Source organism: Erpetoichthys calabaricus, chromosome 9 (genome assembly GCF_900747795.2).
Source record: "Erpetoichthys calabaricus chromosome 9, fErpCal1.3, whole genome shotgun sequence".
Classification (NCBI taxonomy): Eukaryota; Metazoa; Chordata; class Cladistia; order Polypteriformes; family Polypteridae; genus Erpetoichthys; species Erpetoichthys calabaricus.
In genome coordinates, this window is record NC_041402.2 from 136351601 (window position 1) to 136474832 (window position 123232).

Genomic DNA, 123232 nt, shown 5'->3' on the forward strand with positions numbered 1-123232 from the left:
CATCCTTGGAGGCGCACACAGGCATATGGTTATGAATAAGGGTTGCTAATATGGTCCGAACGGACTGTATGCATACATAACGGGGCAATGCCGGTAGGAAGTACCAGTGCACATCGGCCCACTTCAAGCGCTGACTTTACCACCACCTCCTGGTGTCTAATTCTGTCCGAGTAGGATTTAATATACAGGGAGATTCATTCTTAAGAGGCCCCAAATAGTTTGTAATAACTCTTGCAAGGATGAAGCAATCTGAACAAAACAAAGTGCAATGTGCTCCTCAGTATATGGAGCTTTGAACAAGCCGGGATGCCACTGGGTTGGAGCGAGGAGGCAGGTGCTGGACAGCCGTTGCAACATCTAAACTTTGTTTGCAACTTCTCATTAGGATGATGGTGTACAGTATTGAGCAGCGCATCTTCATGGTGCAGACCTATTGGGACACCATTTAGTTTAATCGATGTCAGAATCAGCTGGATGATCTTGAGTTAATGGAAGGTTACTTCCAGCAAAATGGAGCAACGTGTCACACATCGTCAAGCAGCATGGCAAAAATGGAGTCCTTCTTCGGCAACAGGTTCATTTCAAAAGGGCTTTGGCCACCAAGGTCGGCGGATCTGACACCACCAGACTTCTTTCTTTGGGGTATGCTCAAAAGGAAAAGTCTATCAGAACAAGCCTCACAGGAACATGGAGCGGCGTGTTGAAATGCGTCTGGCAGAAAACAGAAACCATTTCCAGCATCACATGTAAAGCAATCGATTACACATACGTCAAGGTATATAGCGTATTCTTTTGGTTCAGATTGCTTCATCCTGACGGGAGTTACAACAGAATATTCGGAGCCTCTTTCGAGTAAATCTCCCTGCATTAACCTTGAATTTGTTAAAATGATACAATAACTTTTTTTTCCAAAATCTAGGCTATAAAAATCTTAATAATTAGGACTAAACTGCATTAAAAAGCCTTCTGTCAAATTAGTTTGTCAATCTAATTTAAGACAACTGTGAAGACAAAGCCATGCAAGAAAGCAATTTTGAAAGACAGATCTTTCGGTGCTTTAATGTACTTCAAGTTTAAAGATACGATGCACCACATTTTTCCATACTCATTTCCAGGTGCCAGGATGTGGACACATTCAACCGAGGAAGCTAAGAGGAAAATACACTGGTGTTGTAAAGATTGCACCTTCACACAGATACACCGCATACAGACACAACTCTAAAAGGCTCACACAAGACTGTTTTGCGTGAGTAACTGTAATAATCAAATGTTTTGTGGAAATAAAAACCCTCTGGAGAGCACTGGCTAGAGAAGATTTGCCAACGTGCTGTGCTGATCTGAAATGGCCCTTCAGTCGAAGAGAAAAACAAGCAAGCCTGTGTCTTCACACAGAAGTACAATTCTGTAATTTCAGAATAAAAACAATAAAAATGCGCACACAAAACCACTTGTGTGTGTGTAATTGTAACAATTGAGAGTGTTTTGTGGAAATAAAAATTCTCTGGAAAGCACTAGCTGGACAAGACTTGCCAACATACTGTTCTGAAACAGGCCTCCCTTGGATTCAGTAATTGACAATCCTTTCACTATACCACCACAACAATGAGTCTCTTAAGTAAATTCAGACTTTTTTTTTTTTTTTTTTTAAATAAGACATTTAATTTTTATGCTCCAATTAAAAATAAACATTCCTTTAATGAAATTCAAAACAGTTGCTGTTTAAGATGGCAGTGTTTTAACACTAATGCATACACTTATTTATTTGCATCATGGCAAGGAGCTAAAATGATCAGACCCTGATCCTTAAAGAGATGCACACTAACTGAACATAAACGGGCACATTTAGGATACCCTTACAGCAAGAGGGAAGCGTGACAGGGCAGTGCCCGGAGGTCTCACACTTCAGATACCCACTTTGAAACAACAATTGTGCAAAATGTTTTATCCATCATGCTGTTGGGCAGAAATTTGATTTTAGACGTCGTAGTAACCCACAAATCTTTGCCATGGCTCTGCACAAGTGAAAGCGTCCAGGGTTGCTAGTTAAAAATGATCTGCTCGTCCCAACTGCATGGCAGACCACTTAACCCGATTACCGTCTCCTATAAGACAGCAAAAGCATCAGCAGATCGTTTGAATCAATCCGTTTCAAATTTCAGCACAACAACCTACACAAAGTCAACCTAATTACATTTCCAGTCTTTCTGAAAACACCTGATAGGAGCTGGCAATCGGTGGAACACAAACAACATGGGGGGGTAATGGCTGTTGCAGTTGATGTACGCAAGAAATGTTGGTTTCAGGGACTGCAAATTACATCAGCAACATAAATGAGAGACTTAATTTAGTTGCAGAGAATGAGCAAGAGGCCCGTTACTGCACTGTGACTGTCCACAGTTGCCAAAAGTGCTCCAAATAATTGGCCAAACAGAAAAGAAGCACACAGCTTTGATATAAAATTGTGCATTCAGTAGGCCCAGCGCTTGTGGGGCAACTGCTAGGCGGAGACCACTGTTTTGTGTTTTTAGTACATTATACATCTCGACTGTTGTGTATAACATGGCAAAAACACTACCCACATTTCAGTTAATGTCCCACAGTGCACTCTATCGGAAAAGCCGATATATTCTGGGTAAGCGTCCATCTTTACTAGACAGTGCGGCTTGGATGTGTTCATAAGTTGGCAGTTCACTCAGGTCTCCCAGTGCAGCTACTGCGGGCTTACTGCGGAGCATCTTTGTGGTGACTCTTTTGATATCAGCAGCAGTAACTCTGTCTTCAAGGGGAGAAAACAAGAAAGCGTTACTCATCAATAATATAACGGGGGGGAAAAAAAGTCACATTACTTTTAGTTTTTAAAAAGGCAAAAAGTGCAGGACAATCTCAGCCTCGTCAACTCTCTAAACTTACTATTGACATTCAAACACCAGAAGTAAGCCTCTAACTTGGTTTTACGTAATAAATTGAATGACTCAGAACCTGTTAAAGGTACACACCACCCAAAAGTGATATTTTAAAAAAAATATCATGTGCTCCCATATGGTTTGTAGTGGTAGCTGAGAAAAGTGTTTTCTTGTTACGTAAAATACAGTATGAAAGAACAAAAAAATGTGCAATTTAAATGATATATTCATTAACCTGCTTAATAATGATAAATCAACAATTCAGTATAAGGTGGAAAGCTAACGAAAAATAGAGCGAGGTGGAGTGGTGGCTCTGAGGCTAGGGGTCTGCGCTAGTAATTGGAAAGGTTGCCAGTTCAAATCCCATAAAAAACACCAAAAGTGACTCTACTACGTTGGGCCCCTTGAGCAAGGTCTTTAACCTGCAAATGCTCCGTCCTGGGTATGACGTCAATCCGCATCCTGCCCTGCATGTGGGCCCTCCAACCTGCAGGGAAAAACCTCGGGGTTGGGGGCAGAATTGGCACTCCAGCCACCATAAAAGCCACCGCTATTCCATCTGAACTAGTGTGCTGCGGAGTGTGGCGAGAGTGCATGGCTGCACTCGGGTCCTAATCTGGGATGCTGAGTTGGTTTGTTGTGTGGTGGGTGCAGCAGTGCGCTGTATCAGCGTGTGCTCCTAACCTCTCTCTCTGTGTGTATATCCATGTCTGTGCTGCCTTTAAGTAGCCGGATTTCTTTTTTTTTGTCATTTCCTTTTCTGTTTTGACGTTTTTCTGTTTAGTGCATTATAAAAAGATGGTTCAGGTGTATGGTCATATTAATTAATCTCTGTTTACTTGTTCAGTTTTTTTGTGTAGGATTTTCTAAAGGGGAATATGTTTATAGTTCTGTTTGGATTTTCATAATATATACAGGGTAGGATTCAAAAGTAATGAGCCTCATTTTGTTCTGACACGAACGTACCTCGCCGCGCGCCTCACTTGCCAACGACGGCGACAGTGGGTGTTGGCTTCACAACGCAACGGAGCTCCTATCGCTCCGGCCTTGACGGGAACCCCTGTGCGGTAGTGCGTTACACGGTGGAATGGAAAGTTCGTTAGAGCAACGGTACGCGTTGAAGACGAAGACCATGCTCATTGCCTTCTTCGGAGTGAAGGGGATCATCCACTACGAGTTTGTCCCGCAAGGACAGACCATGAATGCTGCCTACTACTTGGAAGTCCTGAAAAGAAGCATCGCGCGCAAGCGAAGGGACATCAAGGACAGCTAGAAGCTTCACCACGATAACGCGCCCAGCCACACCGCCTTCATCGTGAGCACCTACCTGGCCCGGGTGAACGTTCCGGTGGTCCCCCAGCCTCCCTACAGTCCGGACGTGTCGCCTTCTGACTTCTTCTTGTTTTCGCGCTTAAAATCAGCTCTGAAAGGAAAACGCTTCGACTCGATCGAGGACATCCAAGCAAATGTCAAGGCAGCCCTTGCAGCCATCCCGGAACAGGCCTACGTGGACGCCTTCAAGTCATAGAAAAGCTGCCTACAAAAGTGTATTGATGCAGGAGGTGCCTATTTTGAAGACTATTAATTAGTTGTACCGATTTGCTCAATAAATTTGTCTTTTTGAACAAAGGCTCATTACTTTTGAATCCTACCCTGTACTCTTGTTTGTTAATCGACTTAATTGGTCTGGTGGTTATTTTTTGCAGTTCATAAAGGACATCTCCATCAAAACAGATAAAATTAGGGCTAAGGTTCCATGTATTTCCAAACCTGATATAATTAGTCTCTTAATAAGAGTAGGAGGTCCTCGTATGTGCCGGGCTCCTCATCTTATGTTTGGAGGAACTCGCTACACCTACAAGGCAGATACTGCCAGCAGTAAATTGTGCTCATAATATTCACTCCATTTAACTCGGATTATTTCTCTTTTTTTCTGTATTTTTTTACAACTTGTAGACTTACCTACTGACTTTATTTTTCCTCAAATTTTTCTACTTATTCTATATTGTTGATTTCTCCTTAGTAAGCAGGTTAACCTATACAGCGCATATAAAAAGTCTACATACTCCTGCCAAAATTGTAGATTTTGTGTAATAAAAAAAATGAAACCAGGATAAATCCTGTCAGAACTTACTCCACCTTAATTGCAAAATTGCAATCTATACAAAGAAGGAGACAAAAAAAATTCAGGCAATCGGTGGTTTAGTGAAAAAAAAAAAAAAAAAAAATCACACACAAACCGGGTTACATTCGTATGCACAGCCTGTAATAACCAAGATGTGGCTGTGTTCAGAATCAACCAATCACAACAAGTCTCATCTCAAGTAGTAGTTCATATACACCCGACATCAATTAAAGTGGCGCGGATTGAGCTCAGATAAAGTTTGGCTGTTCCTGTAGGGTTATTCTGATATCCTCTTGGTTGCAACATACTCCAAAAGCCATGATCCGCAAAAAACTTAAAATATGAACGGGATCTCATCATTGAAAGGTCATTAATCAGGACGAGGCACAAAAAAGTATCCAAAGCATTAAACATCCCATGGGGCACAGTGAAAATATGGCTCAGTGACTCTACCAATATCGGGATGTCCCTCCAAGACTAAAGAAGGAAGACAAGGAGAAAACTGGTCGGGGAGGCCGCCAACAAGCCTGCAGCAACATTAAAGGAGCTGCAGGATTACCTGGTAAGTACCAGCTGTTCCATACATGTGACAAGAATCAGTCGTATTCTTCAAATGTCTGAGTCATGGGGTAGGGGAGCAAGATGAAAGCCTTCTCTCACAAAAGAAAACCAACTAAGCCTAGCTAAACTTTGTTAAAAGGTACACCCAGTCTCCCACGCCCACGTGGATAAATGTATTATTGTCTGCTGAGACCAAGGTTGGCCTATTTGGCCATAATTCCAAAAGGTATGTTTGGCGCAAAAATAACACAGCATATCATTAAAAGAACACCATACCCACAGTGAAGCATGGTGGAGGCAGCATCATGCTTTGGGGCTGCCTTTCTTCAGCTGGAATTGGAGCTTTTGTCAAGGTGGATGGAATCATGAATAGCTCAAAATGTCAGTCTATTTTGGCACAAACTTTCAAGCATTTGCTAGGAACATGAAGATAAAAAGGAACTTCACCTTTCAGCATGACATTGACCCAAAGCATACATCAAAATCAACAAACCAATGGCTTCATCAAAGGAGGATCAATGTTCTGGAATGGCCCAGACCTTAATCCAATTAAAAATCTGTGGGGTGACCTGAAGAGAGTTGTGTACAGGAGAAGTCCTTGTAACTTGACAGATTTGGAATTTTTTTTAAAAGGAGGAGTTGGCAAAAATCGCCAAGTCCAGATGTGCCAAACTGATAAGACTCTTACACAAAATGACTGAGCGCTGGAATAAAATTAAAAGGTGCTTCAACTAAGTATTAGTTTAGGGGTTGTGCACACTAATGCAACAGCTTTTGTACGATTTTTTCCCCCCTTTGTCACTATAAACAGTTTGATTTGTTTTCATCTTTTTTGTATAGATTGCAACAAAGGTGGAATAAGTTCTAACAGGGTTTCTGTTGATTTCATTTTTTTATTGCACAAAAACCTGCGATTTTGGCAAGGCTGTGTAGACTTTTTATATCCACTGAATTGAATTCCTCTGAATTGCACTTTTTTTTGCTTAACATGTATTATAGGACATGAGTAATGCAAGGTAATTTGTTTGTTTGTTTTTTGATTTTCCACTGACATTTCTCACATCGTTTCTCGTTGTACAGCATTGTTCACTATTGGCTTCTATTATATCAAACTTTCTTCTCTCTAGTCTACTTGAAAACATGAGATTATTTTTTGTCTACCACTTCAAACTAACTGGGGTAACATAAAGGAATACTCCACCCCAAAATTATATTTTTTATGTGGAATAGTCCTTTAAGGGGTCAAGTTACTAATGATTGCAAACTCAAAATGATATTAAGCCCACAGAGTCTTTATACTGTACAACTATGCTACATTCTGAGTGTAACACTACACATTTACTGTTCCTGACAGAGAATTGAAGGTGAGTACATACTGATTAAATCACAAAGTTCCTGAGGTAGCTTTCTCTTGCCAGTGGCCAACACCTGCCTCCCTACGTCCTCAAAGATGATAGGCCGAGATTCAAGATTCATCATCAGCATCGACTTCAGTTGGGTTTTTGCTCTTTCAAGCTCCATCTGCAACAGAAAAGTAATTGTGACAAAAATCCTGCTCTGTTCGGTCATTTGCTTCTAGAATAAAATCTTAGTAAATTTGCCATGTTTTAAATACATGTTTTGAGGTCTTATTGGATTTGACTTGCACAGGTAATGAAAAATATGTTCTGAGATTTTTGGGTAAGGAAGACAGATGTTTTAAGGCAGTATACTCACTAACTGTGGCACTAGAGCACGGGTGTCAAACTCCAGTCCTGGAGGGCCGCAGTGGCTGCAGGTTTTAGTGACCAGTTTTTGCTGCTAATTAACTTCTTCTGCCTTAATTTTAATTAACTTGACTCGGGTCCCTTAGTAGTTTCTTTTTCCTTAATGAGCAGCCAAACAATAATGAGACACAAAATAAGCCGCCACATGACCAGCTCACCTGTGCCCATCACACAATATCTGAAAATAAAGAAAGCTGAAGGTCTCGGTAAGATTGATCTCTCAGGTCCCCAAAACATTTTGATTATGTTCTTAAGAAAAACAGAAAATCAACAGTTTTAAAAATGTCTGCTGTGACAAAATGAAAGCAGCAATGAGCCATGGAATTAAATAAGCTTAATTAACAGCAACAATCGGCTTCTCATTAAAAAAGAGGTTGGAGTTTGAAGACCCAATTAAGTTGGTCAACTGTTGGCTTGTTTCACATCTCATTTCTGTTTAGCTGCCATTTAATGAAGAAAATAATCAATTAAGAGCACTGAATCCTTAAAAACAGGGCTGTTAAAATGAAGGGAAAAGAAGTTAATTAGCAGTGAAAACTGCTCAATGATTAGGAAAAAGGGTCAGAATGAAAACCAGCAGCCACTACGGTCCTCCAGGCCTGGAGTTTGACACCCCTGCACTAGAGAGTTGTAATCAACATGTAACACAACACAACGTGCAAGGAAGAATTTTACTGTACTCTGAACACGCAACAATAATGACCTTAGAAACCGATAATTACAGGTAACCACCAATTTATGACTCATGACAAATTATGGTTCAATTAAATCTCTTTATACCGACAATGCTGGAAAAAAAAAATCACACTTAAGTTTTAACTGAATCTAGCTTTCTGAAAAAAACAAAAAAAAACAAAAAAAAAATAACAAAACCTTGCAGTATACGGCTATTTTCCCTTAAAAACTTAAGGTCAGCTACCAGTTTGTCTAAATGTGCACAGTTTTACTTGCATATCTCCATTTGACTGGAGATAGTAACAGAGTACAATACATGCATACAGCATAATTATGTACAAAATACACACACACACACCTAGTAACCTTAAGATGTGTGTATAAAGACTGCCTTTTAAGATGCTAGTAACAATATTGTCAGTAGTATTTGCCTGAAGGAAAGTGGGAGAAAAGTGACTGTGGAATGGCTGAGGTCTTCAATACAATTGTATTCCTTTCTAAGGCAGCAAGTGTTATACTGTATATGTTACAGCCAAAACCCTTAGTTCAGCCAGTTCCCGAATTGGCTGGCTGTTTTGCATATTGGCCGCGAGGTGTGGCCAAAGTCTGAATTACTAGAAATGACCAGTGTATATGCCACTTTGGCTGGCCATTGCGCGAAATGGCAAGAACTCCCTGGCCAAAATCCGATGCGCTGATGTAAGACTGTCTGCTCAAGGTGTGAAGATGCAGATTCAGAAGTGAGTTTTCCATTCTGCACGAGAAACTGCTCAAGGCAGGTCTTGTTCAGAAAGCGGACGCCACTTGAGACAGCCTTCCCCTTGCCCAAACACTAACCTTAAGGTTAAAATAGGTCCCTGATGTTAAGTCACTATTTTAGGGCTAAAACTATAACAGAAATGTGAAATCTACTTAAATACCTAATCTTAATTATTGTGAAACAACCAAGTGGCATCCACTTTCTGAACAAGAGCCACCAAGGCTACGCTTGATGCAAATGCACTACTAAGTGCACAACAAATTGCTGATGACTTTTTCTTCCGACTTTGGCCAATGCCATTTCGCAAACTGGCTGGCCAAATCCCAAAATTGGGATATTGGCCGGTCAATTTACAGAGACATTGGCCATTTCCCGATTTGGCCGATTTCAGGTTTTGGCTGTAACATATACACCACAATGTATATAAGAAAACCCTGAACAGTAAGCAGCGGTGTCCCAGTATTATTCTCAGCATCCGCCACATTGTATAGTGCTTTACAGTCCTGTGCTAAACAGGTGCTTTACCAAGACACTGTGTAGACAGCAAGTGATCTTCTGAAGTTCTCCTTTCTCAACATAATTAAACTGCACAAAAACAGTTGAACATCATCTTAGACCACCATGAATCTAAAAAGCAAGTATGAAGCCTGTGATAAATTTTCTTAAATGAAGTCCATCATATGCTCTGAAGTAAATACCAATCCCTCCTTTTTAGATTTCCAACATGAGGCCCTGATGATTTGTGTTATGGACACTGGCCGCTATGTAGTCCCATCACAGTGTTTCAATATATCTAGCACAAATAACTGGATAAAAGCTAAACAAAATTTTTCACTTAACGGATTGCACGCAGCAAACTCTTCTGTGCAAATGAGCCCCATAGATATGTGCTTCTTGCTTTACACCCAGTGCTGATGAGAAAATGCAGTATTTTTATTTCATTAAATTAAGCATTCATTACTTTAAAAATTAATCAAACTGCGTAACGCACAGATTGGATTGACTTTGAGACAGCTCATACAGAAGCACTGAGAAAAACAGATGGGTTTGTATATAGTGTTTATGGATTTGGAGAAGTCTTTTGATATAGTGCCATGTAAAGAGGTCTAGAAGTGCATGAGAGAGTAAGGAGAGGTATGTGAGGATTGTCCAGGATATGGATGAGGGGGATAAATGACAAATCCCCCTGGTGCACGCTTTGTGCTGATGACATTGTGTTGTGTAGCACCAGAATAGAGAAAGTGGAGAGGAAGTTGTAAGAATGGAGAAGGGCTTTGGAAGATAGAAGATGAAGATAAATAGGAAGACGACTGAATATATGAGGTTTAATGATGGTCACAACTCAGACATTAGCCTGCAGGGAGAACTATTGAGAAGAGTGGATACTTTTAAATACCAAGGGTCAGTGGTAGCCTGAGATGGAAAACTTCACAGAGAGATAACCCTCAGAGTGCAGTGTGGATAGAACAATTGGAAGAAGGTATCAGGAGAATTGTGTGATCAAAGAATTAAGGTGAAGTGTAGGCTTGAAGGGTAAGATTTTAAGACAGTAGTAAGATCAGTTATGATGAATGGAGCTGAGACATGGGCAACAGTGGAAGCACCGGAGAAGAAGTTAAGAGGAATGTGTGGAGTTACAAAAATGAACAGAATAAGAAATGAGATAATCAGAGGTACAACAAAAGTGGGAGAGATATCCAAGAAAGTACAAAAAATAAGTGGTATGGAGATGTGATGAAGAGAGGCAATGAATATGTGGGTAAAAGAGTGATGGGAATCGAAGTACAGGGGAAGAGAAAGTGGAGATAGATTGATAAAGTAAAAATATCTGAAGGAGAAGTACTTGAGGTACAGAACCAAGCTGTTTGGGGAAGGCTGATTCAAGTACATCCACCCCAGACAGAAGTGGGGGAAAAAAATCAAGATGAGGAGGAGGAAGAATTCACTTAAAATTTTTAGTACGTTAAATCAAGTTTATTGTTATGTGTACATAGTAAAATTAAATCCTTACTGCAATGCCTCCTGAGAATTGTGACAGTGACATAAAAGCACAAGAAGAAACACACAAAAAATAGCATACATAAAATAAAAAAAGAAATATACAATACAATGTATACATATCAGAGATATACAATAACTAGTGGGGCACCCGGCTGGGGTTCGTGCCTGGATGGGATGCCCAGGAGAACCGGAGGAGGGCTTGGGCCTCCTCCAGAACACGAAGGGGCGTCCTCCCTGGTTGCTGTGGGGGCCACGGGTACAGAGCTTGGAAGCTCTACCCTGTAGGGGCCCGTGGTCACCGCCAGGGGGAGCCCCGATGCCTTGGGAGCCCTGGACCTGAGTACTTCCGCCACACCCAGAAGTGCTGGGGGGGAAGAGGATTGTGGACACCAGGAGGACTTCCGGATGTACAGCCAGAGCTTCCGCCACACAGGGGTGTGGCTACGGAAACCCTCAGGATGCACCTGGAGTCCTTCCGGGGTGAATAAAAGGGGCTGCCTCCCTCCAGTCAGGGGCAAGAATCGGGAAGAGTAGGACGGAGCTCGGTGGAGAGGAATGGAGGCGGACCTGAGAGACTGAAGGCATTGTGTTGTGTGGCCATGGACTAAGGGCTGATTGGTGCGTGGCACCGGGTTGTGCTCACGATAAGTGTAAATAATAGTGTACAATAAACGTGTGGTGGACTTTAAAATGCTCTCCGTCTGTCTGTGTCCGGGTCATCCTCCACACTACTTGGTTTTCAGATGAAATATCTTCTTCCCTAACCATCTAATATGCAGAACCAGAAAAACGTTTTAAAATGAAATAATCACTCAAAAAACAAATATCCAAAAACATTTTCAGCAACTCTGCACGTTCACAGTAGTTAACCAAGGTCAACATAAAGAAAAAACTGACATATTCCAAAAAGATTTTAAAACTGTTCTTAATTCTTTGAATTTTAAGTAAAACAGGATGTCCTTTTTCTACTGTGTTATCATAGATGGGCTACATTTCCTCTAGTGGAGTGAGATAAGATGATATAGAAGCAGTGATTTGTAAAGTTAGGACAACAGATTATTCATTAAGGGAGAATTGGCAATCCAGCACTATCTGCAAATTGAGCAAAGATTTAAGATTTTATTCCAATAGGGTCTGAGCAGATTTCATTCCCAAAACAAAACCAAGACAAACAGCTGCTGGACCACTTTGTTCTCAATAAAGCTAAGCAATTGCCATTTAAAAAGTCAGCACACAGACCCTCACTATTCATCCAACTGTTCCTGATAAAGCAGCCTCTGTTACAGGGACTGCTAGAAAAGCCCTGCAGCCCCTGCCTTCATGAGGGTCTGAAACGTCTAGAAATTTTAACTAATATATATATATATTTTTTTTTTTTCTATGACTTGGGCGCCGCCGCAAGTGGCAGCTATTCCAGCAGCTCCGTGTACAACTTTATTTTTCTACCTTTTTCTCTATTTCACTGTTAACTCCTAGCACTTTCTTTTATGTGGACTCGTTCCCTGGACACTTATTACTACTTGACATGGATTTTTACACGCAGAGACTCGTCTATTCAAGTAGTCAACTTCAAGCGCCGAGAACAAATGCCCGTGCCGGTGTGGTTCCCTATTTACCTGACGAGGTAAGAAGGTCGTATCATGGCAGCAGAGTCGGTACTAAGATAAAAGCCAAGCGTTTAGCGAGAAAGTGGTGCTACAAACTTTCGGTGCCTTCTGTGATCCTGGGAAATGTGAACTCACTACCAAATAAAATCGACGAACTGGCTGTGCTGGTGAAAAATGTCAGGACCTACAGAGAATGCAGTTTGTTGTGTTTTAGTGAAACGTGGCTAACAAGTAACATCCCAGATGCCAACATGGAGCTACCCGGGTTTAGCACAATTAGAGCGGACAGAGACGCAAATACCTGCGGGAAGCAGAAAGGAGGAGGACTTACACTCTATGTCAATACAAGATGGTGCAACTCTGGACATGTTAACGTTAAAATCTCCACTTGCTGCAGGGACATCGAACTGTTGGCCGTAAGTCTGCGTCCCTATTACTTGCCCAGAAAGTTTGGACACGTCATTGTTATCATTGTATACATCCCTCCTCGGGCGGACGTGGAGATAGTGGGTGATATCATCCACTCCGCTGTTGCTAAATTACAAACACAACACCCCGAGGCACTTGTGCTAATCACTGGAGACTTCAACCATGTAACGCTGGACAAAACGTTACCTGCCTTCTCCCAGTATGTGGATTGTAATACCCGGGGAAATAGGACTATTGACCTACTGTATACAAACACTAAAGACGCATACAGTGCCACTCCGCTGCACTTGGGAAAGCAGATCATAACCTGGTTCTGCTTCAGCCTCACTACAAACCAAGAGTGAGGGAGCTACCTACAACCACATGCTCATTCAGGAAGTGGTCCCCTGAGGCAGAGCAGGCACCGAGAGACTGCTTTGGAACTACGGACTGGGATATATTGCAGGGATCTTATACTGAAAACATTGAGGAGGTTGTTGACTGCACTACTGACTACATCAACTTCTGTATGGACATTGTAGTTCCAGTAAGAACAGTATGCTACTATGCTAACAACAAGCCATGGATTACAAGTGACATCAAGGGCCTTTTGAACCAGAAGAAAAGGGCTTTTAAAGGCGGTGATCAGCATGAGCTCAAGCGCGTGCAGAAGGAACTCCGAGTCCAGCTCAGGGCGGCGAAGGAGCAGTACAGGAGAAAGCTGGAGCAGAAGTTGCAGAATAACAGCATGAAGGAAGTGTGGGATGGGATGGAGATCATCACTGGCTGCAGCTCGAAGCGGGGTGCCACCATCGAGAGAGATGTGGAGAGAGCAAATTAGATGAACAATTTTTTTTTTTTTTTAAAAACAGGTTTGACCATCCTAACCCACTCACCTTGAAGTACTGCACCCTCCACCCATCATTCTGCTCATACCAGCATAGGAGAGAGTCTACCCCAACCCACAATTACAGCAGCCCAGGTAAGCAGAGAGCTGAGGAGACCTTGTGCCAGCAAAGCAGCGGGTCCAGATGGAGTATCGCCACGACTGCTGAAGGCCTGTGCGTTGGAGCTGGGGAGTCCTCTACAGCGCATCTTCAACCTGAGCCTGGAACAGGGGAGAATCCCGAGGCTTTGGAAAACATCTTGCATCACCCCAGTCCCAAAGGTATCACGTCCTAGTGAGCTGAATGACTTCAGGCCTGTCACTCTGACGTCGCATGTGATGAAAACCATAGTGTATGCTGCTTCACCACCTGAGGCCACAGGTTCGTCATGCCCTCGACCATCTGTATTTTGCAAACGAGGAAAAAGGTGGGAGCGGAGGATGCCATCATCTACATGCTACACCGATCCCTCTCCCACTTGGAAAAAGGCAGTGGTGCTGTAAGAATCGTGTTTCTGGACTTCTCTAGCGCCTTCAACACCATCCAACCTCTGCTCCTTAGGGACAAGCTGACAGAGATGGGAGTAGATTCATACCTGGTGGCATGGATCGTGGACTATCTTACAGACAGACCTCAGTATGTGCGTCTCGGGAACTGCAGGTCTGACATTGTGGTCAGCAACACAGGAACGCCACAGGGGACTGTACTTTCTCCGGTCCTGTTCAGTCTATATACATCGGACTTCCAATACAACTCGGAGTCCTGCCACGTGCAAAAGTTCGCTGACAACACTGCTATCGTGGGCTGCATCAGGAGTGGGCAGGAGGAGGAGTATAGGGACTTAATCAAGGACTTTATTAAATGGTGCGACTCAAACCACCTACACCTGAACAGCAGCAAAACCAAGGAGCTGGTGGTTGATTTTAGGTGGACCACGCCCCTCATGGACCCCGTGATCATCAGAGGTGACTGTGTGCAGAGGGTACAGACCTATAAATACCTGGGAGTGCAGCTGGATGATAAATTGGACTGGACTGCCAATACTGATGCTCCGTGCAAGAAAGGACAGAGCCGACTATACTTCCTTAGAAGGCTGGCGTCCTTCAACATCTGCAGAAAGATGCTGCAGATGTTCTATCAGACAGTTATGGCGAGCGCCCTCTTCTACGTGGTGGTGTGCTGGGGAAGCAGCATAAAGAAGAGGGACGCCTCACGCCTGGACAAACTGGTGAGGAAGGCAGGCTCTATTGTAGGCACGGAGCTAGACAGTTTGACATCCATGGCAGAGGAACGGGCACTGAGCAGGCCTCTTGTCAATAATGGAGAATCCACTGCATCCACTAAACAATATCATCTCCAGACAGAGGAGCAGTTTCAGCGACAGACTGCTGTCACTGTCCTGCTCCACTGACAGACTGGGGAGATCATTCCTCCCCCACACTATGCGACTCTTTAATTCCACCCGGGGGGGTATACGTTAACATTATTCAAAGTTATTGTCTGTCTGTATACCTGCATTGTTATCACTCTTTAATTTAATATTTTCTTTATCAGTATGCTGCTGCTGGGGTATGTGAATTTCCCCTTGGGATTAATAAAGTATCTGTCTATCTGCCTACCTACCTATCTATCTGTTTTACTTGAAAACAAGGTGGTAGATATTTTTAGACCCATACTCCCGGTTAAACAAACAGTTAAAATTTGTCTGCTCCTTTTCAGGACAAGAACTTTTTTTTTTTGCAAGGCTCTATGAACCATTTAACTTGGCTGTCTGAAAAATTAAATGTTACTTGCATTGTTAAATGCTGATCCTGCATAGGAAATGTACATAATTTACATAATCATAGCTTTAAATCTTACCTCACCAGCGGTAGCAGCCATTTGTATGAACTCCCTTGTAAGAATTTCCACCATTTCTCTGACCTTAAAGTACAATACAAAAGTATATAAAAAAAACAGAAGAACCACACATTATTTCTAACAATTTACACATAGCTAAACACAGTTATAGAGTAAATTTACGGTATATACACCATCAGTGCCAAGTTTCAGAACAACCTCATTATTCCAGCTTTTATTGAACCTCAAGTTGTTCGAATCCAGTGAATAACCTGAAATAGTACAACAGTAGGCGGCCAGAGATTTAAAAAAAATTATATATATATATATATATATATATATATATATATATATATATATATATATATATATATATACACATCCATCTTCCCTCAATCCGTCCCAATATGGTTGTCCTTTTCGCATGTTTCTCCTTTCTTCATGGAGAATAACCCACTGGAGTGTCGGTCTGGACTTGTGTGGATACACATCTGTCTTAAGTATATTGTTTATATTTATGTGTACATATATGTGCTTTACCTGATCAGGCTGGAGGGGAGGGGGTTGTCTTTTGTTCCATAAGTCACACTGTGGGTGTTGTTTATATTCATATATACATACATACACACACACACACACACACACACACACATATATACATACATACACATATATACTGTACATATGTGCCTCACCTGGATAGGGGTGTATATTTATGTATATACTGTACATATGTTAGGGTTTGTTGGGACTGGCCAACCTTTCTAGTTAAAAATGAAACTTTGGGGTGGTTTGAGGGAGTTTCTATGTATATGGACTGGGAATTTGCTCGAGCTAAAGGGGACTTTCATTTAATTGGGGCTGTCGTGCAATTTTCAGTCAAAATATACCTTATTAATGTAATTTGTTCTCTTAGGTTTTTCCATAACTTTTTTTTTTTGTTTTCCGTTCTTGCTGGGTAACAATCTTTGGGAGGAGAAGTGGCAGTCCAATGTGCTGACATGAGTTTTACAAGTTAATCATCAATGTAGCTTTGCCCTCTTTGAGCTTAGGGTAATCGTTACAACCTTTAACTAGACTGATTAAAGACAAAAGGGGTGGTTCTATTAATAATGTCACAGAATGATGAAGTAGAATCTGACAGCTGAATTCAAGAGCCTTAAGAGCTCCTGGAAGAGAGAAACTGAAGTTTTTTGCTTAATTGTTTTATTACTGCAAAAAATTGGAAAGAACCTTTCCCCATAATGCTATAAAATAGGTATATTCCAATTTTCTGAAGCTAGGCTGTACAAATAAAAACTATAACATATAGACCATAAAGACTTTGAATTAAAGCCAGATTTATAATTGATAGTGCCTGTGATTTTTACATGAAGTTTAAAAAAATTTCAGACACAATGCCACAGCATCTTGAAATGTTGTGTATTAAACATCTCACAATTAAAAAATAAACTGCTCTTAGTTAATTACATTAGTTTACGCGTAAGGTCTGAATTGCTTATTAATTATGAAAGTCTCAATATTAGGAAATATTCATTTTTAGAACAGCTATTCTAGTCTTGATCGCTCCTACTGGGTTTTTCCCAAGTGAGATACTACTTCCTAAAACATTCTATTAAACAGGTGTAAGAATTTAGTTCAACTGTCAGGCACCAAACTTCCTTGACTAACTTCACATTTATCATTGTTTTCAATATATGCATTCTCAAGTTATACCACCTGTACTCAGATATGGGTTTAGTACTTCACTCATACATCGAAGAAATACATCTAAATGTATCAACAAAAGCAAATTACACTTTTATTGTGCAATTTTACTAACTGATCTGGAGAGATTAAAAAGACAAATTTAGAGAGAGAAGAGAAGCTAAAGCAAAACATGCCAAAAATCATTAAACTCTAGTTTTTTTTACTAAACTCATTCAAAAGTGTCATCTTTGACACTTATCTAAACTTTTGGTCATCACTTTAACGATACTATCAAAGTTTACTCTTATTTGTGTTCTTAATATACAGGATACATGTAGTTCATTAGTTTTTATCCAGCAAAATGTATTACTGTAATACTGCACTATCAGGCTATTTAAGTCTTTTGATTACCATTCCATTGAAATTTCACACAGTAAAGCACAGCAGCTCTGATCATAATCATAACTAAGATCAACCACATAACCACTCTTTTCAAATCTCCATACTAGCTTTCAGTTTAATTAGGTAATTTTAAAAATTAACATTCTGACATATTAAGTCATACATTACTACCTCTGCCCTTTATTTAAAAGACCTCATTAATGAGAATACTCGAGATCTGAGTCATCTTCAAAATTCTAGCATTAGAGTTGAAACCCTGACCTCATCCTTTAAAGGTGAAAACACATTATTTGGCGGATAGCAAATCAAACTCTACTATTTTTTGTTTTTTATTTGATGCTTCCTGTATTGCTTCCATTTTCATCAAGTTTATTCATCTTTATTTTGGAACAGGAACTCTCAAACAATGCATTATCACTAACGATGGACCCAGTGTTAGATTTGTCAAATTCCACCAAAGCCATTCTGAGAAACCTGTAACTTAAACGCACACAGCAAAAGGCTGGACAGAAAGCTGGCCTAAGTCCAATATATTACCTTCTGCCCTTTTCCTAATGATTAAACCTCTGAAGTGCACATTTTCTGTAGAGTGGATTTATTATTCTCTTCTTTATGGCCAGCTAGCCATAAAAATATTGATAAATTTAGCTATTTGCTGACATTATTAATGCATTATTAGAGCATGATGTCTGTGTTCTACGTGATGCTCTTCTTCTTACAACAGGTTATTTTGCATTTGTAAATGTACAGTGTATTTTATCTATCTTGAACTAAGAAGAAGACGAATATATTATTCATGGTTACAACCCAGCAAGGAGATACCACAGTTCTAGAATCCAATCAGAAGCAAAAAGAACAAAATCTTGAGTCATGAGGGCGGAGACATTGATAGGCGGGCAGTATGGAATTCAGATGGGATAGCTAGCAATAACAGGGTCATCGTTAAAAAAAATAAATAAAATCCCTTGCTTTCTTTCCTTAACCAATTCTACAAATATAACTGGGCAACACCAAGTAGTACAGCTAGTATGCAAATAAACTATGTATAACATTCGTAACCTGCTATGACAGCCATGTCAAGAAAAAGCTACTATCAAAGGCTACTTCATTCTTCAATTCTGCCAGCCTCTTTGTAGATTCAAAGTACTGTGCAGAATAAATTGCATATGGTTTTTACCAACTAATCTATAAAGAAAAAGTAATAGAAGTTTAATCTATCCCGGCATTAAAGAGACACATAAAAGACTTATTATCACTGTTTATTTGTCTAAGATCAGAATTCTATTCAATGTGATTGATTTCCTTAACAACACATGGTGAGTGAGGATTAAAACAGTAGCCTAGTGCTTTTAAGGCCCAATCCTCTGCATACATCTTAAACACTTAATTAAGAAAATGTTTTCCAAGTTACGTTTCATGGTTTTATCCAGAAAACGTAAAACACATTTTCATCTTACATAGTTTATAGTGAAAATTCTATTTTTTGTTTTCATTTTTGTTTATTACCCTACTAGAAGTAACACAAGTAATGTGAGATTTTTTCATGGATGTTTTAATATTGTTGTCTGTTGTCCAACATTGGTCACCATAGATACCCATATTATCAGAAACTTTTTTTTTTTTAATCCCATTTATGCAAGAAAACTTAAAATTAATTTTTTTTCCTCAGCCATTACTACAAACTAAATGGAGTAACACAAAAAATGGGGTGGCATATTCCTTTGAAGTACAGTAATGTTATTTCATGCAATTGTATTAATAGGTGACACATTTGGTAACACTTTAGGTACTGCAAAAATACATCCATTGCTCATTGACTCTTATGTAACAAGACCTTAACAAAGGCTTCTTTTGGTCTTCATTATGCTTGCAAAATATCAGTACATAAGTTATTCACCTCTGTGCATTGTGGTATAATAAGATGCTTTGATATGATCATAAAATTACTTGTTAATATGAAGGATTCTGATTTTACAATGAGTGTGCAATATCAAGAAAAATATGTCTCACTTTAAGTCACATTTAACCGTTTCAAAGTAGTTATTTTAGGTCACATTGCATAGATGAATAACTGCTTACTGATGCTTTGCAATTCTTATTAACACTAGAAGAAGCTTTTGTTAAGGTCTTGTTACTGAAGAGTAAATGAGTAATAGATGAATTTTTGTAATAGCTAAAGTGTTATCAAACATTTTTCTGTAAAATTAGTGATAAAGCATTAAGTCCTATTGCCAATATTTCCATTAATATCTTCAGAGCAAGTTCTGACTTGCATACAAAATTGAGTTATGAATGCTGGCAGGAATGAAACTTCTTTGTAATAACAACAGTCACCTGAATGTAGAAATAAAAGTTTCAGTGTTGTTAATTAAGGTTTTTTTAAACAAATTTTCCAGTTACAAACATGAAATAAGTGTTTAAGATTCAGATTTAAATGAAACAAAGAAACACGGGTACAAAGTGACTTTCTGCAGTCCTTGCTACCACTAAAACAGAACAATGTCAACATTTTCTATATACAGTGCATCCGGAAAATAATTCATAGCGCATTGCTTTTTCCGCATTTTGTTATGTTACAGCCTTATTCCAAAATGGATTCAATTCATTTTTTTCCTCAGAATTCTACACACAACACCCCATAATGACAACGTGAAAAAAGTTTACTTGAGGTTTTTGCAAATTTATTAAAAATAAAAAAACTGAGAAATCCCATGTACATAAGTATTCACAGCCTTTGCTCAAAATTTGTCGATGCACCTTTGGCAGCAATTACAGCCTCAAGTCCTATTGAATATGATGCCACAAGCTTGGCACACCTATCCTTGGCCAGTTTCGCCCATTCCTCTTTGCAGCACCTCTCAAGCTCCATCAGGTTGGATGGGAAGCATCGGTGCACAGCCATTTTAAGATCTCTCCAAAGATGTTCAATCAGATTCAAGTCTGGGCTCTGGCTGGGCCACTCAAAGACATTCACAGAGTTGTCCTGAAGCCACTCCTTTGATATCTTGGCTGTGTGCTTAGGGTCGTTGTCCTGCTGAAAGATGAACCGTTGCCCCAGTCTGAGGTCAAGAGCGCTCTGGAGCAGGTTTTCATCCAGGATGTCTCTGTACATTGCTGCAGTCATCTTTCCCTTTATCCTGACTAGTCTCCCAGTTCCTGCTGCTGAAAAACATTCCCACAGCATGATGCTGCCACCACAACCATGCTTCACTGTAGGGATGGTATTGGCCTGGTGATGAGCGGTGCCAGGTTTTCTCCAAACGTGACGCCTGGCATTCACACCAAAGAGTTCAATCTTAGTCTCATCAGACCAGAGAATTTTCTTTCTCATGGTCTGAGAGTCCTTCAGGTGCCTTTTGGCAAACTCCAGGCAGGCTGCCATGTGCCTTTTACTAAGGAGTGGCTTCCGTCTGGCCACTCTACCATACAGGCCTGATTGGTGGATTGCTGCAGAGATGGTTGTCCTTCTGGAAGGTTCCAATCTCTCCACAGAGGACCTCTGGAGCTCTGACAGAGTGACCATCGGGTTCTTGGTCACCTCCCTGACTAAGGCCCTTCTCCCCCAATCGCTCAGTTTAGATGGCCAGCCAGCTCTAGGAAGAGTCCTGGTGGTTTTGAACTTCTTCCACTTACGGATGATGGAGGCCACTGTGCTCATTGGGACCTTCAAAGCAGCAGAAATTTTTCTGTAACCTTCCCCAAATGTGTGCCTCAAGACAATCCTGTCTCGGAGGTCTACAGACAATTCCTTTGACTTCATGCTTGGTTTGTGCTCTGACATGAACTGTCAACTGTGGGACCTTATATAGACAGGTGTGTGCCTTTCCAAATCATGTCCAATCAATTGAATTTACCACAGGTGGACTCCAATTAAGCTGCAGAAACATCAAGGATGATCAGGGGAAACAGGATGCACCTGAGCTCAATTTTGATCTTCGTGGCAAAAGCTGTGAATACTTATGTACATGTGCTTTCTCAATTTTTTTATTTTTAATAAATTTGCAAAAATCTCAAGTAAACTTTTTTCACGTTGTCATTATGGGGTGTTGTGTGTAGAATTCTGAGGAAAAAAATGAATTTAATCCATTTTGGTATAAGGCTGTAACATAACAAAATGTGGAAAAAGTGATGCGCTGTGAATACTTTCCAGATGCACTGCATATAAAAGTCAATGTACTGTATGTGTGTATGTTCTAGCATCACTTACGAACAGCTGAAGCGATTTTCATGAAACTTGGTACATGTTTCTCATCGGTCGACTAAAAATACTGTAGGCTGATCTTACAGTCATGTATGCATGTTATCATCCAGTTAACACTTGGAACGACCACCAGAGGGCGGATTGGACGTGACTGCCAGCATTCTTTATGTTTGAGCTCCACCGTACCCTTGTTGCTTTTGAAATTAAATAGAGTTGGCCAGTTCAAAGTGTCAACTGGATTATAACATGCGTACAAGACTGCAAGACAAGCACATTATTGAGTCTTCATTGTTTGTTAATTTATTTTTAAAGTTTTTTTAATTATATTTTTCTCAAACAATTAAAAAAAAAAAAAAAAAAAAAAAAAAAAGAAAAACACAATTTATTTTCCTCCCAGGCGACACTGGGTATTTCAGCTAGTAACTGATAAATAACTACAGATACAGTAGATGTCAACAATTCCTCGTTGTTGATTGATCTTTTGGGGTGTAACTACAGTATTTTCTGTAGAAAATACTATAGCACAAGTGGTGGCTCTGAGGCTAGGGATCTGCACTGGCAATCGGAAGGTTGCCTGTTCGAATCCCGTAAAATGCCAAAAGGGACTCTGCTCTGTTGGGCCCTTGAGCAAGGCCCTTAAACTCCAATTGCTAAGCACTTTTAGTAGTGAGAAAAGCGCTATATAAATGCAAAGAATTATTATTTATTATTATTAAAAAACATACTGAAGCAACCAATTTACCTACCTGACGGGGATCTGCACTTGCATGAATGCAAAGTAAACCAGTGTCTTCATAGCTATGATGATAGGAGGTTGCATTATACATCCAATGATGTCTGTTAATTTTAACAAAATGAAGAAATAATAGTGTAAGTGAGACACACTGATTTTTATGGTCATCTTGCATAATAATTTAGCTACAGATTGTTATTTTTATTGTATAAACATGTTACTACCACAACTGTAAAAAAAAAAACAGTAGGTATAACCTGAAGTAATTAAACCTATTTCACCCAGACACTGATTGATAGTTATCAACAATTCAGGTTTAAATACATGACTTAATAGTTTGTACCAGATTCCCACAATCTTTCAGTTAGGTCACTAAGTATTTAGACAGCCACACAATTTTCATAATTTTGACTCTGTATGACACCACAAGGGATCTGATATGAAGCAATCAAGATTTGACTGAAGTCCACACATTCAGCTTTAATTCAAAGTGTTTATAAAAATGATTGACATTCCTAAATGGATAATACTATATTTTTGTTAAACAGCCCCTCCTCTTTTTTTCAGGGGCTCAAAAGTAAGTGGACAAACCAACAATCATAAATACAATCATTTTCAACGCTTGGTTGAAAATCCACTCCAGTCAATGACTACCTTAAATCTGAAACTCATGGGCATCACTAGTGAGCCTCTGCCAGGCCTTTACTGCAGCGGTCTTCAGTTGGTGCTTGTTTGTTGGTCTGTCTGCCTTCAGTTTTGTCCTCAGCAAGTAAAATCTATGTTCAGTTGGTATGAGGTCAGGTGATTGAAGAATACTCCATTTCTTTCCCTTGAAAACTGATTAAGTTGCTTTCAGGGTACGTTTTTGTCATTGTCCCTCTGTACTGGGAAGCACTGCCCTATCAATTTTGCAGCATTGGGCTGAATACAAGCAGGCAGTATTGCCCTATACACTTCAGAATTCATCTTGCTGCTTTGGTCAGCAGTCATATCATCAATAAACACTAGTGATGCTTATGCCATAACATTGTCTCCACTATGTTTCATAGATGTGGTATGCTTTGGAACATGAGCTGTTCTTTTCCTTCTCCGTACTTTGTCTTCCCAGTATTCTAGTACATGTTATCTTAGTTCCAAAGTTTCTTAGTGTCCAAAGAATATATTCCAGAACTGGGGAGGCATTTGTAGCCTGTACTGGTAAAGTCTAATTTAGCTTTCCTATTCTCGAGGCTTACCAGTAGTTAACACCTTGTGGTAAACCCTGTATATCTACTATCATGAAGTCTTCTCTAGACTGTAGACTTTATCAATGATACACCTAATGTGCCTCCTGGAGAATGTCCTTGACTGGCCTGTTATTGTGAATGGGGTTTTCTTTACCAAGGAAAGAATTCTGTGATCATCTAGAATTCTCTTTCATGATCGTCCAGGCCTTTTGGTGTTGCTGAGCTCAACGGTGCACTCCATTCTAAGGATAAACCAAATTGTTGACCTGGTCACTCCTAATGTCTCTCTCTCTGATGGGCTTTTTCCTCCCCTCAGCCTAACAATGGGCTGCTTTACTTGTACTGACAGTGCTTTGGCACTCATATTGAAAGTTCATAGCAACAGCTTCCAAGTATTGTACACATTTCACACTTGAAATCAATCCCAGACACTTCCTCTGCTCAATTGTTAGAATGAAATAATGTGGGAACTGCCCACATCTGACCAAGGAACAGATTCTCAGTTAGTCAACTGTCCAGTCACTTTTGGACACTTGATAACACGAAGACTACATACAAAAAGTGCTGTAATTCCTAAACTATTCATCTAATGTGAATGTAAATTCCCTCAGCCCAGCTTCAACTCCAATATTTTTGGTAAAAGGGTAAAATAGCAATATTTTATATCCATGTCAAAATACTTATGGATCTAATTGTATGTGTGAAGAACTGTTTCATGTCTTTCATCTTTAAGGCACTTTACCTTAAATTCCTAACAGTGTCTTGGAATATGTTATTTTATGGATGCAATTAAGAATTTTGAAGACCTGAACTAGGTTGGTTCACGGCCTTCTTTATTCAGTACTAAAGAGGTTTAAACTCCCTTAGCCTGCCAGATAGCACATGCCCTTTAGACTGGAGTTACACTCGGTTGCTCTTCACTGGACAATTCTGGAGCTTCTATGTCTTAATTTGAAGTATTGCAACAAAAACTGCAAAAGTAGTCTAACTGGTGCATTATAGTCTAAATATCACATCATTTTATTATTCCAATGTAGCCGTTTCTACACAGTACCTTGTTGACAATGCTAGTATTTATTCATTCTCTTTGTGTGTGTGTGTTTTAAACGATTCACATTTTTACATTTTTATATGTATGAAAGCATATTAATTTCATTCACCACCATGAACAGTAGAAATATATAGCTAACACAAAAAGTACTTCAGTTTAACACCAAAATGACTAATGTCACTGAATGGAAATAGCTGGATGAAATCAAAAGCCTACAAGCAAGATCTTTATACTCTAAACTAAGATCTTTAACTTACCTGTTCAAAACATTAAGATAAAGTCGTGTGAACATGCCTTTTCCAGGACCTCCTGCTGAAAAAGATCCTCCACCTCCCATCATCATGTTAAGAACAGCGAAAGGAATAAAGTCTTCTTCCTGAAAAGTCAAATTAAATGTATAGGTAAACCAGAAACAACCTTTCAAAACTATTAAAAATATTCTGCAACAGAAAACTCACCAGAAATGAGCAGCTTTCCAATCCAATCATTATGTGTGTCAGCTCTGGTATTGGGGTAGGTCCCAAACTGACATCAGACATATCTTTTTCACACTGTGGTAGAGGAAAAGCAAAACAAAATGCTACATCCATTCAAGTTTTGAAGAAACTCTTTAGTCATGATTAGCACCCAGTTTTAAAATCTGTGCTATAAACCTACTCTAGAAAGGATGTATGAAATAACACACTATACACATCATTACATATCATATATAAATGTACACAAATTAGAATAGTGCATTATACTGGTAACTGAAACAGTACAGAAAAATATTTTTAAAACAGTACCAGCATTTCTAGTAATGGAAGTAAATGGTTGTTTAAAGAACCTCATGATCAGTCGTTTATTAACACGGTTGCAACCTCTCCCTCGCTCTGCGATAAAATACACGTTTTAGATCTCGCTCAATTCACCATTCTCTCCACTGCTTTTCAAATGCATATACATTATTAATCTAAACACTGCTTATACTTTTAGGAGGGCCAAAACTCCTCAATTTGTTGATTTCCATATTGTGGCAAGGTAGGGAGGTGTGTGCTTGAGTGGCAGAGCTGTGCAGCTGCTGTGAGGCGGGTGAAAGCACCGAGTTTCAAAAGCTAGTATCAATACAGAAGTCCAAATGTTAGTTTTTAGTCCAATCCAAAGCTAACACACAAAACACAAACGTTTTATGCCCATGTAAAAGAGCCATAAGGCAGGAATGTTTTCCAAAATAATGCCAGGAATACTTTATTAATCCAAAAACATCCTAGTAATGATAGTAATTCTTTACATTAACATAGCACTTTTCAGTCTATTCAAAGCACTTTTCATCATGAGTGTGGAGCATTTCAACCACCACTAATGTGTAGCATGCACCTGGGACAGGAGTCATTTATGCACAAGTATGCTTATCACACATTAGCTATTAGGTGGTGAAGAGTTGAGAGATAGCCAATTAGAGACATAGGATGATTAGGGGGCCAGAATGATAAGAGCATGGATAGCAATTTAGCCTGGACATCAGAATACTCCGTCTTTTTTAAATGAATGATGTCCAGGGATCTTTTATTACCAGAGTCAGGACCTCGGTTTTACATTTCAACAGAAGGATGGCACCATTTTTACAGCACAGTGTCCCCATCACTACACTGGGAGAGTGGGATCCACATTCAGACCACAGGGTATGTGCCCCTGTTGGCCTCACCATTACCCTTTCCAGCAGCAAATGAAGGTTCTTCTAGACAGTCTCCCATCCGAAGTACTGTTGCAGCCTGAATATGCTTAGCTTCAGGAGAATGACCGCATCTGAAGTGCAAATGGTATGGTTCCTAGAAAGTTCCATGGAACTTTAGTAGTAGCTTATAGAAAGTTTCACAAAAGAAATCAATATTTGGTGTGACCATCCTTTGCCTTATAAACGGCAGAAACTCATTTAGGTTCACTTGCAAGCAGTTTCTGAAGGTGTTTGCGTTGCATGTTATTCCAAGCCTCTTGGAAATCTTGATAACAGCTCCAATGTAGACTTTGGCTCTCTTACTTGCTTCAGTCTCTGCAAGCAGTCCAAAACAGACAAGATGATGTTGAGATTAAGACTCTGTGACAGTCACTACCAATTTTTGCTTTTACCAGATTCGGTTTCTCTTTTTGCAGCAGACTTTTTTTATTAATAACCGTGGCCATGTATCTGGGGTCATTGGGGTAATGCAGAATGATGGAAAAAAATCTTTCTGTACTTCACAGTACTGAAAAGGTTAGTTGTAAATAAATCATGAACTCCATTTGCAGAAATGTAGGCCCAAACCTGCAGGGATGCTCAACCATGCCTCACTGCTTTCTGAAGACATTTATTAATGTACTATTCCCCAGCCCTTCAGCAGACAAAGTGCCTTCTATGTGAGCAAAAATTTCAAATTTTGACTTAGGTGCCAGAACCCCTGCAAGGCATTTGGCTACAATTCCACCTTGGAAGAATGGCCTTTTAGTCACAAATCATCTATGAACACTAATACTGATGAGACTTCTCCAGACTACAGATGGGTGTAGCAGAGTGCCAGTGGTTTCTTCCAGTTCTGAACTGATTGATGTGCTTGACCCTCTACCAATTTCAAGGGGAAGTAAGCTTGATGTATTTCTCGTTTGCTGCACTCATTTTCTATGGTCAATCACTGCGTTTTTGGTCATCAACACTGGCCATTTGTTTGTGGTTCTTCAGAAGTGTTAGGACAGCACATCCGGAAATGACCTGTCTGTAGTGCTTGGGAGAAACCTTAATAAAGCAGGTTGACCACCTTGAGTCTTGTTGCTATATTCACTTTTGTCAAGGAGTAAGATTTTTCACTTTAAAATATGGTTGTCCCTTACCCAGTTTTATTCACTCTACGCATCTGTATCTGTTTCATCCAATCACTTTAATTCTACATACACTTTATGTTATTGCTCATTGGCACGTTTGTTTATTTGTTTAATCAAACACTGGGCTATATGCCTACAGACATATCACTTTTTTTAACTGAAAAGTGGTCTATTACTATACTTGTTTCTATCTTTAAGGACATTCAAATATATTACCATTTCACTGCTTACAAAAAAAATGTTGAGAACTCTAAAATACATTCCTTTCTATTGACACACTAATCCAAAAGACATCAAACAAGTGTCTAAGGCAAATACTTTTGTGAACTATCTAACGTCCCTAAGACTTTAGCACTGAACTGTATCTAGATTAGTGTTGGATTAATACTAAAATTTTGACTCTGACATTGTCATTTTTATCAATGCCATTTTCCTTTGTATTATTATTTGAAATATTCTGTTGAATCAAAACTCTATTTAAAAATAAATAAGACGTTGCTCTATACATAATAAACAATGATGGGTGCCAATTACTTTGATCAGGTTCAGTTTATCTCAGAGACAGTTGTGGGTTTCTCTTTTTCGTGGAGGGGTACCAATAAATTTGTCCATGTCCGTATAAATACCATGCATACACACACAAAGCGCAATAAAATGAAAAATTACCTTGATGATGCCACCTGTATACTGAGCCAAAGAGCAATCTACTTTGTCCGGAGTCCCTGCTCCCCACACAGGCTTCACTCCCAGTAAATACTTGGAGGCACAGTGCATCAACTGCTCGTGATCGACACCCACTCCAGCCAGCACCATGCGCTCTGGGATATAGTAACTCTGCAAATATTTATGAAGCATGGCTTTGTCGATCTTCTCCACATTCTCTACAGGGGTAAAACGGGGCAGACCCACAGTGTTTCCTCGATAAGCTGCCTAGAAAACAAAATAAAAATACTTAATGGATGGTTCTCAAATACAGTCCTGGGGGACTCAGGCAGAATTTGTTTTCCCACTTTTTTACATTCTGGCCATTTAACTTATTGCTTATTTAGATAACAAGCTGAAGTAACTGCTGTCTTTAGTTCATTTTTTTTTAATTAGAAAATGGTCTGCTTATTGCTTCGTGTTTGCATTCTATTCAATGGATCAGGAGCAGGTAGAGAAATCCCTTTTAGAAAAGCCACTCTATCGAATCTGCCTTATGATACAGAGTGGCAACTGCTTAGTGCAGTTCAAAAACATCAGGGGCTTCTCTTGGGAGCAGGTGGCTGTTTTAGCTTGCTGAATTAAAAACTTTTTCAGGTTTGATCTAATTTTGATAAATTTCCTGGAATTAGACTTTGTCTATGTTTACAAATGCCAATGACCTGGCAGCTTACAGGTAAATTCCTGGGATATTCTAAATGTATAAAAGAAGTTAATATAATATAAAATATATTCTAGCTTTCTTTTCTAATGTTTGTTTGGAGTTTCTTGTAGATGAAGACTAACCTTGCAGGTTTAAAAAAAAAAAACCTGCAAGTACATAATACTATTAATTAATTTGATTAGCATTTATCAAAGACTAATCCTGTTTATGATGAATGTAAACATATACACAGCAGCATATATTATTTTTACAAAACAAATAAGCACCCTAATACACAGGAAAGTAATCAAATAACTATTTAAGGTCTACAGAAACACATTGTGAGCACTTCATAAGCTCAGGATTCTGTGAACCTAAGGAAATGAAGGTGCACAAACTATAATGTCAAAACTGTAAAATTCCAATGCCATCTTGTAAAAGAATATAAAATCAAAAAATCAAGAAGGGTTATTAACACATCATATCCAAGATATAATTCCTAAGTTTCATAGTTTATATTACAATTAACTTACTGCATGAATCATTTCAGTAAGAAGCGGCTCAGGATCTGGTCTCATATTTAGATCCTCCAACTCAAATCGAACTGCCATGCGGGTCATTTCAATTTCATCATCTGCAAAAAAAAAAAAGTAAATATGTTTTAGTCAATTAAATATTGTAAATGTTTTCACTCCAGTTGGTTTGCAAAAAAAGCAATCAACAAAAGTAAATTTTTTTGGGAGAAAAAAAATAATGCAGAACACAATTCTATCAACAGATTTAATTATAAAATCCATCCAAGATTATCAAATTGAGTTCATAATATGAATGGCTCTTGCCTGGTACACTACATACATTTTGTCAAAATCAGTATTGCTGATCTGTAACTTACTTTGCAAAAATTAAACTTTCTGAATTTTGAATTAATCTGAAATAAAACATTCTACCCTGCAGATCAGAATAAATCGAATTACCACTAGACTTACAATTCTTCAACATGTAACTCTGTCATGCCTCCCTTAACACAAAAAATAAGACTGTTCTGTGCTCACTCTAGTAAAACGACAGTACATCCCATTATTTTGGAAGGATCTCCGAGATCTTGCATTGTTCGATTCAAGGCTTCATAAGCTCTTATGTGCCATGGTGCACTCATCCCAAACTATTACCTTTGAATGTTGCAAGACTTTTGCCTTTCCAGAGCCCTTGCGTATGTTGCAAATTAGATTTTCGTTGTGAGCGAGGTTTAATGGTAATTTCAATGCCGAATGTGTTGTACGGCCTCCATCTAATAATGTAGAAGCGATTCCCCATGACACTACAGCCAGAGCTATGTCACCATTCACTCTCTCGGCAAGAATCGGGTTTATTAAGAATGTTTTTCCTGTTCCTCTGTTGTCATACGTAATTTCCATTTCAAACGTGAAAATAATTTTTTTTATATATCTGAACATATGCAAAGCAGCTGGACTTTGTAAATGAAAAATGCACCATGTTAAACTAAACTGAATTATGTACTCATTTGAGAAGTTTTCAAACTAGGAAAATAGAGCTATACTACATTAATACCAAAACATTCTGAACACTGCAATACAATTAGTACTAAAATATTACTGAAACTTCTGATACATCATTTGCATACTTATTTTTGCTAGTATGTCCTCATATGCATCTATACGCATTCTGATTCACTCTTGTGCAATTTACTTTACATTCATTCATAGTCATTAAATTGTATTCATTAATTGTTTTCTGCTCTAATGACTGTCACCTTGGGACATCTTTAACTTTATGCCTTTTGGTGATCACTTCATCTTCTGCCCACTTAACTATTCATATTAAAAGAACAATGTGGATTTTGGGACATTTATGGTTTATAGTGGATGTTTTTGTTCAAAATCCAAATCACCATGGATTCCAAAAACACCTTTGGAAAATCATTTTGCCAAATAAATTTGTAACCAAGATCAGTCCCCTTCAAATGCCACAGAACATGTCTGGCTACAGAATTCTGTGGAGACAGGGTATTTCTTTAAGCCAACTCTAGGTCTGGTCAGTGTCAGACATCAAAGAAAGAAAAAATAATGCAATGATGATGCAAATCGTAATTTACAATCAAAGAGTGGAACAGTACGAGACAGCAGACAATACAGGGATTAGTCATGGTTCATCTGAAACTATTCTTCATTAATAATTAAACTTGAGCAAGGTCTGTGCACTTTGGGTTCCCAGAACATTGACTCCTGAAATTAAGCATCATTTCATCCGTTGTTCCAAGGGGAATCTAAAGCTAATGAATCCTGACTGGGAGATGCAGTTTGGGAACCCCTCTCAGCCTGCATAATAATTTACTTTCAACAAAAATATAACAGTGGTATGTCTTTCATTTCCTAGGAACATCCAAGTACTGGGGTGTTTTCCAAACAAAGATTTTTAGTGAAGCAGTATTTAGTTGGATGAAATGAAATCAAATGTGAAAAACTGGCTGTGCAAAAATTTGGGTACCCCTGTCATTTTGCTGATTTGAATGCATGTAACTGCTCGATACTGATTACTTGCAACACCAAATTGGTTGGATTAGCTCATTAAGCCTTGAACTTCATAGACCGGTGTGTCCAATCATGAGAAAAGGTATTTAAGGTGGTCAGTTGCAAGTTGTGCTTCCCTTTGACTCTCCTCTGAAGACTGACAGCATGGGATCCTCAAAGCAACTCTTAAAAGATCTGAAAACAAAGATTGTTCAGTATTATGGTTTAGGGGAAGGCTACAAAAAGCTCTCAGGTTTAAACTGTCAGTTTCAACTGTAAGGAATATAATCAGGAAATGGAAGGCCACAGGCACAGTTGCTGTTAAACCCAGGTCTGGCAGGCCAAGAAAGATACAGGAGCGGCATATGCGCAGGATTGTGAAAATAGTTACAGACTACCCACAGATCGCCTCCAAAGAGCTGCAAGAACATCTTGCTGCAGATGGTGTATTTGTACATCGTTCTACAATTCAGCGCAATTTGCATAAAGAACATCTGTATGGCAGGGTGATGAGAAAGAAGCCCTTTCTGCACTCACGCCACAAACAGAGTCGCTTGTTGTATGCAAATGCTCATTTAGAAAAGCCAGATTCATTTTGGAACAAAATGCTTTGGACTGATGAGACCAAAATTGAGTTATTTGGTCATAACAAAAAGCGCTTTGCATGGTGGAAGAAAAACACCTGCTACCTACTGTCAAATTTGGTGGAGGTTCCATCATGCTGTGGGACTGTGTGGCTAGTTCAGGGACTGGGGCCCTTGTTAAAGTCGAGGGTCAGATGAATTCAACCCAATATCAACATATTCTTCAGGATAATGTTCAAGCATCAGTCACAAAGTTGAAGTTACACAGGGGTTGGATATTCCAACAAGACAATGACCCAAAACACAGTTCGAAATCTACAAAGGCAATTCATGCAGAGGGAGAAGTACAATGGAAGGGCCGTCACAGTCCCCTGACTTGAATATCATCAAAAATCTATGGGATGATTTGAAGCAGGCTGTCCATGCTCGGCAGCCATCAAATTTAACTGAACTGGAGAGATTTTGTATGGAAGAATGGTCAAAAATACCTCCATCCAGAATCGAGACACTCATCAAAGGCTATAGGAGGCGTCTAGAGGCTGTTATATTTGCAAAATTTGCTAGATTGTTTTAACCAGTGTTTCTACATGGTTAAATACATTCAGTTTCAGCCCAAAGTGAAATGGTTTAAGACTCTCCAGCATAATAGTCAAATGTTATACCATATTCAAGCTTCCCTTATGAATGGTCAGTTGTCCAGGTTTTGATGTTGCAAAGCATCTTCAAACATTTACACCTCTACTCTTTATCTTGAATACAAGTTTCAAAGTAGGTTTGTAGGAATGGGTGTTTGTTCTTTATTTAAATCCACATCCTCAGTCCAATCTCAACAACATTTTGCACACATATCCCACTTTGTCAGGAAGGGAAAGACTACTTTGGAACCCACAATTTTAACCTTGGGGTTTCCTTTTCACTACAGTGAGTTTTAATGACAGTGTCTTTTCCTGGATTTTGAGCCCTGAAATTAATTTATTATCCAGGAAATGGGACTATCCTAAGTTTGAATAAAGAGATTTGTCACACAATTGTCTGAGAGAAAAATTTGTTATGAATTGTATCAGTATTTATTTATTTTGTCAAAACTATGGTTCCTAAGAAAAGGACTTCAATTGCCAAAGTGTGTTCTGCTGCCAAATAGAAGTCAGATCATTCTGCCTTAAAATTACAACTGGGTCCTGGGACAAGTTGGTAATATGAGGGGATCAGCTTTTTACAGTTTGTAACAAGACAACATTCTGGAACTCAGGAATCATTTAGATATAATTTTGGGTGTTCTAATAGTGAGGAATCACTGCAGTCTTGCTATATTTACATGGATCCTATTCTCAACCAGGACATTTCAGAGTATTTGCTAATATAAAAAACGTTATTAAAAAAAATCCTGAATATCTCTAAATATTTTGAAAAGTTCCTTATTACTTTAAGGAAAAAATTTACACCTGACTCTCTAAAATATGTTTCCGTTACAAATGGCCTCATAACTGCTCCCAGACTGACTGACTTAAAATGCATCATTGCAAGAGTTTCCATGAATTATTTTTGTTCATAGCATGATGTGCATCTAGAACGAATATGCGGACAACCTCACACTGGTGCAAAGGGTCAGTGTTATTTGGAATTATATTAGACAAGTTTGGCCAAATTCAGATCTCTTTACTAACTAAATTATCCAAACAAATAACACTCTCTCTTTAAATAGGCCAACTTTAAAAGGAGTAAATCATCACAACTGATAACCTCACACAACATGAAAATTTTAAAAACACAAAATGTGTGGGTATTTTTTTCTTTCACTCTCCTCTATACCGCATATAATAGCAAAAAAAAAAAAATCAGATATAGAGTTGTGAAATGGGAATGACTACATGAGATTGGATCAATGAAATAATTAGAATGATAAACAAATGAAGCTACAACAGACCTGTTAACCTTGGCTGAAGGACCACATCTGATAAAAGGCTAACTACAGTGTCAAGGCCTTTCACTTCTGCAGACACAGCATACATTGTGGTATCTCTGTAAAACAAATTTATGTTATTGTCAGGGATATTTTAGGACAAGCAACAGCTAAACAGAAGAAACATTGCATTAAAGTACTTTTAAAGAAAATGAATTTTGGTCATGATGTAGTATATTAATTAGAGAACTGGGCAATATTAGAGTTATTTAAAAACAAACATCTCAGTACAACCACAACTGGTGATATAATATTCAGTACAATAAATTGTTCTGTCACAAATAAAATCAATATAAAACCATAACAAAAACAGAGTTGTTACAAGCCATTTATAAGGCAAGGGCAAGTCAGAAAAAAGATTTTTTGTTTTTTATTAAATGCAACAAAAAATAAAAAGTATAAAATAAATTATTTCTTGAAACATCCGAAAACAATTGTTGCTGTTTAATTGTTTACTCGAATCTGACTTTTTCTGACTTTGATAGATTTAACATGCCAGGCCTTTCTATCGGGTTGTTTCCCTATGCCTTCGAGTTGGGGGAAGGACACTGACTGTTGTTTGCGCTTATGTGCCGAACAGCAGTTCAGAGTACCCAGCCTTCTTGGAGTCCCTGGAAGAGGCGCTACAAGGTGCAGCTCCTGGGGACTCCAACGACCTGCTGGGAGACTTAAACACTCACGTCGGCAACGACAGTGAAACCTGGAGAGGTGTGATTGGGAGGAATGGCCTCCCTGATCTAAACTCGAGTGGTGTTGCACTTCTGTGCTGGCCATGGATTGTCCATAACGAACACCATATTCGAGCATAAGGGTGTCCATAAGTGCACTTGGCACCAGGATGCCCAAGGTCACAGCTCAATGATCGACTTTGTAAGTGTGTCATTGGATCTGCGACCTTATGTCTTGGACACTCGGGTGAAGAGAGGGGCTGAGCTGTCAACTGATCACCACCTGGTGGTAAGTTGGATCAGATGGCGGGAGAGGCTGCTGGACAGACCAGGCAGACCCAAACGAATAATGAGAGTCTGCTGGGAACATCTGGCAGAGGAACCGGTCAGAAAGATCTTTAACTGCCACCTCCGGCAGAACTTCAACCTCATTCTGAGGGAGGCAAAGGACATTGAGTCTGAATGGGCCATGTTCCGAGCCTCCATTGTCGAAGCAGCAGAACGGCACTGTGGCCGCAAGGTTGCCGGTGCCTCTCGTGGCGGCAATCCACGAACCCAGTGGTGGACACCTAAGGTTCGAGAGGCCGTCAAGTTGAAGAAAGAGTCCTATTGGGTCTGGTTGACCAGTGGGACTCCAGAGGCAGCTGAGGGGTACCGGTGGGCCAAGCGTGTGGTGGCATTGGCTGTTGCAGAGGCAAAAACTCGGGCATGCAAGGAGTTTGGGGAAGCCATGGAAAACGACTTTCGTTCAGCACCAAGAAGGTTCTGGCAAACTGTCAGGCGCCTCAGGAGGGGAAAGCGGTTCTCCACCAAAACTGTGTACAGTGGAGATAGGGCCCTATTGACTTCAACTTGAGACGTTATAGACCGGTGGAAGGAATACTTCGAGGATCTTCCCATAATCCCACCAGCATGTCTTCCTTAGAGGAAGGAGAGATGGAGGACTTTTTGGGGGGGGGGGGTGTTAGTGGTGCCACCCATAACAGGGGCCGAGGTAGTTAAGCTCTGAGGTGGGGGGGCCCCTGGGGTGGACAAGGTTCACCCTGGGTTCCTCAAGGCTCTGGATGTTGTGGGGCTGTCATGGTTGACATGTCTCTGCACCATTGCATGGACATCGGGGGCAGTACCGCTGGATTGGCAAACCGGGTGGTGGTCCCCCTTTTTAAGAAGGGTGACAGGAGGATGTGCTCCAACTATAGGGGGATCACACTCCTCTGCCTCCCCAGTAAGGTCTATTCAGGGGTGCTGGAGAAGACAGTTTGGTCGATGGTTGAATCTCGGATTCAAGAGGATCAATGCAGATTCCGTCCCGACCGTGGAACACTGGACCAGCTCTACACCCTGGCCAGAATCCTGGAGGGGGCATGGGAGTTTGCCCAACCAGTCCACATGTGTTTTGTGGATTTGGAGAAGGCATTCGACCGTGTCCCTTGAAGCATCCTGTGGGGTGTGCTCCAAGAGTACGGGGTACAAGGCTCATTGTTACGAGCCATTCAGTCCCTGTACAGGAGGAGCAGGAGCTTGGTCCGCATTGCAGATAATAAGTCGGACTCATTTCCTGTTGAGGTTGGACTCCGCCAGGGGCTGCCCTTTGACACCGATTCTGTTCATAAGTTATATGGACAGAATTTCTAGGTGCAGCCAAGGAGCGGAGGGAGTCTGTTTCGTTGACTTCAGAATCTCGTCTCTGCTATTTGCGGATGACGTGGTTCTGTTGGCTTCATCGGACAGTGACCTCCAGCTCTCACTGGAGCGGTTCGCAGCGGAGTGTGAAGCAATGGGGATGAGAGTCAGCACCTCTAAATCTGAAGCCATGGTTCTCAGCCGGAAAAGGGTGGAATGTTCTCTCCGGGTTGGGAACACATTACTTCCTCAAGTGGAGGAGTTCAAGTATCTCGAGGTCTTGTTCACGAGTGAGGGAAGAATGGAGCGGGAGGTTGACAGACGGATCGGTGCAGCATCCGCAGTAATGTAGGCTCTGCAACGGTCCGTCGTGGTGAAGAGAGAGCTGAGCCAAAAGGCGAGGCTGTCGATTTACCATTCGATCTACGTTGAATCATACCCTCTCCCCTATGGCCACAAGCTTTGGGTAGTGACCGAAAGAGCAAGATCGTGGATACAAGCGGCCAAAATGAGTTTTCTCCGCAGGGTGGCTGGACTTTCCCTTAGAGATAGGGTGAGGAGTTCAGTTATCCGGGAGAGACTCGGAGAAGAGTCGCTGCTCCTCCGCATTGAGAGGAGTCAGTTGAGGTGGTTCGGGCATCTGGTTAGGATGCCCCCTGGACGCCTCCCTGGAGGGGTGTTCCGGGCATGCCCCACTGGGAGAAGGCCACGGGGCAGACCCAGGACATGCTGGAGGGATTATATCTCCTGGCTGGCCTTGGAACAGGGTCCTCCCAGAGGAGCTGGAGGAGGTGGCTGGGGAGAGGGAGGTCTGGGCTTCCCTGCTTAGGCTGCTGCCCCCACAACCCGACTTCGGATAAGCGGTGGATAATGGATGGCCTTTCTATTCAAAACTATTTTTCCATGTTCCTTCAAGGACATATGCATAGTTTCAGTAATGCTATCTATCCATTCTATACATCTTGGCCTCTGTCATCCACGTGTCCTTTTGCCTTCAATTTTCCCCAACATGAGACTTCTCCAAAAGAATCCTGTCTTCTCCTTATGTGACCTTTTGAAGAAAAAAAAAATCAATCCTTCCAGTGAGGAGCCTGTTGTATTTAATTATTGATTTGTTGGATCTTCTTGCTATCCAATGAACTCTTTTTCAGCACTAAAGTTGAAGAGCATACATTCTTTTGCATTCACCTTTAGCTATAGTGCTGCTCTTACAACCGTATGTCACTACTGAAAACACCACACCTTTAACAATACAGACCTTTGTTGACAATGAGATGTCTCTGCTCTTTAGGGTCTTGTCTAAATTTGACATTAACTGTCCTTCCAAGAAGCAACCACTATAGATTTTGCGGATATCCGTTGGATGTAATAAATCAACAGAGATCCAGAAAAATATCTATTTCTGTTTTATTGATTATGTGGACCATAAACTATGTGGACATAAACTGAACATGAAACAACAAACCGATTAAAAATAGAGAAATAAGTACAACAAGATTGTATACTATCATCCTACTTTATTAATCTACATGCTTTGTATATCAGCCGAAGTGCTGATCTAGAGGACTCACATGCCAGAATCAAAATTGCCAGAAGAAATATCAACAACCTCAGACATGCAGATGATGCTACTTCAATGACTAATATCAAGGTAGATTTTAAGAGACATTGATGAAAAGTTAGAAGAGAAAGTGCCAAAGCTGGTTTGTTGCTCAACATCAAGAAAACCAAGATTATGTCAAGCAACTCTATCAACTCTCTGATAATAGATGAAAAGGAATTAGAAGCAGTAACAGATTTTGTTTTCCTTGACTCCAAAAACAATACATGCAATGATAAAATCAAGGCCAATATTAATCAAAATCCAAATGGAACGAGGTATCTATCTTTTCTTTAAGCCTTAAAAATTCAGCACAGCAAAATAAATCAAAGATTAAAAAACATGATCAAGCTATCAGAACTATAAGCACAATAGTTTATTTGGCTTTATTTGGCTGAAAATTTAGAATTTTCTGACAATTAGCAAAATATAAAATGTCTCAAGTTTTGCTCAGTGCATATTTGTTTTGGATTTGCTGTATCTGTAGTGTAGAGCATCATATTAACATGAGGAGCCTGGTTAAAAATATTGATTTTCCAATTAATAGTTATTTTTTATTTAAATGATTTAATATCGTTTGTACCTTGTGAATCTCTATCCTGCTCAATTACTACAGTACAGTAATCCCTCCTCCATCGCGGGGGTTGCGTTCCAGAGCCACCCGCGAAATAAGAAAATCCGCGAAGTAGAAACCATATGTTTATATGGTTATTTTTATATTGTCATGCTTGGGTCACAGATTTGCGCAGAAACACAGGAGGTTGTAGAGAGACAGGAACGTTATTCAAACACTGCAAACAAACATTTGTCTCTTTTTCAAAAGTTTAAACTGTGCTCCATGACAAGACAGAGATGACAGTTCTGTCTCACAATTAAAAGAATGCAAACATATCTTCCTCTTCAAAGGAGTGCGCGTCAGGAGAGAGAGAACAAAGAAAGCAGTCAAAAAAAAAAATCAATAGGGCTGTTTGGCTTAAGTATGCGAAGCACCGCCAGTACAAAGCTGTTGAAGGCGGCAGCTCACACCCCCTCCGTCAGGAGCAGGGAGAGAGAGAGAGAGACAGATAAAAACAACGAGTGAAAAATCAATACGTGCCCTTTGAGCTTTTAAGTATGCGAAGCACCATGCAGCATGTCCTTCAGGAAGCAGCTGCACACAGAAGGTAGCAACGTCCCTATCGTCTAGGTGTGCGAACAGCCCCCCTGCTCACACCCCCCTACGTCAGCGCAAGAGAGAGAGAGAGAGAGAGAGAGAGAGAGAGAGAAAGAAAGTAAGTTGGGTAGCTTCTCAGCCATCTGCCAATAGCGTCCCTTGTATGAAATCAACTGGGCAACCAACTGAGGAAGCATGTACCAGAAATTAAAAGACCCATTGTCCGCAGAAACCCGCGAAGCAGCGAAAAATCCGCGATACATATTTAAATATGCTTACATATAAAATCCGCGATGGAGTGAAGCCACGAAAGGCGAAGCGCGATATAGCGAGGGATCGCTGTATATGTAGATTTTTGTTCCTCTTCATTTTTGGCGTCCTATCCAGTAGATGGCGCTAATGTGCCTGTTACGTCTTTCCACGGGAAAGTGCACTTTACTACTTTGCATAAAATGGTGCGTCTTTTTTAACTGAAGTCAGTGTTTTCAATACTTAAACCAGATGTGTGGACTTACTACGGATTCAAACGGTGCATGGGTAAAAAAGCAACTATATAAAAGCAAAGCCATACATAAGCTGTATAGCTCAAAAGTTAATTACTGTTGTAACTCAATAAATATGAGAAATCACTCATCCCAATGTTCCCCAGAAATGTTATCTCAATCGATATCCATACGAGTTTTCGATTGGAGACTGCGTTTAGCTCCAAGCTTCCATTTAAGTCGCCTTGTGCTCAAGAAAACAATCTATAACAGTTTTTATTGTAAAGATTAGAGACCTTGCAACGTGCCACACCCGGCAAAAAAGGCAGGCAACTGTTGAAATTTTCAAATCAGCGTGAAATACGACCATGTGCTCAAAGCAGCCTACTTGAAGTAGCTCCATAATAGCGCTGTTATCATTCACAATGGCCAGTTCTTTTTCTTTTGTGTTCCATTCATTCAATTCTGCTGCCAAAAAGCATCAGCTCTAGGTCCTCCTTTTAAAATGCTTCCTTTTTGTCTGACAGCTGTCAGGACACATTTTCAAGACTGACTAATGTGGCTGGTATAAGTAGGAAACTGAAGATATGTGTAACTTGTAGAATTATAGAAAGATAAGAGCATAACCGCTGTATCTTTAATTTCAACTAATTCTAAGATTTTACATGTTCAGTGGGTGCAATGCTGTAAAAAAGTTTAAAAAGAGCAATGACATTTTGTTACACAACTTATAAATACTGATGTTAACAGTTCTTTACTAATCAAGTATTTCTCCTTAAATGTCATTCCATGCTTAAGCATATGTTATGAAGTCACTATGCTGACATACTTCAAATAAAAAGTGTTACTGAAATGTGGCACATTACATTAATGTTCTCTATGCATGTTTAAGTAATTTCTAAAAAAAGCCACCACTTCAAATATATCAGTGCACGCTAATTCAGTCAATATAAAAATCGAAAGTGAATTGAATCAAAGCATCATGAATTGGAATCGGATCAGGATATCAGTGCTTATACCCAGCCCTAATGAGGAGTTTTATGGACATAGTAAGCTTTCATACATGTGTTTAAGACAGAAACAGTATTGGCCATGAGCTACCTACTGTGTGTTTCCAACTTGTGAATTGATTGCCCACATAAAAGAGTCAAATTATATATGCTTCAGTTAAATCATAAATTAATGTTAAAAAAAAACAAAGCAGACTGGGAGCATAAACAAACATTATAAGTACAGAACTGCTACTAAATATCTAAAACACCACGGCAGGAGATCAGAGGTGGGTAGTAACGAGTTACATTTACTCCGTTACATTTACTGGAGTAACTTTTTTTTTTTTTTTTTAAATTGTACTTCTAAGAGTAGTTTTACTGCACCTTACTTTTTACTTTTATTTGAGTACATTTGTGAAGAAGAAACGCTACTCTTACTCAGCTACATTGGGCAACACTCGAATCGTTACTTTGTTCCCCATTATATACACTGTATTACAAACATGCACAGCGGAAGGTCCGCGCGGCCGCCACGTATTCTTTAGCTAAAACTCCCTAAACCGTTTCCCATTCATTCTCTATGGTAGTAGTAAACCACTACCGATGCGATCTATTTTCTACCACTTCTGTTTCGGGGTGGGGGGGTGGGGGCACTGTTCTGCGCTTTTCACTGCTCTGCAGGTGGACAGTATTGGCTCTGCCTGCCTGCTTGCCTGCCTTCCTGCAGCATCTGCCTTAGTTGACGTACTGGGGCGTTTTTCTTTTTTTTCTTAAGTAAATCGTTAAGTTTAAAATGTCGATCGTGGTTATTTCTGTTGATTAATTAATGCTTTCATTGATTATAGCTAAATACTGTTATCAAGTAGTCGCTATTTTTGCCTGTTGTATACAATCTATCTAGCGTCTTTCACATCTATCTCCACTCTCACTGCCTGGAAGCCTGCGTGCAGTGTGTGTCGATTGATATATGATTTAATGTATTTATTTTTGACATAATTCTCCGAGTTGTAAAATACATATACATTATATATAAAAACGAAACTACTATATAGCTAATACTGTTATGCATCTGTCTAGTGCCTTCTGTCTGCCTATTATATAAGTGCCTTCCCTATCTATTGGTTTATCTAGTGCCTTTCACATGTGAATGTACTCTCACTGCCTGCTTGCCTTTCTGCAGCACCTGTCATATAGTGCCTTTCACATCTATCTATCTATCCATCCATCCCTCTAGCTGTTTTTTTTTTTCTCCTGACAGTTTTATATCTTCCATCTTCTATTATACAGTGCCTTCCCAGTTTATCTAGTAACTTCTCTGTCTGTGCATTATTCAGTGATCTGTCTGACAGTGTATGTCTTACAGAACTTAAAAATAAGAACCGTTATAAGGACACTTGTTCATGTTAATTGCAGTCTCAATTTTTAAGTTTTTTAAAAAGAGCATCCTACATCTATTATATGGTGACTGTGTAAACTATCTACAACTGGCCAGTCAAGGTAAAGTGAGACTTGTTGTACGTGCACAAGCTGCCTTGTTCTAATGTTATTTTCTAGCAGCTATGCTATTTGGAGGGCAAGTGAATATACAGTATTATACTGTCAGTGTACAGTCAGTATATCTTGTCACTGTAAGTAGTTTGCACTGTTCAAACATACATGTTACCTTCTGTAGGTATCGGCTTCAAAAGCTTGGTTGTGAAAAACTGAGATTTGGAACTTTGTTATTTTTGCATCTTTATTTTGTAAAGATGTTATTTATTTTTTACTCATTTTATATTTTATATTTTATTATTTGGAAATAGCAGAATTTACACATTATTTTATATTTTTGTCTGTCTTATTACAACATTTCTAAAAAAAATAAATCATTTACTATGATCAAACAGTTCCTCAGTACTTGAGTTGTCTTTTCACCAAATACTTTTTTTACTCTTGCTCGAGTAATTTTTTGGATGACTACTTTTTACTTTACTTGAGTAATATTATTTTGAAGTAACGCTACTCTTACTTGAGTACAATTTTTGGCTACTCTACCCACCTCTGCATACTACTATGAAATGAGTGGAAGGTAATTAACACCAGCAGCCAGAGCAATTTAAGTAACTACTCCAAACTTAGCAGCAAACTGCTATGCTTAACTGTTTAGTTAGATAACAAATGTTTTATTTCAGTCTATTAGAGAAACATCAATATCCTTTTCTTTTATTTTAAGTTTCATTAAACAGTTTACTTACAAATAACTCATATACGATCATCCTTCAAAGCTAAGCAACAGTGGTGTGGTATTTTCAAATATTGACGCTCTCCTGATTATTGAATACCACTTGTGGCAAAACAAAATAAATAAATGGCATATATGAAATAAACATGTAAAAGTACATATATATGGAAGCAGGAATAATCAAGCTACTTTATCAGCCACTTCATGTCTGCCGTAGCACGAATCGTGCAAGCAAGTGAGAAAGAGAACATGTAAGCAAACAACACGTGTGCATAAACACAAAAAAAAAAAAAGAGACTAATGCCAAACAGGAGAAAGGATGCTATAGTAAGCACTAGTCAGTACTTAGTAGAAATTACCAAGAATATGGTGAAAATTAAATTTGCTTATTTTAAGCTGCTTGACATTAATAAGTTCAGATGTACGTGTAAAGGTTTACATGCTTCAGATTCTTGATATAAAAAGTTTCAGATTTCTTGGATTTTAACATCCCTACTCCAAAACGCTACATATTCTTTTAGCAACACGTTTGACTAACAATCACATTTGCAGCACAGTTTCTCAAATACAATTAGTTTAACTCTGCCTTAGGTATCCTGTATAGATGGCATGGCACAGTTGTACATATGGTAAAACAAACCTCTTAGTCTTACCTCGAAGTTTGGCAGTCACAAATTCCTCCATGTTTTTCTAGGGTAAGAAGAATTTCATCTTTGCTTCCATATTGAGCTGTTGACTTAAAATATAATGAATGAATAATTTAAAAGTTCAGCAAATACACACTTAGGCTTACAAAGTATCCAAAGCTCAAAAATATATTTTTTATTCATTTCAAAAAAAGATAATTAATAAAAAGATAAGCTGATGTTGTTACAAATGTTATGTTACTTCAGCTACACGAGGAACAGATAAATATATAATTCTAAAGAAGGAAAATAACCAGACTTACAGAAAATGCCAATTTCTCAAGGAAGTGTGAAACTCCACTAGGATATTTTGCTTCATGTCTTGATCCAGAATTGACTAGAACTATAAAAATTGGAAAGTTAAAAATCAACATACAGTTAAACAAAAAATGAAAGCACATAATTTACATTGATAAATACAAGTTGACTGTTACTTTGGATACATGTGTGGATGTTTATTACTTAAATAAAAGATGGTGTATATACTTGTACATCAGTCTGAAGCAAATGAATCCAAGTCCAAGAATTTTCCCCTTACAATTGTTTCTACTTTCAGACTTAATACCACACTGAAAAACCTGAAACCATCATACAGTTTGACTAATTAACAAGAATATTGAAGCTTTGTTGTTACTTACTTCCTACAGTGCAAAACTGGCCAAATTTGTTCTGAGAGGCAACACGGAGTCCATTCTCCAAGGTGGTGATTTTGGTTTCATATTTCTCTTGTCCATCTACACTAGCAAAGATTGGCTTGGGAATCCCAGGTAGTGGGCATGAGAGAGAAACATTAGGGTAGGCACTGCCACTGCTGTATCTTCGACATACTACAAGGCCATACCTGCAAGTAAATGACACTAATTATCAAGTGTCTATATATTGTACTTAAATAGTGAATTTGATAATCAGTTATTTAATGCTGAAAAAAAAAAAAAAAAAATCAATACAGTACAAGCTAAAAAATTAAAACTAGTCACTTCATTAATATATATCTAAAGCCAGCTATACCCTGGTAAAATTCCACATCTGGCTTGGAAATACTCCCTAGAACTGCATGATTTGTCCTCTTACATCCTTAAAGACATACTGTTTTGGGAAACGGTTATTCCAAATTAGACTCTTGCAAACTTTCCTCAAAAGGGTCCTGTCTTCTGCCTATTGCTGCCAGCATAGTACCCCACTAGGGTTTTCCCCAAAAACCCTGAATTCTCCTCAAAGGGGTCCTGTCTTCTGCCTATTGCTGCCAGCATAGTACCCCACTAGGGGTTTCCTCAAAGACCCTGAATTGGATTAAGAGTGTTTGAGAATATTTTTGTTTTCTTTTATTAGGTGTGTTTCGGTTGGTATCCATCAACTAAGCAAGCCTATATTAACAATATCATTCCACTCTGCTTTACATAAGACTATGAGGGGGATTTGTACACATCCCTCTTTAGAGAAGTATACAGATTTTTCTAAAGGTTTAGGCTATGACTTGGCCATTCTAGTACAGAACACTTCTTTTTAAGCTTTCAACGTTTGATTTCTGGTAGGCCTACACAAATGTAACTGCAGCTGTTCACTGGTCCCAGACACAGTGTTGCAGCTGACAAAACAGAATATATCTAAATACCTATATATAAAATTTGGTAGAATAAGCAGACACAAGTACCTTTTACATCAATAAGTAAACAGCATCAAGCTGTTAACATGTGACATTTTTTAACATGCTCCTACACATCATGTATATCATAGTAAATCACATTTTTAATCAATCTAAAAATAATCTCACAAGCTTAATCAAGTTTAAAATTGCAGTAGGCCAGAATCTATCCTGGCTTCATCATGCACAAGGCAGGACACCAGTTTCTTCTATTTAACATACGTAATCATGGAATGTATGTGTAAAACCAAAGTTCTTGGGAGGGGAAAGACTGTGTATACTCCACCCATACAGTGACTGTGTACAAACTCAAACCCAAGGCTTTGAAAGTGTGGAGAAGGAGAGATAACCATTTTACCACTGTATTTGTTTTTTTACAAGTAGCTGGATTCTGATCAACAAGCACCATTCTATTTAGTAATATAGTGCAAAGGTCAGACTCTCAAACCCAACTCACTGATACAGTCTGAATGTATGCAACAGAAGGCATACTTGCAAATCTGTAGTGCAGACTAAAGACAATACTGCACTGGCACGTCCAACCCTTCTTTTGATATTGGGTCATTAATATACATATAATTAAACAGTTTAATCAATAACTGCACTTATAAGTTATCCATGTATAGATCAGTTTTAGTTGTATGTGGATAATTAAAAACCCTTTAGGTAGTACTTATTACAAATCAAGTTGCATTCTACTAAGAATAGAGCATGCCATTACCAAAAGACTGAGTGAATCCAAATCTTCAGTAGCTCTGTTTATACTTTTGCACAGATGCTTTAAAATTCACTGCAATACAATTGTCTTAATAAACATTCACGTTAATGTCATTTAATCTGGTTCATAAAATAGAAACGGACATCTGATGACAAGTCTAAGTTCAGTCCTCATTATTTCCCAGTTTTCCAAAGAACCTAGCAGTGCTATATGGGGATTATTTAATAGCAGTTGTCATTGCTACCATTTTCCTATCCTCTTATAAAAACTTCACATTTGGGACAGGATAAATCTGTAGCTTGCTACTAATAACAAGGGAAACACACATTATAAATTTTCTACTTCTCAACACAACTTTGTGTGATGATTCCACTGTGCATTTGTCATGGTCCTAGAAATAGGAGCTAAAGTGTTATTCTTTGAAACATAAGGGAAGCAAATCACATACATTGCAGTTTTTCCACTAGAGGGTGATATAAATTGTAAAAATACTGCTACTGCGAGTGCTAATGGTGGTTTCTCTTTTGAATAAATTTTACCCATCCCTCTAGGGGTCATTTGGCCATAGAGATTGTGTAAACATCTGTGCATATACACAATGCATTTTGATAAATATGTTGTAACAAGGGGGCAGCATGGTGGCGCAGTGGTAGTGCATCCCAGGTCCTCCCTGCATGGAGTTTGCATGTTCTCCCACAGTCCAAAGACATGCAGGTTAAGTGAATTAGTGATACTAAACTGGCCCGTGTGTGTGTGTGTGTGTCTTTTCACCCAGCGAATGGACTGATGTCCTGTCCAGGGTTTGTTCCTGCCTTGTGTCCTATGCTAGCTGGTATAGGCTCCAGCACCCCCATGACCCTGTTCAGGACTAAGCGGGTTAGAAAGCGACTGACTGTTGTGAGAAACATTTCATATGGTAGATCTGAAAAACAATTATGCATGAGTCCCATTCTAAAATGGATAGTTTTAGAAAAGTCACATCTGTAACTTTTCTAAATAAATAAACTCAAAGGCTAAATGCTTCTTTGAATTCAGTACAGACAGTTTTTAGCTTCTGATGATCTTCTCCTGACTTTTTCTGGGTGACCGGTGAAATCACATTGTGCTGAACCAAAAAAATTCTACAAGCTCACAGCAGCCTAACCAAACTTCTTTTTCAGCAAACTTGAAAGCATTGCATACAAACTATTGTACAATTTCTGCAGTACTTGGCGACTCACAGCTGCTTGCAGAACTATGTACTAACTGGATTAAAATTGTCTAAACTGAAAAGACCATGCCAGGTCCAGCAAAAAACTTCTTCTTCTTATAAGCCTTCTTACATCAGATGGTTGGCAACAACGGCTTTTGACTTTCACTTATCTTCTGCCTTTTTTCTACATTCTCTCCATACTAACCATTGTTTTATATAATCACCCATGTTCTTTGTCTTGCTTTTTTATCTCTGGTTCCATGTGATCTTCCTTCTATCACTAATTATACCATTTTCTCACTTGAGATTCATGGAGCATACAGTATATTGATGGGGTTATCTTCTTATTAGCTCCTCCATCATACCCTTTTCTATGCCTATCATTTTCACCAGTTCTTCATTTGTCACCTTCTCTATTCAGCTAATTTTCATTACACTTCTGTAGCACATCTTAATGCTTTTCAACCTCTTAATAGTTGTGTTCCCTTATGTCCATATATCACTACCATAAGTAATTTCTGTTTAAAGACAATGCATAGATATCTTCTCAGACATTCCCTTATGCTCTCCTTTGCTTTATCCATTCTTCTTTTTTACCTCAATTAGGCAATACCCTTGACCGTAAAGGCTTTAAAAGAACAACTGGAACGTAAGGCTGCACAATTCAAAATGAACTTAAATTATATATAAAAAAAATAGCTTTCTGAAAAGCCATGTGCATAAAAATAGTATTTGCAGTTGGTACTCCTGTTTTATGTTTCCCCAACATACAATCTGAGCACAGTTCCTACCTACCTTACTTAACACAAAAGAAAACAAGCAGTGACCTAGAGTAAATAAAGAAGTTTTTATTGCCTCAAAATTCAATTACAAAAGCAGCAAAGGTGGTTTTTAAAAAAAATAATGCTAAGGATGTACACCTATGAAGACTATATCTTACGAGAAACGTTTGTTGAGACAGTTCTCAAACACATATATGCACAAGCAAAACATGGATAGCTTTAGAAATGTCGCATCATCTACAACTTTTCACTAAAAAGAAAAAATACCTTAAAGACTAACTGCTTCTTGGTACTGAAAGAATAACTCAGTAATTCAAATTAAAAGTCTCATTACTCAGTTTTATAAAGACAACATGTCTTCTCAAATTTGTTGCCCTATGCTTAAACAATAAACTGAAAAATGCTAACACAATTAAGAATATACATTCACTGAAAAAGTTATTAGGAACACCTGTACACTTAAATATGCATGCAATTATGTAATCAGCCAATCACATGGCTGCAGGACAATGTACAAAATCATATAGATACAAGTCAGGAGCTTCAGTTAATGTTTACAACACACACCAGAAAGGTGAAAAAACAGTGATTTCGACTGTCATGATTGCTGGTGCAAGACAGACTGGTTTGAATATTTCTCCAAACTGTTTATCTCCTGGGACTTTCACATAGAACAGTCTCTGGAGTTTACTTAGCAAGGTGTGAAAAACATCCAGTGTGCAGCAGTTCTACAAACAGAAATGTCTTTTTGATGACAATGGTCAAAGTGGAATGGCCAGACTGGTTCAAGTGAACAGAAAGGCAACAGTAACTCAGATAAACAATCTGTACAACTGTGATGAACAGAAAAGCATCTCAGAATGCAGAAACACTTTGAATATTGAGACGAATGGGCTACTACACCAGAAGACCACATCAGGTTCCACTACTGTATCAACCAAGAACAGAAATTTGAGGCTTCACTGGGCATAGGCTACCAAAAACCTGGACAGCCGATCACTGGAAAAACACCCTGGTCTGATAACTCTCAATTTCTACAGAGGCACATTGCTGTTGGGGGTCAGAATTTGGAACCAACAGCATGAATCCATACACCACACCCTGCCTTGTGTAAACAGTCCAGGTGGTGGTGAAGTAATGATTTGAGGAATGTTTTTGTTTAGGCCTGTAAATACCAATCGGTCAACTCTTGAATGCCATGGCGTATTTTAATATTGTTGCTGACTATGTGCATCACAACTTTACTCATCTGATAACAGCTACTTCCACCATGATAATGCATCATGTCACAAAGTAAAAATCTTCTCAAGCTGGTTTCATGAACACAACATGAGTGGCCTCCTCAGTCACTGTTTCTGAACCTGATAGAACACACTAGGGATGTAACAGAACAGAGGATTCACAGCATGAATGTGCAGCTGACAAAACTGTAGAAATTATGCGATGCGATGCAATCACATCGAACATAGACCAGAATCTCAATAAAGAGTTTCCCACATCTTGTGGGATCCATGCCAAGAAGAAGTGAGGCTACTCCCGACAGCAAACGGAAGCCTTACCTAGTAATAGTATAGTACTCATAATAAGTTGTTCAGTACTTGTATTACAACAAGATCAAAGAAAATCAGAGTACCACTTGAAATGTGCAGAGAATATACCGAGTTAAATCTGCACAACCTCGAGTCAAAAAATAGCTTTAATATTCATGAAGAGAGCCGACACTGTGATCCACCGGCGTCAAATTCTACCCACTTCGCAATAACGCGCCAACTGTTTATCGTAACCGAAATGATCGTACATGTATTTATGCCTTATTTTTTGTCTTCATCGAACAAACTGAACTGATTTAATTACTACAATCTCTTCGTCCATTCTAGTAATTTTTTTTGCCCTATTTACTTATATTACCATGCATAACGGTAGTTTACTCAGTATAAGATGACGCCTATTGCTAGTTATGACAAGAATGCAACCTGAAAAACAGTCAAAATAATTTACGCGATCAGTGCCCACTAGTCTTTTAAGTCAAACAATATTTTTCAACAGTTAAGGAGGAGAAGCAGCGAAAGCAGCAGTCGAGTACAGTACATATATGCCGGCGACCGATTACAAATACACAGTGCTACTAAATATCTAAAACACCACTGCAGGAGATAGGGTAACCGAACCTATTACTAAAACATTACAGTGTAAGAACGTGTCCGACTTCGCCTTGGAGTATTTTACATGCACTTTACCTGTGTATTCGACTCCAGCACCGAAAGCGAGCCACGCGCGCCGCCATCTTGACGTTTCTCTGACCCCGGAGACGTCCTTTACTTCCGGATCCTGCTGGGGTTTCCGCCGGCAATGGTGTTTAAAAAGAAACTGACAGGTACGTGATGACAATTTTTCTTCCTGCAAAGTGCAAGTGTCGAACAATAGATGTTTTAATTAAACGGAAATCCATACTTTTACAAGATTACAGTATTTTGGTTTTAACTCGCATCTCGGATATTTATGGGGATTTTATTGAACATTAAGAACTTAGCAGAAAGTTCAATATAGATTGTTAAGTAAAATAATACGGTTTTGAAATTTATTCCTTCAGCTATAGTTAACTTAGTAAAAGGTATATTACGTATTTTACCACAGTGCCTTTATTAAAGTCAATATAATTAGAAAACACAACTTCAAAGGATAAAATTGTAATAATAATGAACTATAACCAGGAAAGTATAAAAGAGATTTATATTTCTAAAGGGGGAGGGGTGTGAGCGAGCGAAGCGAGCAGGGGCAAAGCCTAATTACTGCTAAAATTAGAACAGATGATGTCTTTTTTTACACTGGAGTACCCTGCAAGAAAGAAACAGCATGGAAACTTAAGAGAATGCCGTTAAGGCTCAGTGTACAGGTGCTGTTCATAAAATTAGAATATCATGACAAAGTTGATTTATTTCAGTAATTCCATTCAAAAAGTGAAACTTGTATATTAGATTCATTCATTACACACAGACTGATGTATTTCAAATGTTTATTTCTTTTAATGTTGATGATTATAACTGACAACTAATGAAAGTCCCAAATTCAGTATCTCGGAAAATTAGAATATCAATTAAGACCAATGCAAAAAAAGGATTTTTAGAAATGGTGGCCAACTGAAAGGTATGAACATGAAAAGTATGAGCATGTACAGCACTCAATATTTAGTTGGGGCTCCTTTGGCCTGGATTACTGCAGCAATGCGGAGTGGCATGAAGTCGATCAGTCTGTGGCACTGCTCAGGTGTTTTCGAGAGCCCATGTTGCTCTGATAGTAGCCTTCAGCTCTTCTGAATTGTTGGGTCTGGCGTATTGCATCTTCCTCTTCACAATACCCCATAGATTTTCTATGGGGTTAAGGTCAGGCGAGTTTGCTGGCCAATCAAGAACAGGGATACCATGGTCCTTAAACCAGGTGTTGGTAGCTTTGGCACTGTGTGCAGGTGCCAGGTCCTGTTGGAAAATGAAATCTGCATCTCCATAAAGTTCATCAGCAGCAGGAAGCATGAAGTGCTCCAAAACTTCCTGGTAGACGGCTGCGTTGACCTTGGACCTCAGAAAACACAATGCACCAACACCAGCAGATGACATGGCACCCCAAACCATCACTGACTGTGGAAACTTTATACTGGACCTCACACAACGTGGATTCTGTGCCTCTCCTCTCTTCCTCCAGACTCTGGGACCTTGATTTCCAAAGGAAATGCAAAATTTACTTTCATCAGAGAACATAACTTTGGACCACTCAGCAGCAGTCCAAAGGCGAGACGCTTCTGACGCTGTCTCTTGTTCAAGAGTGGCTTGACACAAGGAATGCGACAGCTGAAACCCATGTCTTGCATACGTCTGTGCGTGGTGGTTCTTGAAGCACTGACTCCAGCTGCAGTCCACTCTTTGTGAATCTCCCCCACATTTTTGAATGGGTTTTGTTTCACAATCCTCTCCAGGGTGCGGTTATCCCTATTGCTTGTACACTTTTTTCTACCACATCTTGTCTTTCCCTTCGCCTCTCTATTAATGTGCTTGGACACAGAGCTCTGTGAACAGCCAGCCTCTTTAGCAATGACCTTTTGTGTCTTGCCCTCCTTGTGCAAGGTGTCAATGGTCGTCTTTTGGACAACTGTCAAGTCAGCAGTCTTCCCCATGATTGTGTAGCCTACATAAGTAGACTGAGAGACCATTTAAAGGCTTTTCTAGGTGTTTTGAGTTAATTAGCTGATTAGAGTGTGGCACCAGGTGTCTTCAATATTGAACCTTTTCACAATATTCTAATTTTCCGAGATACTGAATTTGGGACTTTCATTAGTTGTCAGTTATAATCATCAACATTAAAAGAAATAAACATTTGAAATACATCAGTCTGTGTGTAATGAATGAATCTAATATACAAGTTTCACTTTTTGAATGGAATTACTGAAATAAATCAACTTTGTCATGATATTCTAATTTTATGACCAGCATCTGTAAATTGAGAAGAACTAAATAAACAATCCACATTAACATATACAGTATAATATCTTAGTTTGATCTGAGATAAAGTTCTGTTTCTCTGTAATTATAAATAATAATCCAATAATTTTATTTACACTCTTGCACCCAGCTTAGTCGGTCAACAATTCAATGACTTCTTCAATAACAATCCTGTTTTGGATAAGTATCATTCAGGTTTCAGAGACCACAATACCGAATCTGCATTGTTTAAAGTACTGTAGTTACTTACTTATTTGCTGACTCAAATGAAATATCAGTTCTTGTTCTATTAGACCAGAATGCAGCATTTGATACCATTGATCACAGAATTCTTAATGATCACCTTAGACAGAGGGTTGGACTTTTTTGCAGTGCATTGAGTTGGTTTCACTCTTATATCACAGTAAGAAAATTCTTTGTCAGTTGTGAAAAGTATACATCATAGATTTGTGATATTATGTATGGGGTTCCAAATGAATCTGTATTGAGCCCCTTATTATTCTAAATCTACGTGCTCCCATTAGGCCTCGTCATTTCAAAGCAAAGTGAAATGTCACAGACATGCAAATGATACACAGATTTATTTATCAATGACCCCAGATGACCCTGTGGCTCTAGCACCTCTGGCCCAGTGTTTTAAAAAGCATCATTGAATGCATTTTGTTAAACTTAATAAGAAAAAAACAGAAATTGTAATTATTGGCAGCAAACAAAAAATCAAGGACCTTAGAAATATATAGGCCAACTGGCTTCACAAATAAGGATGGAAATAAAGAATCTTAGTGTTATTTTAGATTCAGAGCTAAACTTCAAATCAAACATTAAGCATATTAAAAATGCTGCATTCTTTCAATTAAGAAACACTGCTTGAGTTAGATTTTTATATCACAGAATGATGCTGAAAAAGGTAATATATGCTTTTGTCTTCAGCTGTCTAGATCACTGCGGCACACACCTATCAGGATTACTAAAACAGACATAAATCGGCTATAATTAGTCGAATCAGCAATGACTAACTAAAATGACAAAATCAGAGCATATCCCGCCAGTCTTAGCATATTTACACTAGCTGCCTGTGTCTTTTAGGATTGAGTTTGAAATGCTTTTAATTGTGTACAAGTCTATAAACAATTTAATCTTTTTATAATTAGTAATACTTCTCCTCTTATATTCCTGTAATAATAGATCCTCTAACATTGTCTTGAACAGTATTCCAAGAGTGAAGTATAAATGAACTGTTGAGGCAGCTTTCTGTTTCTATGAATGAAAAATTTGGAATACTTTACAATTAGAGATGTGCAGGGCCAGTACAGATAAACAGTGAAAAACTACTAAAAACACACTTCTTTAGTCTGGCTTCCTCTTGATCACTTAAATTGCTAGCATCACCAGCTTTCCTTCATACTGAGGGAAGGAGGAAATGGATTCTTTTTATTAAATATAATTCTATCTGCTCCATTTTAAGTAGGTTACTAATCACTACTTTTGTGTGTTTTCTTTTTTTCCAGTACTCTGTGTTGGAGTTGTGTCACTACTACCTGGAATAAGTGTGCTGCAACCATCTGAGATGTTGGTATGATGAGTAGAGCTCAACAAGTGCATCATGTTAATGGTGACACAATCATGAACTGGGAGATTTTGGTTTTGTTTTTTGGGTCCAGCATTGCACCCCTGGAGTTTTTTTTTTTTTTTTTTTAATCCACAGCCATCTGACCATACCATCAGACCTACAGTATTTTTAGAGACTTAAAAATAAGTCTCTATATAAAGACTGTACTTTTTCTGTTACCTCTATATCTATGTAATGGAAGTGTATAGTGATTTATTTGTATCTAATAGTTTTGGTTGGCAATCTATTTGTTTTTGGCATCTTGTGAAATACTTTGAATTACATCCATTGTATGAAAATGTGCCATAAAAACAAACGTTATTGTTGTTGTTCACAATAGCACCCTAACTTGGGCTGTATCCCCTCCAAGTAACAATGTAGTGATTTCAGTTCATATTTAATTTAATAAAACATTTTTACTCTCTTCTGTGAAGATAGTTCTGACATGAGTTAATCTAGCAGTGAGTGAAGCAGTTAATTTTTATTTTATGTAACACCCTTGTAATTAAGAGTGATTCTTTAGTAATAGTTCTATTAATAATATAGATGGTGGCTATTAGAATTAATGCCTACATAGAGACCTGCTGTAGTACTCTTTTGATCATTTTCAGTATATCATTTTGCCACATGGCATGGTCTGTGCTGTTGGGGGAAACTACGCACTGCATGTTTTTAGCAAAATGCAACACAGGCAAGCAATATCAATGTGCCCTCCTCATTGAAATAATTACAGCTTGAGTTTTGGTGATTGGCTTTCTAAGCAGGCAAGGTACCATAAAACAATAATTGAGCTTGCGAAGTTCTGTCTTGTCAAACAATTAATCAAATAGAAACACTGAAAAACAGCATTCCACCATTAAACACCATTAATCTTGAGATGATATTGTCAATTGCACTCTTAAAAGAAAATCATATTGCCTACACAATATTTAATTTAGGAAATGCTTTTGATTTTGAAACCAGGGATTTTTACATTTCCAATATATTTGCATCCTTTGAACAGTTGTGCCTCAAACACAACCTTTCATCCAAAATGTATCCAGGTAACTTGTGAGATTTGCTTTAAACACCTTTCTTGTGTATTATGTTTTAGAAATGGTCCCTTCCATAGACCCTCTTGCAATACAATCTTTACTTATTTATCATACGGGTCTTGGGAATAACAATAATACCCTCATTCTCTAACAGCCCTAATGCGCTTTATGCTATATTCTGTATGCTGTTGTGCTAAAAAAGCTGTCATATCTTGTATAACTTAAGTACTATAATGAAATAGGAAACAAATTTATTATTTTTACAGAACTAGAAAACATTACATTTATTTCTTTATGATTAATGATCATTTTTGGAATCTGACAAGCATTTATTAATGTCATCCTTTTGGATATTTCTTTCAGCAATTATGTCATCTTTGCTTCCTAATTGAATCTAATTAATGAATCTAAGTAATGTATACATCACTAGCCTATAACATAAGCATTGTACAGTAATGCCGTGAAGTCAATAAAATAAATTTAAAATTGCATGTTGTATTCCTTGTGTTATGGGTCTGTCTTCTGAGATAAGTACTGGACAAAAATGAATATTATAAATCTCCATGGGAGTCATGGGTAAATATCAATATTCCCATTATATACCAATACTGCCATGTGTTGCAGTATGTCATTTTAATAAACATTCACATTGGCAGACGTCAATATAAACTTCACAGTATATCATTTACATTACAATGCAACAACCATCCTAATTATCAAATGTTTAATTACTGTTACCAAATTCTTCTAAATACTACATCCCACTGACGACCCTTTTCTGTTCTACTTCTCTAGTCAGAAACAAACTTCAATATGGCATTTCATTTTTAAGGTAATTTAGGAAGCTAGGTTTTTCCCTTTAAATAAAAGTGATTCCAGGGACAAGGTAGGAACAGACACAAACACTCGTACACACAGAGGCTACTTAGCTTGTAGCTTTCCTAATATTTACCATAATGTGTTAACCAGCAATTGTTTTAAAAAACTTTCACAAATTAAAGACACTGGATACAGATTCTCTAGCGTGACTCAAGCAATTAAAGGCTCAAAATTTATGGATACAAATTAAATTAAATTTAATATTTTTCTCGCAGCAGTTATTGCTTTTAATTAAGACATTGGTTGAACATTACAGTATTCCAATTACTTGCTGATGCCCCCATACTACCGGTAGGTGCCGCTGTCGCTGCGCTGTAATCGGGAAATGACCGTTTATTAGCAATTCAAAACAGGTGTTACCTTTTATAACTAAGACAACAGAGTTTTCGTGTAGGGGCGGAAAACAATAATTGACAGCAAAACAAAAGACGTTTCTACAGTCAGTGCGAATGAGACTTGTTGGGTCTCGAAATCACGCGTCTAGTTGTCCAGCGTGATATGGCTGAAAACGAAAGTTCCGAGGGGCCACCACACTCTGACGAGTAAGCTGTTATTTCATTGCCGTTCTTTTAACTTTTTCAGTCTCTTCTTTACTTTACTCTTGAATGCGACAGAAGCAATGTCGTTACTGGACATTTTGACTAAGGTACAGTGTAGCAACTGAGTATTTCCATTTTAATCGTCTCGTGATATTTGCAAATTTTTTCCAATACTTTTAATTCTGAACGTCTTTCAGGATTCGACAAATGTGTAAGTTTACTTTGCCTGAAGTGTTTACTCACTGTAAAACCACGTTAACGGGATCGGTACGTGCAATAATTAGTGTTTACCTGAGTACAGTCTGGTCTTGATGCTGACAAACTGAACAAAGTCCTTGAGCGTTTTGTTTGATCCCAACCCACTAATTGCTTTTATTATAAAAGCTGATGGCACCCATTTAGTCTGCTTTTTAGAACACGGTGAAACCGCCCTGCTTCTAGCAGCTAATGATTTACGTATGGCAGCTGACTCTGGGCAAATCAGCAAATTTAATTAAAAAAATAATGAAACCAAAGGGTGATCGTGCTTCTTCTTGCGTATCACCCAGGTTATGGAACACCTTACCTCTTGTCATCAGATCAGCCTCATCAATTACGCTTTTTAAATCTAGATCGAAAGCTAATTTGTTCTCTTATGCGTGTTTGCATATTTTGCTTGTGGTGTGATGGTTTTTTCCCCCCTTGGTTTTATGTACGTCAGTAATTTGGTACACCTCGGTTGTTTTAAAATGTGATTTATAAATAAAATTTACTAATTGTGTTAGACCTTAGTGCGGCATTTGATACTATGATAAGCATCATCTTTTCTCCAGAAAGGAGAAAGTCCCGAGGATTTCTGGCACCGCTTTCTAGGGTTTAAGTCCTGTCTGACCGATAGGTAAGAGTTTGCAAGTACAGGCATCATCAGGTCCAGCTTAGCGCCAGTCGCATAAGGCGTTCCATAAAGCTCTGCCCTACGCTCTCTGCTCTTCAGCGTCTACACGCTTTCCCATATTATTCATAGCTTTGGACTGTTATAATTTTTACGTTAATGATGCTGCTTTTTTCGTATTTAAAGGTGAAAATTCATCAGAGCTTTCTCGGCTCACAGCTTGCCTCAGTGAAATTAAAACCTGGATGCAACTCTTTAAAATAAACTGCAACAAAATTGTAGTCCTCCTAATTTGCACTAAAGTCCTGCTTAAGAAAATGAGCAACTTTTCAGTCGCCCTTGGTAATAATATATCGTCGTACCTCCTTCTTCAAGGAATCTTGATGTCATTTTTTTTTTTTTTTTTTTTATTCCTTCCTTTCTGATTCTGCCCACATTCATCATCTTATGAAACTTTTGTTACTTCTGCCTCTAACATATCCCCATGTTCACTCACTGATCTCATTTTCAGATGCTATTAAATTTTGTCCGTGCTTTTATTCTATCACAGAGACTACTGAAAATCCCTACTGGCAGGTGACCCTTCTAACCTGTTATCACACCTCTAGGCGATTTAAAATTCTGTTAATCGCACAGACCTGCAACATCGATCACATAACACCCATCCCGCTCCGCCTTCACTGGTTCCCTTTGTACTGCAGGATTGAATGTAAAATTGTACTAATAACCTATATAGAAAGCTTTCATTAGCCTTGCATTGGACTGCGTCAGCAGCCTCCTTCATCGCTACGTTTCTGATTGCCCACTAAGGTCCATGAATTCTGGCAATCTCGTAGTGCCCCAAACTAACCTCTGTTTTATGGGAGATAGAGCCTTCAGCTCTATACCGTCCAGTCTTTGGAATGACCTCCCTAAATTTAATTAGTTCACCTTGTGTTTTAAGTTGTTTTTTAAAAGAATAAATTGAACATTTGTTCAGGAAGGCATTTAACTTACCCTGACATTCTTACTCTTACCCTGTCTGTCCAGGTTCTTGGGATGATTTGTGTGTGTATTGTTCAAGGTGATATTGTATTTAATATTTTATTTTTTAATTCTAATTTTTAGCCTCTAACTGTAATTCAAAGCATTGCTATTTCTTTTATTTAGTGTTTATGCAGATATTTGCATTTAATGTTGTATATTCCGTTTGTTTATAAATTTCAGTGAAGCACTTTGAGCATGGGAACGGTGATCATCTAAAATTCCGGGCAGTCCAAAAATTTAATTGAGACAACTTTTCATTGTAAGAAAAGGGGTGGGGGAGGGGGGGTAATGTTAAATGGAATTTTTTTTGATGACCTAATTATTTTCAATGCATTCTGGGCTTCTAATGTACATTTTGCCGCCTTTGTGTGTACCTAGCCCTTGTCAAGTTCATTGTAAAATCTTCTGCCTGCCACCACGCAAAATAGGAGTGCTGTGTTATCAAAAACCTGGTTACTTGTGTTTGGCACATATGGTTTAAAACTAACTAGCCAACTGTTTGCTATGTTCGATTGCTTATCTGATAGTTTTCAGCAAAAAATGAAACGGAGAACCAAAAAGTTTATTTCAATAAAGAGTGACTGCACAATGTTTGGTTCTTTTTTTTTTTTTTTTTTTGCATTTCAAGTGTTTGTCTAATTTGTAATGTTTACAATGTACTGGCAGCATCTATGCATAACAGAGAAATAAAGACCATTTCAAAAGTACATACAAAGCATATGATATGGACTTGGTTATTAAGTCATTTACATAAAAAACAATGGTGGATGATTTCCACTTTTCATCATTCCATGGGCGCCACATTCCTTAAACACATGCAGTCATTCAACAAAGTTGAGGTCCTAAAAGAAACATTTGCTAATTCTGTTCACTTGCGTATTGGGGATTTCAAAACAAAACTTAAATTACAGGTGCCAATAATGACTTTTCAGTTGTCAATGAGTATTTTAACAATGAGATGTGAAGTTTTGGTGAAAGACCTCGGGAATCAACTATGTCAATGTCCCATTACACTGCTTCTAATCACAAGGGATGTTAAAATTATCAGTTGCTGATCTTGTTGTCCAAGTATGTATGATTACATGACTCGCAATCGCTGGGAATGTGAAACTACGTGACTGCCTAACAAGTTTCCAGCACAGTTTCATATTTGCAAAGTATTGCAGACTTGCGCCTTTTTCTGACAGCCACAAATGTGCTGCCTAACCAAATTAGTGACCCTGTGAATGGTTTACAGGTGTGTCCAGTTCAGCTGCAAGCTTGGCCCTTTCTTTTTCCACCATTCTCTCACCCCAAAGAAAAAAAAATCATGAGCCATAAGTCTCTGTTCTATTTTGCGAGGTCCACTCTCATGAACACAGAGCCTGCCCCTTGGCCTAAACCTATTTGGTTTTTGAGTGAGTATGTCACAGACTGGTTGAACTAAGTCACTGGAAAAGTCTCGCTACACAACTCTAGTCCCGTCTTCCATTTGCTAAGATTTAAATAAAAGACTTTGTGGTACTTCAATTACTGATGATTGTACCATTTTTAAAATTACCTTCAGAGACCTTTCCGCATATGCAAATATAAATATATATATATGTTCGTCTCTGAATTATTGAAACGGCTGCAGAGTTGTGTGCATAGCATGGTACGCATTGTTGTCTCAGGTGCTAGAGTGAACCTCTGTCACAATTCTGCTAACTCCTTTCTAGTTCCCCTTGAAGTTCAGCCAAGTATAAGCTAAATGATCTTCAAATCCCTAAAAGGAAAAAGTAGCCAGGTGTGTAAATATGTAGTCCTTATTTACATTGCACTAAAATTAATTTCATGAGGCAAAATGTCACAGTAGTCTATAGACCATTTCAGGCAAGAATTTTTAGTTTGACAGATTTTAACTCTCCCATTGGGTGGTACTTCCAAACATATGTTGGAGAAAATATGAACTATAATTGGCCATAAATCCCTCAACTATAGTAGGAAAAATGCAATTTTTTGCATCACTTCAGTTAGCTTTCAAAACACAGCATATTCTATTTCAGCCATCAAACCTATTTTGGTTCCATTTTTAACAGTACATGATCATGTAAAATGCAAATATTTTACAATACATTTTATTAGTGTTATCACTGTTTTTGAATGCAACTTATTATATAAAAATAAATTTGTCTGGCAGCAAAACAGGGCAGTAATAGCACTGCTACCTCACAGTTAGGAGACTGGGGTTTGTCCCCTGAGTGCTCCCTGTTTAGAGTTTTGCATGGCCTCTCTGTGTCTGTGTGAGGTTTCCACAGGGTATTCTAGTTTTCTCCTAGAGTTCAAAGACATACAGGTTAGGTGAATTGGCATTTCCAGACTGGCCTGTGTGTGTCTGTCTACGCATTCCTCTATGATGGACTAGCACCTTATCTTCAGATTTTTCTTGCCATGCACCTCATGATTACTGGGATTGGCTCTAGCTGCCATACGACCCTGCTCTGCATAAGTGGGCTTAGAAGACGAATGGATGATCTGTCTCTTTGACAATGTAAGTAAACAAAAATGAAAAATGCTACAAAACAACTAAATCAGTTGCCAAATGTATCTGAATGTTACCCCATACATTTTCTAAATGGTTTAAATTTTGTGAGGTATCAAGTATAAAATCTTTTGTGAATTAACAAATGTTAGAATTTCACTGTACTCTGCGCACACACAATGACAATGACCCAGAAAATTTGGAAAATGTGTCTATATACATATATTTCAGAGGTGTTGTATTCAGCTAGTGAAATAAATAATGGGAACATTTTGATGAAAGTAGTGAATAATGAGCTTTCAAATTCAACCCTTGGTTTATGAATTTTAACATGTTAACAGTGAAGTTATGGTCGGTGTTCAAAAATTGGACTTTTTAAAATTAACTGGTAACTGTTTTGACATTTTCAATTCATTAGCATATCTAAGCCTTGCGTGAACCTGAATGCATTTCAGAAAAAAATGCAAGAGGAACATAAACAAGCTGTTGCTGCTTCAGACACAAAGTTTGCAGCTTTAGAAAGAGAGCGCAGGTAGGAAATGTTCAAATTTAACTACATGGCTAAAAAATGTTTTACTTAAATATATATATAATTCTGTAGCTTCTCATTGATGCAGTTTCATCATTTTGCTGCCTAATGGCACTGTTCTAGCAGCGTGCATGGGCAGCATCTGGCAATGCTAATCATAAGGGAAAAGTTTTTAATTTGTTGATGTGTGCAGTTTGCAATAATTTGTTTTAAATTTCTGAATGTCTAATGAACACAGCAAACATTTTTAAAGGAGACAAAGTGCTGAGCTGTTTAGGTTCTTCATATAGTTTTCAAATTTGGATTTATCAGATAAGCAATTTCTGCTCAAATTTAACCACCCACCCATAGACTAATCGTTGGAACAATTACAGCGCAACACTTTAAATCTGAAGTTAAATCTACCTACAACTGCAATGTTTACTTCCTGATTATTTATTTAGCTTGATCAAGCAAATACAAGTCAAACCTTCTTCGAAGTACTGCATGTAAATTTGTATTTAAAGTACACAGACTCTGGTTATGGATGTCTGAAGTGTAATTTAATTTCCACTTTTTATTTATTTATTTTTTTCCCCCAATCCCCTCCCTATTGTTTAAGGAAACGAATTGCAGTTAGCTGCAATGCACTTCGTGATATGCTGCCAAAATTTTCCAGGAGGAGAAATGACATGGTTGCCATTCTTGAGATGACCACAGTTTATCTGGAGCTGGTTCAGAAACTCCTGCCAGTTGATCTACATGACACTGTAAGATTACATAGACATTGATGTGACAAGCTAGCAGTACTGTGTACACTACTGGTGTGCTATACTTTTGATGAAAGCAATGATGTTTAGGTGGTTCTAAGAAGGTTTTAATGTTGGCAATTTTAAGTTCTGTGAATTTAAAATAAACTTGCAATTCAATAAAGTAAAGCAGAAAAAAAGTTTCTAGTTGTAATGATTAGCTGCAGGCAGATCACAGAATAATCTGACTCATCCTGAAGTACTTTATTATATGCAGATCAAAATATAAAGTATGTGCATGGAGTTTGTATGTTCTTCCCGCTCCTGCTTAGGTTTCCTCAGGGTGCTCTGCTTTCCTTCCACAGTCCAGGGACATGCAGGTTAGGTGGATTGGGAATTTACTGAATTGGTTTGTGCGTGTGTCTGAGTGTGTTTACCCTGTGATGAACTGGTGCCCTGTCCAAGGGATTGTTCCTTTCCTTCACTCTGTGGGAAAGGCTCCAGCCCCCTGTGACTCTGCTCAAGATTAAGCATTCGTATAAAATGGTATGGTGTGTAATCTGTCCCACTCCAGCAGTTCAACAGTGGAATTTTATGTGAAATATATTTTCAATAAAGATCCTGTGTGTTTTTTCTGCCAGTTTCTTACTCCACCAGAAGACCTTCGTACCAAATGGCATCAGACATATGTGACTGAGAAATATAATGGAAGAACCATGAAAATACATTCTCTTGGGTTAGTTTTTATGAACTTTGTGAACATATCTGTAGCATGAATGAGTAATTTTGATAGGCCATTCTTCATTTTCAGAACACTTTAATCTATAGATGAATTCAATTTTCTGGATTTACTGTATATAAAATAATAAACTTACCTGCAAAGTACTTCTGCATGCCTAAGCTTATGTCTGCATGTCTTTTGAAGAAGACCAGATACCTCAACCTTGCCTCCTGAATCAAGGGACCAAGGCAGAGTGCTCAAACATACTTATAACCATCAGCTGAATTGGCCTGCAGGTACAGAATGTTTTTAATGGATTTTTAAAAAGTGTTTAACTAGATAATTCTGATTTATTTTTTTTATTTTTTTATTTTTTTTATATAAAGATAACAGTCTTGTCCCCCCTGGATTGTCTAATACAAGTTCTAGTGAAACTGTGTCTGTGGCTGAAGGAAAGCCATACCAATACAGTAAGACTTTTGTGTTTTGCATTTACCCATTTTGTAAGTTGTACCTCTTGAATCCAGTTATGGTAAACTTTAACTACTGGATATGAAATCCAACATCTGCATGTCTGTCCGCTTTTCATGAGAGAACTACTTAACGAATTCAAATCCATTTTTTTTTTTTTTTTCTTTTTTCTTTTTGCTATAATTTGCTTGAACATTTATGGTTGATTTTGTGACCTCTTTCATCGCGCCAGGTATCATAGTTTGTTTGTGGTACCGAGTCATTTGCGTGAATCCGATACACAGTGGGTCGAGGGGAAGGGTGCTTGTTATGGATTGGTTCCCACCTGATGGCCAAGGCTGGCAGAATTTTGACCTGAATATTTTTTTTTTTTTTTTTTTGTGATGAATCAGGTGATTTGCCTAACCTGGAGAATCTGGAAGCTACAGCTGCAGAGACCTTTTTTTCTCCCGACTTTTATGACAGTTTGCCTGTTTCTCCTTCCAAAACTGATTCCTTCTTTTATAACCTGGATATGTCTTGGGGTTGGAGCTGTTCACCCCAGCAAACACATGAGGACTCTGATCGAGTAATTGAATTACTTGCTACTCCCAGACTTCCTACTCGGTATGAGAACTCATGACTTAATTTTGTTTTCTGTTTAAAATATGTGCTTTATTTCAAGTTTCTTTTCTATTATACCTGAGGGGTATGTTGAGTCTGCATCGTGGGTAAGTATAACACAGTGCATTATTTTCCAGCCCCTTCTCTTTTCTTATCCCTGATATTTTACCCCTATAGCAAAATTTTATGAAAACCTCTCAGGATGTTTACTGTCTAAGTGCTGAAGGGCAATATGACATGAACTTCTTACTTCCAGACTAGTGAAGGCCATGTAATGAGCTCACATTTTACTGATATATTTTGTACTGATCTTTTATTCAGCCAGCAGGGCATATAAATATGCTAGGTGGGATTTTCTCCATTCAAAGCCAGTATTGTATCTGTTCTTCCTCAGTGCTATGGTATTTAAAACCATGTTAATATATGCATACAATAGTGTAATATTGTACTTTTTTTTTTTTTTTTTTTTTCCCTTTAGTTGTCTGTCAGATTGTACAGTGGAACAACCAGCAATCATGATGCCTTGTGCTCCCATAAGCAAATCCAAATGGATATCCACATGTCGTAAATATGAAATTACTACTCCTTTGGTTGATGTCATTATCCAAGGTTACTTAGAACATTTGAGACGCAATTGATCACATGGTGAAGTGACTTCCTCCTGGTCACACAATGTCAGTAGTGGGATCTGAACTCTCAAACTTGGAGTTTGAAGTCCAAAGCCTTAACTATGATGCTTGCCTATAGCATTGCTCTGATGTAATGCATACAATGGAGATATTTTATTTTGAAGTGCAGAAAAAGAAACTAACCTTTCTGAAGTGTGCATGATTGTAGGAAAGGTATGGGTGAGAAAATTCAATAGATTTATGTATATCAACTGATTGGTTTTGCCTATAGCAATGCTAGTAATTAGATCAGTAGAAAAGAATCTTACTTTTATTTTCATTGCCTCTCTGTTGGTGGGGTTTCTGGCTAGTAGATTTGAGGAAAATAACTGAAGCATATTTTAAAAATCTAATACAATTTCTTGATTATAAACTGGTATTGTACAGTAGAAGTATCTGCTTACATACTGTTTAATCAACATAAAAGCGATGTGAGACAAGTTCATTTAACAGGTTTTCATTCAGTGTTTTACTTTAGGAATTATTGTATGACATCAGTTTGTACTCCTTCTGGACTCTGATTGGATTAAGGTCTTTTCCACTTACAGATCCAGTGTCCCCTTTAAACATGCTTAATTTTGTCCATCACCATCAAAGTTCAGCTTGTGGTACAAGTTGTGGTGAATGGTGCGCATGGGCGGGTAATTGGGCAATGTTCCTTACCTGGACAGGAGACCAGCCCTTCAACAGTCCAGCAAACAGAGTGAAGATCATCCCGCCTCAGCCAGGAGACTGAAGCTGTCAGTGCAGCTGTGGGTACACTGGCATCCTGGAAGGGTTGGACTTGAGGAACTATACCTAGGCCGGAGGCTGGTGTGGTGGAAGGACAGGAGGAGACCACCTGGCAAAAATAAATGCCCCACCCCCTGGCCAACTCCACCTAAACCTCTCGTCACACCCCCAACCCCAAAGGACATGCTATGAGGCAGCCTTCCTGGGTGACGCTACCTGTGGGGACACGCACAAGGCACACTGGAAACTTTAGGGCAGCCCTGTCAGATTCAGGGGGTGTTTTTATAGGGATTTATCATCCCTACGTTGTGGGACTTCCATTTGACCTGTAAATACTTCCATCAGGTTATACCCTAGCACCAGATGCCACTCAACCTCATCCAAGTGTGCTGGAATTGGGTGGAAAAAGGACAAAGCTCATCTGGAGGAGTGGAAGGAGAGAGAGTGAAGATTTTTTTTTTTTTTTTTTCTCTCCCCAATGCATTTTTGTAAGGTATTTGTGCACGTAATCCTTTTTATTGTACTGGAACTTCTCTCTGGAGTTGTTTGGGATGTTGCAACACCCCTATTGGTCAAAAAGCATAAAATGAATGTCCTTTTTGGGTGCTTTCTCTTCTGAAGGAGTAGCTGTAGATATGTTGGCTCATCCTTACCTTACATCCTTGTTATGAGATGAAGCAGAATGTTGACCAAGATGTTGGTACAGCTGTAGCTGAGCAATTTTAGTATTTAGCAATTAAGTGTTTATTCTGGAATACAGGAGTGGGTAGTGTACTGTAACTTGACTGCCTGCTAAGCTTCCGCTTACCAGGTCTTGTGTGGCACTGAAAGCCTAGAAAAATGGGGCAATACCTTCTTTTTTTTTTTTCTTCTACATAGAAAGATTTAGACTGTGCACTAAAATGTCACTGTGTTGTAATCCTTTTTGAAGTTTTGTGAAGTGTGTGTGGGGGGGTTATTTTTTATTTTTTTTTTTTTAATTCACTTAAACCAGTTTACTAGACTTGTTAGTAGAAAGTGTATCTGTATGGATGTTGATGCAGGCATCAACATTTCCAAAACTGAACGTAAAAACTACAAAGCCCCAACAAAATGTGAAATGCACTTATAGTTGTAGAGTATTTCACAAATACAGGGGCACATTAGAAAGTGGATAGGATGCTACTCTTTGAAAGTCCTGATTTTTATCCCTTGAATCATTTTTGTGCCACTAATGGTCTGAAATCTTAGTTTAAATCCCACAACAGTTTAGATCAGAGATTTAGTTTGAATATCTCGGTACAATATTATCTATTTTTTATCATTTGTATCCCACAAAATTAAGGCATCAGTGCTAATTACATTTTTCATTGTGGAAAATTTTAAATAAGCGATTATCTCAATACATATAAAAGCTCACCCCTGCTGTTGAGATCACAAAATCAATATTGGTAATGTTTTAATTTAGATAATACTTCATGAATAGATGCATTTTTGCAGTATGTAATAACATCTTAACAAAGGCTTATTTTGGTGTTAATGACCATTGGAAAACATGGGTAAAATGGTTACTCCTGTCTGAAATGTAACCTACTAAAATTTCACTTTGGAATGGTCAGATGACTTACCGGTAAGTGGGAGTCCTTTGTTTTGCTATTGCATACTTCAATATAAGCCCATGAATCCTTTAAAATCATAAGTTAATTTACCAGCGTACCAAAGGAATTTTAATATGCCACACTGCAAGGAGATAATGGTTAGAGTGATACAAATCCCTAGTGCTTGAAGTCCTGCTCAGTTTTTTTTTGTTTATGGAGTGCAAGCGCAAATCAAAAACTTGTTCTTTTGTTCCCCAAAACTACTTTACTGAAACATCTTTCATATTGCCAAAATTTGTACTTCAAGAAAAGCTCTCGCACACATTTTATGAATAATTTGAAACTCTTAAGTGGACTGCCATCCTTTCCAAAGCTGAAAGGATGTTGTGCATTGAATACTGATAGGTTATGTTTCACTCCCTATGTGTTATGAATCTGGGTTTTCACATCCAGGGATGCATTCTGTTTAATTTCTAGGCTTTGTTTTGTGATTATTTTTGTTTCATTATTATATTTATTCAAATTCTCTGACCTTTTTATGTATTTTTATTTATATTCATTTTGGGTTTTCAACAATATAGAAATCACTTTTAATGACATTTTATTTTTCATGTCTCTCAGTTTTAAAAGTTGTTTCCCATTTTATGTGGTTTTTGTGGCAACTTTCATTCTTGCATTGACATGCAGTTTCCAGTATTCAGGCTTTTGGATACTCAATAAAAACGTTAATTAGCCCTAGCCATCTCCTAAGGAGTATTAGAAACTTTTTTTTTTCTTGGCTTTAATCATTTTCTGTGACTTTTTTTTTTTTTCTCCTTAATTTGATTCAAGTCTGTTCTGTTTTGCTATTTTTGATCTCTCTCTCTCGTGTGTAAGGAGTTCATAACACCATGGCTCTGAAATGGAAAAGACTGATTTAGAAAATGGAAGGATAAGCAATCTGTTAAATCAAATCTGCCAGTGAAAATCCTCTCTTTAAAAACTTTTAAAGCAGAAGGAAATATTTAATAAAAAAAAAAAAAAAAAAAAAGCAGAGCGCGATGAAGTGTTGTCTTAGATGGAATAAACCCTGTTTAATGCTGTGAAGGTCAATTGTAGCTAATTGCACTGGCACACTGTCCGTAATGTCTATTGTGGTTTGATGAAAGCATACAAGTCTATTTTCTGTCAGTCTGAAGAAAAGGGGTTATTTTTTATAAATAGAAGTAGTTTGGAGGGAGTGGCAGAATGGAGAGGTGAAAAGAGTCTAGTTATGATTCTTGTTGTTCCTCTGGGTCAATGACTCCTAAATTGGTGAGGAAACTGATTTAACACCTTCCTTAATCGTCATCCCATGTTCCCTTTAACATACCTCCTTCTATCGCTGAATGATAGTTTTGTTTCAAGACTTGTGTTGACATTCCTATTTTGTTCCTGCCACCTGTAATAAGCATTAGTGTACTGCAACATTTTTTTTCCTCTTATTATTTTGCTATATACTATGACGTTGGGTCAAGACTGTAGGAACAAAATCTCTGTTTAGGTCCATTAAAGTTTTTTTTTTTGTTTTTTTTCTCTCTCTCTCTCTTCAGGCTATGAGAAGTATGTTAACCTTAATCTTCCAGTATGCCAAGAAGAAGCAGCCACTAGTACTACAGTGAGAGATTACTGTGGCGCTAGCATTTAAACTGGTGACTACAACTTGGACCCTGCGGCATCTTTGCCAAGTCTTGTGTCTAAATTAGAGGAGGATGGTCTCTTATAATGTTGGGAGTAATGTTTTTTTGTTAATTATTTTTCTTTGTGTAAATAAGGACAAATTTTGAAACTTTTGAATCTGTTCCGCATTAAATTTATTTTTCTTTAGTGTTTCTGAAACCAGTGTTTTATGGTTGTATTCCTATTATGTAGTGAGGCTGGTGTACTTTTTAAATTTTTCATTTGTTGAAATAATTTTGAGGCAGTTTTCAGAAAATGTCAATCATATCCATTTATAATGTCACCTTTTTCACCTGACAAAACATTTTATATTGTGTTGCCTGCATTTAAGATGTTGAAGTATAAAATATTAAGTTTATCAGTTGCATTTGCATATAATCCAAAAAGCACCTACTGTGCTATCTGTCCACATGAAACAACTCTTCTCCCAGTGCATCTGTTTTTGTTGATATTTTGCACACTTATTCTTCAAGCAGATTAGGTTAGGTTAATTTTTGTCGAGATACCATGCATAGAGCACACTGTACACAACAAAAAAATAAGAATTTAAAAAGGTGTTTACTAATTTTTTTTAATAACTTTTTGTCCTCTTAATTCAGTTCAAATATATCTGAATGTTGAACAAACAAGCTACCATAATAAGCTGCATCTGAATTAATTTCTTCCCCAATTTACAGAATTTTGCTGAATCCTATTACATGGAGCTAAAGAATAACATTGGCAGCATCTGATGTAAGCCGGAACTAGTACTAGATTAAATGGAAGTCAATTGTAGGGCATACTCCTGCCAACAGCTGCACTATTTCATACTCTGTCAGGTTGCTTGGGGTTCTGTAAGCTACCATGTACATTTTCAGAATGTGGGAATAAAATCGACAAAGCCACTGAGACAGTATGCAAGCTCCACATGGAATTTTAATCTGTCCATCTGTTGCAGTGATGTAGTTGAATTAACCACTAACCAGTTGTGGACTTTTTCATATCTAAAATTTTATGGATTCTACTGTGTATATACAGTATAAGAATGTAAAGTTTAGCATATTAGTTATTCCTGGTCATTTTTGCTATTCCTCTTGTAGGTGTATGCCAGCACACCTACTAATGATGAGCTGCACTGTTTCAGATAAAAGCAATTTACCAGAAGAAAATTAACAAAAATGAAAAACAAATGCAAATACATTAAAAAGTCTCTTTGACAGTTGTTTGACAGGTGCAGTCTTATCTGTGACAACAGCAGTGTAAATATGTATGGTATGAAGACCGTTAAACAGGTAATGGTGAGACACACACGTGTGTAAGCTGTGAATGAGAAATTATGTATTGTATGGTGGCTTAAATATTTTTGTCTTGTTTCCTCTTCTCGGTTCTGTGTATATCATGTTCTACTGCTCTGCCTTGACTGCAAGGTTTTGCTGCAGTAATCAGATAACCAGAAGCTACTTCTGCTTATGAGAGGAATACAAAATATACTATTTTATGTTAGAATAACTTCATAATCTAAGATTAACAAATTTTGTCATGTACTGTTTCATCAAGACTGCTCATCAAAACTTCTTATAAGAACATTATACTACTTAACTAAGCCTTCTGTCTCCAGAAGATATTAAATTAGACCATAAATCTAAATATTAAATACAAAGTATACTAATATTTATTAGAAAAGTATTTTTATAAATTGCATTTAAATAATGAATCAAATCTGGAAAGTTTAAATTGTCCTCTGATAATAAGCTCTGTTTGAATTTACAGCTACTTTCACACCATTGGAATAAATACATTCCTTCCAATTAGATATTGCATTCTGATAGCAAAGCTTCAGTTTCTACTTTTATAATTGCTATTTTCTTTAAATTGATATGGAACAAGAGTTCATCCTCAAACCTGATCCACTAATATAACTTCACCATAAAGAAATCAATACAATTTTTTTTTTTAAATTTAATTCCACCAGCACTCCATTAGCTTCACTATTTCTAATAAATTCAAATAACAAAGTTACCAATTCACCCTTTTTATTTAAACTGAACGCAGCTGAATTGCAAATCTATATGACAATAAGGGAAAACAAATATGAAGTATAAATTTTATCGGTATAATCATACTTCTATGCAACCAATTTAAAATAAACACTAATAGTTTACAGAACGTTATGGTGTGTGGAGGAATTTTGAGTTAATTTACAACTGAATCTGACTGTGTAATTTACAGGAATTAGGTTTTTGATTGCTCCATTTACATTAAGCTGTTTAGATGCAGAATATGTAAATTTAATATTAATAACACGTGTAACATATTGTTCTCGAACCTACTTCATTTCATATTTGGGGTGGCTGCAACCTACAGATGCACAACCCCACACTGAATTAGAGGTAATTTAGAATCCATGATTAACCTAACCTAACCTAACCTAATCTAACTTTTCTCTTCACTCTGTACCCTTCAGACTCTAAATATAACACCAGCTTACGTCACTTGCAGAAATTTTCTGATGATTCTGAACGTTCAAGTTATATTGACAAGGGGGATGAGACAGTATAGGAGACAGGTGCATAATTTTGTTTCTTACTGTAGAAAGAACAGAGTGTAACTCGGCATCCACAGCACCAAGAAACTTGTTATTGACTTTCACTGCACCAAAGAGGGTCTGTGATTCCATTATTCAGGGAGAGGTGATGCATTGCTGCAAGTACTTGGAGGTCCACATCAGTGGCCAGCTGGACTTGTTTCGTAACACTCGGGAGCTACATAAGAAAGGGCGGAACAGAGTTCTTTTTTTCTTTTGGAGACTGTGTTTCTTCACTGTGGGTAGTGACATCATTTACATATTCTACAACTATTTTATGATTAATGTGAGTAACAAGCTAATTAAGAAGGTAGACACACAGTTCTTGAACATATTTTCAACCCCCTGATTGTAGTAGCAAAGTAGAGAAGGAAAACAAAATTGATGGCCATCATGAGCAATGCTACACATTCATTCACTGAAACACTAGCACTGAGTACTTTTGGCCATCAAATTATTCAGCAGAAGTGCGTCAAGAAACACTACTGGGGTTCCTTTAAATGGCAAATGTAGGTAGCACACAGGATCAATGGACATCCAGGCAAAGGAAAGGATGTTGCACCCGGACAAGACTTCCCTAATGGATGGACAGACATCCCAGTCAGAGAAAAAGATGGTACCTTACCCGGGTGGGAAGCCCCAAACAAATGGACAGGCATCCTGACTGGACATGTGCATAACACCTTCCCTGGTTGGAATAAAAGAAAACGGGTAAGGACTGTTTCGGGAGGGGTATTTATTCTGCCTGGTCACTAGATGGCAGCATCCCCCAATATTGGCATCCATTTGGAAACCAGCAGGGAAAGCCAGCAGTTGTAGACTGGCAGCATAGCCCTGCTGGTGTCTGTGGGTGCCACAAGTGTGCACTGCAGAGAGAAGATTTATAATGCACTGGTCTCCAGCCTACAAAAACAATATAGCAGCGCTAGAACAAGTTCAGAGATGAGCAATTATGCTGATTCCCGGGCTACAGGGGATGAATTATGAAGAAAGATTAAAAGAGCTTAGCCTATACAGTTTAAGCAAAAGAAGATTAAGAGGAGACATGAAGTATTTACAATTTTGTAGTGAATTCGTACAGTGAATTGAGATTGTTATTTTAAAATGAGTTCATCAATAGGACAGGGACACAGTTGGAAACTTGTTAAGGGTAAATTTTGTACAAACATTAGGAAATTTGTTTTTACACTGTGAACCATAGGCACATGGAATAAGCTACAAATAGTGTGGTAGACAGTAACACTTTAGGGACTTTTAAAACTACACTTATGTTATTTCAGAAGAATTAAGTGGATTGGACTGGTGAGCTTTGTTTGGCTAAATGTTCTATTCTTGTCTAGATTGTTCTAATATGCCCGTTGTCAGAGGTGGCTGGTGGGGGCGACCCAGCCAGCATGCCCCAGAGGACCAGAAGAGGGCTTGCGCCTTCCCCAGACCACGTGGGGGTATCTGCCCTGGTGGCTATGGGGACCACGGGTAGAGAGCTTTGAAGCTCAACCCTGTTGGGGCCTGTGGTTACCCCCAGGGGGTGCCGAAGTGCTGGGGGGAAGAGGATCAGGAACACCCGGAGTGTTTCCAGGTGCACAGCTGGCACTTCCGCCACACTGGGGAGTGCCGGCGGAAGATTGTCGGGAGGCACCTGGAGCACATCAGGGTGGTCATAAAAGGGGCCGCCTCCCTCCATTCAGGGGCTGGAGTTGTGTGAGAAGAAGGACAGAGCTTGGTGGAGAGGAGTGGAGGTGGCCTGAAGAAGGCATTGGATAGTGAGGCCTGGACTTGTGGGGACTTTGGGGCTGAGGTGCACTACTGTAAATAATGTACAATAAATGTGTGTTGGGTGACTTCAACGTGTCTGGCTGTCTGTGTCTGGGTCATCTTCCACACTGTATAATGCCTCACTATGACTGTAACTGCCAAATCAGAAGTTTTCTTTTAAGTTTTTTCTTTATTTTTAGTCATTCGGGTGTATATTTGAGAGGGGTTTGTTTATCATAGTATATTTATTCTTTTTTTAAGCTTCTCTAAAAAGCCATATTTTCCCTTAGAGACGAAGAGTTATATCTATCACAAAACCAAAACAGTATATTTTAACATCAATATACCATCACCAGCACGATTATTCACAATAAATGTATCCATGTATCCAAACAATTTTAGTACACAATTGCAGTTGTAGAATAAATGCAACATAAGTATATGCATAATTTTAAAAAAAAATCTAAATGCTTTTGTTGCCTTGTATTCATGAATCTATCCCAGTAATACTTTATTATTTTGTAGGTTATTACATATTTACTATAATACATAAGGACAAACTTGTATGTCTTTGTAGCATGTTCATCCAAGATTGTCAGGGATCTTTTATGACCAGAGAGACCCAGGACCTCGGCTTTACAATTATTTGAAGGACAGCGCCATTTTTTCAGCACAGTGTGCCCGTCACTGCACTTGTGCTTTGGAATCCACATAGAGACCACAGAGGTCTAATCAACACCTCTTCTAGTAGCAGCCCAAGCTTTTCCCAGATGGTCTCCCATTCAAGTATTGGCTAGGCACAAACTTTAGCTTCAGGTGGATTACTTGCTCTAAAGGGCAGGTTGAATGACCATAATAATCATCTTTCCATACTTAATACTAGCATCCTATCCTTGCATGATCTTTGCTATAATTTTCCTTAGTATAGTGACCAAAACATGAAACTGATGGTGTAGGTGATCTGATTGAATCTTGCAGCAGATCAATGACTCCAAAAGGAATGGCATCAAAGAAAACTGAGTGGTCTTCTTACTCAGTTACAGTTTATATGGAAATCATTTTCCAGAGTAAGTAATTAAAAGTCCAAATGAAACAAAAATATAACTAAGGAAATGTTACTACTTAAATTCGGAAAGAAAAAATAATTATCTTATACAGTGTTCTAGTTTCCTAATGTTCTAATATGACATAAGGTCACTGGAAAAACTGATGAGAATAGGCCATTCAACCCAACAAGCTTGTCCATCCTATTCATCTAGAATGTCCAAAATAACCTGCGGTGGGTTGGCACCCTGCCCGGTATTGATTCCTACCTTGTGCCCTGTGTTGGCTGGGATTGGCTCCAGCAGACCCCCGTGACCCTGTGTTCGGATTCAGCGGGTTGGAAAATGGATGGATGGATGTCCAAAATAACATTAAGTCAATATTTGAAGGTCCCTGAAGTCCCACTCTCCATCAGACTACTTGATAATTTACTTCATGTGTCTATGGTTCATTGCATGAAGACAAGTATCTGAGAATTTGTGTGAAATCTGCACGTAACAAGTTTCTAACTGCGTCCCCGTGTTTGTTAGATAGATAGATAGAACTTTATTTGTCACCATTGGAAAATTTGCCTTTTTACAGAAGCTCTTTAAAAAAATACAACTGTACATAAATAAATTGTCAGATGAAAACATATGACAAAAATTTCAAGAAAATTTAAAAAGAAAGAAAACCTCTGACTTAGCTGCCGCAGTCACAGTGCAGCATTATACAGGCATATTGCAGGCGTAAAACAGCCCCAGTGTTTCTTGACACACTTCTGCTGAATAATTTGTTGGCTGAAAGTCCTCAGTGTTAGTGTATTGGAGAAAGCATGTGCAAAATTATTCATAATGGCAGTGAGAGAGAGACAGGGCATGCACTGATAGCGCGTTGCCAAACCCACCACACGCTGAGCCATCTGGATTGAGACCCAAGTGCAGCATGTGACACCTCCGCACCATACTGGAAAGGTGTGAGGTTTTATGGGGGCTAGACTGCCAATCCTGCCACCAACCCCCAAGTTTTCCCTGTATCTTGGAGGACCAGCTTGCAGGGCTGGCTGCAGGTTAATGTCATACCCAGGACGAAGCAATTGTAGGTTAAGGGCCTTGCGCAAGGGCCCAATGTAGTAGAGTCATTTCTGGCATTTATGGAATTCAAACAAGCACAGCTCCCTTAGCCTCAGAGCCACTACTCCGCCCAGTGAATTGTGTTTTAATTCTCTACTTTGCTGCTACCTTCAGGAGTCCCAACTGCATCCCATAACTGAGGTTGCCCTTTTAATTAGCGTGTTGATTCAATGGGCCTCTCTTGAAATGAAATTACCAGCACAGCACAGCACAGCACACCAAAGCGTAGAAAATTGTACTGGCCATCACAGAGTTGTAGAAGATGCGAAGGATATAATTTCCCACATAAAACAAACGCCGTCTCTCCCAAGGAAAAAGACCCTGCTCTGCCCTTTCTATTAGTTTAAATGCAGAAAAAGATTGTTATGAAACAAAATGTAATTAAATATATTGTGGGGCATTGCAGCATAATTTGTGTTTGTGGAAATGAAAACAGGCTGGCAAAGATTTTATTGATGGATAGTCACTAAATCTCAAAAACGTGATTTACTTACTACTTACACACTACTTACATGAGAACACACAATTTCACAGACAAGCTGTCTTATTTTTGATTTGTCTGATTGAAGTATTTAAAGTTCTGAAATTAAGAAAAATAAAATTAGACTGTATTGTCCACGCACAGTGGTCTTACTTTATTGATAACCGTTCAGTCAAATACTGTACATATATTTACAAAAATGTTACACATATTCTTAAAATCCATTATTGATGTTTTCATTGAATATTACACTCCAAACAAAATGTACGCCTACTGTGAAGGCAGCAGGTGACTTTAAGCGTACTTACGTCAAAGGTGTTCACCTCCCAGAATGCAGTGCGCGCACACTTACTGCACTTTTTTATATTGACTGACAGCTATGGACAGACGGTGACAATCATAGACATACAGTATATACTGTACATAGACGCCGCATTCACTGTTTTGGCCCAGTCGACACCATACGTCAGCGCGTCCGCCCTATTGCGAGTGGCAAAAGTGCCATTTAAACTAATACAGGAAGACGTGGAAACCGGGTATTCTAATGAATATCGTTTACATACAACAGATTTTGGCGAATCGTTTACATGCAATTATTTATATCCATTTATACACTAATAATAGCAATTATTAAATAATATAATTATTAACTAATTCCTCCCATATAAATAGCATTTCTCGGACTGCCTTCTTCCATCTCCGAAACATTTCTAGACGTCCTGTTCTTACTCAACACAGTACTGAAGTACTGGTTAATGCCCTTGTCACTTCACGTATCTATCTATCTATCTATCTATCTATCTATCTATCTATCTATCTATCTATCTATCTATCTATCTATCTATCTATCTATCTATCTATCTATCTATCTATTACTGTAAGGATATTCTATCTGGCATCCCACAAAAACTAATCCATCGCTTACAACTTCTTCAAGATTCTGCTGCCAGGATAATAACCTGTTCTAAATCCACTGAACATATTATACCTATTCTTTCTCAACTTCAGTGGCTCCCTGTTAACTACAGAATACAATACAAAATACTGATCTTAACATTTAAAGCTCTCCACAACCTCACTGATCTCATACAGACTTGCACTCCTCTCGCTCACTCAAATCCTCATCTGCAGCTCTACTATCTGTACCACACATCAAACTCTGTTCTATGGGAGCTCGCGCGTCTCTCATAGTGCTCCTCAACTCTGGAATTCTCTACCCTCTCATATATGTCAGCTCGATTCAATAACACGTTTTAAAACTGCCCTCAAAACGTATCTTTTCAAACTGGCATACCAATTGTGAATTTTGCACTGTTACTGCCAATTATCTTTGTTTGTTTGTTTGCTAATTATTGCTTTTTGATTTATCATTCTTTTTTTTAATTTTACTAATGTTGTTTAATTTTATTGTAAGGTGACCTTGAGTGCTAAGATTATAAAACGGGATTTTCTAATGGCCAAATATAACCAAAACAATTATTAAGCATTACCTATGAAATGTAATCCTCCGGGATCTGGTTTGGAGCGAAAAGCGGTTTGTACAATCCCAAGCAGCATATTATTCATTACTTCACTGCATAGCAGTGCCACTCGCAATATGGCGGCGCCGTTGACGTACGATGCTGCTGGTCATGCGGGGTCTAGTAATATTCTATGTCTATGGTGACAATTCCCGCCGCCATGGAATCTACGTGTCACGATTGACGTCGTGAATATTGGGCGTGCTGAGAGTGACGTTGAATGTATCGCAGACTGCAGTAACACTGTACCGGTGCCAAGCTCCATTCGCTGCTAATTAACAGCTGCTATATTTCTTACAAGGCTTTTGGTGGTAGTAGTTTTACACATTATTGAGTTTTCCGCTTAAGCAAGAGTGTATTAGATTCAAAGGGTCCTTCAGCAAGTAAGCGAGAAAACCAACTGTAATTGTTTTCACGTTAAGGAAATATTTACTTCTAGGATATTCTCGACGTGTTTTTTTTCTATTCAGGACGTTTTCAGACAATGGGAATAGATATTAAGTCTGGCTGGTAAGGAAGCGTTTAGTACAACGAAACGCTCATGGTTTATATCGTTTAAATTGAACAATTTTAAGAAACACTGGAAACTGCTTCATTGACTCGACTTGAATTTTAACTTGGACGAGTTAAAAGTTTTTACTCCGATCGGTGGATCCGTCCTATCGGTGGAAGGCGAAAGAAGATGTGTTTCCAGTCGACAAATCCGTGACAGAAAATTTAAGATTGCAACCATTTGAAGGTAATTCCTGGGACCTGGATTAATCTGACACCACAGGATCCCCAAAGCGCATCTCACAATTTCTGTGTTGCTGAATAATTGATTGTCGTGAAAAATGAGCTCAGCGGAAGACGTTGCCGGTACCGCGCCAGTCAAAGAGGAGGGGGATGGCATGTCCTGGTGGTACCGTTGGCTGTGCAAGATTGCCGGAGTGTTGGGAGGAATCTGTAAGTAGAGTACCTGTGTAGCCAGCTATAGCGCCGTGTATATTGTAATAAGTTGCTTGTCATCAGATGTTGTTAAGAATTACGGCATTTTAATATACACTAAGTTCAAGTTTATTGTCGCGTATATTTTGAGATTTTATTTAACGGGATGTATCTTAATCCTTGTTTTATGAAATATTTATTTATTGATCTTAATTCTAACTTCATTTTAGTAAAATGCTTGTTTTTCAAGCATCAGCTCAAGTATGCTTTTCACCATTGTTCAAAATGTGTATTGTCATAGCCAATGGATTTTCCTGCCTTGGCTGAACATCATCTTGACAGTTTATTTCTTCTTTCACTATACTGTATACTGGAAATGCCTTTTAGGAATCCAGACATTGTTTATAGTGTCTTATGCGTCTTACATAGCAAGTGTTTATGAGGGCACAAAATTATAAGATAATACTGCAAAATAAAACAAAGGAATCTAAGAACAATGTAGTCATTTTTACTCAAAGGTGTATGCGCATTCCGTTCTTTTTGGATGTGTTCTTATATAATCCAAAAAGCAAGTACTGCGATCCCCGTGTCGATATCTCTGTCCGTATGTCTGCAGAAAACAAGTCGGCTCCACACGAATTGATTTTTTTACACCTTTTCTTCAAAGAAATTTGTCTGGAATACTATGAGCTGTACACATTTTTTTTGAAATGTCAACATTTCACATTAAAACGCATTGGCAAATTTGCGAACTTGTCGCGAAATATTCTGTGCGATTCCAGTTATAACTGAGTTTACTTTTTCAAATTTCCCTTGAGTGAAGCCACTTCATCTTGTATATTTTGCACGTACTGTACTTTATTCCTCTTTTACTCGTCTGACAGCCACTCCTAACGGCAAAATGATCCACAGTACAAGTTAAGTCAAACGCCGCAACTGTTTTCTTGCAAATTACTATCAAACCTTAAAATAAGTCGCATATCCAGCAATGAATGAAAGAAAAGCAACTCTGTAAGCATTCAGTATTTACAGTACATTACACTAAAATCAGCCTAATTTCTGCATTATCTCAAAATTATAATGAATCAGTATTTCTCTGAAACCACAATTTATCTGGAAAACGCCACACTTACTATCTCTTATGCTTTGGAGCACAGTTTAACATTGACAGTTCAGGAAAATTAAAGTTTTAAGGTCCATCTTTCCAAAATGTTATGTTTAAGAAGTTTGAACTACAGTTAGGCATAGAACGTCCACAAGCAACAACTAACAAATAAAAGGACAACAATCAAAGCAATTTTTACATCTCCTGATTTGGACACTTCCCTCTATTAAAGTGACCACATCACCTATTAGGGCTAGTTTTTATACATAATATTATAAAGTGTTATTAAAATGTGCGTATTTAATGTAGTACTGTGTGTAATATTAATTCTATTATTACTGTTTTAATGAGTCACTGTTACAAAAATATTTAATAAGCAGTAATTGTCAATTGAGTCTTTGAAATAAATAACCCAAAATGCTCCAATTTTCAGAATACTTAAGTCTCCAAGTACACCTGAATGGTAGATAGATAGATAGATAGATAGATAGATAGATAGATAGATAGATAGATAGATAGATACTTTATTAATCCCAATGAGAAATTCACAAAATATCTGACATTTTTCACCAGCGCAGCCAGTTCGTCGATCTTATTTGAGATTGAGTTCACATTCCCCAGAATCACAGAAGGCACCGAAGGCTTAAAACGCCACTTTCTCGCAAGCCGCTTCATTTTTAGCTTAGTGCCCGCTCTGCTTCCACGATACCGCCTTCTTACCTCGTCGGGTAAATAGGGAACCACACCGGCACTGGCATTTGTTCTCAGCGCTCGAAGTTGAATACTTGAATAGGCGATGTCATGGTATGTCATGCATACATTTTCAAGCTTGTTTTTTTGTGTTCTGCTATATCGCACGCCCTTTAAAATAAAGGTGCCAGAGTGATACTATAGGGGAACCATTTTAAGTTTCCAACCATGTGAAGTTTCAAGAAAGAACCTTTATTTGTATAGACCTGTAACAAACTTCTTGCAGTAAATAACCAGAAATAGATGGTATCAGATTTGTGGAATAACAATGTTTCATTATTTTAAAACGACTTGTACAGTAACACAGGCTAAATCCATGTTTTCTTAATTTGTTAGTGTCCTGTTAGGTAGCCTAATATACAGTCAAGATTTTGTATCTTTTCTACATATTAGGAAGTTTTCCAAAGCATAGAGAGTTCCAGAATGAAAAGGTTCTTGGTCGTGCAGTAGTTCAATGAGAAACCACACAACCCAGGAAAAAAAATATATATATACATACTAGGGGGTCTGTTCCCTGCTCGCTTCGCTTGCCAACCCCCGAGTTTGGTTAACTGGACATACAATTTAAAGAGATTGTTATTTTCATGGGAATTGTTACAAATTCATTATTTTCACTTTTACTTTAAAATTTCAGTAAAAACAATATTTGGAATTAACTTTTCTTCAAGATCGCATTGAATTTTGATTCCGTGTTTGGACTTACATCGTTACAACACGTTTAACTGCCCATGAGTGAATATCGTTTCTTTCTCTGTGATAAGTATGTTGTTCGTGACGATTATCTCTTCGGCGATAATTGGGAAAGCCAGTCATACCTGTTGATTCAACGAACACTTTAGGAAATTTCTTTAAACACTTTTGAGTCCCAGCATACTAAATCTTTTAAATGTGGTCCGTGAGACATGTGTTTAATGACTTTGTACCATAATTCAGGATAGGTTTCTCTGTTTGGAATTTCAACATTTTTTTTCAATCTGCACCGTCAGCAGTGAATAATTTATTTTGCAAAGTAACCAATAAATGCATGTGAGGTAAACCCAGTTCTTGAAATTCGAATGTGTAAATGTATGCTTTGATTTGACCAAACACCGTTTTTAGTTCTTTCAATAAAGACTTTCTAATAAAACAATCTACTTATACAAAAGTCGGAATAACCAATGGCGATGTAGCCGGTGGCATTGTTCTCAAGAATCGACAGATTTCTGGCCACTGTGGATTGCACGTCATTGTAATAAATAAATCCATATATTTTGGGATATTGCCATTGTATCATGATACAACTGTTGCAATGCTCTTGAACTACCTTGATATGATGATGGTAATATTACTGCTTTACCTATTTTGAATTTGTCTGAACTATTGATATTTGAATTTTGAACGTGATCAATGAGACCTTGCATATGTTCTGTTCCAAGTTTTGCTTGATTCGATTTAATAAAGAGACGATTAGCTTTGAATTTTAGATATGCATTACTAATGTATTGTTGTGATAGACGTTGAGATGACAGAAGTGGCTTAAGTAAATTGGAACGTATCGGTAATTTTGACCCGAAATGTTGTGTGGGTGTTATTCGTTTTTTCTGAATTCATGTGTTTCATATTGTACAACTATCCTGTTTCGCCATCAGGGAAAAGCAAAGGAAAGATTAAAGGATCGGAATGTGGAATGTTATCCCTGACAATTCGTCACATGTTGGTTTATTATAAATGCGACCGTGATCTTTTGGATTTATACAGTAATCTAAGAAAATTTTTTGTCCGTGTTTTGCAGATAAATTTCGTGTAAAATGCGATACTTTTGGGCGTATGGATTTGTATCCATTATTGGCTATATAATTTCTAATACGTCCAATCGTTTAACTCTTTCAATTCTATGTTGCATCGCTTCTGCATGATCATAAATAAACACCTGACCGAATTGTGGTTTCTTCGAAATTAAACTTGCTGTAGCTTTAATTGTTGCGGGACCACAGATTCTCATAGCGTATGGTACATTATTGTGTAAATCTACATTCTGAGCATTGCATGATGCGAACGCGAACAGATTATTGTAGACTCCTTTACTTATTTTCAGAATTTGCACATAGATTATTGTTGTTGTTTTTTGCATTCTTTTCTCTTCAAAGCTTTTAGGTCTCTTTTCGACGCGCTGCTCTTTCTTCTTTGCTTAGTTGTTGACATGTCATCTAGAACGTATAAAATAATTGTCCTGATAAAATTTATAAGAGCTGAGGGCGCAGTAAGTGTGTCTGTCAAAAACATTCACACAACTGAGCTGAGAGCACAGGAAGAGTGTCTGACAAAAATTCATTCACGCGACTGAGAGGTTAGATGACCGTGGTCTTGTCTGAAAATGGTTGTAAGTAGGGTGTGACTTGAAAGAATCTAATTGCAAAAGTCACTGTTCTCGCGGGACTTGCTTTCAAAGGTTGTAAATATGACGTGACTTGAAAGAATCTCATTTTAAAAGTCTCTGTCTTGTGGGACTTCATTTCAAAAAGTCTCTTCAAAAAGAAGTTGCGTCTCATCCCAATATTTTTTATTATATATAAAATATATATAAACTGACATTAAAGAAGTATTCTTGCTATTGGTGTCTGATAGGAGTTTCCACTCAGTTGACAATAACATTTCTTGCTTCAATCAAATTAATCATGTTCATATACAGGGAATAATGTCTACATAACCCACAATGAACCTGCTAATTTAGTGCTTTGAACCTGCTTTTTCCAAAACTGGATGAATGACCCTAGATAGGCTGTCATGCTATAGTCATTCGTACATGGTACAACTCTCATGTAAAGTTTTTTTTTTTTTTTTTAATTTTATTTTAGAATGTGTTCTCTAACAAGTATCATCCCACAGCACTTTACAAGTACAGAGCTGTAATGTTTATGTATGTTTCATTTGAAGCACAGGTAGGACATACTTGCTTATGGTCACATAGTGGAGTCAGAGGCAGGGACTGAGATGATAACCTTGTATTTTAAGGTTCAGTGCCTTAGCCACTAGCTACATAGCCTGTCAACTAACTTAATATGCATGACATTTTTGGATATGTAAAGAATTCAGACTTCAGAATTTAAATAAATGAGCAGACTACACAAAGACAGTGATTGGGTGGGGAGTTAAACAAAGCTTTACTGTTAAAAGTTGGACATTTTAAAAAGTTAGCTTTTTGTTTGGGGAAAAATGCATGCTAGTTTTTAATAGGAACCTTCCCACCATGAAAGACCGAACATGCATAGCATAACTTAAATGGAATTGTAGCCCACACACCTAAAGCGTTTGACAAACATGTTTTTGATTTTTAAATTTGAGCAATTTTTAACCATTATTTTTCAGAGTTTTAGAAGTCCCCCAAAAGTTCATGGATAATCTCCTTATAATAGATTATACCCTTTCCAAACGAAGAGACTCCCTCATATTTCTCACCATGATTTCATATTTAAGTTACTGAGTACTTGCTGACATTCAATTTATTTTTGGTAAAGTGCTTTTCCACTTAATGTGCTCTCTGTGCTATAGTCAAATGTATACAGACAAATTAAAACATTAAGCTGCATGCAACAAAAACACACAAGCTTTGCTGAAATTACAAAATTAAATGCAATATATACAAGGAAATTTACATGCATGTGCAATTTTTACTACTATATTAAATTTAAGGCATTTTAAAATGTCTAAACTACTGAATGCATATCTAAAGCCATCTCATTGATTCCTCTATACTTAAATATATCTTTAAATGAGTTGCAAATCTCTTTAAATAATTTCCTGATAAAATTAAATCGCTATCCACAAAATGTTGTCCAATGTTGACGTAGTCATCACCATATTTTTTTATATACCCTCAAACTACTCCAAGGGTAACTCCATGATCCCCAAAAAGACATGCTACATCAGAAATAGTTTACTGCAAAGCTGAATAACTTCTTAAAGGTGGTATCCATTTGTGTGCAAAAGAGCATTCCTTTCAGTATTAAATTGAGCTAGATTTTTGCTGCATGGTCACTTAAGAGTAAAAAAAGTAACATGGCAACCTAAAGCCATCATCTCTTCTCTTTTTGCTGTCCCCAAACTGACAAAACATTCTCCTTTCTTTTTTATTATTGGAGTAATTTGTTATCTGTTCAAGTACCACGTTCAGATAAGTGAACAGAAATAGTTAGCATGCACATTTCAACCCTAGGTCGAGAGATGGTAGATTGATTAGAAACCGGACAATATTTGTAAGGAATGTCTTATCATAACAGAGCACAGACTCTGTACAATACTGCATTATATAGAGATGTCTATCATGGTATGTACAGTACTGGGGTGGGCAAAAATAGGTTTACTGTACATTTGTGAGTACACAAAACAGTTTATTCTTCTATTATTATTTATTAATTGTATTTATTATTTGTCTCCTTCTTAAAGCTATTAAGTTAATAACGCTATTGTAGTAATCATAACCTGCATGTCTTTTTCCATATGAACAACTGTATGCCTAATTTTGCCCACTTCTATAACTATAATGCATTTAATATATTTTGGTCAGTGTCACGCTATAAACTTAAGTTCAAAATTTTAAATTTTATCTATCTATCTATCAATTAATAGCTTCTAAGTTTTTTTTTTTATTCCTGTAACAGTCTGTCTGAGGTGTACTGTATTCATTTTGTAACATTACTCACCATACTGAGTTTATTAAACCTTCTTACAAGGTGGTGTAAGTTAATATGCGTGCGTCTTCCTTTCCTCTGACTCCAAGAAGTACACTGTGACCACACCTAGTTTTAGTCTTGGTCTGTTGCTAGTCCTCAACTCTGGGGCACATTGCAACAGCGTAAACCTGAAAGATAGTTTTGTTACCATAAATACATGCTAGGACCAGATCAGCATGAGATCATCCCAACCTGACGGCACATTGTAACTGACCCATACAGTACATGGTACAAGTCATATTTATACCATGCGACCAGTAAGGGTGCTCATAAGACAACGTAGATTCAGTACGTGGGGAGCCCAGTGAAAGTGAAATGAGGTGGTTTATTACCAATTAAACTCCATACACAAGGGTGGGTGAAATAGAATTACCAAAATAGTAATAAAATGCACAATATTAACAAAATGCGAAAACATATGCCAGTCTTGTTTGACCTAAAACCAGTATAGTCCCTTTTTGTCTTGTGGGATGGGCAATTCTTTTTCCCATATGAAGAAACAAAGAATATGCTAAATCTCAAGATTTGTCCCAGAAACACTGACCTTTGTTCCTCCCACCAGCTGAGGCCTAGGGACTGAAATGATTTTTTTAAAACTTTCCACTAGGACAACTTACAGGCTATAGCATTGAATCATTGGTTTAGAATTGACCCATTGAATTTCTGGGACCATCTGGGAAGAATTCCTCCATGTGGTTCCAGGTGTCCGTGCAGTCCTGAATCTCTATCTAGATTATAAGGGCTTGACAACCCTCTAGAGACCTGACTACTTTTTGACCTGTGCATAAGGTATTGCTGTATGCCTCCCAGCTTTGGGATAGTTCTACACTTACAGTGTTCCTTGCTGTTCTTGCCTTATTATATTTTTCTAAGAAATAATCCTGGCCTACTTGCTGAGATATATTAGGATTAGTATTCTGTTCAGAATAGTAGCAGACTTCATGTAATATCTGCCACAACATTTTTAAAAACAATATGGCTATATTTTTGCTTTAATTATTTTCAACATCATATTGCTGATATGAAGGATAATAAGATCCAGTGCATGTTCAATTTAGCGTTATCTCGAATTAACTTACTATAGTAAAAACTGACTTTTATGTAAAAATTGTCCAGCTATTTGAGGAGACTTCCCTGGATTTCATTTTTGTCATGGAAAATGACAATTGAAAAGGGAATTGATGGTACATATGGTGTGTGTGTGTGTGTGTGTGTGTGTATGTATATATATATATATATATATATATATATATATATATATATATATATATATATATATATATATATATATAATATGTGATTTTTATTACTGCAGGGGTGCCCACACTTTTTCAGTTTGCGAGCTACTTTTAAAATGACCAGGTCGAAATAATCTACTTACATTAAAAAATTTTTTTTATATATATATATATATATATATATATATATACTGTATATATGTTTTCGTACCTTGCATAACTGAATAACCTTTATGGCACAATAATAATTCAATACATTTATGGTCACTACAGTATTTGAATTTAATAATCTGTGGGAAAAGGCTGACTCATATAAATAAGTAGAGCCAAATAATGCAGTCAAGGAGGTAGCACATTTCCTCATGTTTGGGTACTTTTCCTCTGTGAATAAGTTCCAAAACTGTCCAAGAGCCCCAGACTTCAGCTGAATGCCATCCTGTAGTGTCAAAATCTCATCCTCCACTGTAGAGGAGTTTTAGGTGAAACAATGTTGCAATTTTTGATGCGGGTGAATCACCCTCAACATCTTCCCTAAATGGATAGCACTAAATGTAGCGATTGGCTCAAGTAAAGCTGAGTCTTGAAACCGTCTGTCAAAGTCTGACAGACAATTTTCAATCTGCTCTGTGTAGTGTATGCTGTCAAGTTGCGCATACGCCTTCCATTGCGTCTCCAGCTGTGACGCGAGGTTTTGTATGTTCCCCAAATCAAGGCACTGCAGCTTTGAGGACAGATGTTGCATTTTTCGTTTGAAAGCATTAACTGAGCTAATCATATTGACAATGGAGTTCTCTTTTCCTTGCAGCTGTAAATTAAGCTCATTCAACATGTTGGTCAGATTGGGAAAAATAATGCCAAGTCCAGCGGCCATTGATCATTATTACGTTGCTTGTATTCTGCATGTTTAATGACAAGGAGAAACTCCTTTTTCTCCAGCCAGGGGTCTTGAAATTTCAGCAGGAATTTCTCCCTAGCCATCTGCCTCAGTGAAGGCTTCTTTTACCATCTCTCCATCTTGGAAGGACTTCTTATGCTTAATGATCGAGTGATGCTTTTGAATTCAGCCGAGTGAAAAATGACGGCTGTCCGATTTAACTGCAATTTTAGTTCCCTCACCTTTCTCTTTCTCAGATCGCTTTTCGGAAGGAAGTCAGTTTCGTAGTTTTTATGAACAGTTTAAAAGTGCCTTTCCACAGTTTCCTTCTTTGGAATAGCAATGATAGATTGACAGATCAGACAAATAAACTTCGATTGTGATATTGTGAGAAAAAAAAAATCCTCTTCCAATTCCACATCCTGCCCATACCCTCCGCAAACAAATTTTTTTTAAAATCCCTTCTTTAGTCGATATAAATTGGAAGGCTAACTAGATCACTTAGATAGCCAGAGTTTTGCAGTAGCTCGCACGTTTGATTGTGCGTGCGGGATGACCAGTGTGTTAGAAGAAAAGAGATCTCAGAGTGGCTGCACTGTATGTCAATCAAGTGGCAAATGTCATAGGGAGGATATATAGACTAACGTTTTAAAAAAAATTTTTTCAATGCAACACGATCTACCTGCATTGCCTTTCTGATCTACTGGTCGATCATGATCGATGTATTGGGCACCCCTGTATTACTGCATTACTAATTAAAATTCTTTTTAGAGGTTGCTTCATGTTCCCTATGGCTATATATTATGCTTTATCTTCCAAGTATTTTCATTGTTGTGAAGATTTTTCCTAGAGTTTTCAAATTACTTTTGCTATCTTCTTAGAATCTGCTGTGCCTCCAATTTTAGTATCATCAGGGACTTTCACAACTTTACTAACTATACCAGAATTTATGCCATTATTAAACGTAAATTAGAAAAGCCAATAGTCCAATGGTAGACCACTGAGAGATTCTACAGATGTCCTCCACATGGAATATTTTGTTTCTTATCAGTAGCTTGCCTCTTGGTAATTAACAAACTTGATGTCTAATTTCACAAGATTCATAAGTTCTTATTGAGAGGCTTGTTGGTGGGAAGACTATCGAGAAACAGAGGGTGCAAAAATAAGGATATAGGTTATAGACCCTTTAAATTGATTTATGTTGCAATAACTTGTTCTTTATAATGCAGAACCATTTATTTGCTCCTGAATAGAAGTGTTTTTGCTGACCTGTGTTCTTTTAAAGCCACAGAATGTGCCAACTATTTTTTCAATGGCTGTGCCAATTATGTCTTGCATACTGCATACATTTCCATTGCAGGTTTAAGTTTTGAAAGTGCTGTTTAGATTTTATATTTGCTCCACACATTTTAGTAAATTGGATTGCCAGCAGTTAGGGCAATGTGTTTAGAATGTGAGGCTGCTCATTCAAAAGAGAAAGTAGGCTTTCTGTTGTACAGGTTGCATTTCAAAACTGAGAGCTATGGTATTTTGGGGAGGATTTCTGGAGAGATACTGTCTAAAACATGCAATCAGAAATAAAGTTGGCTTAGTATTTTAAGAGAAGTTTCATCTAAATTCAGAATGCTGTGTTATTTATTTGGGCGGAGTGGTGGCTCTGCACTGGCAATCAGAAGGTTGCTGGTTCAAATCCCGTAAATGCCAATAGGGACTCTGCTCTTTTGGGCCCTTGAGCGAGGCCCTTAACCTGCAATTGCTGAGCGCTTTGAGTAGTGAGAAAAGCGGCATATAAATTCAAAGAATTATTGTTATTATTATCTTTATGTTTATAGAAAATAGCAGAAAATTAAAAGCGCAGTGCCAATGTGGCTTAAAAGGAGCATCTTACTTCATTATGTGATCAAAAATGAAAGATGAACCTCTTTTTTTTCAGTTTTCTATAAAAATATTAATTTTCTGTTTATATAAAACAGTATATTTTTCTGTTAGGCATAACCACTTTAATATAACAAAGTATACTTGTAGTTTTTGTACTGTTTTGTAACTGTTCAGAAAAATACAATACTTTTGTATCAAGAGTATGTTTGTACAACTGTGATAAATTGTTATTTATTTTATCATGCTTAGGGAAAGTAAAGTATTGTATACTGATGCCTCGTTCACATGTACTCAGGTATTTTTTAAACTGGTAGTTTTCCTCCTTTGTTTAAAAAAAAAAAAAAATCCCATCCACACACATGCGAACACACACACACACCATTTTTCTTGGTTGCAAAAAAGCTGCTGTTTACTTCCAATGCCAAAAGTCATGAAAAACTGGTACCATACTGTTTTAAAATTTGAGTTTTCCAATACTTTTCCAATACTAGTATAATGTGCAACCATACCATGCATAAACCAAAGCTAATGAAGTGTATACAATGTTAAAATCATCTGTCATATTTACAGTGTTTACCAGTTCTGTCAAACTTTCTATTTTCCCAACCTGTTAGAAAAAAAATCTAAAAATTGTTGTGGAGAATCATACGCTATCTTAGTATGATTAGATGTGAGACAAGAATACCTCCTGGTTCATTTTGGCACTCAATCTTATTTAGTCATGTGTTGATGGTTTTTGAGTAGCCAAACAACCTAACTTGCACAGGATAAGGTGAAGAGAGAATTGATACCCTAGTGAAGGCAACAATCTATAGCCTGAACTGAGCCTTTGAAAGGATGGTTATAAAGAAATTATTATTTTCATCTCATAATATTTTACTTAATATATAAACAGAGCAACACATTGTTTCTCTGGTAGCAGTCACAGTGGATTCTGGTTTTAATTACAACTGGTTTTTAAATTAAGAGTCAACTCTTCTCCTGAAAAGAGAAAACTATTGAATAATGTGGTGTTGTCTTGTTTTCACTCATTTCTGTCAAAAATACCAAACAGTGTCTTTGGGTCTGAATATTACTCTTCAGTCTGCAACTTTCATTCCTTTTTTTCTTTAGAAATACTTTGACTATTTCATAATGTGCATAAATGTTGCATAGTTAGATATTACCTACCTTTATACATTTATATTAGCACCTCATTATAAATAGGTATGCTATATAAGGACTCAAAGCAATTGCAAAAATGGCAATTATTTTATATAGCATAGTTAATAGAGAATATTATATTATTATTCACTTTGCAGAGTGAGAAAAGTGTACATATGAAATTACCAAAATCAAATACATAATTGTTCAAAACACTGTAATTTACAAAGAAATGGACTTTTGAGTTTTTATAACTAAAGATGAGCTAATGGTAATAGATTAACAGTATGAGATGACAGAACAGTAGAGTCAACAAGCTGATTATAAAGTTAAAGTTACAGGTATAGCCATTAAAATGAATGAGAAGATTATAGAGTTTTGAGTATGGTTTGAATGTGATGATTGGTAAATCTTGATTATCACAACTGGGGAGAGTGTTCCAGAGAGTAATAGTGATAAATCTAAGTAAGTGTTCTTCAAGTATTACATAACATGTGTTTGGAATGGAAAGAAGGATAGTGTTTGAAAATCTTTTGTGTTGAGAGGTTTGACAGTAGACACGTAGAAGTAAAATGTAACCTGGTATGTTGAAACATAAATTGGTAGCAGAATTTGGATTGTTGAAGATAATGGGATACCACACAGGGAGTCGGTTTAGTGTTTATTTCATTTGTTCGAATCCTGGCAGTAGTATTTCAAATTTGTTATCTGTTGATACTCCATGCAGGAATAATAAAGGCTTCACATAGGAAAGGAAAGGAAATGTTGGACTCTAGCAGTCCTATTTAGATGGTAGAAAACATTCTTACTTCCACAGAGATTTTTTTTTTTTTTTGAAGCTCCAGGTTAACATGGCTCTGAGACAGTTGGAAGTGATAAAAATTTTTGGAGACTTAAGATCTTGGAGTCAATTTTTTTTGGATGAACTGGTTATTCATATGCATGATGAAGTAATGTTAGCAGAGCAAAAATTGATAAGATGCATAGATGATCATGGAATGGTATAGAGTGAGCTATTAGAAGTATCTGGTATAGAAACAAAGAGGAAAGGTGAAGGGGTGATGAAGAATTATAGACCGGAGTGGAAAAGGAAGAGGTGGTGGGGATGACTAGAGATTATTTACTGTTCCTTGAAATATGTTGAAAAGTATCAAGGCAAGTAAAAGAGGAAAAAAAAGATCTGCCTCTCTTTTTGTGTAGATCTGTTGGGTCAGAGGTTTAATACTCGAATGCATTTTTCTACATTGTAACAGTTGGCATACCACAATATTCCTATGCAGAGTGCTCTATTGTAATTTAAAAAAAAAAAGAAAAGTCTTTTGGGTTAACTTTTGGATTTCAAAATGTTAACAGGAGAGATTAACCTGAAAGGAATATTCCACATACAAATGGTATAAATAACATATAAATAAAATATCATGTGGTTTGTAGTGATAGCCTAATATTACTCATGTTGCAAAATCCATATGTCAAGTCATCTAGTCATATGCTCACAACATGCAAAATGCATGTGTTATTTGCTAAAATATTGTTAAATAAATACCTCTGGAAAATGAAAGTCTACAAACAGGAAGTCAGTTTACACAGGATCAGGTTTTTGAATGTAAAATAGGATTCTTGACCAATGAATGAGGGGGAGAGGTAGGTCTTCAATTCAAAAGCGTGTTTAGCATTTGGACCATTACACAATATACAAAGCTGTTATATAATTTGAGGAAATTCACAAGTCCAGGTTATATTGTAACTTTAGTTTCTAAGGAACAATATAAGCATTTTATAGTGCAAAAGAAGCCTCAAGTCTGAGTCAGAGCATCAGGATATCCATAAGTCTTAAAACGCATCAGATAGACGAAAGGTTTTAAGAATTTTTTTTTTTGCTGTTGCTGGAGATAGCACTGCATTGAATTGCCATAAACAACAGTCTCACTGTTGCAGTTTTTTTTTCTTTGGAGATGAATACCAAATGATCTTTTCAATGGCTTCCAGTTTTTCTGTTAATTTAAAATTAGTTTAATTGTGTAGGTCTTGAACTTCTTTTTTTTTTTTTTTTTTTTTTACAATGGAAGGTAGGGGCGTTGTATTTCCTACTATTGTATAAAATATTAGGAAAGGAACAATATTATAAATGTTATAAATACTATTACATTTAAAAATATGCACTTACTATAATTAATTTACCCATTCTGTCATTCTCTCACATTAAATAGTGTGACACTTTACAAAAAGTACAATTTAATGTACTGCACAAGATAGTTAAATCTATACTAATAAAAGGCAACGCCCTCACTGACTGACTGACTGACTGACTGACTGACTGACTGACTGACTCACTCACTCACTCACTCACTCACTCACTCACTCACTCACTCACTCACTCATTACTAATTCTCCAACTTCCCGTGTAGGTGGAAGGCTGAAATTTGGCAGGCTCATTCCTTACAGCTTACTTACAAAAGTTAGGCAGGTTTCATTTCGAAATTCAAAGCGTAACGGTCATAACTGGAACCTCTTTTTTGTCCATATACTGTAATGGACGGGGGCGGAGTCGCGTATCGCGTCATCACGCCTCCTACGTAATCACGTGAACTGAAAACAAGGAAGACATTTACAGCACGACTCAAACGCGGGAACGAAGGTAAATGACGTTAAATGTTGAGTGTCTTTTAATACTGTGTAAGCATACATATTAACACATGTGCAATTAAACGTGTGCATTTACGGGGTGATTTCTCAGGCTTAAAAGCTCGCCTTTTATTAAAAAGGTAAATGCAAACTGTTTTCATTCTGAAGGGCACAAACCACGTTGGATTTCAGCCGTTAAACGCGCAAAAATGTCGGTACACCAGATAAATAAGCGCAACATATTATCAGTTGTATTGTATGCTTACAATACATATAGAAATGTGTTAGTTGTTAACTAATAGTATGGGATGGTGTTTTTCGACTCGCGCCTTGATTGAAACGATTGCATGTCTTGGTGGGTTTGCGTAGCTTATTGTCAATATCTTTACACCTCTTTTTAAGACTTATTGACTGAAACAGGCTTTCACGAAAAAAGTTAGGGCTTTGCTACAGGATACACCCTCCACAAGTTAAGGAAATAAAAATAAAGGTGTATATTTCTGTTTTATTTAAACCTTTTAAGTTCGTATGCATAGCCCCATTTGGCTGTTTTAGTTTTTTTTTTTCTTTCTTCAGTAATATTTAATCTCCTTAAAGAAAAACAACATATGCATTTTACTTTTTTTGTATCTGTTTAGTAATATTTTAGTGTAAAAGGATAACCAGTATTAACACATGTGCAATTAAACGTGTGCATTTACGGGGTGATTTCTCAGGCTTAAAAGCTCGCCTTTTATTGAAAAGATAAATGCAAACTTATTTCATTCTGAAGGGCACAAACCACGTTGGATTTCAGCCGTTAAACGCGCAAAAATGTTGGTACACCAGATAAATAAGCGCAACATATTATCAGTTGTATTGTATGCTTACAATACATATAGAAATGTGTTAGTTGTTAACTAATAGTATGGGATGGTGTTTTTCGACTCGCGCCTTGATTGAAACGATTGCATGTCTTGGTGGGTTTGCGTAGCTTATTGTCAATATCTTTACACCTCTTTTTAAGACTTATTGACTGAAACAGGCTTTCACGAAAAAAGTTAGGGCTTTGCTACAGGATACACCCTCCACAAGTTAAGGAAATAAAAATAAAGGTGTATATTTCTGTTTTATTTAAACCTTTTAAGTTCGTATGCATAGCCCCATTTGGCTGTTTTAGTTTTTTTTTTTCTTTCTTCAGTAATATTTAATCTCCTTAAAGAAAAACAACATATGCATTTTACTTTTTTTGTATCTGTTTAGTAATATTTTAGTGTAAAAGGATAACCAGTATTAACACATGTGCAATTAAACGTGTGCATTTACGGGGTGATTTCTCAGGCTTAAAAGCTCGCCTTTTATTAAAAAGATAAATGCAAACTGTTTTCATTCTGAAGGGCACAAACCACGTTGGATTTCAGCCGTTAAACGCGCAAAAATGTTGGTACACCAGATAAATAAGCGCAACATATTATCAGTTGTATTGTATGCTTACAATACATATAGAAATGTGTTAATCGTTAACTAATAGTATGGGATGGTGTTTTTCGACTCGCGCCTTGATTTAAACGATTCAATGTCTTGGTGGGTTTGCGTAGCTTATTGTCAATATCTTTACACCTGTTTTTAAGACTTATTGACTGAAACGGGCTTTCACGAAAAAAGTTAGGGCTTTGCTACAGGATACACCCTCCACAAGTTAAGGAAGTAAAAATAAAGGTGTATATATTTATATATATGTATATGTAGATATGTGTATATGTAGATATGTGTATATGTAGATATGTATATATATGTATATGTATATATATGTTTACATAACCTCTCTAACACACTACTTCTCCGCTGCGAAGCGCGGGTATTTTGCTAGTCTGTTATAAATTACAGGGGATGAAATGCTTTGACAACCCAATTAAAAGTAAAAATGAATGAAATTTTGAAAAATAATATTGGTATAGTAGCTTCACAATCAGTTCAATAATTACAGACCGTTGCAGAATAAATGTTTGCAGGGACAGCCAAATAAAGGACAGGAATGATTGCTTTTTAAGTGTAATTTACAAGTTATCAGTGATAGTGTTGAAAGCAGACCTATGGAAAGAGTTCCAGGGAAGAGCAGCTACAAAGCTAAATTAATTATTTACCAAGATTTTCCTAAAAAGTGTGTCCAGTCAGAGGAAGGCCAAGGTCAGAGTATCAAGGATATCTGAGAGGATGAGCTGGCAGTGTGCAATAATCGTGGGTAAAGTGGTATATTGTCAAGAAGTCGGTAACAGAGTACTGAAACTAATGGAATATTATGCAGGAAGGAATTGTAGTGAAGCTGATTGATGGTGATTTATTTATTTTATTTGTTTTTATGTGGAACAATGGTAGTAGTTTTAATGTCAATGGTTTACATGTGCTATGCTGAATGTCATTTACTGGGTTGTAACTTGTTAATATATATTGATATGCAACAATGTATCAATTATATCTAAAGGATTCTACTGTAAATCATTGAATAGTCAAAGACTACTTTTTGTTCACCCATCACCCCGACCCCACCTTTCACATAATCTTGAAGCACACATTATGAAGTCCCTCTATACTGATTTTTTTTTTTTTAATATAGTTTTTAGTGGGGGCTGAGAAACATTTCTAGTCTCATGTTTTTGTGGGTAAAGAACATCATAATTTTTCTTATAGAACAAAATGCTACTGCGGCCAATTCCAAACAACAGCAAACAATGTGAAAAACGTTCATAGAAAAAAAAATTCCCATTTAACTCATATCACATAATCCACATGTCCAGTATCTATTAATATAGTTAAAACACGCAAAATGTGTGCATTTTTTTCCTAAAATATTGTTAAGTTACTTCCCGAAAATTCAACATTGATTAAAAACAGGAAAGAAGTTACTCACACAATGCTGTGCGTTTGAATTGAAAGTCGGCCTCAGTTATTGTCAAGAATGCTTGTTTCAATTTGCATATTTTGTTAGTCTAAGGTTGCTGCCATCTGATTAGCATCTAAACTTTAATTTTTTTTTTGTGTTCTTCTCTCCATGTCACAAAGCCTGTCTGAGCTTATTATTATAGGACAGCATATGTTTGGGAGTATGCCTGAGAATATGTAAAGCACCATCTTAAATTATTTATAACTGGTATAATTTCAAGCATCCATTTTTACTTAAGAGTGTATAATGTCCAGGCAGTATGGAATCTGAGTGCTTGCTTTAATGGGTGTAAAACAATAAACACAAAAAGATCACCAAAGTGAATCCCCCATTGTAGATTGCAGATGTTGAAAAAATAAGGAAGACATGGAGCCAAAACTTGACTGCCTCAAAATGGTGAAGGAGGTGGTTTTAACAGTGGCAAAAGGGAAGAGGTGGGCACAGTAGATCAGAAACTGGAAGTGACATCATTGGAAACTAGTCCATCAATCGTCTTTTCTGCAGAGGGAGGAAGAGAACAGGCATTAGGTGACAGCTTTGAGGTCGTCTTCCTAGGTGTCTGACAGGGGAAATAACTGATTACATTTGTTAAAACAATCATAACGTAGTGTTGTTACAAATAAACTGGTTCGTGTAAATTAAATGCAATCAAAACAAAATCTCTTTAAGTGATTTTTAACTCACAATTTTCAATTTTAAAATTACGAGTATTTTGCATCACAGTACATGCAACCCTACATCATAAAATACAATATGAAACAGGCTATTTTTCCACAGCTGATGTCATTTCAGTGTCTAATCTCTTCTTTTTTCACTTTTTTTTTTTTTTTTAATCATTTTCTGAACACCTTGTTAGTTCCATTGCTGCTAGCATGACATCTATATCACAGGCACTGAATCAAAACATTGAAAACCATTGAGATCATTCAGGCATGCTTTGGCATAGTATGAAAATTTCTGATTGGCTTATGCAAATATGTACTTGATAATGCTTGGCATTCCATAAGTATAGTAACATTGCATTTGCCACAAGCAATATTATATCTATTAAAAAAAATATTCTGACATACTTATATATTTTAGTGAGATTGGGCAGTACATTTAAATTGAAACTTTCCATCAACTTTTGTTGGTGTGACTAAATAAAATATTTTACTGACAATTCAAGTCAAAGGCCTTAATGTCAAGAATAATATATTTAACATGTTAATGTAACCTTATTCAATGCTATCACATTTGTTAACACAGATCTTTGTCCTGGACTGGAACAGAAAATTTCACTATATGCAGATGATATGATACTGTATATATCAGACCCACTAAATACTGTGCCTGCAGTCTTAACAGCACTTACAGAATTTCAAAAGATCCCTGGTCTCAGAATTAACTTGAATAAAAGTGTGCTCTTTCCAGTGAATTCTCAAGCATACAATATTAGATTTGACACCTTCCCTTTTATTATTGCAGATCAGTTTAAATACCTAGGGGTAAATATTACAAGTAAACATAAAACTCTTTATCAACAAAATTTTGCCGTCTGTATGGAAAAAAGTAAGCAAGACTTGCATAGATGGTCAATCCTCCATCTCACTCTAGCTGGAAGAATTAATGTTGTTAAGATGAATATCCTTCCTAAGCTTCTCTTTTTATTTCAAAACATTCCAATACACATCAATAAATCATCCATCCATCCATTTTCCAACCCGCTGAATCCGAACACAGGGTCACGGGGGTCTGCTGGAGCCAATCCCAGCCAACACAGGGCACAAGGCAGGAAACAATCCTGGGCAGGGTGCCAGCCCACCGCAGTCAATAAATCATTCTTTAAGCAATTAGATTCAACCATAACCTCATTTATTTGGAACCTAAAACATCCACGTATCCAAAGAGCGACCCTACAAAGACCTAAGACAGAAAGTGGCATGGCTCTACGTAACTTTTAGTTTTATTACTGGGCACCTAACATACAAGCTATAAAAACCTGGACACAAATAGATGAACATACACAAGCTTGGTCCACAATAGAAATAAAACCCTGCAGTACTTCTCTATATTCCCTGCTTTGTGCCACAATAAATGCAAGTTATCACCAATATACTAATAACCCAATTGTGCTTCACTCACTCAGAATATGGAACCAATGTAGAAAGCATTTTAAGATGGAGAATCTTTTATCTGTGGCACCTCTGCATGAGAACCACCTTTTTCAACCCTCGTAAACATTTGCAGTTTTTAATATCTGGAAAAAATTTGGGATTAAATTGCTTAGTGTTCTTTATATAGACAATCTTTGCATCCTATGAACAATTACATTCCAAATGTAATTTTCCAGCAACACATTTCTTTCAATATCTTTAAATTAGAAACTTTGTCAAACAGAACCTGCCGATTTACCCCATCTCCCACTTTCCTCTATACTGGAAAAAATATTGCTCAGTCTCGAGGACTCAGACACCATTTCTGCAATATATAAAAATATTTTACAGTCCCTCACTTTCAAAGATTCAACATATCAGAAAAGGAGTGGAAGGTAGCAATGCAGAGAATTCATTCAAGCTCCATATGCGCAAAACATACAATTATTCAGCTCAAAATTATATATCGAGCACATCTGTCTCGCTTGAAATTGTCCAAAATGTTTCCAGGGCATGATCCAACCTGTGAACGCTGCAATCAAGCTCCAGCCTCACTGGGTCACATGTTTTGGGCCTCTACCAAATCAACATCATTCTGGAAAAAAATTTTAAGTGCCTTTCAGACAGCCTTGGTGTCACAATCCCTCCTAATCCACTAACAGCTGTGTTTGGTGTTTTTCCAGATGGGCTTAAAGTGGAGATGGACAAACAAACTGTGATTGCCTTCACTACACTATTGGCACGCCGACTTATTTTGGTAAACTGGAAGAATCCTAACTCTCCTCTTTTAAGTCAGTGGGTAACTGATATTTTATATTGTTTGAAATTGGAAAAAATAAAATTCTCTCTTAGAGGATCTGTGCAGAACTTTTTCAAAACCTGGCAGGATCTAATCAATAATATTTTAGAATAAGCTCTTAAAGCACTGAGGAAGTAGATTCTCTCCCCATTTTTTTTTCCTTCTCCATTTATCTGTATCGGCCTATTAAACTCATCAAGTTATTTATTTTTTACTATTTTTAACTTTTATTCCATTGGCCATGCTCTCTTTTTCAGGGGTGGGGGTTGATTTGTTTTCAATCCTATTTTTTTTTTGTAAAAATTGATCTATTTGTATGGAATGATTACAATAAAATCAATTAAAAAAAAATCACAGATCTTTGACCTGTGTGATTGATGTAAACATACAGTAACACTGTTTAATCTGTTGTTCATTTGTGCATTTTGGTCATTTCAGAAAAATGCTTGTACAAACATACTGATTAAGTATTGCTTTACAGCAAGTAATAAGCCATTAAGTGTGGATTAAAGAAAATAAATGTTTTATGCAGCGTTAGAATCTGGAAGCAATTTAAAGGGGCCATTTTTCAGAGGTTTACATGTGATCAAGCTGACATCTGTTGAAAATGTCCAATCAAACAGAAAGCCAAAGAAATCAGGCCAACTGTTGTATTTGTTAGGCTATGAGGGGTGCCCAGCTAACCTGAGTTGGACTAGGGCAAAATCAGCACCAGCATTGGTCATAGCTAGGTTCTGCAAACAAGAAAAGGAAAGACATGCTAGTAGCAGGAAAGACCCTGCGTGTTCCTTTTGAGAAATGCAGTTGGTCTAAGGAGAACTAAGCTGAGCATGTGCACAGTGTGCCCCAAAAAATGAACAGGCAATTGCATCAGCATATATGGGAATGAGAGAAATAGCCTAGAGGGAACCATGCAGCATTTCCATAATGTCAGAGGGAAGTTAACCCACCAGTTACCTGACCATCTTCCAGGACAGAGTGAAGGTTAGGAGTGAATGGCAAAAGTAGTAATATTTCCTAGCCACCAGCGGGTGTACAGTCCTAGAATGGTAATATATAGAAATGTATAATTACTCCTCATAGTACAGAAAATTGGGCAGTTGCCCAAAGGAGGCCTACTCCTTTAGAGCAAACAAAGTGCTCAGCAGTGGAGGGACACCTGATGTTCTTGGAGTATGTAAAAAAGCCACCTTTTAACCTTAGAACCTACTCTAAAGCATAGACAAAACTGACATCAGGATGGAGTTTAATGCCACCTCATGCTGTTCCTCATATAGAGAAAGAAATTGGAGAGTTGATCTGTAGAGCTAGACCTCTAGAACAAATAGAGGGATCATGGGTGTTCAGGCACCAGGTTTCCCAGGAGTATATAAAAGACCACTTACACTAGAAACAATTCTGAGGCTTAACCAGAAGTTACTACAGGATGGGTTTAATGCCACCTCGGAAGCACTGGCTGGTTGAGTTAGGAGAAAAGTGTGACAAAAACTCAACTGGTATAACTGGAGATAGAAATTAGAGATTTGCAAATGATTCATTCTTTTTGAATGACTCTTTTCAGTGAATTATATGAATTGATTTGAGAGCATGAAGTAATTGGTTCATTGGAGCTCAACAGGAGTGCTAAAGTGTGTCTTGCATGATGGTGTCATCTTTCATTTTGCTGCTGCTGGTAGATGTTTAAAAAACATACGCAAGAACTGCCTGACTCATGAGTCTCGACTCATTTGATTCGTGAATGAGTCGCTACCCGAGAATCAGTCTAATGATTCTTGTTCATTTGATTAGCAAACAAATCACTACAAGTTGCATAATTCTCATTTACTTGTGATTCTGTAATGAAACATCTTATTTTAATTGTGCATCTTAACTGTGTGTATGGAAAGATGACAATGGCATATGAATTGTCATCCATCCACTATCCAACCCGCTATATCCTAACTACAGGGTCACGGGGGTCTGCTGGAGCCAATCCCAGCTAACACAGAGCGCAAGGCAGGAAACAAACCTCGGGCAGGGAGCCAGCCCACCGCATGGCACACACCCACGCACCAGGGACAATTTTAGGATCGCCAATGCACCTAACCTGCATGTCTTTGGATTGTGGGAGGAAACCGGAGTACCCGGAGGAAACCCACGCAGACACGGGGAGAACATGCAAACTCCACGCAGGGATGACCTGGGAAGCGAACCCGGGATGATTGGTCTTGTTAAATAAATAATAACAACAACAACATTTATTTATATAGCACATTTTCATACAAAAAGTAGCTCAAAGTGCTTTACATAATGAAGAGAAGAAAAATAAAAGACAAAATAAGAAATTAAAATAAGACAACATTAATTAACATAGAAAGGAGTAAGGTCCGATGGCCAATTCTATATTATATAATATATAATTATATAATTATATAATAATATAATATAATATATAATAATATATATATAATATATAATATATATTATATATAATATATAATATATATATATATAATTATATAATATATAATTCTATATATTCTAATAAATTCTATAGTTATGTAATGAATTAAATGTAATTATATGTTGTATTTACATATACAATTATATTTAATTCATTATAAATATATCAAATTATTCAGTTATAACTCCCCAACCAATACCCCCCCCCCCCCCAAACTTACGACGTATATATTGGAAAATTTTAAATAAATGAAAAGAATCTATATATTTAAAAGGGTAGTCTGAAAGAATCAAATCAGTAAAGTGAATTGAAGTGCCTACAGAGAATGGGAAAGAGAGACAGGAGAGAAGAAGATATGTGCCTTTCTGAGGTATTTTGTGGTGCAGTTATGCAAGTTGGCTGTAAGACCTATAAGATAGGCCTAGAGGGAGATCAGGTTTGTTGTTTTAATTCTGTTCATTTATACTTCATGTTCTCCACATGCTTTTTCCTCTACTGAGTTTATTTTTATTAATAAAGACAGTATTTTTGTTTTGTCTCCTTGATATTTCTGGGTGCAGAAAGCTGCAACAAAAGGGTACTCTACTATTACTAGTTTTAGACTTTTTAGAATTGTACCCGAACCTTCTTGAAACAGAATCTTTAATATTTATTTCTAGAAGGTCATTCAGGAAATGAACATTTTACTGTGAAAGGAAGAAAATTACATTTCCACCCATCTGTCCTCATCTGTATCCAGCTTGACCAGTTCTGGCCTTTGGAGGCCAAAATCTGTTCATAAAGTGTATGTACTAAAATAATCCCATTTTAATACATAAAGTGAAACTTTGTGCATAATTATGAGAAGCATTTTATTTTATTTAGCACCATATTTATTATGGATAAATATTTTATCTGCGTATTTTATTAGTTAAAAATGTGTATTTTAAGGGAATTTTATTTGTAGTATTTTATATTCACAATAAGCCTAAAAAATTTAATCTTGTTAATAAAAAACGAATCTGTAACACCTGATGTCTATAGTTTAGTTATAAAAATTGAAATTCAGCCTCACAACAAAACAACTTCCTCCCATATACAGTGGAACCTCGGTTTGCGAGGATAATTCGTTCCGGAAACGTGCTCGTAGGCCAAAGCACTCGTATATCAAAGTGAATTTCCCCATAAGAAATAATGGAAACTCAGATGATTTGTTCCACAACCTAAAACTATTCATATAAAAATGATTAATACAAAATATAAAGTAAAAATACATAAAACAAATTAACCTGCACTTTAACTTTGAAAAGAATAATGGCAGGTGTGAGTGAGTTTCTAAACTCTTGTGGGATTGCACCCAACGGGACGACACGCAGAAGAGCGTCCCAAAGCAATCACAGTCTCCCAGCGCTGTAGCAGTTCGCCGTAAAGGCCAATCCGAAAAGATCGCGGACATGCTATAAGCGCCTGCCGTCGATGGGTGATACAAGGAACAAGGAACATTACAAATGCGCAGGGCCCTGCCTGACTGCTGTGTCTGTGTATAGGAGAGCGGCAGATCCCGCTACAATAAATAACCGTGCTGTTGCGGTTTCAAGCTGAATAAAACTGGTGTTGCTAAAGTACTGAGACTCATCTTTGTGTTTTAGGGTGCAAGACGGGGACTAGCACGTCACAGCACGTAATAGCACACACACACACACGCGCGCATGAGCACACACACATACATGAGCGCGCGCACGCACACACAGTCACAATGCCAATGCTGCAGTAAACAGTATACGCTCGTACGGATGTTGACTATATGAGTGAGGCATGCCGACTCAGACGGAGAATAGGAGACGATTGCCCACAATCCCGCAGCGAGAGAGAGAGAGAAGAACCATCAGCTCAGTTGTGATCACATGACGCTCAGCAGACAAAGCGTATACATACTACTCATACTGCAAGACCTCGCTCGTTTATCAAGTCAAAATTTATTAAAAATTTTTGCTCGTCTTGCAAAACACTCATAAACCAAGTTACTCGCAAACCGAGGTTCCACTGTATAAACATTTTGTTTACATCCCTTCATCAGTCGTTCCTTGAAGAGCACAACTTACACAGGTTATGGTGGTAAGAATCTAAACAGTTATAAAACAAGTACTTGTGTTCTGAAATTTTTCTGTTTAGCTGAATTCGTAAAGTTCAGTACAGTTGAAGTATTTAGAAATAGATCTAAAAAGTAAATTTGTATCACCAATACTGTAAACGTCCCAGATGGCTACATTTAAAATTTGGATGCTAATAATAGATCTACAAAGATGTAAAAATGTATAGGCATTTAGATCTGGTAAAAATAAAGTATAGTCAGAACTTCTATTGAAAGTTTAATTAACAATTGTCAAAACCTGATGTGTCCCATATTATTTCATTATATTTTCTACATTTTTTGAGACTCTTCATAAATTCTAAGTATTTAATAATGAGCATCAGCCTTTTAAAATAAGTTAAGCCAGTATCAGATCTATTTTCTATCAAATTCTGGTTTATTTAACTTTTCAAAGTGAGCACAACCATAACAAAACTAAAGGGTACTATTATAAATTCTGGAAATAATTAATTTTTAAGTTCATAGTTTTATTGGAGCATGCTTATGCATGTTAAAGTGCATTTACCTCTTATGGTCTAATATTTTTTTTTTTGGAGGAGCTAACATTTTCTGCCTTGTTTGTAAATATGAACTTTTAAGAATAAATCCATATTCTGTTTTGTCTTTTGACTTCTTTCGCCTACAGCATGTGCAATTGCTGGCATTTGGAACTGCGTTACCATTTACCCCTTGAATATTGCAGCTGGAGTGTGGATGGTGTAAGTACTACATATGCATTTATCTTATCTATTTCTCATTTGCACGATGGATTTTTTTTTCAGATACTCTATATGGCTTAATAATGAATCGTATTCAGCAGGTAACTACATTTATATCTACTTTGTAAGGCTACATGTAACACATTAGTTGATATATTACATCACAAAATTATTGCTGGCTATAACACTCTCTTAAAACTTGACATTAATATGGCCACTTTTGAAAATTTTCACATTAAATCATTTTAAATTGCATACACTTTTTAATGCGAGTGCCTTCTGTTGATCCCATCTACGATACCTATAAGCTCTGAAAAATATATAAAATGTGATCTGTTTATTTTGTTACTTAACACTAGAATTACCAGAGCCTACAAAAAAACTTGTAAACCCGGCCCACCTTAAATCCCTTCGCATCTCTCCGTCAGCGTCTTTTGTCTTTTAAATGTGTCGATAAGCCCAAGCAGCCTGCTATACCATCCCCCCACTGCCGCAGAACGGGCAAGAAGTTCTCCCAGTTCGAGCCTTGATTAACTGGGAGTGAGCTACCTAGAATTGTATAGAGTAAATAATTTCATGTGTGTTCCGTGTCTACAACAATCTGTGTAAACGCTGATGGAGAGGTGCGAGACGGTTTAAGGTGAGCCGGGTTTACAAGTTTTCTCGTAGGCTTTGGTAATTCTAGTGTTAAATAACAAGAGTGATTGTGCTGCTGCAGATCATAGAGCCAGTGTCCTTCGCCGTTGTCCATATGTAATTTACATTTTCTCCTGATGTCAAGATGGCTTTTCTCCTGGGTGCTCAGTTTTCATTTTGCATTCATTAAGACATGGTAGTGAAATTGGTTTGCAGTCCCAAACTGACCCAGTGTGAGTGTGAGCCTGGTTGTGTGCGGAAGTGTGTCTGCAATGAACTGGTGCCATGTCCAGGGCTGTTTCCTGCCTTGCACCCGATGCTGCCGGAAATGTCTCCAGCTCCTCATGACTTTTAATTGGGTAAGTGGAACTGAGAAAGTAATTTTACTTTAGAAAGAAGAGATTAACAATGGAAAAAAAGAAAAATGAAATCCAAGAGTGACAACTGTTGCATGTGATGTTTCCCCACTTTTGCACCATGGAAATAGCATCACAACATCTCTCTCTATCACTTTTGTTGTTCTAGGCACAATGTTGAGGTCACACTTCTTCACTGACTTCCCAGCATTTACCAAATATGTTTTTGCAGCTCTAGACTCACTGATGCAAAATCAGGGACACAATCAGCTGTACCATATAGGTGACCTAGGCATCAACGGGGGGTTACATTTTGCCAACTTCAATAAACATGGCTGTTGATATTTGGAGGGTGTGCTCCAGGGGCACCCTTCCACTCTGTTCTTAGATGTTCAATAATATATATAACAGTTGCCTTCAGGACTCCGTGGTTTGGGTGTGACATTTTCACATTTTGCCTAGGGCAGCAAAAAAGCTAGAGCTGGCAGTGATCAGGGAACTGCCTTTAACTATCCCTCTGTATTCTCTTCAAAGGTTGGAGCAAACCTACAAAGTCTTGTGACCAAGAGGGCACAATACCATCTGTTAGAAGTCATTTTACTCCTGACATTTGAGCTATGTTTAAAGCCAACCATTATTATACTGTGTGAATCTGCATGCTGCTGTATAACATACTAGGGGAAACATTGTGATTTCCCCAGTATGTTATACTAGTTCTTCTGTGCTCAGAACCATGGTCTTCCTGTAGAATAAATTATTTTCCAGGGCAAATATCACAATTACAGTTAAAGGGTTTACTTGTGTCAGCTTTTGTCCTTTTCTAGGGTCTGCAGTAGATCCTTACCCAGTGTATGTCATATGTCACCTTTTCCTTCAAAAGTGTCAGTGCCATTTATCAAGGTGGTGAAAATCCTCAATAGTCATTAAGTCACTCAAGCCCACAATCATAATACAACGTAGAACAAGATACAATGCAGTGTTTCAGTATTTTCCCTGCATGTTGTACATAATTTTCTTCATCATTTCACACTTTTCACATGGAGTCTGGTCAGATTTTCTTCTGGGTTGTAGTATGTACAGAATTGGTCTTGTGAGGCCAGGAATGATTCTTATAACAACAATACACAACAAATGTTGGTAGTGGATAGAGTCAAACTCAACCACTGAAAAGGCCGTGTCCATTGCGATTCTTTCTTTAAAAAAAAAAAAAAGTTACAAATTTCCTCCAGTTAGTGCACTGCAAATGTTCAGGTTACGACTGAAAATGCAAGCAAAGCAAACAACAGCTTGACAACTTGCAGATTTTTAAAAAATGTGTTAAGGCAACTTTAATATTTTAATTTTAATATTTCAAAATGAATCTCTTAATGGAAACATTGATTCAATGTTGTTGTATATATACAGTTTATTCTGGGATACCATAATTTGCATATGACAGTAACTTTAATATTTTTTAGTTTTCCATTTAGATGTGCAATCAGTACTAGGATGCAGTGCAGAGCTGTTTGTGATTTACCTGGTGTCAAAGTCATTAGGCATATTTATTGTTTCATGTTTATTGACTACTAGCAAAATACCCGCGCTTCACAGCCGAGAAGTAGTGTGTTAAAGAGGTTATGTAAACATATATATACATATACATATATACATATATATACATATCTACATATACACATATCTACATATACATATATATATATATACATATATACATCCACATATATACATATCTACATATACATATATATATACATATATACATATACACATATATACATATACACATACATACATAGTGCGTTGTAACACGGGCTGTGATTGTTACATGGGAGGGAGACAACAAATCACAGCTTCCCGCTTTCTAATCGGGCCTGTGATTGGTGCTTTGACGGATGCCCAGATCCCACAGTATCTCCCCTTAGGAGAGGCGTTAGGCAAGTGTAATTGAATAGCGGTGCCTGTTTTTAAGGCTTATTGAGTGAAAGGGGCTTTCATGAAAAAAGTTAGGGCTTTGCTACAGGATACACCCTCCACAAGTTAAGGAAGTAAAAATAAAGGTATATATTTCTGTTTTATTTAAACCTTTTAAGTTTGTATGCGGGCGGTATGGTGGCTCAGTGAAAGGTGCCAGTTAGGAGACCCGGGTTCGCTTCCCTGCATGGAGTTTGAATGTTCTCCCCATGTCTGTCTGGGTATCCTCCAGGTACTCCGGTTTCCTCCAACAGTCCAAAGACATGCAGGTTAGGTGCATTGGCGATTCTAAATTGTCCGTGGTGTGTGGGTGTGTGCGCCCTGCGGTGGGCTGGCACCTTGCCCGGGGTTTGTTTCCTGCCTTGTGCCCTGTGTTGGCAGGGATTGGCTCCTGTATTTAGGATATAGCGGGTTGGATAATGGATGGATGGACATTTGTATGCATAGCCCCATTTGCCCATTTTCATTTTTTTTCTTTCTTCAGTAATATTTCAGCAAACCCGGAGCTTGTCAGTTCAAATCCTGGTACTGACACCACTGTGTGACCCTGAGGAAGTCACTTCATCTGCCTGTGCTGCAAAAAACAAAAGTAATGTAACAAATTGTACCTTGGATGTTGCAAGTTGCTGGAATAAAGGCATAAGTCAAATAGATAAATATATATTATACACATAGGAACTATTCATTTATTTTCAGTTAAGTCATCTGCAGCAAACCTTTATAAATGAGGGTTTCTCCTTTTTAGATAGTGCAAACTGTTTCTTCTTCATTGAGGTTTTCTCTTGGAGAGCTTTTTTCATTTCATTGAAAATTAAAGCAGCAGCTGCCAAAATATGTAGCTTTCTTATTAATTTTTCAACATTGTGTAAAATAACTTTATAAAGTAATATAAAAGGTTTAAATACTGGTTATCCTTTTACACTAAAATATTACTAAAGAGATACAAAAAAAGTAAAATGCATATGTTGTTTTTCTTTAAGGAGATTAAATATTACTGAAGAAAGAAAAAAAAAACTAAAACAGCCAAATGGGGCTATGCATACGAACTTAAAAGGTTTAAATAAAACAGAAATATACACCTTTATTTTTACTTGCTTAACTTGTGGAGGGTGTATCCTGTAGCAAAGCCGTAACTTTTTTCGTGAAAGCCCGTTTCAGTCAATAAGTCTTAAAAGAGGTGTAAAGATATTGACAATAAGCTACGCAAACCCACCAAGACATGCAATCGTTTAAATCAAGGCGCGAGTCGAAAAACACCATCCCATACTATTAGTTAACGACTAATACATTTCTATATGTATTGTAAGCAATAAATCCAACGTGGTTTGTGCCCTTCAGAATGAAAACAGTTTGCATTTACCTTTTTAATAAAAGGCGAGCTTTTAAGCCTGAGAAATCACCTCGTAAATGCACACGTTTAATTGCACATGTGTTAATATGTATGCTTACACAGTATTAAAAGACGCTCAACAATTAATGTCATTTACCTTCGTTCCCGCGTTTGAGTCGTGCTGTAAATCTCTTCCTTGTTTTCAGTTCACGTGATACGTAGTAGGCATGATGACGCAATACGCGACTCCGCCCCCGTCCATTACAGTACATGGACAAAAAAGAGGTTCCAGTTATGACCGTTACGCTTTGAATTTCGAAATGAAACCTGCCTAACTTTTGTAAGTAAGCGGTAAGGAATGAGCCTGCCAAATTTCAGCCTTCCACCTACACGGGAAGTTGGAGAATTAGTGATGAGTGAGTGAGTGAGTCAGTCAGTCAGTCAGTCAGTGAGGGCTTTGCCTTTTATTAGTATAGATATAAATCTACATCTTCTGTGGCTCATGATTAGCAACAGCAAAAACAAATTCTAGAGTTCATTGTTTCATCGACATACATGCCAGTTCTTTGATCGTTTTCACCTCTTATTTAATCCTTTTGCATTGTTGTAACTGTGAGCAAAAATGAATACATAAAGCCATCGGCTGTACATCATTCACATTTACCAATAGTCCAGTGATGTCCTTGAATGCTAAAGTATAATCTGCCTTTTCCCTTTTAACAAGTTATGTTTATTTTTAACATGCATGTTCTCGGCACACATCACACATTTTTATATTTTACAGGTGTTTTTGGAAGACATTTCCACTGTAGATGGTTTATCCATCGTAACCACAGCTTTGCTGTTGGTCATATAATATTGACAAGAGCACTGTTGTTCTTTGCTGTTTAAGTCATCACCTCTGCTTTGAGTGCTGCCTTCATGAGGTGTTCTTATGGTTTATCAATGCCACACTCTGTGAACTTACAAAGTGGTCCCACCCACATTTAAGCCAAATTCATTCATGTTTGTCTCCAATGGTATAATGTATACATCAGGCCCTATGAGACTATCTGGATTTGCCTACTTTGGTTAATAAATACTTATTTTAATGAGCCCAGGTTTAAGCCATTATCACCTAACAACTATGAGTATATAGGTTCCTTACTATCAGAGTAACATGTCCACACAGAGGTTCTAGAGGCTGATTATACCACAAACCTCTAGGTAATTACACTATAGCTGTTTTTTTTTTGTTTTTTTTTAACCCTGGGTTACAAAACCATTTCTAAACTTTGAGTTCTAGTGCAATTAGAGACACTTTGTCCAAATGGAGAAAGACTAGGACAGTAGTCAGTCTTCCAAAAGCTGGCTATGTCTGTATTAAGAATAAGGCATGAAAGTTTTCTATTAAGTCAGTAACAACCTAATAAACAGAAAGAATTAGAGATCCGCAGGTGACTCTCTTTCCCTTAAGATTAGGTAAAAGTTTTTTGACTCTGCCATCAGAAAGCTCCTTGGCGAGAATAGGGATGAAAGAATATTAAAGTGCAACAGAGTTCTATAGATATAGTAGCCAAAAGTGGTACCTTTTGACCTGGCTATGTAATTTCAGTAAAGTGTTACTCCTTAAGAACTTTATTCAGTTGTTCAGGTACATTGGTGATTGTATAAAGAACTGAAGATACTTTACTGCATTATGACTTGGATAACTTGCTGTCACTGAATCAAAAATGAACTCTCTTCTCTAAATGAAAAGATTCTTCAAGAGAACATTAGGCCATTCATCCTTAAACTGAAGCTTAAGTTTAAAACAAGTTAATGCAGCAAGATATTGATCCAAAACATAATGAAGTCCACAATGGAATGGGTGATGTAAAATAATTTTGTAATGTTAATATTTAAATAACTGACTAAAAGCACATGGAGATGCTATAACATAACTTAGAATGAGCAGTTCATGTTTGAAAACCCATAAACATTACTGAGTTTAAAAGTAATAATGAACAGAGAAATTAAGCAAAGTTACACTGCAGTACCATGAAAATTTCAAGTTTGTTGCAATTGTGCCTAAAGCAGTGCTTACCTTCTGTAACTTAATATAGATATTAAATAAGTATCAAATTTGTTATTTATTCTTATAATGTCAGTCTTATCTAATACTACATTTTGGTTGAAGATCTGATAACATTCATTGTGGGGGAAAAAAACTGTAATAATGCAGAAAATTGAGCATTGGACTGTTCCAAGTTCCGTTCTAATCTCCAGAGTTTTTAAACACAAGTTCAAGGTTTAAATAGCCAGTGCATTTACTCTCATTTTAAGACGGACAATTCTTTAAAGTCATAAGAAGTGTTTTAACTTTGAGTGAAAGTAAAAATGTTCCCTGTTCTCTGCTCCCCTTCAGATAGACAGACATAACTGGCGTGAATGGATGGGGTCTTGAAGTATAAATCTATAATATACCAAGACAATATTAACATTTAAAGTAAGAGATAATATCCAAAACACAATCCTCATGTCATTTTTCCCAATTACCGCCTACATTTATTGTTAACTATTATAATGTAAAAATTTACAGTCTGTAACCCAGTTCAACTAAGTTTGGATAGTACTATTTCCTTTTAAGATGTTGAGTATCTGATGGAGTTTGAGTATAGAACGGAGACCTGAGTCATGGAACTATGATAATCCAAGAGTCTGTCTTTTTTCTAGGCTAAATGCATTCATTCTCTTCCTATGTGAAGTTCCATTTTGCTGTCAGTTTATAGAGTTTGCAAATGCAGTAGCGGCAAGAGCTGACAAACTCCGTCCTTGGCAAAAGGCTTTCTTTTACTGTGGGTATGTGTGTTTTTTTTTATTTTTTTAACTAGTTATGACAGTAACATAAAAATGTTTCAGATATAAGGTCTAGGTCATAACACTTTTAGGAAATTTCTTGTAAACTCAAGTTATTTGTTTTAAATTAAAAAAATATTTTGAATGCTCTTTTAACTCGTGCAGTATTGGTTTGCGAGATTTAAATGTTTTATTTTTTTAAAATGAATGTACATGTACATTTTTGTTATTCAACAGCATAGGTTTGAATCTTCAGTCCTGCAGGGCTACAGTGTCTACAAGGTTTTTCTGTACAAGCATCCTCTTTTTCAGAGCAAAATTCTTGATTTATTTCTATTACATAGACTTTTCTTGTCTAGGATATTAATAATTTGCTGCTACTGGTATACAGAATGGTACAAGGAGTGCAGCTATATTATAAGCCTAAGAGGTTATTAATATCATGAGGCTTCTGGATTAGTAAATATATTGGTCTGGGTTTGTTTTAAACTTGGAGCAGCTTTGGCCCTCAACCTATGGTTGAACATAAGTGGTGGTGTTGATGTTACCTAGGAAGAATATACAGAAGCATGTGTGCCATTTTAATACTATTTATTTTAATTCTTTCTTAGGATGGCACTGTTTCCCATCCTGCTGAGCCTATCCATCACCACACTTCTGGGAAATGCCATAGCCTTTGCAACAGGTGTGCTATATGGACTTGCATCACTGGGAAAGAAGTAAGGATGATGTTTAATTGCTATTATACTACTTTAGTACCATACCCTACCATTTTCTAATCCCACTTAATCCTGAATAGGGTCACTGCAGCATAACCCAGCAAGTGTGTTATGTTTAATTACTTAGTCATAGTCACACACTTTTCTGTATGTATTTTCATAGCAGGTAGCTTACTAGGGGTCACATAGGGAGCCATTGATGGGTATTGAAGCTGGCATTCTTGTGGTTTAAAATTCAAAGGCTTATGCACTATTCCAAACTGCCTCAATTGAGAATGAAAGTTACATAAAATGTGAAATTTCGATGAAATTCCATTAGAACTAAAATTAAATCCGTGCGATGCGAAGACATTCTGATCAATTAAAAGCTTTTAAAATAACAGATTATATTTTTATTGAAAACTCTTGTGCTGAAGAAGAAAAAAAAACAGTCCTTATCAGCAAATATCCTAAAGTCAAAAGATGAAATCTGTTGCTTACGAAAGTATTAAAACTCCTGTGCTTCTGTAACTCTTTTGCTCCACTAAGGATGTGATAGACTTATCAGTGACCTTTGCTTTTGCACCATTTAAGTTACCATCACATTTTCAGGATTACATCTCCAGTCTGTTTAGAACTTTTTCATTGTATAGTCAGTGTATGGAGCTTTTCCCTGATATTTAGTTTTTTATTTAGTGAATAATTGCCAAAAGTCTTGTTGGAAAGTTCAACATCTTTACTTTAGTCTTAGTAAATCTAAAAAGTAAACAAATATGTTAGTGAATATATTAGACACAAAGTCTATATTCTTCCATTACTAAAGAACAGTTATTTTTTACCTCCAATAGGAAGTAAGACTTTATCTTATTTTTACATTTATTCAGGTAACTTTCATCACAATATCACAATTCTGGTAATAATGCAGGTAACAAAAAATAAAATACAAAATTGGTAATTAAAAACATTATAGCACTAAAGTTGAAAGTAAGATATGACAATTAAGCCTAAATAAAATAAAGTCAGAATTAAAGATGAGAAAAATTTTGAATTCCCATAGGTTGTTGGATTGAACACGCCATTTAGTCCCTAGATGCAGTTTGTGTCTTTTTCCAGCACAGCTTCTAGTGCTGCTGTATCTTTTTGCAGCATGTTAACCAAATATATACACAGTGCTCCAGTTGTGGTCTAACTAGTATGCTATATATTTTGAACATAATGTTCCTTGATTTGTATGTTACAGTATACCATGTGATTTTATTTGCTTTTGTATTTTGCTTCTGGTGAGAATTTCCATCAATATACTCCTCTGAATCATTTTCAAAGGTTACTTTCTGTATATTACTGTTGCCCATTTTGTACTTAAAATGTATTTTTTGCTATCATGTAGTACTCTGAACTTGCCTGTCATGAACTGCTTTTTCCAAGATTTTATGCAGTTTTGTTGCTTGTCCAGGTCTTTTAAAATTGGTATTTCTATCACACAATTTTAATGTCATCTGTAAATTTCACAAGTTCACTGACTATATCAGAATCAATATAAATTAGAAAGAGTAATAGTCCTAGTACTGATGACTCAGGGCACTCGACTATACTGATGATCTCAATCCATTTGGAGCATTTTTCTGCTCCATTTACCCTTGTCTCCAGCCAATTAACCAACTTAAAATCAAGTTCCAATTGTATGATTCTGAATTTTTGCTAAGAAAACCAGAGATTAATAGGCATATTTCTTAAAGAGAATGCTTCTCTCTTCTTTGTTTAAGACATCTGCTTTAAGATTTGAGGTTCTGTGACCCTTTTAATTAACTAGAAACCTAATCATTTCCAATCCAGTCTAGTCGGATTGTTTAATGCCATCTCATTAAAGCTATAGTATCATTCTCACAAAGAGCTATGCCAGATGAAATAATGTAATGTTCTTTTAAAAGCCCAAATTCCAGTAGGTTGCTGTTCCATATCTAACACTTAGTTAATTTAAAAGTCATGTTTTCAGAATAGACATTTTGTTATTTCAATTATTTTTCTATGCCTACCATTGACAGCCAAAGTAAACTCTAGATGTATTTTCATCCATCAGCAGAGTTTGTCTTTATTTTGTGAGAGCTCCATGGTAGACTATTCCTTGGACTTCATCTCATGTGGTATGTGTATTGCTGCTAAATCAGCACTGTACTTTTTATTGGGATTGACATTGGAGTAACTCTGGATTTGAGATGGAAATGCAGTCATACAATCAAACTCTGTACCTTAGCAGGTGCAAATGTAATGTGTTAATTCAAAAGCGATAGGTCTGTAAACCAAGAAACTAAGTGGTTAATATTTAGCTATACAGCAAAAAATATATAAAAATGGGCAAATGCTGTTTTTCAGGCAGTAAATTCATATTTAATTCCAAACACTTAACTATCTTCTTATGTTTGTTTGATTAAGCATTACTATATATTTCCTCTTCTAAAATAAATCCTTCCTGCCTTCCTTTTTTTTAGCAGTTGGAAGCCTGCAGTGTTGACAGTACAATAAGGCAAGCCCGACCAAAAAAATTCCCTTTTATATCTCTAATAATACTGACTTCCATGATTTAAACAAAAATATGATTATGTGTAATAATTATTTTTCTAAAACCACTAATAAAAGTTGAAATAATATTTGTATCATATTTCACAGGTCTAAGTAGAATTTCCTACTTTTTTTTGTTTTGTATTTTTTTCCTTATTTTTCCCACAGTTCATAAGGGCTGTCTGTTTCAGAGATGATGTAATGCTGTTTTCTCTAAACATGTTAAAACATTATTTATCTCATTTAAACAGCTTTGTAGAAATGATAAAATAGAGGAAAGTTTTTTTAACTTGATACATGTACATACTGTATAAAAAACATTGACACAGAGCTTACACACCCTTTTTTTATTAACTACAAACTAAAGTCATAATGTATGGAGTTGGAGCTCTTTGCTTCTTTAATAAAATATTATACCCAAGAAAATTTAAGTCAAATATATCCTTCTTGCTTAAATAATTAATATCTATCTATCTATCTATCTATCTATCTATCTATCTATCTATCTATCTATCTATCTATCTATCTATCTATCTATCTATCTATCTATCTATCTATCTATCTATCTTTATTTTATTTATTTACTACCTTGGTAGCATCAGGTTTGTTTGAATGTACTTGGTTGCATAGTACCAAGGTAATTAAGATAACTATAATCCACAAAGAGGTAACAAAAGACATTAATGCTCCTTTTGTTGGAAAATACAAATCAGAAGGTGCACAAAAAGGAATTTTAAAGATGTAACTTATTTTGTCCGACAATGTGAAGACCACATCATTAAAAAGTGGACTAAACAGGACACTGTCCAGATGTGGAAAAGACCAAGTTATCATTTGAAAGTTGAGGACCAGGTTAAAAAAAAAGCTTATCTGGGCAGCTATGAAGAGCCCAATAGCAATATTAAGGGAACTGGTTCCATTTGTGGCAGTAACTGTCATTGTATGCATATTTCAGTTATTTTAGTAATTATTCTCAAATCTGAGCTGTGTGGTAGGGTAACTAGACAGAACCATTAATTCTCCCACTTAAAAATAAAACACCCAATCCTGTATACATTTTGTCTGTTAAACACAAAGAGATTCTTTCAGTCTCCCCAAACTACAGTATGTAGGATAAAATGTTATGGTCTAATGAAAGCAAGGGTGGAATGTTTGGGCCAAAAGAAGTGTCTGACATAAGGTTAATAAATTTTCATCACCTAGTGAACACTGTGTCTACTGTAGAGTATGACAGAGTGGCAAAATCACCTTCTTTTGTACATGAGCATGGATTCTATCCAAAATAGAGAAAAAACTAAATGCTTTCAAATATTAAGGTGTATTAATGCCAAACCTGGTGCCCTCTGCCAGAAAGCTGAGCTTAAAGAAGAACTTCAACATTCAACAAAATATTGATCCTGATTACTTACTGTAGCTAACTGAAGCAAGAAATGGCTTTAAAAAAAGTAAGAAAAATGCCCTGAAATGGTTCAGTCACAGCCCAGACTTCAATTCTATACAAAATCTGGGCACTCACTTAATAGGGTTGTGCAGAGGACATTGCTTCACACTTTTAACAATTCTGCAAGGATGAGTGGGATGCAATTGCTAAATACATGTGTGCTATGGTAAAAAGATGGAGTTAGAAAAATGAGAGGAAGTGAGCTCATTTAATTGGCTAATACTTATGTTGTTCTGATATCTAATTCAAATGCACTTTAAAAGTTGTATAGGTCTTAGCTTCAAGTATGTAATACACTAGTTTGTTCCACAATCACACAAGCCTTTGTGTAACGAAGTGCTTTCTAGCTTCTGTGTTGAGTACATTTACCCTTAGTCTCTAGTAGATGCCCTTAAGTACGTTATTCACTAATTCTAAGAAATCTGCAGGATCAACTTTATGGATGTATTTGAGAGCTATACATGTCTAGATTAGTTTGCCAAAGAACTTTCTCTGATCAAAGCTAAGAAAAGTAAATTAGCCGAAAAGAGTAAGACATTTCCTTTAGTCCATGGATGAACTTGACTGCTATTCTCTGGACAATGGTGGCTACCTCATACTTACTAAATAAGAACAATTTTGACATTGACAGGCCATTCACTGCAGCATACTGTAGCTCAAAAGTCCCTAACTATGTAACTCTTGTGAAATATCATTTTGAAAATTTCAAGTACCCAAAATCCTGCTGTTGTTTACTGTATACTATTTGGAGATGCATGGAGAAAATTACCAAGTTCTCTCCATTAATATTTTTTTTTTTCATTTTTTTTTTAACAACGTCCAGTAGAGAATCATTGTTCTTTCTGAAAAAACACAATTTAAGATAACAGCTGGCATTCACCCTACCGGTCCCCTTCATGATTGTAATCACTTCTGTCATATCATCTCTACATATATGGAACTTCTTTAATTTTCATCCTTTTGTTTGCAGGGGTGATGCAGTGGGGTACGCACGTCTCCAGCATCAGAAACAGGGTGATGAGGAAAAACTTACAGGAACTACTGACGAAGTACTACAGTGACATCACTTCTAGCTCCAAGACATTCTTAATTTACTGCTGATGCTCTTAATGGGAAAATGTCTTGTTTGGGATTATAAATTTGATATCGGCCTTTTAAATAAATGATTGTACTAAATATCTGCTAAACTGACAGTTGATTCAGGCAACGCCTTACTTTTTCTTTTATGTTTACCAATAATTTCTGCAGGGATTTATCATCAGGTTTAAGACTGATTCAGATTATGTCAGGTGTTTTATTTATATTTATGTAAAAGTATATGTCATAAACCCTTCATCAAACTCTTTATCCTGATCCATGACAGGTGTGATGGAGAGGTTGCCCTATTTGATCTGGAATTGTACTGTACCAGTGGGAATTCACTTTAAGATGTGTTTGGTATTAGCTGGAATCTCCTCTGAAGCTTCTCTGTTGTTTTCAATTGAATCAGGACTGCTCATTCCCAGATTTGTTATACTTCTTCCCTTTACTTCTGTGGGTTTGAAACTGCTCTCCCATGTGTCACATAAAGCATTCACAGTTTGATGCAAGGTAGAGATGTTCTTAAATACCCCCATGGGCACCATGGATTGGGTATTTTTATTTATCAATGTGTCTTGTGGTTGAGTGTTTTTTGTAGTTGTATATAAATTACATTTTTTATTTTTGGTAATCTAATTTTATTTCATAAGTCACCAATGGGAAATTAAAATTTTACAGCGACTCCAGAAAAAAATTAATCAAAATAAATTTGATAAAAACAAACTATATTCATAACATAGAATCTGCTCAGATTGTGCCACAGGAACATTTTTAAGGATATTAATATTTGGATACAGCAGTGTCCATGAAAGGAATTGGCCTAACCGGCGTTCACTCTTTCTTTGAAGTCACCAGCATTAAGAACAATTCATCAAAAAGATGTTGGTACTGAGTGAATCATTTCTGTAGCTGAGTCAGTCAGGATGATGTAACATACTTTACCTAGCAGGGCGAATTCAGTCTGCAATTCAATGCCTGGATCACACATTTTAGTTTCAATTATACTGTGCTCCCTTTTTTTATCACTGCACATTCACAAAAATGTCCAGTCCTCTTCCTGCTTTTTCTACTCACTCTGATCAAACCTATCCAGCATTAAAATAGTGTCTGAAATAAGAGGTATAAGCTGGTTCTTTACAGTACCCAAATATCACAGTACCTGAGCTTGCCATAACATTGTTGTAAGATGTAACAGTTCAAATGAAGTCATCCGAGATCTGAGTCCTTTCTAGCGTTACCAGAATGTTACAAGTAGGAAAAACAACCAATGAGGCAGAAAGCAGCATATAAATGATTCTGTTTATGAAGCACACAATACCACATAGTGGTCTTATTTCTGAAATAAGGTTGATCTGAGGTTAATTTTTCCAATTTGTTTAGTTAGAAAATGTAATAGATGTGTCTTTAAGCACTCAATCATGAAATAGTGTAGTACTTCACTACACAATAAATGCTTCAATGATGAATTTGAAAGATAAAGTCCTCTCTGTCTGAACCATAAAAAAGAACCCGTGCCCATAACACTGTGCAGGTGTTTTTCCATATGAATTGCATAACTAGAATGAGCAAAGTATTGTGCAGCATATTTTATAAGATGATATTTTTTGGCATATTGTCCTAATAATACTAATTAAATTCTTGTTTATGCATTTTTAGATCTCATACAATCATCTAAAACTAAATAACAGGTAATATTTTTTGGTTAGTACTAAAGTACTACTAAAAGTGTAGTTTACTAGTGAACAAAATCTAAATCTTCAGCATGTCAAATGAAATATATGCTATTTTGGTCATTTGGGATTATTAAAAAAAAATCATTAAAATTATTTACTGTAATTTTTTTAAACAGACAGCTGTTAAAACATTATTGGCTGCTTTAAGGCCAAGACGCTTTGCAGTACGTTTTTCCAAACCCTACAGAGGTAACACATCATGTTAACTACAAGTAACAACTTTCTTATATATGTTGCATACAGTTAAATACCTTGCTGCATTACTTCACTACATATCTGGACTGATCATGAGTTACAGCAGCATTTCTTGTGTGCAAACCTCATTTAAAAACAATTAAGCAGTTTAAGTGCAATTACAGTTCAAAGTTGAATAAGGTATGAAAACTGATCATTCGTCCATAAAGTGGAACCTTTGTACTTACAAGTACAGAAATGTGACATTAGCGTAGCCTGTATGTTACATGTGTGTTTTATTCATTTGGGATGTTTTACTTGTTTGCTTGTTTTCTTTCTGCAGACCTAGTGTTTGTGTTGAATGTGTTCCTGTAGTAGACCCCGAGTATTATATTTATTGTTTATGTACATTACGTGTGTATGTCTTTTTATGAAATTTATTTAAACCTTGTACTCATTCAGTTTCCTTCTTAGCATTAAAATATGTTTGATAAACTGAAAAAGAATGGATTTCTGGAAAATTATGACAGCAACAGTCTGTATTACAGTATCCATTGCATAAGCTACTCTTAAAAATATTTTTATATTTTTTATTTTAATGAAAACTACGGTTTCATGACCCATTTATATTGCTTTTAAATAACACTATTTTTTTTTTTTATCTAACATGGACTTAAACAGAGATAACTGCACAGTAAGGGCTCACATGTCAGAATGCTTGCCATTCAGTAGTTTAATAAATCTGGATCTTATTAGTGGACAAATTGTTGTAAATAAGTGCTTTTTTATATTAATTTTCTCTGCACTATTTAAAAATGTTTAACAAAGACTATAGTGTAGAAGACAGGATATTGTTGTGATTAAGGTGAACTGAGCTCACCTAGTGGTTTTTAATAACACTCCCCATGTGAGAAGAGTGTGAATTTCTTTACTCCACACAAAAGTAGCTTGTAATTTTTTTTTCTATATGTTATGAACTGCCTTGTGCTTGATACTTCCTGGAACAAGCTCCAGCTTTTCCATGACACTGTTTTGGATATGGGGGGAAAGATAGATGGATGGAAAGATGTTATGGGTTGTCCATAATTTGGAGTATTCTGTTCAGTTGATGTGTATGGATAATATAGTATGTCTGTATAAAAAAAATATATATGGTGTGAAATTGGCATACACTACTTAAGCAATGGAAGACATTTTCCTTTACATAGCAGATATGTACCAAGTTTGTGAAAGCATTGCTGTCTAGACACAACAATATACAAGGCTTAATCTGAGTGTGTGTAAAGCTTCACTGCAGCAGTGATCTGATCCTTGTAAAGCCTGATGCTTGTAAGGTATCATCATCCTTGGATGTTCATAGAGTCTGTTTCATCCATAAGAAGCAGATTGTTTGACAGAGTTAACAAATCTAGGTAACTGGGTAGGGGTTGATGTACTATGAAGCTTAATCTTCAGGGCCCCAGAGGCAACTTTAGTCTACATTGCTTAAAAGTTTTGCATGTCTACTGTATGAAGAATGGGTTTTTAAAAATAAAATGTAAAAATATGGTGTAATTCAATACAAAAATTTTCTGAGAATAAAAGGTCATTAAAGCATCATGCAGGCTAGCCATAAATGTTCAAATTAAGGATCGTTCATTCTAAATATATTTCATATAAAGTTATTGGAAGCTATTTAAAACATTTAACATTTTTAAAAACAATACTATTTTTTATTAAAATTATTTATCTTAGGCTAACTGTAATTGAAAAAATGAACACATATTTCATTGCTTACAGTCATACCGTCTTTTTCCGAAAATAAGACATCCCCCGAAAATAAGCCCTATCGAGATTTTCGGAACTTTTTGTAATATAAGCCCTCCCCCGAAAATAAGCCCTAGTTAAAATAATGTGAAAAAAAGAATTCGTTAAAAAATGCTGTTGATGTATTAAGTATGTTTAGCTTCCCTAATACTCGTATTTCAGAGAAATGTTTGAAATAAAATATTCCGAGAAATTCATTGTTTACCTCTACAGTTCGTTTCAAATTAATTCTTGGAATTTATCTTAAAAATACAACATAAGGCAGCATGAATACATAAATATTGTGTCCGCTCTGCTCTGCTGTGTTGTACTGCGTCGCGCGTATCGCAGAGTATGGTCGAATGAGGTGGGGAGGGGGTGGAGGGGGGCATGCATATGCGGAATGCGACGGAACGCGTCGTTGGCGCACACTATAAATAATTGTTCGTTAAGGCAGCAGTCTACATTGAGCGACAGTGCAGATACAACGTTTGTTCATTTCAGTCTTGTAAGTCTGATTATTTCCTCATACGTCATTTTATTTTTTTTGTAAAACCAGGCTTACAGGAAGTTGTGAATTGGGTACAAAATTCATGGGACAAAATAACTGATAGTTGTGTTTCCAATGCACTACGAACAGGCTACTTAGACAAGAAGTATTCATTTAACGATAGCTATATTGCAAGACATGAGAGATTCGGGCCAATGATTCAACAGGAAATGGATTTGGAGGAAAATCAGAACAGAATTCAGAATTTGATTTATGACGATGTTCCAGAAGAAGATGACATGACTGTAATTGAATAAATTTTAATTTCTGTATTCTGTGTAAAATAAATAAATATTAAATAAAAATATATAAATATACTTTTATTTTTGTCCTCCCCCGAAAATAAGCCCTAGTGCGTATTTTGGACCAAAAAAGAAAGTAAGACAGTGTCTTATTTTCGGAAAAAGACGGTAGTAGACGACAATATTTCGGTAACATTTTTTATTTACACAGATAATCTTATAACACCTGAAGATATACTAAACATATAATACTTACAATAAACAATAATTTTACATATGTACAATTAAAATACAGTAAAAATTACAATCTTCAAAAATCTTCTTTGGTAGATACAAACAGTAGATGACACAAAAAGGGGGAGCCATTGTGAATCAGGTTAGCTTTTCAGTGTGATGGCAATTGTCATCGTGATCTGCACAATTTTTTTTTTCAATAAAGTGTTCTTAAGGATACAATATTTTAATTTCCCCAACTCAAAAATGAATGTTTTCTTTTGAAAGTAAGGTAAATAATAAAGGTGAAGTAGTGTTAGATTAGCCCAATCCTATTTTTTTTATGCAGTGGTTACCCAGACCTCGGTGTTGATTGTGAAAGGGTCCAGCTTCAGGGCCGCAAAATTATAGGTCCACTGCTAGTACTTGGTTAATCTATTAATGTGTTCTAGAACTTAACAACGACCAAATGTCTTCCATAGATCTCTTGGCACTTAGCAGTTATAACTCTGCTAGTTCAGAGGGCAGTGGAAATGCTTGTCATCTAATTCTCAGTTTCATGGTGGCTCTTCACAGAGCTGAATTGTAATGTGAAAAATTATGCTTTGATTTCCCAAAGGAAATGATATAATAATAAAAGTTACTGTTGACATGATTTACCATTACATTTTTAGCCCTTGATCTTGATTAGCCTTTGATCTTGACTTAAACAGCCCACGTGTTTATCAATAAAATATAAAACCCTTTCTAATTTTGATATGTTAGTCAAATTTCTCCGATCACTGAATGAATAACACATTACTAACTTATCTTTGAAAATGTTGCACAAATACTGTAGAGTATCATTTACATTACTTGCATGTTACTTTCTTGATACTTGTGTTACTGCCAAATAATAAAGCAATATGTCAAAAAGCGACAGAAAAATACTACCCCTTTTTCTAAAAAAAACCTAGATTTGTTTAATTCAGCTTTCACAACAATGTGTATGGAAAGTTGCACGGTGATTCAAAACAAGATTTTGGACATTAACAGTTTACCCTCACACTTAATCATTCATGAACTATATGTGGTTATTTACTGCAAAAATTATTCCTCCTCATATACTGTAAATATCAAAATTCTGTTGCTGTACCTTTAACATAGGCAGTTGTTATATGCCCCTCAGCATTTTGTGTGGGATAATGCAATTGATGCTCTTCTTGTACTGCATTTGATGTAGCATTTGTGATATGGGTGGTATTCTGTATGAATATCACTAGCATGCATTATGAATACTGTAATGAGAATTTAAAAAGTACAATACGTACTCAAGGATTTTATGTAATTCTTGGCTACTTATTTAATTATCATATGCAGTGTATAAGATGTGATATATATATATATATATATATATATATATATATATATATATATATATATATATATATGTATATAGTGTGTGTGTGTGTGTGTGTGTGTGTGTGTGTGTAGGGTTTCTGGTGTGCTTTATACTTTTAGCTGAATGTGGCAGACTTAAATGCAGCAGCCAGTTTGATTAGTGTCTTAATCTTTCGATGCAAGTGAGTGTAAGAAAGAGCAAACATTCCCTAGTGCTCAGTAGACCAGCTGCTGATGTGTTGGGATCAGGTTTACAGTACTAGGCTGAGATGCAGGAAAGTAAGCCCCTCCACACGAATGCCCATTTCTGTTATTAACATTTTAACCCTTTTACTTGAAAAATAGTTTTGCTTGTAACATCTGAACTTATAAAAATTCTGTATGTAAATGTTTTCCTGTATGGTGATGATTTTGAATAAAACAAATTTATAAGTTTCTATGGAATAATGTGTTTTTGATTATCTTTTTTTTAATATATGCATACCAATTTAACGTCTTTGTTACATAGTTGGTTTGTTTGAGGGCTGGGGGTGCAGCAGAGTTCTGAAATCTCTCTCATTTACAGTTAGAGTGCCTATTTTTAATTTACAGTTAATGTTTTAATGCAAGTTTTTGAAAAGGCGAGCTACAATTAAAGCACCATGTATGTGCCCAGTGCCAGGAATTTGTTAGCTTAAGTAATTCTGCTCTGAGTCAAACTTGAGTTATGACACAAACTCCCAAGTTTTGTTTTTTTTTTCCAAAGTACGCATTTCTTTGTAGTTTCTACAGTATATTTCTAGCACCTTGTCCTTCATCCTTGTATCAAAATGCGTGCACATTAATTCATTAATTTATGATTTGTAGTAGCATCCACGTCCTTGCTTGCAGCCAATTTCCAGTGTCTTGTTGTTTCATATGTATCCA

The 123232-nt window shown here is 37.1% G+C and overlaps 3 protein-coding genes across 7 annotated transcripts; 2 read left to right on the forward strand and 1 right to left on the reverse strand.

The window, feature by feature from the left end:
* Positions 1 to 1675: 1675 nt before the first annotated feature.
* On the reverse strand, positions 1676 to 50217 carry pmpca (peptidase, mitochondrial processing subunit alpha). Its single transcript, XM_028810210.2, has 13 exons — positions 50080 to 50217; positions 44147 to 44349; positions 43772 to 43851; positions 43476 to 43558; positions 34048 to 34142; positions 29545 to 29645; positions 28333 to 28596; positions 25293 to 25385; positions 25092 to 25210; positions 22571 to 22661; positions 15554 to 15616; positions 6966 to 7110; positions 1676 to 2776 (listed from the first exon to the last, which is right to left on the reverse strand). Exons 1-13 carry the CDS (start codon positions 50124 to 50126, stop codon positions 2607 to 2609), a joined length of 1554 nt encoding a protein of 517 aa, XP_028666043.1. The 5' UTR covers positions 50127 to 50217; the 3' UTR covers positions 1676 to 2606.
* Positions 50218 to 56217: 6000 nt separating this feature from the next.
* Positions 56218 to 68632, forward strand: LOC114658139 (uncharacterized). Of its 4 annotated transcripts, none has more exons than XM_028810212.2 (9): positions 56225 to 56396; positions 61209 to 61322; positions 61921 to 62068; positions 62689 to 62783; positions 62976 to 63064; positions 63155 to 63238; positions 63632 to 63845; positions 64321 to 64406; positions 68391 to 68628. In XM_028810212.2, exons 1-9 carry the CDS (start codon positions 56353 to 56355, stop codon positions 68483 to 68485), a joined length of 969 nt encoding a protein of 322 aa, XP_028666045.1. In that variant the 5' UTR covers positions 56225 to 56352; the 3' UTR covers positions 68486 to 68628. The 4 variants fall into 4 exon arrangements, with proteins under 4 accessions (XP_028666047.1, XP_028666045.1, XP_028666046.1 ...); XM_028810211.2 differs by having other exon boundaries at positions 56230 to 56396; positions 62973 to 63064; positions 68391 to 68625; XM_028810214.2 differs by lacking the exon at positions 61209 to 61322 and having other exon boundaries at positions 56218 to 56396; positions 62973 to 63064; positions 68391 to 68632.
* An 8581-nt stretch (positions 68633 to 77213) lies between these two features.
* On the forward strand, positions 77214 to 118724 carry cacfd1 (calcium channel flower domain containing 1). 2 transcript variants are annotated; one of them, XM_051932348.1, is made up of 6 exons: positions 77214 to 77937; positions 103292 to 103364; positions 110352 to 110477; positions 111086 to 111193; positions 113659 to 113693; positions 116140 to 116229. In XM_051932348.1, the coding sequence occupies exons 1-5, from the start codon at positions 77826 to 77828 to the stop codon at positions 113690 to 113692; spliced, it is 453 nt and encodes a 150-aa protein (XP_051788308.1). In that variant the 5' UTR covers positions 77214 to 77825; the 3' UTR covers position 113693; positions 116140 to 116229. The 2 variants fall into 2 exon arrangements, with proteins under 2 accessions (XP_051788308.1, XP_028666049.1); XM_028810216.2 differs by lacking the exon at positions 113659 to 113693 and having other exon boundaries at positions 116140 to 118724.
* The last annotated feature ends 4508 nt before the right edge of the window (positions 118725 to 123232 follow it).

What these genes read in the sequence shown, in the direction of transcription:
- pmpca (XM_028810210.2), bottom strand. Translation starts at nt 50,126, where the DNA reads ATGGCGGCGCGCGTGGCTCGCTTTCGGTGCTGGAGTCGAATACACAG. An exon ending in TGTGACTGCCAAACTTCGAG is followed by an intron (nt 34,143 to 43,475) that starts GTAAGACTAAGA and finishes TTTGTTTTACAG; the next exon opens with AGATACCACAATGTATGCTG. An exon ending in ATACAGGTGGCATCATCAAG is followed by an intron (nt 25,386 to 28,332) that starts GTAATTTTTCAT and finishes CCTCTACCACAG; the next exon opens with TGTGAAAAAGATATGTCTGA.
- LOC114658139 (XM_028810211.2), top strand. Translation starts at nt 56,353, where the DNA reads ATGGCTGAAAACGAAAGTTCCGAGGGGCCACCACACTCTGACGA. An exon ending in GCTTTAGAAAGAGAGCGCAG is followed by an intron (nt 61,323 to 61,920) that starts GTAGGAAATGTT and finishes CTATTGTTTAAG; the next exon opens with GAAACGAATTGCAGTTAGCT. An exon ending in CAAATGGATATCCACATGTC is followed by an intron (nt 64,407 to 68,390) that starts GTAAATATGAAA and finishes CTCTCTCTTCAG; the next exon opens with GCTATGAGAAGTATGTTAAC.
- cacfd1 (XM_028810216.2), top strand. Translation starts at nt 77,826, where the DNA reads ATGAGCTCAGCGGAAGACGTTGCCGGTACCGCGCCAGTCAAAGAGGAG. An exon ending in CGGAGTGTTGGGAGGAATCT is followed by an intron (nt 77,938 to 103,291) that starts GTAAGTAGAGTA and finishes TTTCGCCTACAG; the next exon opens with CATGTGCAATTGCTGGCATT. An exon ending in CTTGCATCACTGGGAAAGAA is followed by an intron (nt 111,194 to 116,139) that starts GTAAGGATGATG and finishes TTTTGTTTGCAG; the next exon opens with GGGTGATGCAGTGGGGTACG.